The sequence below is a fragment of the Eretmochelys imbricata genome, chromosome 1, assembly GCF_965152235.1.
Source record: "Eretmochelys imbricata isolate rEreImb1 chromosome 1, rEreImb1.hap1, whole genome shotgun sequence".
NCBI classification, from domain to species: Eukaryota; Metazoa; Chordata; order Testudines; family Cheloniidae; genus Eretmochelys; species Eretmochelys imbricata.
The window spans coordinates 280,411,145-280,555,323 of record NC_135572.1 but is presented as its reverse complement, the minus strand read 5'-3'; the positions used below and the strand labels follow the sequence as shown (position 1 = coordinate 280,555,323).

The 144,179-nt window shown below is 41.2% G+C and overlaps 2 protein-coding genes across 5 annotated transcripts; both read right to left on the bottom strand.

The window, feature by feature from the left end:
* Nucleotides 1-39,408: 39,408 nt before the first annotated feature.
* POC1B (POC1 centriolar protein B) lies at nt 39,409-141,274 on the bottom strand. 4 transcript variants are annotated; one of them, XM_077832480.1, is made up of 12 exons: nt 141,073-141,274; nt 139,694-139,778; nt 130,023-130,194; nt 129,000-129,179; nt 127,524-127,631; nt 125,293-125,408; nt 112,119-112,252; nt 111,063-111,131; nt 103,836-103,988; nt 90,229-90,315; nt 43,909-44,133; nt 39,409-42,665 (listed from the first exon to the last, which is right to left on the bottom strand). In XM_077832480.1, exons 1-12 carry the CDS (start codon nt 141,085-141,087, stop codon nt 42,561-42,563), a joined length of 1,449 nt encoding a protein of 482 aa, XP_077688606.1. In that variant the 5' UTR covers nt 141,088-141,274; the 3' UTR covers nt 39,409-42,560. The 4 variants fall into 4 exon arrangements, with proteins under 4 accessions (XP_077688606.1, XP_077688614.1, XP_077688621.1 ...); XM_077832501.1 differs by lacking the exon at nt 39,409-42,665 and adding an exon at nt 89,292-89,367 and having other exon boundaries at nt 44,043-44,133; XM_077832488.1 differs by lacking the exon at nt 90,229-90,315.
* GALNT4 (polypeptide N-acetylgalactosaminyltransferase 4) lies at nt 136,422-139,140 on the bottom strand. The gene has a single exon (XM_077832470.1). It carries the CDS (start codon nt 138,969-138,971, stop codon nt 137,220-137,222), a length of 1,752 nt encoding a protein of 583 aa, XP_077688596.1. The 5' UTR covers nt 138,972-139,140; the 3' UTR covers nt 136,422-137,219.
* Nucleotides 141,275-144,179: the final 2,905 nt, after the last annotated feature.

The window sequence follows — 144,179 nt, the reverse complement described above, 5'->3', positions numbered from 1 at the left end:
CGAAAAAAATCACCTCATTTAAACTCCAGATCTGAATAAAAGACTATGAACATATGAAAGTTTTTTGGTTCCAGTGTGGGCTCTGGCTCAGTATTATTAGCTTCAGTGAGCTTCACTCCATTGATTTAAAGCACCTGTTCTTCTAAAAAGTTAGGACATTATCAATTTTTTATCACTTGCTTGCACAGGAAGCACAGCTGAGCTTAATATTATTTATCCAGCTGGCCACATTGACTTTAACGTAGAAGATCAAAGTGGCCGGGTTAGAGATTGTGTAACATCTACTCATAAGGACTGTCATGGGTAAAACTTACTAAAGCCCAAAACTTTATGATCATTTTGCATGAGTGCTCAGCATCATGAATCACACAGTAAAACCCGTTCTCATAATGGGATTGGAGACAATAGTACCTTTAAATATATATCTTGATATATATTTAAACACCTTCTAAAATGTAACAGTACACAGACCCCTAAAGATATGCTTGAAATTTAGCTTTATCCCAATAAGTGAATCAATACAAGAAAGCAATGTGAAGATTGTTTAAGATGTGCTTTGCTGTTGTGCCTGTTTGCGGCTGTTAAGGAAAGGAAGTCAGTTGATTCCCCCCCTCTCCCCTCCATGGCAATATTTTGGGAGGTGAGGAGAGCCCTAGCTTGGGGCTTATGACACCAGGGATCATTTAGCTGCTCCACTTCAGACACCCCGTGTGGCCCTGGGCAAGTCTCACAAAAGGGTTTCAGGTGTTGTGACACTCGGCATAGTAGTGCCTAACTTTTAGTGGCCTAGAAAAATCACAAGAACAACACTGCAAGTCACAAAGCCTGAGTTGGGCACCGAGGCTCCAGATACAATGAGTGGGGAGAACTAGGAATGTGATTCACAAAAACCAGTATACTAGGTAGGGAGCCGCCTAAGCCAATGGGAGATGCTGATGACAAGGGTGTGTGTTAAGCCCCGCCCCTCTCATAGAGATAGGCACCTAAGTCCGGGCTGTAGGGAGGCGCCTAGGAACCCCTCTCCTGCAGTCAGGCAGTTTACGTGCCTAAGTCAATCAGGCATCTGCCCCTCTCCACACCAAGTAGGAGGTGGTGACCACTTTGTAACTTTTAGTCAAGTGGTTTGAGCACTTACTCACCTGGGATGTGGGAGACCCATGTTCGATATCCCCCCACCCCCGCATGAGGGGGAGGAAGGATTTGAACGGGGCCCTCCACCCCACTTTGTAGAGAGCTGTAACCTGTACCCTGAGAGCAGGATTATGCCCAAATATTTGATCAGCCCAGCCGTTGGCCCCATGTTCTCATTTATGTCCTTCAAATCTGCTTCTGTACCAGTGAGGAGTTGACTGAAATTTTCTTGTAGTGGACTCCCCTGGTCCCACCCCCCCACCCACCCCCCATGTCAGTCCCCAGGGAGTAAGGCTGCAAATTCCATCTGGGTAAATAATGCTACCAGCAGCAGTCAGGGGGAATTTGTGGTGGGGATGGTAGGCTTTCTTTAAAATAAAAACAAAATACTTTTTTTAACTTGTAGCCTTCCTTCTGAGGGTGCAAAGTGCCTCTGAACGCAGCTGTTTGATAGAGTTACGGTGTTTGGATAGATCTTCTCTTCACAACCTTTCAAGGGATTTTTTTTTTTATGGACTAAAAGTTTTGGGCAATAAATAAACAAACACATTTGGGGTTTCAGTTTCATGTCTCAAGGATTAAGGATGATTAAACAAAAGAGTGGCGCACACAGACATCCAGAAATGATTGTTTTTAACAAGGCCGGAACTTTGTCTGAAAACAGGATGACCTGCTGTAAGACGCCAGCAGATCCCCGAAGAGCTTTAGAAAAAACAAGCAGGGCGCCTGAATGTGCTTTTAAAATGCCTAGTAATAAAGAGGCATATAGGATAAACAGGAAAAGAACACTCGACACTGTGAACAGCCTGGAGGTGGAAAGCCTGGGAAGAGTTCTGATCTGAAAACCTGATATGGCAACTGAAAGGAAAGATTTTCTTAACACACTACAGTACAAACTGGCTGCACAAATGCAGTCTTAATGCAGCTTGGAGTGGCAGCTGCCTACTGATTTCAATGTTTTTTTGTAACGGTAACAGAATCGAGTCTGTTGGAACACCGTGTGGGGTCCATTGGCTTATTTCAGTGCAATAAGGAACACATGCAACACACTGTTCCTCAGACGTTCTTGTTAACTCCTGAAAATGTGCTGGAAATGGCCCACCTTGATTATCACTTCAAAAGGTTTTCTCTCCCCCAACCCCACTCTCCTGCTGATAATAGCTCATCTTAAGTGATCACTCTCCTTACAATGTGTATGGTAAACATCCATTTTTGCATGGTCTGTGTGTATATAAATCTCCTGACTGTATTTTTCACTTTTTGCATCCGATGAAGTGAACTGTAGCTCGCAAAAGCTTATGCTCAAATAAATTGGTTAGTCTCTAAGGTGCCACAAGTCCTTCTTTTCTTTTTGCGAATACAGACCAATACGGCTGCTACTCTGGTACCAGCTACTTCAAGTTAGTTCAAAATGAAGCTTTAAAAGACATTTTTAACTCAAAAGTGTATTGCCTTAGGATGGAGTTATTAGTGCTCTGTAATTAACTTGGTACGTTCTACGTACTGATCATCCAGTGCAGCGTTCCCAGCTCTTGTGATTTTATCATAAGTCTCATGATCTTTGGTGTTTTTCTTAATGACCCAGCTCCTCAAGTCATGGAATTTCCTCAGCTTCTTAGCTGTCATCTAAAAAAGAAAGTAAATTTCTAGCCTTCATGGTTGTGGAGAAAAGCTTGAAAGTTTGAAGCAAACACATCCCAAATTCTTAAATCAGAAGAGAAAGAAAATAACCCCCAAATGTATAATTTAAAAAAAAAAAAAAAAAACACCTCATGATTTTTGAGGCCTGACTCAAGATTTTTGTGGTGGGTAATATTAGTATTTTCTTTGTTTGTCTACAAAGGGGTTAATCCTGGAAATTACCAAGATTCCCATTACAACCCACTTAACATCAGCGATGATGACTCATGATAGTAAGACCTATGGTCAGTAATGGTCTTCAGGATTGGGCCCTTAGATTGCAAGTTCCTTTAGGGACACAGGCCCCATGTGTCCTTTTGTTCTGTTCAGGGACAAGCACACCCTCCAAACTGATTTAATAAAATAAATAAATAAATAGGATTCATATGTGCCCAGCAGTTAATTCAGGTAGGGTTTTTTATGGCCTGGTGTTAATGTGGACAGTGGAAGAATCAACTGGGGTGAAAAACAAAGAGCAGTTTATAAAGTAAAGAAAGTTCTAATCAATATTGTGGTTTTCTATTACTATAAACAAGTGGGAGCAAGAGAAAAAAAGAGATTATAGTTTATCACATCAGCAAGTTTTCAATCTATTAAAACACTTTAAATGTAAAGTGTAGTAAGATGAGGCCCTGAAACATAAATCCTGGTATCAGAGGCCCGGTATGAGACCTAAGGCCTGAGCTAAAGTAATGCTCAAGACTTTGCTCACATAAAGCAAAGTGAAGTTGTGACCCAGAGGCAGGCCCTGCTCACAGAAGCTGGCAAGTAAAAGGCTGATGTTGCATAAACATATGCTGTTGCACAAACATATATCTAAAGTGTATTGGATACCAGAACTGTACACAAATTGTACAAGAACATTCCTATACCGTCCACATAGATAACAAGGACAGGGGCAAAAGGCTAGTTATGATGGATAGAGTTGTTTTGTTTGAACCAACATGTACAAGGTGAGAGGCAGCACCTCACTACGTAGAAGGGTGGTGCATAGTTACGTAAAGGAGTTGCACCTCAATACGTCAGGAGCGTTGTGTAACTTGTTTGTACCTGTGTATAAGAATGCATCCCTGGGATGGTGTCTTTGTCCGGCCTAGCGGGCAGTGGAAAGTCCCACCACTGACTGAGCTGAGTCCATTGCCAGGGAGCACAAATTCGTAGTATGCCCTGTAAAGTCTATGGGGAACTATCACTGTGCTTCGTTTGAGCAATAAACCTGCCCGATGTGCCTTCATACCTTACTAGAGTCTGTGGTTATTGGGGGTTCTCTCGGGGTCTGCTGTGTTAGCTATCTGCACAGAGCTGGGACAGCATACAGAGGGAACACGCACGCAGCCAACTGTTATCATCACCGAACACAAGCAGAGCACCACACCAGTAACGTCTGACAACATAAAGTTCAAATTTATCAGATTAGCTGTTCAAATACATACACCCCTTATGCACTATGTATAAGATAAGATATCATTATAGAGATGCCCCTCTGTTAAACTCTTACAGGCCCTCAGTCACTACTCCCAATCACATCAAATTGTTTTTGTGTCACCAGGCACCATGCTGCTTTTTAGGGAGATTCAAATTTATTGGAAGGTGTTTTTGAGCAGCATGTGCTTCAGAAAATGAAAAATACAGTTACTCCCCACCCTCCTCTGTGTATTGATCAATCACTAGAGGGTTGACAAACACAGTATTGCCAACCTCAAGAGAGCAAAAATTTCAAGTCAAACCCTCAAAAGCCGTGAGATTGGCCCAAAAAGTAACGTTTGTTTAAAAAAAAAAAAGTTTTTAGTCTGTTTTTTTCTACTTCTTGACTCCTCTATATTCCTCTGCCAATGTGTGTGTGATAAAAAGATTGAAAAGTCAACTTTTAATACACACAAAATGATTGCCTCTCCCTGGCTGCTCAGCTGGAGACTCCATTTAACCTCTCTTCCCCGCTCCCCCAAGACAGGGGAACTGCTGTCCATTTCCTATTACTGTCTGGACCTAGCAGAAGCACTTCTCTGCCTCCTGCTGCCCTGGGACTAATCTATCTGGGACCCAGCAGCACCACTTCCATGACTCCCTTCCTTCCTCTGACCCATGTCCCTCTCTCTGCTACAGGGCCATACATGAAGGCAGGACTCGGTGTCAGGACAGATTCATAGTTGCATAGATTCCAAGACCTGACAAGACCACTGTGATCATCTAATCTGATGTCCTGTATAACACATAGAACTTCCCCAAAATAATTTCAAGAGCAGATCTTTTAGAAAAACGTCCAATCTTAATTTTAAAATGGTCAGTGATGGAGAATCCACTCCAACCCTTTAACAGTTGCTCCAATTGTTATTTACTCTCATCATTAAAATGTATGCCTTATTTCCAGTCTGAATTTGTCTAGTTTTTTAATCAAAATGTTCTGCGATACCAACTTGAATGCTTTACAGAAGTCTAAGTATATTACATCAACATTATTACCTTTATCAACCAAACCTGTAACCACATAAAAATAAAAGATATTAAGTTAGTTTGACAGGATGTATTTTCCTTAAACCCAGGTTGATTTGCATTAATTACATTACCTTCCTTTAATTCTTTATTAATTGAGTCCCATATCAGCTGATCCATTATCTTGCCTGGGATTGATGTCAGGCTGACAGGCCTATAATTACCTGGGTCATCCCGTTTACCCATTTTAAAAATTGGAAAACATTAGCTGTCTTCCATTCTTCTGGAACTTCCCCAGTGCTCCAAGGCTTATTGAAAATCAACATTAATGCTCCAGTCAGCTCCTCAGTCTGCTCTTTTAAAACTCTTACTTCCAAGTTATCTCGATCTACTGCTTTAAAAATGTCTAGCTTTAGTAGCTTCTATTTAACCTCTTCCAGAGTTATTAGTGGAGTGGACAGAGTGCGATCATCACCACATGATGAGTCTATATCATCTGTTTTTTCTCCCAATACAGAAGTTATTTACTGAATACTTCTGTCTTTTCTGCATTATTATTGATAATTCTACCATTTTCATCTATTAATGGACCAATACAATTCTCAGGAATCTTTTTTTCCCTATTATATTTAAAAAACTCCTCCTTATTGTCCTTAACTCTGCTGGCCGTACATTTCTCTTTGTGTCCCTTTGCTTCCCTTTTCTATTTTCTACAATAACTAACTTCTGATTTATATTCATTACTAATAACTTCCCATTATCTATATATACAGATAGATACATTTTTTATAGCAGCCTTTACTGCTTCAGAGTTCCTTAAAGTCATCTATTATCTTCAAGATCTCCCACAACTCAGTGTCATTAGGGCCAATGTAAACCATCACCAATAGATCCTTGCCAGTCAGCTTCAGAATCTTAGAGTGATATCTCATGCCTTGACTCTGGGAAGGGAGCACACTGTCCTGTTGTCTGCCTGTCCTTGCAGAATGTTCTTTCAAGTCTTCTGAGTAGTAAATCTCCAACAAGGATCACTTGTCTTCCTTGGACAGTTGGAAAACTCTTTAGCGGCAAGGTTGATTTTCTTACAGGTTGGGCAGAGCTGCCATCCACATGTGTGTTCCATTCATCTCTCTGTTCCCTTGGATCTGCTGGATCTTGAGATGCATCTTCCGTAGTTTCCATGTCAAGGGCCTGGTATTGATTTGGAACTTCTAGCTGTGTGGAATTCTTCTCAGTTCTCTTCTCTCTGGTAGTCACAGCCTGCCTATCTTCATCTGTGTCCAGCTGTGCAGAATGCCACCGTGACCTCTTGCCTCTGGTGGTTACAATCTGCCAAGCCTCCTCTCTGACTTCCTTTCTCTCTGACTTCTTGGTGGCCAGCTCCATATTTCTTTGAACCTGAACCTGGTTGTCTAGGAACAAATCAGCTTCTCTGATCTCAGTGGCATAATTTGCCCCTCCAATCCAAGAATCTTTTCCTCCAACACATCTCCCAACTTGCATTTCATGAAAAGGAAATCCCATCTGGCTTCAGGGAGAGAACATGGCATGTTTTTTGCAGGTCACCACGATTCCATCACTGGCCATCTTGGTATCACACATAGTACTGATCCTGGAAGGAAAGCTTCTCACACTCCTGCTCCAAACTCTCTCTGAAACTCTCCTGTTAGCTGCCTCTGTCCACGGCCCTCGAGTTCACCTAGCAAGTGACATTTTATACCAAGTCTTCCCTGTTTAGCTTAGTCTGCGTCCTTAGCCCCAAGGCTCTTGCACAGAGCTTTGCCTGCATGCCCAGCCCTGAAAACGGTGAGCTCAGAGGAGTGCATCATGTCCTTGTGACAGCTCCTCCTGCAGATACCAAATTTCTGTGACTCACAATTAATTCATGAGAGTTGGCAATACTGAATTCCACTGGCTGCTCTGAGGGGTCTCCCCTTCACCAACACTAGCTGGGGGAGCTGCTATTCCATCCTCTCCGTCTCCCATCCCCATCACTGCCTTCTGCTCCTCCCCAGCCTCCCTTCTGCCCCCTACATCTCCCTCAGCCTCCCTCCTGCTCCATATCCCCATGCACCCCATTCACCTGCAGCTCCTAAATCTGTCTCATGCTAATGCCACTGTCCTGCTTCCCCTCACTCTCCCCATTCACCTTTCAGTATCTCTGCTGCTCCTCACCTTTAGTTTCAGAATTATTGCCCATTTCTGACTTTTTTGTTCTATACCACCCAATAATAGTTGTGATGAACAGAAAAATCTCCTTCCAACAGGAAGAAATAAAATGAAATTTCTAAACACTTGTGAGTTAACTCTACACCTCCTAGCAGATTAAGCTGGATAATGATACCATCCATTTTGTTTAGGGTTGTTTATGTAATTATTGGAATTTCTCCCCATAAAAACTCTAGGTGCACACATTTGGTTTGGCAGTGTGGGACATTGGACTGGGACTCAGGAGTCCTGGGTTCTATTCTCTGCTCTGCTACTGACCCATTGGGTGATACTGTGCAAGTCACTGCCTCTCCGTGCCTCAGTTTCTTCATCTCCAAAATAGCAATAATGACACTGACCTGCTTTGTAAAGCTCTGAGATCTACTAATGAAAAGTGCTTTATAAGAGCTAGGTATTATTCTTCCTCTAAATTAGAGATTAATCTAAAAATATAAGCTATTTTGGGGAAGGGGCAAGAAGGGATGTTTGATGGAAGAACCTTAGGAATTTTATTCCACTACAAGATGTTTTGTTTTTGCTGCTTATCATCATCCTATCCTTTCACACTGGTGGAAGAAAATTCTAAGCTGTATACAGAGCTGTCAGAACCATGACAGCCTCATTTAAAAAAAAAGAACTTGAGAATCAGTGTGTGTGAGATTTTAAATGCCTCATTGAAAAAACAAAGCAAAAGACTTTTTCATAAGTGAGGGCTGCTTTAAATACTGCCTTAAAATGAATGCAAAATAAGTGAAACCTGGCAGGTCTCTATTCATATTACAGATTTATCAAAGGTGCAGAGCAGGAAGAGCAGCTTTTGAAATGTAGCATGTAGCAGAGGATAACATTAATTTTAAGCTTGCAAATGAATAGTTCAGGGACTTGCTCGAATGTTTGAAATTTCCTATTATTCTTTTCCATAGCTCAGTCATAGGTCTGAAGTAGTTACATTTTAGTTTGTGCCACTTTATTTTAACAGTTGACGCACCTGATGCATGCTGAGGCCATTATCAGTCAGTCCCTTGGCCAGTTCCATGGTCTGTGGGTGCAGACTTCCAGACACAGGCTACATTTGACTGACCAAAAAGATGTGTTTTTACAGGGAGATGGCTAGCTCAAGTTAGCGATTTCACTTTGTAAAATCCTAGTGGAGACAAGGCATTAAAGCTTTTACCCTAATACAGTCAAATTTAACTTCAGGTGGGGGTTAACTATTGTAGCCACATTGATAAATTCCTGAGCCTTGTCTCTGCAAGGCTTTTTACAGTGAGATACATAACTCGAGTTAGCAATCTCCATGTAAAAACTCACTTTAATTCGGCAGTAAAGACATAGCCATAGAACCAGACTCTTTATAGTACTTCAGACATTCTTCTGACTGTTTTCTCCTATCTTTTAGATCTCCTCACTCAACAACAGCCATATATAAACAAACCTTCCCTCTTCACACAGTGGGTACTGGCCTTGTTATTTTTGCTCATTGCAGCTCCACACTCAGTTTTCTTTGAGGACATCCCTTGAGATTTTACCTCTCCAGGAGAGAGATAATGTTGCACAGACGGTAACTTTAGAGAAGGGGAAATTAATTACCTTGCAATTCTGTTTCTCTGATGAGATCATTTGGCTGGATTCTCACACCCTCTCACACAGACCCCTCCCCTCAAAGTTTGGCGCTTACCCTTTTGCAGATATGCTTCCGTATTTTTTTTTTTTAATTTTCTCTGAGGCACATTTTTGATCTTGTGTTGATCATCTTGAGTTTTCCTCCTGGGAGCTTCACCACCTGTTCAGTTCAGGGAACTGACTGGAACCCTCGGAGGGCAGCATTTATACTCAGCAGTGGGCATTCCAAAACAACTAAAAGGGGATCTGACTTGTGCTCTGTTCCGCTATTACTACCATCAAGGGTCAAGAATCTCTAAGAGCTAGCTGTTCGGCCCTGTGCCTATTGATTTCAATGCTGCAGGCTCGAACCCTCGGGGAATTATGGCAGTCTCATGCTAAGGCGTAAATAGCCAGGAATGAGAATCCTACAAGCGGATCTCTTCAAGCAGAATTTCAAGCTATGTAATTTTCCCTTGTATTTTCAAGTAGGTATAAATATTTTGTTGCCGTTTTCTTGGCTGTAGTGGTGGAAGAGGGTAAATGTAGCCATGTAGCTCTGCTCTGCAATCATAAAGATTTATAAATACTTAACCTGGGTGACCATCATTTCCTCTGCTTAATGCCACAATCTTGCTTCTTTTGTAAGGAATTAAAAGTGATTTCCATCTAGTTCTTGTAAAAGAAATCCAAAGTGACGGCTGCAATGACTTTTTAATATCAAGGAGCATGGGATTTTCAAAAGTGCTCAGCATTGGCCTATTGCTGTAGTTCCCATTGACTTCAATGAGAGAAGAGTGAGGCCAATACTGGATGTTTTTGAATATCCCACAGAACAAAACAAGTGTGATAGTGGGGAATGGAACAGCATTTCTCCACGGGGAAGTAGCACCTATGACTCTCTACTCTTGCACTGCATAACCTCACATGTTGTGTGGGAGCAGTCAGTACAATGGGATACTATGGTGAGAGCCTGTTTCCCTCACATAAACAATGACATGCTAAAGTCAGTACTTACATCCTAACACATACAACTTGAGGAATGACCTAAGAAGGCACTAGGTAAGAGAGTGGCTATGTACTATATTATAGTTTCCAATTACAGGTGCTGGGTACATGAAATGGGAGACAGCTTTCAACCCGAATCAGCTGGAGGCCATCAAGACTGGAAGGAATGCATATAAGAACACTTAGGCTACATCTTTATTGCAGAGTTAGCCCAGGCTCTCACCCAGGTGTTGCCCTTAAACCCCTCATCTACACAGAAAAAGCTCTCACCCAGATTTGAAGGTGCTTCAAGCATGGGCTAGCATACTTGGCTCACGGTTTAGGGCCCAGGTTTGACCTCTTTCTAGGCTGGCAATCCACCTATTTTGCAGAGAGGACACAGGCTATTCAAGCCTAGGTACTGATAGTCCTCTAATGCCTTCCCACTGTTCCCCCTGGGCTGCATTTTACCATCCTCTCCCTCTCTGCCTCCTCCCTTCCTCTGCACTGGAATTCAATGACACTGGCTTAGTGTTTAAACCCCATGTTTGCCTGTGATACTTCTGCTGCACTTCCATGGCATCTGAAAAGATGCCATCTGAGAAGTTCTCCTCCCAGAGTGCTGCCAGCTGGCCAAGAGTTGACACCAAGGTTCTGGTGAACCTCTGTTATGAAGTCAATTAGACCCATAATTGGACAGATGTATCTGAAATCAGCAATTTTAGATCTCCAAGAAGCTGGCAGTGGATTCAGCAGACAGGACCTCAGTGTAGAGAGAAAATTCAAAACCCCAAAGACTGCATACAGGAAGACCAAGGATCACAATGCCATGTCCAGCTCAGCAAAAACATGCCCATTCGATGATGGGCCCTGCCCTGAGTACAGACCCATCATTTCTGCTGGATGAGCTATTGGAAAATAAAGAAGGGATAGAGGGAGTGGAGCAGCAGGGACTGGCGGCAAAGGGAAGAGAGGACATAGAGCTGATGAGTACCTTCCACCCCTTCAACTGCTTTGAGGCACACCCACGAGTTTCTCTTGCTGGACACCCAGGATATCTTTAGGAATGTGATGGGGGAACAGACCCAAGAGGAACAGGCAGAGGAACCAGCATCACTGCAGCTAGGCAAGAAGCAATTATGCTTGTCTGTGATTGCTATGGGAGGTATTACAAAATAAGAGGGCGGGGCTTTGGCTGGTTATGACCAGTCTCAATCACGCATGCTGTGGGCTGGGCGTTGCCTGCAAAGCTTCAGTTGAGGGTTGAAGAACTGCTGTTTCCCCATCCTCCCCTCCCTCTTACCCAGTCACCTGTGATCTAAGATGGATTCCAAAGGGGTGGGGGGAATTAAACATGCAAGCAGTGTCGTATTGAGGCATGCAGTGTTGCATGCATGCAAAGCAGGGAGCATTAGTACATGCCCACAAATGCAAGGAAGCCTATATATTTTTCTGGTGCTTTTTCTCACTACCCAACCCACAACAAGCAAGGTTCAGGTTTTTATATACATATAGCGATTATATAATATAACAACATATCATCACTTGCCATACTTTTGGTGTGGAGAAACTGGTCACAACAGCCACAGAGCAGGGAAATGCAAAGAAATTGAGGAGTCCACTTGCCAATGAGAGAAAAATTGCAAATTTTTACGTCTGTGGTGCAGAAACTTAAAGGAGAGACAGTGCCTCCCCAAAAAGGACAAATGATGTTTTTCTGAGACATCTACACCAGTCCGGATGAATCCCCCTCCCCACTCAAGAATGCCATTGACTGTCAGTGAGAGGTACAAGAACCTTCAGGGGAAAAGAAAAAAAGGCCAGAGACAAGCTGCTGCAGGAGATACACAGAGACTTTGCTAGCTGGTTGTACCAGCCCCCAGAGCAGGACTGGCAGAGCCAGGCTGCAGCTGAGAAGATACTGGAGAGGGAGCAGAAGATGGTAGTGGACTACATCACCCAGGACCATGCCATGAGGGAGTAAGACTGACAGCTGCAGTGGGGAGAGCAACAGCAACATAGGGAGTTGATGGAGTGGCTGCTTGGCATGATGGCCATCAGGCAGCAGAAAGTGCCAGCCCGTGCCCCACTCCCAGTCCAGCCTGCTCCAGTGGTCTCTCCTCCATGCTACCTCATCCCACAGGATCCCCCCAGGGTAATGGTAAAGTGGAATCAGCTGTGAAAGCAGCTAAGAGACTGTTACGCAAGGATGTTTTTTATGACTTAGCGTTGTTAGCATTTTTGGCACACAGGAATACCTCATTACAGGGTTGCCAAAACATCCAGCGCAGGCACTGGTGGAACAAAGGACCAAAAGCCTGCTACCAGTGAGGAAAGACCTCTTGCAGCCAGCAGGATGGAGGTGCTGCCGAGAGAAGATGGCCAACAATCTGAGAAAGCAGGCACTAGAATATGACAGATCTGCCCATGACCTACCAGCCCCGGAGACTGGCATGATCTAGCCATTAGAGAAAGACACCAGAAGGGTGGAATAAAGGAGTCGTGACGGGTGCAGTGGTACCCAGGTCATATAAGGTGACTTTGCCAGAGAGACAAGTGATCCAAGGGAACAGGAGGCAGCAGACACCACACCCAGAGAGAGCCTATGGAGATACAGAGATCGTTCCAGACAGAGAGGCAGTGAACCGTCCGGAGGCTGACCCCACAAGGGCGGGAGGAGACTCCACAGAGATAGTTTGCTGGACTTGGAGACACATGAGAGTGAGACAGAGAAAGGTCGCTCCTAGTGTGGTTGCCAGTTGAGGAGCCCAGACTATCTCAAAGACTATGTAGCCATCTGAGTCTGTCATAAAGATGAGACTCCAGCTCAGCTACATGCTAGCTACCTCAGGGTGAAAGGACAATGGCTTGATGTCTGGGTGCCAATTATTTGGTTTTAATATTTATATTAACATGTTTATAAAATAGGACAGATGTATCATGATCAGTAGAAGTGGACTCAGAAGGCCCATGTTCTCTGGAGTCACTGATATTGATGGGACACCAGAGGAAAAAGAAATGGGTGGAGTTATGCTAGAAAAAACAGAGCCACATGGACAGAGCAGTGCATAGGGTTTAATAAAGTTCCTCTTGGTCAACTTCACCTACATTCAGCCTCACTCTTGGCAAATGTAACTTTGGGGTATCCCACCCAAGTCTGATACAGCACTAGCCTAGCCATAGCCACATGGGTGTGGTGTGAGGAGGGCTTTCCAATGGAGATGCTCCACCTGGGATAGGCAAGTCTGAGCTCACTCTGCAGTGAAGCCATTCACTTTCTGAGGTAGAAGAGATGGAGAACGGGCTAGGTTAAGGACAAAGAAGGATTAGCAAGAAGGGAGAGAGTTTTGATTTCTTTGTAATGCAAAGAACTCATCCATAGCAGGGCATCGGGAAGCCAAGTTATCTCAGACTATAGTATTAGGTGTGAAATGTAATCCTATGGAGACTGAAAGAAGGAGATCAAGGTCTTTTCCAATAAGAGGCCAAAGATGAGAAATTTAACTGTCCATTTCCCTCAGGCATTTGTTAAGCTTTCCCATACTGGCAATTAGTGGTATTAAAAAGTCTTTCCATTTGGTAGAGGGTAGAGTCAGGGTGGGTAATTTATCTGAATTACTAAACTGTTTTTGCTAGCCTTGTGCTCCCTGCAGGTAACACCTGCTTCCCACCCTCCTGCCCTGCTGCCACTCTGTCTGCAGCAACATGCTCTTAACAATGGTTAATGTTTAAAAGATACAGTGTGTACTACACTGCTCATTTCCTCTTCCTGAGAATGTGATTGTTATTGCAGAACTCAGAAGCAAGAAGGGTTTTTTTACTCCATTAAACCACAAGAAACGATGCTATATAAGGGTCTGACTTAAATCCTCTAAAGCAAGAAACGTATATTTAAGACAAAAATTATGTCCATCAGTTAACCTATTTCTTAGCCCAAGGTAAATAGGATATGTGAAATCAGGACTTGAGTGGAAAACATGAAATACAGGAGGATGCTTTCCTATTTGATAGGCTATACTAGTGCGTACACAGTATGTGTGTATACAGACAGCGGGTGAAATCCTGGCTCTGCTGAAGTCAATGATAAAACTCCCATAGACTTCAGTGGGGCTGGGATTTCACCCAGTGTGTGTATACGTGCATATATAGAGACAACCACATGACAATTTCTCATCTGCCAATTCTATTTTGTGGACCTGTTCCATAAGTACAGACCAGATTGTGACTGATCCTTTTCAATGTGCAAATGGAGGCAGAGGCATCCAATAGGAAGAGAGAATTTTCACACCCCTTTAGCCAAAGACTTCTCCATATTTTCCCTCCAGTTGAGATCTTTCAAATCTGTCTTTTGAACCTATGTTAAAAAAAGAGCATCTAACAAATAACCAAACCAATAACCAAAATGTAACGTAGTGCTGGGAACCAACCTATAGCCAAGAAGTACCAGCCGTGAAATTCTCTTTTCTGGGGGCTGATGATCACCTGCACACTCTAGATGAGATTTCAGTGGCAGCGGGCCCTCCCCCTCACTATTTTTAAAAAGAGAGGGAGAGAGCAAATGGCTATTGCTAGACATATTAATCCATTCACAGTCAGGGAAAGATAAGAGCCAACTACAAGCCAAGAAAAGACTGGAGAGTTAAGTGCTGGCCCTAGTGAAGTCAGTGGCAAAACTCCCATTGACTTCACTGGAACCAGGATTTCACCCTGTCTTCTCCACCCTTCCATTAATAGGTTGTGGGAACATTGCCCTGAGCTTGCCGCAGTAGACTGAATATATGCAGAGATTTAGAACACTTGTACAAACACAACTCTATGGTGATGCGGGGGATGGGACCCAACTGTGCTAGAAAATAATTCTATTTACATAGACAAGACCATATTGGGTTATGACAACATCCCCACACACAGCAGTTTTGCCTGAGTAAATGGGCTCTTAGGCTTTTTGTAATGGCGGGGATTGGGTTTCTAAACTCTTAACCTGCAATCCTTTATTCTGCTCCCTACGTGGGCTAGTTCTGGAGGTCAAGTTAGAGGTGTCCATCAGGCCTGTGGATAAACAGAACTCCATATCCTCAGGTTGTCATTTAGGCAGCTTTTCACCATTGGCCCCAATCCTGGGGAGGATAAATTAAGAAGCCTACTCAGGCAAAGGGAACCAAAAGAAGTTTTACTGGTCCCTGTGCATGAAAACCATTATTTTAAGGTTGATTATAAATTCTAGTATGTTTAGGTGTAAGGTTCTGTAACTCAAGTGACAAATTTTATAGCAGTCACTGCACACTATGGGCCAGATATCTGGTTTTGGTAACATGCTATTTGCACCAGTATACATGGATTTTTCCATCATTGTGTAAACATTCAGGAGTCTCAGTTTTCTGCTGCTCAGTGGCCCAGCCTGCCTCTCAGTCTTGAAGAGACCTCATTTTAATTAAAAAAAAAAGAAATGATCTGCCTGATTCAGGTTATGCAGAGCAGACATTTCAAACCCAGGACAACTATGTACAGCACAGTTGTAACTAAACACCAAATGGCAGCACTGTGACTGACACAGAGACAGATATTTGAAAGAGCTCAGTATGCACAATTGGGGCCAGATTTTCAAAAGATCTCAGCTCCCATTTATTACTCCTGGGGGAATGCTGCATCACTGTGCATGCACAGAGTTCATGTCCCCCACACATTTCTTTGCTTCCCCGCAGAAAAATGACTTCTGACAGAGCAGCAAAGGGAAGCCATAAGAGTAGTCATGTGACCCTCCCTGGCAGCACAGGCAGGTTGGTTCAGGCGCCTGGAGCAGCCAATAGAGACATAAATCTCCACTGGGAGTGTGTGAAGGTGTGAGGAGTTGTGAGTGACAGAGAGAGAGAGACACTGTCCTTCTTGCTAACTATTGCAGCATGATCAGCATGGAGGGGCAGGGCTTCAGGGTGTATCTAAGGAGGTAGGTATGGTGCAGGCTGCCCCCTCAGGCAGAGCAGAATGTAGCAGCCTGCCTGCTTAATGAATTGTTCCCATTGTCTTTGTGAATTCCCCCAGGAGTATAAAACAGGTGTAAAAGTTTTAAGGCTCCTTTACATGGCCAGAGAGGTGTAAAGGACAGTATGGCCCTATAAATGCTTATGGTGCTTTAGTGATTACAACTGGTCTAAATTTTTTGACTGAAAAAATTTCTTATCAAAATCTTCTCCATGAACTGTTTGCTACTGACCTTTCTGGAGATGGTCAGTAGCCAATATAAATTTTGAGTTTGATTCCCCAGCCCTCACTTGCTCTTCAGTTGCCTATGATGTAACACTGAGCATATGGCTGCATATATTTGTTGACTAATATCTAGAAATAAAGGGTCAAACCTAGCTACATTACTATTAGACAGATGTGGTTTGAGGATTTCATCCTACGATCCCAACTCCCATTCTCTATCCATTGTATTGTAGTTTAAATAAATTACCAAAATAATTGAACCAGCATGATTATATTGCATTATTTTGACAAATAAAATATGCAGAATTTTAAAATATTGTGCACAGAATTTTTTGGTGCAGAATTCCCCCAGGAGTACTTTATGCACCAAAATAAGGGGCTGGGTTTTTAAAAGAGCTCACTTTATTGAGTGATGAGCTGTTTTGGGAATCTGGCCCTAAATGCAGGTGTTGAGCCCTTCTAACTCTGACCCCAAGTGCCAGCCAATCAGGCACTCTTCCTGATTCAGGGTGGGGTGGTGGTGAAACGGAAGGATTGACAGCCAAATAGGGGTCAGAATTGCTGCTAATGGAAAGCTGAGATGCTTTCTAAATAATTGCCAGTGACCGTTTAAAATTCCAAATATCTAACAAAAATGTGGGAAGTGCTGACAAATTACAAGCATGACCATTTCTATCATGAAACATTTTAAATTAGTTTCCTCATAAACCAGGGTCTGTATTGAAGAGTCGGAGTTTCTTCTGCAAGAGACTGTTATGTCATCAGTTCTTGCAAGACAGAACAAGAACCCTTCACTCAGATCTGGGGCCCTCGCCCTGAAAGCTGCTCTGTACCGGTGGCCTTCTTCACCCATACAGAGCCGCAGGCCTTTCCCAAGATCTAATTTTCACCAGCAAAAGCTGACTTGGTAAATTCTTGTGGAAGAAACATGATCCCACGAGTGCTGGGCCTAGTTTACAAGTATACAGGGAACTGATTTCAGACATTTAGGCCTGGTCTACAGTACGCGGTTATTTCAGAATTATCCGAGTTACTTTGAAATAAAACTGATTCCATCTATATGACCAAACCAGTTTTTTCGATTTAAAGGGCTCTTTAGTCCGATTTCTGTACTCCACCTCGGCAAGTGGAGTAGCGCTAAAATCGAGATCACAGTTCCAGATTACAGGTACTGTGGACGCAATTCAACGTTATTGGCCTCCGGGAGCTATCCCAGAATGCTCCCTTGTGACTGCTCTGGACAACACTCTCAACTCCGATGCACTAGCCAGGTAGGCAGTAAAAGCCCTGGGAACTTTTGAATTTCCTGTTTGGTCCCCATCAGCACAGGTAACCATCAGCACAGTCCACCATCACAGGTGACCATGCAGAGTCCACTATCACAAGAGACCACGCAGTCCAGGATTCGCAGACGAGCTCCAGCATGGTCCGAATGGGAGGCAATGGATCTCATCGCATGCTGGGGAGATGAATCTGTTATGGCAGAAATACGTTCCAAAAAAAGAAACGCAAATAAGTACACTAAAGTCTCCAGGGCCATGACGGAAAGAGGCTACTCCAGGGACACAGAACAGTGTCATACAAAAATCAAGGAGCTCAGGCAAGCGTACCAAAAAGCCAGGGAGGCAAATGAGTGCTCTGGGTCACAGCCCAATACATGCCACTTCTACTGTGAGCTGCATGCAATTATGGGGGGTGACGCCACCACTACCCCACCACTGTCCTTGGACACCTGCATGGGGGGAGTTGCACGGAGCGAGGAGGATGAGTTATTGGAGGACGAAGACGAGGAGGAGGAGGAGGAGGACAGTGCACAGGAGGCAAGTGGGGAATCTGTTTTCCCCTCTAGCCAGGAACTATTCTTAACACTGGAGCCAATAGCCTTCCCTCACTCCCAAGGCACGCTCCTGGACCATGACCCTGGAGAAGGCACTTCTGGTGAGTGAGAGCTTGATCAAAGCCACGTGGTGGGGGGTGGGGAGAAACCCAGCAGCGCTGGGCTGTTCGCGTTCAGTTTAAAGGGCTCATCCCTGCTCACAGCCTCATCGGAGCCATGCGGTGTGTGTGTTGAGGGGGGAAGGTGTTGTGTGAATTGATCTTCCCAGAGAGCCCGCAGATCCTCCTTTTATATTGCAAAGCCACCAGGCATTGCTTGCTATGGAAAAGGGGGCCTAACAGTTTGAAAGCATTGAAATGACTGCAGAAGAAGCAGAACCCCACATGCCCCTAGGGCTTACCATGGCTGCCTGCAAGCTGTTGCCCGGCCGCATGTGATGGCTTACTCACACCAAGGTGACAGGCACTTCAGTATAAGGCAAAATGAGACCTTGTATAGAAAGAACATGTGCTGTGTACTATGAATAGCCTGTTTCACTGAGAAAGAGCGTCTCCTTTGTTCTCTAAAATGTATCTTTTAAAATACTACCCTCCCTTTTTCTCCTCCCACAGGTGCAAATGTTTCAACGCAGCCCCTATCTACTCCGTCCCAGAAACTGGTCCAGATTAGAAGGTGGAAAAAACTAACTCGGGACGACATGTTTGCTGAGCTTATGCAGTCCTCCCGCACTGATGGGGCCCAGTTGAATGCGTGGAGGCAAACAATTGCAGAGTTGCGTAAAGCGTTACATGAATACGAAGAGAGGAGGGACGCACACGATGAAAGCAGGCAGGATGCTATGGTCAAGCTCATGAGGGAGTAAACTGACATGCTGCACTGTATGGTGGATCTAATGCGGGAAAGGCAGCAAGACCACAGACTGCCACTGCAGCCCCTGTATAGCCACCCTCCCTCCTCCCCAAGTTCCATAGCCTCCTCACCCAGATGCCCGAGAACACAGGGGGTGGGGGCGAGAAGGCTACTGTGACCCACACAGTCAACCTCAGAGGATTGCACAAGCAGCAGAAAGCTGGCATATCAGAAATTTTTATTTGGTTTCTGGACTTGTCCTTCCCTCCTCCTCCTCCTCCACTCTAACCCAATACCCCCATTCCCCTGTCTACCTTATGATTTCTCTCAATGTTTTGTGCAACAAATAATAAAGAACGGTTTTTAAACAATTGTGACTTTATTTCCATATATATATATATATATATAGGGGGCAGGTAACTTCAAGAGAAACAAACACAACTGTCACACTTTACCCTGGCCAGTCATGAAACTGGCTTTCAAAGCTTCTGTGATGTGCAGTGTGCCCTGCTGCGCTCTTCAAATTGCCCTGTTGTCTGGCTATGTGAAACTGGCCTCCAGGTGAGTTGCCTCAACCTGCCACCCCGCCATAAATGTCTCCCCCTTACTCTCACAGATATTGTGGAGCACACAACAAGCAGCAATTACAACTGGAATATTGGTTGTGCTGAGATCTAACCGAGTCAGTAAACTGCACCAGCGCACTTTCAAACATCCAAAAGCACATTCTGCCACCATTCTGCACTTGCTCAGCTTATAGTTGAACTGCTCCTTACTACTGTCCAGGGTGCCTGTGTACAGCTTCATGAGTCATGGCATTAAGGGGAAGGCTGGGTCCCCAAGGATAACTATAGGCATTTCAACATCCCCAACAGTAATTTTCTGGTCTGAGAAGTAAGTTCCTTCCTGCAGCTGTTCAAACAGACCAGAGTTCATGAAGATGCGAGCGTCATGCACCTTTCCTGGCCATCCCATGTTGATGTTGGTGAAAAGTCTCTTGTGATCCACCAGTGCTTGCAGCTCCATGGAAAAGTACCCCAAAGTTTATGTACTTGCCGTGCCGGTGTTCTGCATTCCATCTATCGCCCCGCCGCAGTTAGGAAACCCCAGCGCATTAAAGCCATCCACAATGGTCTGCACATTTCCAAAGCCACTATCCTTGATAGCAGCTGGTCAATGATTGTGTTGGCTACTTGCAGCACAGCAGCCCCCACAGTAGATTTGCCCACTCCAAACTGATTCCCGACTGACCGGTAGCTGTTGGGCGTTGCAAGCTTCCACAGGGCTATGGCTACTCACTTCTCAACTGTAAGGGCTGCTCTCATTTTGGTGTCTTTGCACTTCAGGGCAGGGGACAGCAAGTCACAAAGTTCCATGAAAGTGGCCCTATGCATACGAAAGTTTCTCAGACATTGGGAATCATCCCATACCTTCAACACTATGCAGTCCCACCAGTCTGTGCTTGTTTCCCAGGCCCAGAATCGGCATTCCACAGCATGAACCTGGCCCAACAGCACCATGATCTCCCAATTGCCACATGCCATACTTCTAGGAACGTCTGCGTCCATGTCCTCATCACTATCGTAATCATGCTGTTGTCGCTTCCTCGCCCAGTTTTGCAGGTACTGCACATACTGCTGTATAATGTGTGAGGTATTTACAGTGGTCAAAACTGCAGTGGAGATCTGATCGGGCTCCATTGCTATGACATCTGCACAAGTAATCCTGGAAAAAGGGCGCGAAACGTAGGAGAGCAGAGTGGCAGCGGAAGAGGTGCTGTTCAGTTCATGGTAGCTGAAAAAAGGCAGGAAATGGTTGTCTTCTGTAGCTTTCACAGAGGCAGGAGCCCAGGACAGGCAACATGGAGAAGCTTGGAAGCGCAGCAATAGCGGGAGAGCAGGGTTGGTGGCGGAAGCTGCGCTGCTCAGTTCTCGATGGCCGAGTAAAGTAGGCAGCGGAAGCGTTTGATGAGGAAGAGAAAGAGTAGATAGTAGAGATTACATAGGAAGATGAGAGGAAATGACAGGTGGATTCATAGTAGCAGGAGAGCAGCGGTGCACCGTCTGCTGAAAGCAGTATGGTGTCTGCATGCCAAAAAGGCGTGAAACGATTGTCTGCCGTAGCTTTCACGAAGGGAGGAGTGACTGACGACACACACCTAGAAACACCCATGAGAATGTTTTTGCCCATCATGCACTGGGAGCTTAACCCAGAATTCCAATGGGCGGCGGGGACTGCGGGAACTGTGGGATAGCTACCTACAGTGCACCGCTCTGACATTCGATGCTAGCCTTGGTACTCTGGACGCACTCCGCCGAATTCATGCGCTTTAGTGGGGACACAGAAGACTGAATGTATAAAATAACTTCCGAAAATTCGAACAGAATAATTTCGAAATAATTTCGTACTGTAGATGTACCCTTAGTTTTAGATGAAAGGTAAATCTTTTGAGGCTAGCTACGCATTTCACTAGATATTTGGAATCTTAAATAGTTTATTTGAATTCGGTGAGGGGGCAGGCGCAGGGGGTCCATTAATGTTAATAGTTCAGTATCTTTCATGCAAATATATTTTTATAGTTTTAAATACCTAAAATGTACACCTCCACAACATCCTGTATATAAAAGCATATACAACACAGTATGTTGTGTGTACATATATATGTATATAAATATATATATATATACACAAACACACACACACGGAGGTGACTAATAACAAATCTACAAAAAACTACATTATAATGACTATTATAACATTTAAAAATGGATATCAAATTTAACCTCAGATATGGGTCCCAAATCTTCTCTGAATTACTTCTGAGTTTGTAAGTAATGTGCTCTAATGAATACTTATGTTCATATGCAATCCATTCTGACACTGAAGGTGCAGATTCCTTTGTTCAGTAGTCATATTATGCATGTTTTTGCTACTCACCCTGCTGCTTCCATAAGTTTTCTTTGATGGCTGTTTAACATAACTTCTTCCTAATTGTTTAATAAGGAAACATCTGGATAAAAGAAACCACAAGTATCCAGCAAATATAGAATATACTGAATTATGTTGAACCATAATTTTGCAGTTTTTCCTGCATTTCCAAACTATATGTAAAAAAATACCCAGGGTAAAATTTTCCAAAGCACCCAAGTGATTAGAAGCTGAAGTCCCATTGATTTAGAGCGAGACTTAGGCACTAGAGTGAATAAGTGACTTTTGAAAATGGACTCAGGCTCCTAAATCGCGTGGGCCCTTTTGCAAATTTTAACTCCAATCTCTCTTTACATTTAATATACAGCTAGTTATTTCTGGCTATTCCTATTATTCAGACATTATCTGAATGCAGTTTTTGGAAAACAACTAAAGAAGCCTCACTTGAATACTCTGAAAGGTGCTTATATGTTAAAAAAGGACTGCAATTAATCTCTAAATAATGTTTCTGAGCCAGATCCTCACCTGTTATTGACCTGCATTGGTTTATACCAGCCGAAGGTTTGACCCACTACATCTAACCTTGTAAAAAAGTTTCTGAAATTATTTGCCTCCCTTACACAACAGCTGTCCAAAGAAAACAAACTGGGCATAGGGGAGCAATCTTTTCTAATAGATGTTAAATAACATTGCTGCGATCATTTAAAGCCATATTAAAGGGTATCCTGCTCACACCCACACCAGCACCCCAAGAAGTTGGGTGCAATAGGAGAGACCAGAAATTACTTTCTCAAAAGATGCTAGACATAATTAAAGGTTTATGTCTAAATCTTACAACTAACAAATAACAGTACAACTGAGGGAACAGCTCCCTAAGTAGCCATCTACATAATGTTAAATATACCACAATAACAGTAAAAGTTTAACCAGCCAGCTGTCAATGGACTATGTGCATGTGGAACTGCAGACATCCTCCATGTACTCATTGCTAATCCGCTCCTTAATCTGTTGCTAAAAGATGGCAGGAACCTCTATCAAACAGCTGTAAAGTAAAAAAAAAAAAAAAAAAAAAAAAAAAAAAAAAGGCTGCTTAATTTGCTTTTCAGGATTTGGCCTCATTTCATGTGAAAACTAAATGTATTCACTTGGCAAAGCTCAGAGTGAAGCTTTATGCTGTAAAAAGAGAAGTCTCCGATTATGTCCATTTTCGACCACCACCGAAGACAACACTGTGCAAAGGTATTAAAGCCCAAATACAGAGAGAGGATGGGCAAAACAAACTGCATTATACAATATGCCAATTATCCCAGTCAAAGTGTGTTTGAACTCATTTTATATTTTTCTCTTCTCCAAAGCTTCCACTTAACACTCCAGCGAGCAAAGATGTTTGACAACAAAGTTAAACGTGGGATTTGTAGTTGACTGAACAGATTTACTTTGTCCTTGCATACATTCACCTGAGGCAGAAGTTCCCTGCTCTCTGTTCTGGTGCCCAGACTCAGCCCCAACCCACAAAAGCCCAGAGCTGTAAAGAAATGTCATGCTGAGCCCTGGACCAGAGCATGTCCAGTGCAGATGGAATCTTCAGAGTTTTAATCTGCAAAGTTCTAGCAAGAGAGAACATGATTTTTCAAGGTGTCAAGGTTCCTTCCCCACTCTGAACTCTAGGGTACAGATGTGGGGACCTGCATGAAAGACCCCCTAAGCTTATTCTTACCAGCTTAGGTTAAAACTTCCCCAAGGTACAAACTTTGCCTTGTCCTTGAACTGCATGCTGCACCACCAAGCGTTTTAAAGAAAGAACAGGGAAAGAGACCACTTGGAGCCGTCTTCTCCCAAAATATCCCCCCAAGCCCTACACCCTCTTTCCTGGGGAAGGCTTGATAAGAATCCTCACCAATTTGTATAGGTGAACACAGACCCAAACCCTTGGATCTTAAGAACAATGAAAAAGCAATCAGGTTCTTAAAAGAAGAATTTTAATTAAAGAAAAGGTAAAAGAATCACCTCTGTAAAATCAGGATGGTAAATACCTTAAAGGGTAATCAGATTCAAAACATAGAGAATCCCTCTAGGTAAAACCTTAAGTTACAAAAGACACAAAAACAGCAATATACATTCCATCCAGCACAGCTTATTTTACCAGCCATTAAACAAAAGAAAATCTAACACATTTTCTAGCTAGATTACTTATAGATTACTTACTAACTTTACAGGAGTTGTAAGGCTGCATTCCTGATCTGTTCCCGGCAAAAGCTTCACACAGACAGACCAAAACCTTTGCCCTCCCCCACCCCCTCCAGATTTGAAAGAACCTTGCCCTTCATGGGCCATTTTGGGTCAGGTGCCAGCAGGGTTACCTTAGCTTCTTAACCCTTTACAGGTGAAAGGGTTTTACCTCTGGCCAGGAGGGATTTTATAGCACTGTATACAGAAAGGTGGTTACCCTTCCCTTTATATTTATGACACAAGGCTAATAACTTGGCCACATTTGAGTGGATTTTCATGGGGATGTGAAGAGCACATTACTGACAAAAAGGCCACACCCTGGCCAAAAGTAAAGTCTCTGCTGCAAAGCATAAGGCATCTTAATGCTTCTTAAAGAAAAGGTCACCCAAATTTTTTAGCACGGGTAAAACATTTTTTCGATAGTTTTGTTCTCAGAAATAAACCATTTTGGCCCAAATTCCAAAAAAATTCAGCCCAAGGGAGACACTCAGCATGGGAAATTACAGCCAAACGGTTAAAGTTAGAAAAAGTTATAAACAACTGAAGCCCCCCCTCCCCCCCCAAAAAAAACCCCCACTTACCTCCCTTTTGTAACTGTTGTTCTTTTGAGATGTGTTGCTCATGTTCATTCCAATTAGGTGTGCGCGCTTTGCATGCACAGTTGCCAGGAGGCTTTTCCCCTAGCGGTACCCATAGGGTTGGTTCAGGCGCTCCCTGGAGTCGTGCCTTCATGGCACTGCTTATAGGGCCCTGCCGACCCGCTGCCTCTTTGTTTCCTTCTTGCCGGCTGGTTCCGACAGAGGGGTAAGTGGGTGGGTCTTGGAATGGGCAGGAGTAACACATCTCAAAGAACAACAGTTATGAGAATGTGAGTAACCATTTTTTCTTCTTCAAATGCTTGCTCATGTCGATTCCAAGTAGGTGACTCCCAAGCAGTCCCTACGAGGAGGGGTCGGAGTTCATGGATTCGCTGATTGAAGCACCACTCTGCCAAATGCTGCATTGTCCCAGCCTGCTGATGATGGCATAATGTGAGATGAAAGTGTGGATCGATGACCATGTCACAGCCCTGCAAATCTCCTGTATGGGACTTGTGCCAGGAATGCAGCCAAGGAGGCCTGCGTCCTCCTGGAATGCACTGTCAGTGCAGGGGCTGGTACCTTTGCCACGTCATAGCAAGTGCGAATGCAGGGCGTGATCCACGATGAAACCTCTGGGATGACACTGAGAAGCCCTTCATCCTGTCCGCTACTGCGATGAAGAGTTTGTTTGAGTTACAAAACAGTTTTGTTCTTTTAATATAAAAAGCCAGTGCCCACCAGATGTCTAGGGAATGGAGCTTTTGCCCCCAGCTGTTGGCATGTGGCTTAGGGTAGAAACCTGGGAGGAAAATGTCCTGGCTTGTATGAAACTGTGATACCACCTTTGGAAGAAAGGCTGGGTGAGGCTGTAACTAGACTTTATCTTTATAGAAAACTGTGTATGGAGATTCAGATGTCAAGGCCTCGAGCTCAGACACCCTCCTGGCTGAAGTTATCAAGACCAGGAATGCCACCTTCCGTGAAAGGTAGAGGAGCGATCATGTTGCTAAGGGCTCAAAGGCGGGGAGGGTCATTAGCTCGGAAAGCACCAGGTTAAGGTCACATGCAGATACTGGATATTGAACTTGAGGGTATAACCTATCTAGTCCCTTGAGAAAAGGCCCATCATCGGACTAGCAAAGACTGATTGAGTGTCAATCCCTGGATGGAACGCAGAGATCACTGCCAGGTGAACCTTTAAAGATGACACCGCCAGACCTAGCTGTTTCAACAGCTGTTTTAGTTTGAAGTCCCTTTCTTTTTTGGGTCAGAATCCCTTGCAAATCCTGCACTGGTCTGTCTGATGCGATTCATCCAGGCACTTCAAACAGGATTTGTGGGGATCGCCTTTTGGCATAGGTTTATGGCAGGTCCTGCACGGCTTGAATCCTTGGGACCAAGGTATGGCCTGGTCCCGGGGAAGGGAAAGCGTGATGGGGGAGGGAGAGGGAACCCCCCCAAACAGAAACTGAACTAACTAAAGCTAAACTAGTATAAAAACACTGACCCTAATCTAACTCTTTACAGGTTTCAACAATAGCGACCACTAAGGGAACATTTGCTGAAGCAAGAGAAGAGAAACACCCAGCGACCGTCACGGATGGGAAGAAGGAATGGAAGAGACTGCGGGTCGGCAGGGCCCTATATGCGGTGCCATGAAGGCACGACTCCAGGGGGCACCTGAACCAACCTGATGGGTACTGCTAGGGGAAAAACCTTCCGAGGACTGTGCACGCAATGCACACACACCTACTTGGAATTGACATGAGCAGGCATTCAAAGAAGAACAGCATCTTAGAATGAGAAGTGTTGGGCAACCTTAATAACAGGTGGTGTTACCAGCCCCACCAATAAAAATCCCACAGACGTAGAGTTTGCTGGTAAAAAGTATGTGAGACTTCTTACCCACCCCTCTCTCTCCCTAGGGGTAAAAACTCTCAAACGAACCAAGTAATTCAAGGTTACATAATGCTGTCTGAACTGTAATTTCAATTCAAAATCCTCCTGCCGACACAATGCTCTGATTCAAACTTAATCCGAGAACTGCAAATTATGTCCTTATTATGCAATTTATCTCATGACAGCTCGCAGAAACGAACTTAGTAATTTCAGTTACCAAGAAGTTTTAAACTGAAGCTACAGGTTGATCCAAAGCAAATGGCTAACACCCAGAGAACCAATTTTCTTCCTGCTGTAATTCCATTGAATGGAGATATGCCACGTGAAGGTGAACAAAATCAAGATTTGTACCCCATGCTAGGCTGTAACCAACACAAAGAGAAATTTGCAAGCACAGTATTTTGATGCTGTCTCTCACTTTTACAGCATTTGGCAGGCCTGTTGTTTATACATTAATACTGAATTGACACTTTTGGGAAACTCCACCCATCATGGATCAGGAAAGCTTCTTGATATGCCCAACGTGGTAGTAGCCAAGTGCACGACTGCAAGCTCCAAAATATTTTCAGAGGAAAGGGATCTGAGAGAAGACTTGCTGAAAACAGGGAGGGGAAGAGATAAGCAGTGAATTGGTAGACTGAGAATAGGACACACAGCAGGGAATCAGATAAAGGATTGGTAGGCAGGGAAGCAGAGGCTGTTCTTGGGAAGAATAAGAACTATGATCTTATAGACTATGTAGCATGCCTAACTATGATGAATACAGACTAATGAGGTTGGGTGGGCCTGCTTGATGGACAGTCTATCTTTCTGATGAAGCAGTTTTCCTGAATGAGAAAATGCCAATCTAAAATGTGGTGGTTAAAATACAAGACTAAAAATGATATTCACTGCAAGCTTCTACATTGTTTGGTAACTACTGTGCTAAAAAAAACAGAGCTTAAAATGTCACAGCCACTCAGCACTGGCCAAATCATCCCCATTAAGTGAATTTAAGACACCAAAAGTGGAGGTGCAAATAAGTGGGTAGAATTTACACCCTGATGGGCAGACGCGGTAGGCTGAAACAGGAAAAACAATCAACTGTAGGGTGTTAGAAACTGAGAGATAGGGGAATTAGTGTAAGGGGCTGAACTGGGATGGATGTCTGAAGCCTGAGCTGTCAGTGGATAGCAAAATAATATGCTTCCATTGATCTCCTACATCTCATTTTCCTACCCACACAAGAGAACAGAGCACAAATTGCAGAGAATGCCCCCCACCTCCGAAGAAAAAAATCGGAAAATTAAATACTAAATAAATCTCACTAAGAAGAGCATTTCAGGCTTGCACATGGACCTCTCTGACTCTCACTGAAGACATGGAGGTCAAAACTGGCAGAAATGACAGGGCAGTAAATTAACTGGCCACAACGGCAGACATTAGGGAGTTCATCTCTGAGAAACAATTGCACATCCAAGATTCTGGCAGTAAAGCAGGAAGTTACTGACTTGGGAAGGTCAAGTCACTGTTCTAGAAAATGGTCTACCAGAAACAAGTGTGAGAGACAGAGCTGAAGAGCTGTATGGTACTGCCGGAGCAGAGGGAGATGTATCTTAAATTAGATGGTGTAGAAAATAGAAAGAGGAGAAGCAATATGAGAATTAAGAGATTGCCTGAGAATACTGAAGGAGAAAACCAGATCTTGTACAAAAACACTTCATTTGCAGAAATGATCACACCCAAAGAGATGAAGAACTAATCTCTCATCTGTTAGTAGCTTCTAGGCTATTGACATTTTTTCCAATGAAAAGCTGCCCAAAATTAGAGAAATTGGCTTTAAAAATATAGAAAGTTATTATAGAAAAACAAATTAATCAATTATGTATCCAGCAAAATAGACAGAGGACAAATAGATACTTAAATATTTTGTTACCATTTATTCACTATTCAGACAACGTACATTTGCCTGCAGGGGGTGGGGGAAGACTCACTCCCAGCACCCCGTTCTATTTTTTGGAATTTTAATGTTTGATAGACATGTTTGGTTTGATTAATATGAGTTGAGTCAATAGTTTCATTTAATTTAATAAAATCACCAGAAACAATGTGTCCTGAGTGGTGTAAAGAAGCTCACTCTTCAAAATGGTAAATAATCTGCTAAACAGAGAGATTTGATCATTATATTACAGCCTATTTCTCTAAACCAAATGGTAAACTCTGCGTTGCAACAGTTAACATTTTATTTCTGATGTTTACATGGCAATGATTTGTAAGCCCGTTAGAACTTCCTAAATAGTTGCATATAGAAAAAGAAATTATGAGATAGTTGGTGGTTCAGTGATCATTTTATCCTGATCAATAGTTTGTTCTAAGTGGGATCTTTCAAGTCCTATAAGTAATTGGATTTATATTCTTTTCTGGCCGTGCCAAATCTATTAAGTAGAAGCATAAATTCATTCCTGGGTATTTCCCTTCTAATCTGCACGTAGACCTCTCAGATACTCAAAATACAGAGCAAAGGCACAACTCTCCCACCTTGAAATTCCTACAGAAGCCACTATTCGACACAAGAAAAGAGGAATAAATCTCAGAGTGTAAATTATACATGTCTAACTTATCATTGCAGTGCAGCGCAGTCTCCAGAGCATTTTTCTTTCTTAATAAAATCCTGGCAAAATTACTGACTTTTCATTTGTTATAATTTTTAATTACATTGGAAAAGCCTTATATTTCTGCAGGTCTTCCTAAAGCGAATCCAGGAGGCTGTAGAACATATTTGTTCAAGTTAAGGGTCCAATCCTGCATGCTCTCCATTTAGTTCAGCAGGAGTTCCATGAGCCGAGAGCTTGAAGGTCCTAAATCAGTTAACTATGAAGCAAACAACAAATGACTGTTTGTTATGTAGATATCAGTAAAGAAAATAGGGGTTTAAGTTCTACTTAATAAATCTGTCTTTAATTTACCATATGGAAAAGTTAGTCTTCAATTGCTATTTTTTTGAGTTCAGAGAATGTAGTGCTCAAGAAGACGGCAAACTCAACAAAACATTTAAGTATGCGGATAACTTTAAGAATGCAAATAGACCTATTGACTTCAATGGAACCATTCCTTCAATGGGACTACTTATGCCAAAAGTTACTTACAAGTATCTCATTGAATCAGGGTTATAATATGTTAGCACTAGCTGGAATTGAGCATAACAAGTGCTGTCCAAGCTTCTCCAGTGAATCTCATTGCTGCCCTGTAACACTGTGGCTATTCCAAGACTAGACCTTTTGCTGAGTAAATAGCATAAATCATGCCAAAGCATGCAGTGTTTTTGTGATGTAGATAAATAGGCACTAGTTACTGGACTGAGGGCACCAAGTATGGTTAATTGTGCTTAAATCTGTATTCCATTATCCCACCGTTGTTTACATTTACCGTTTAACTACAGATTACTGCAAGTGCAAAACTTTCTGGGGAACTGTGAATTTACCAGGATAAGTGTTTGCAACAAATAAAAACTAAGGGCTAAATTCTGACCATAGCAACAACACTCTAAATCTAGTGTAGCGCCATTTAACTTTAATTGAATTACTCTAGATGTACTATGGTGTAACTGAATGCTGAATTTGGTCATAAATTAGGAATTTATCCATCTTAAGTTGCCCTTCCTCCTTTAAATCACTCTATTTATGTTCTAACCCAAATCCTGGGTTCTGTACTCGCAACATATATTTTAGGGTAAAAAATAAATAAAAAAGAAGATTAAAAAGCTCCTAATGTGTTAGACAGATGCTCTCATGAGGAAGAAATGCTGCCTGGAGTATTTTGTCCTTTTCATCTCCAGAATATTGCATCTTTAATGTTTCATTTTCCAAAATGTGCAAGATGAAGGTAACATGAAGCAGCAGGCCTTTTGCATGAGTCTATTCTGGATTTCACCTACTTTTAAAAAAATCAGCAGGCAGAAGGTTTGACAGCTTTGAACATCACATAATTCTATCTCTGACACAGTTGTTTGTAAAGCCCTAATAAATAATGGCCCCTGCAAGCATGCTCTGCTTCTAAATGATTAATCTTACCCCAGATCTTGATATTCAATACAGGTGTAGGAATAAACACTGTAAGCCTTTGGGTTCCATCATCAGGGCCTGGAAAGGCTTCAGTGAAATTCTATAGTACAGAGACTGGCAAGTTCCTGCTACTTTCCCTTTGTTCTAATGTTTTATCTCTCTGAAAGGAATAGGGATTTCCTCTGGGGATTAGAAGTAGGAAGCAACCTGAGATAGAGGTCATTACAAGACAAAGCACGAAAGGATGAAAAAGGTGACTATATAACAGAAGTCTTTTTTTCCCATCTTGGCAACTACTACCCCTTCGGCAGCTGAACGGAATAAGTTGCTTCATTTATTTTAACCAAGTCAGTAAATCCTTGTTGCTTTTAGGACTTGCAATTGGGATTTTTTTCAAGAAAGTGATCTGAGAAATTTAGCATAGCTGAGGCTGTTTTGTTGAATAAGAGCCTGATCCAAAGGCTCTGGACACTGAGATCAACAGGAGTCTTTCCATTTACTTTAATAGGCTCTGGGTCAGGCTCTAAGCCCCTTTTCTTTTCCCACCCATACCATGATGTCACACCTCCTACCCAACTCCATCTCTCCTTTTGCTGATGAGGGCAGGAACCGAAAGGAGGTTGAGAGAATGTAGAGGCAGTAAAGCACAAAGCTGAAAATGAACCATTTTCTGATTATTTATAATACACCCGTAATGTGCATTTTTGAATGTGTTAAAGATACCTTACCCTAGTACTGCCCAAGGAACTGCTAACTTCCATGACAGAATAATCTGAGATAAAAAGTCATTTTGTGTTGTATTAGCTGCATCAGTGCTAAGTACCATAGCTCATCAATATATGGTTAAATAAAAGAATGTCTTGTGTCTTTATTATTAAAAAGACACTAAAATAACAGCAACTACATTAATGTGTCATGAACCTGCCTTGTAACACTGAGTAGTAAATGCAGTTTACTTACCATACACTGAACTGGCTTGGGAACAAATTTTCCAGCTTAATTTGAAAATTTACAATAAAATCAATATTGTACTTGGAGAGCAACGTTTGATACCCAGATAAAGGGTACTGGGGTATTGAACCTGTTCTAGGAAGTGAGTCACAACAAATGCAATCTATGTTCCTTGCAAAGAAAAATACCTTTCTGTGCTTTTTCCAATTAACAGCTGCCTTTAGTTTTCCCACAAAGCAAGGGCTTCTATTGTATTATGCATCTGAAGCATGAAAAATTCCCGGAGGGAACACTCTGACAAATACATGGTGTTCCTGGATCCAATGCGCATGTACACATTCTTTAACCACTTGGAGCAAAGAGTCCAGAATTGCTCTACTTCACAAAGCTTGCAAGTACATAGAGTAGAAATGACCGACGATAGTCTTGGGGCTAGTTTCTGATCTCACACCATTGCAAGTCCAGTGGAGTATTCAAAGAGGTGTGTGAGAGACAATGTTCAGATCAATGGTATGGTCTCTGTAGTAGAATATTTAAGAAGGAAGTTCTGCCTGCTTATATGAACGGTAAAAGTCCCCCAGCACTGTGCATTTGCCCGGATGTCCTTAATCAAATTCCCCCTCCTTTCATACTACTGTGACCTGCTCAGGTTAGTTGCCAATCACCTCTCCAGCGATGGCTGTATTTCAGGAGACTGTGCCAAGTGCATAAATTATTATAATTGAGCTATTTAATGCCAGATGATTCTCCCCCAGGGAAAAGCACAAGAAGTAAAATTTCACAGGGAAACTCTAAGAGCTAAACATTCAGAGTTCATGACTAATCATCATGTCAGAAAAGTGAGAAGTTACCAGACTGCAAAGGGGTAAAGAGGCCTGACCTTTCTATTAGTGGTCAGATTGAGTCAATAACAGTTTGTAAACTCAACCAACACTTTTCTCCTGGGCTTGTTAGTTTCTTCAGAAATTACACTTTCATTGTAAAAGTTTCTAGTTTTAAAGATTATGAATGTGAACCGATGCAGTGTTGCTCTTAATGAGTCTGCAACTAAGTACAATCAATCCCTAGAGATGTGGGAGTATCTCACGTACCTTCATCTCAAGGAATAGTAGCTCTGAAGCCCAAGGATGATAACTGATACATTGACACTTGTGTTGAGTACGTACTTAGGTGCCTTGGAAGAAGAAACTGCTCTGGGTCAATATAATATCTGACACCATGTAATGTTTCAGGAATCAGGTTTGCCAGGAGCAGAGCTGGGTGAAAGATTTTTGGTGAATAATAAATTAGCATTTTGGGGGGCATTGAAACTATTCGGGTTCAATTCGGTGAATAATTTAGGCAAAAACTGAATGGAAAAACTGTTTTAAAAAAAGTCAGAACTGTTCATTTTGGCCATTTCTAAATGAAATGTGTGGCGCATTTTTAAAACTAAACATTGAATTTTGACCATTTTAGAAACTAGGCATTTTGATTTAATTTAAAAATGGTGTTTTCATTTAGAAATGTAGCTTTTTTTTTAAAAAAAAAAAGGGTGAAAAACACCCCAAAATGACCAAAAATGAAATATGCTCCCCCCCCAACCCCATTCATTTTAGGTCAAACAATATATATATATTTTCCTTTTCGGTGAGAAAAACTGAAAAGTCAGATATGGTCTGAAGCAAACCAAATTTTTTTCCAATTCTTTTTAGTTTGGCCCCTGAACCAAATTTTTCATCAGCTTTAGTCAAGAGAAAAGGTGCAGTATGTTTTATTAATGGCATGAACAGTTACCTCAATCTGAATTTGCTGTGGTATCTAGAAACATCTAGTTCACATTAAGCATGGTTAGAAGCTTAAGATAGGCTGTAACATAGTCACTCAATGATGCTTCACAGGGGTAAGGCACCTTGCTACCATCTGCTTTCAGCAGAGCCTTGTCTGTACCTGCCAAAGGTCAGCTCTCAGACAACCCCGGCCACAGACAGCACAAGTACTCCCCTCTCAGCCCCTGCAGGCTACGCTATCCCTTTGCAGGCAAATAATAGGTACACATCAACCTCCCAGCCCTTGAAGCATCCCACTGGAGAGCCCAGCTCCTGGCCCACTGACCACTCACAGAACTCTGATGCACTGCTCCCAAAGGAATAGTACACACCAGCTGACTAGTTTTAACTCTGGATCATCAGTCTGCTTAACACACAGAACTTAGATATATTTATAGTGAAAACAAGAATAAGTTTATTATCAAAGAACAGAGATTCAAATGACAGTAAGAAAGAATATTGGAAACAAATGGTTAAATTTAAAACAAAAATCATATCATGCTTTCTGGAGCCTAAATTTAAACTCACTAGACATTCCCCCATTTCCTACAGAATCGCTTACCCCAAGTCCTTTTCCCAGCATTTTTAGCAAGGGTGGCTGAGATTCCCCTTTCATAAGATCAAGCCCAGTGGCAGCTTGTCCTCACAGATGGAAGGATGGCAGATCATCTCTCTGCATCCCTAAATAGACTAGCCCAGCCCTTTGATGTTCATCTGAAAATAGGGCACTTGTGTCCTCCCATTATTTACCTCTTCCTGTTAATTTCATTCTGACATCTCCACCAGTTCTTTGTTAGCATTTGACTCACTATGCTCATAAACTTCTTACGTGAGACACAGAATACACAGAGGTCCACAAAGATACCATGCCTGGAGAAGTTTTTCTCCAGGCATGGTACTTTGAGTGACCCAACTTTAGCTACAAGGCCTAGAGAACATAATTTCAGCACATATACATAACTTCTTATATATTTTCCATACGTACACCTTCCAAGGACTATGATGACCAGTGACACTGGCTTTCATTAGAAACCTTACATGGCTTTTTTTTTGTGAATCCAGGAGATTCCCGTATCCTTATGTAGGCCTGTGCCCTCTGCCAATTGGCATCAAAAGGTCCTTGGGTCACATGCTTGCATACTAAAACTCCTTCTTCTTGTGCACTTGAAATTTGAAAACATGTAACTGATCAATATATATTGAAATATTTTTCAAAATCCCTTAATTAGTCAATTCCAGTTTATTCCAATCCTGTATGTATTTGGCTGTTTTTTCCCCCCAAGACAAACTGCTAACATGACTCACTCCAGGTATATTATATTGCAGTCTCAGAGAGATTCAGCTTGGACTTGGCAACTTCAGCATTGCTAGTGACCAATGATTCTTCTGGCTCCGGCATTGACACATGCTTTCTAATTGTCTTGAGTGTTGCTTAAGGCATCATTTCCCCCCTTTTTTTTCTCCTGGGTCAACAGGAATCTAGGAATCTCCAGTATTTAAGTAGTAGTATTATTTTTGTGAACACCCAAAGGTGTGCTAAATGTTTCCTATAATGAAAAGAAGGCATGATTCCTGCCCATAGTTTACAAATTTAAATTATTTGACTTACCAACGGTGAAACAGATAGTACCTAAAGATAGTTTAAAGAAACTTTTATCTAACTTTCAAACTTGAGATTACAAATATATAGACAATATTTAAGGCAATCTAGCAATTTGCAGCATCTCTGTCAACTTGGACACAGTTGCGTTCTGCCTTTTTTTAGGGAAATGTAACCATCTCTCTTCCTGTATCTGACAATACAATTGACTTAGTCATAATGTTGTGAAATTTGTAGATTGACCAGTGTTTTTAATTGCTCAAATGCTTGTTTTTGTCTGTCTTCCCAGTGTTAATGTTACTGTGACCATAAGTAGAAGTGAAGTTAACTTTGCCAAATAGTTTATCAATGCACTACACTTCTGAGGAGCCATTAGGCAGTTTAAAGCGGACGCTTCAATGATCTGTTTTATTTTACTTGAATCTGCAAATAAGACATTTTCGCTCAATTTATACACAACTACTTGTAGGCCAATATGTCATTTCATATATTTCAGTGTTAGGAATAAGAGCTCTTGCTCTCTGCACAATTTGCCTAAATCGTTGTGTTTTTTAAGGCCCCTACTATTAAAACATCATCCATTATATCTTCAGCACTTAGTGATCCTTCAAAGATCTGTGCAATTACTCTTTGAAATACCCCAAGAGCAGAACTAATGCTAAACAGCAATCTCTTCACAGATGTCGACATTTCTATGGCTGGTTTGGATCTGTGCCAGCACAGCCTCTTCTCTTCACAGGCCAGGAGAGCCAATAACTTCTGCCTACTCCAGGCAGGAGCATGTAGCCAGTATGGTCAGCTGGACCGTACACTCAACAATGGAGAACTGCTAGGTGTGCTCGCCAAGCCAGGCAAAGGACTTTTAAAAATTCATAGGGCTTTGCAAGGGAGGGGGGCTTCTGCTCTCGGTGACCGTGGGTAGTGGAGTTCACAATGGTGACCAGAGCAGTCAGTGTAGGGCATTGAAGGACAGCTACTGGAGGACAGTAAGGGTTGATGTAAGTAACGCAGCATCTACACTTGCTGCATAGACCTAAGTACGTTGACGCTACTCAGAGAGGTGGTGCTACTATGTTGGCCTAACAGGGCACTTACATCAATGGGAGACCAATTTAAGTGTAGACACATGCACAGCTAGGTCGACATAAGAAGTATCCACCTAACGTTGTAGTGTAGACCAGGCCTAAGGTAAGAGATTATTGAGGTGGGGGGGAAAGAACTCCCTTGCAGACACTGATTAGGTCTATCCACCAAACTAGGGAGGATAACAGATGACCTCGTACATGCACTAACATGTCTATGTGGTACCTTCTTGGAGAAAACAACTCTGCTAACCAGACTTGAAGAAGTCTGAAACACAGGATGTACTGAACTACATAGGTGCATGCTGCCATATGCCCCAGAAGCCTTGAAAAGTTTCTCACCATGATGACGGGATAAGCCTTTAAGTCTAGAATGAAGTTTTCCATTGCATGAAGCCTTGCCTGAGGTAGTTAGGCCCTAGCCTTTGTCGAGTCCAGGAGCCTCCAATAAATTCTATTTTCTTTACCAGAGACAGGACTTACTTGTCTAGGTTAATCAGCAGGCTAAGTGCATCAATTGGATCAGATTATGCTTATGCTGGATATCACCTGTGACCTGAATCAACCTCTTATCAGCCAGTTGTCTAGATAAGGGAAGACAGACTCCTGACCTCCAGAGGAACGCTGCTACCGTTGCCATACACTTTGTAAATATATAAAGGGCAGCCAAGAGATCAAAGGGAAGGGTCGTGAGCAAACAATGGCGAATGCTGATGATGAATCTCAGGAATTTTCTGTGGCTCTGATGAATTGCCACTGAAAGTAAGCATCCTTTAAGTCGAGAACAGCATACCAGTCCTCTGGCTCCAGGGAAGTAATAATGGAGGCTGGAAAGACCATCTGGAACTTTGATTTTTAGGAAATTGTTTAATTCCCTTAGATCTAAAATAAGAGACCCCATTTTGCTTTCAGGATCAGAAAGTGTTGGGAGTAAAAGCCCTTTCCCTGGAACAAAGGAGGGACCTCTTCTATAGGTCTTACCAGGAGAAGCGATTGTATTTCTTGCAGTAACACTGCCTCATGGGAGAGGTTGCTGAAGAGAAAGGGGAATGGGAGGCAGGAAGAAATAAATTAGAGTGTATATCTCACTTCCACCATGCTTACAACCCACTGATCTGTTGTGATGTGGGCCCAAGCACAATGGAAGTGGGACAGATGGTTTGCAAAAATTGGAAAAGAAAAAGATGGCACTCTAAGAACTGGTAGTGAGCTCTTGGAAGATGCCACTTGTGTAAATGACCCGGTGGCAGCTGAAGCAGAGGGTGTTGGTGGGCATCTTTCATAACCTCTGCTCTTTCTCCTTGGCAGGTCCTGGGCTTGAGGGGCAAACCCTTGAAATGCTGGGACTGATGAGGACAGAATGCCGCTTCATATGTCCAGGGATTTCAGTGTTGTTCTAGTCTTTGGGATTATGCACAATCTCATAGTCTTTTCTGAAAGAGCAATGGTCCTTCAAAAGGGAGGTCCTGGACGCTCTGTTGAATCTCTGGAGGGAGGCCAGAAGAGCGTAATCAGGACAGCTCAGGCTGTGAGCTACAGAATCTGCTGTATTCAGCCAGGCCTTCAGGGCTGTTCTGGAAACGATCTTGCTCTCCTTTATTAATGTTTGGAACTCCTGTTTCAACTCATCTGGGAGCCTGTCTTTGAACTCTGAAACCATATCCCACAGGGTGAAATCATAGTGCCCAGCAAAGTATGCTGATTTGCAATACAAAGCTGTAATCTGTCTATGGAATAAAGCCTCCTCCCAAAAAAGTCCAGCCTCTTAGCCAATTTATTTTTAGGGGTTGATGCCTAGTGCCACTGTCTTTCTCATTGGCTGCTGCTACTACAAGGGAGCTCAGAAAGGGTAATTATATAGGAGTTTGAACCTTTGACAGGGAACATAGTATCTTCTCTCCGCTCTTTTTGCAGTCTGTGAAAGGGAAGCTGGGGACCTTGGTAGGCTCTAAAATGGCATCTTTAATAGGGAGAGCTATTCTATCTGGGGCTGCAGATGCCAAGATGTCCACCAACCTGTGTGGGGTTTTCTGGAGCTCCTCTGGATGGATGTCAAGGACCATCGCCATCTTCCTCATCCTGATGAATCTTAAAATCATCAGGAGGTAAAGAAATAGTTTCCAGCACGATTGTCTCATCAGGGGATGAGGAAGTGGATGCCAACGGTACTGGGAGCTAGTCCAGTTCCTGCTCCTCTTACGGCTGCTCATGAGAGAGATCCCGAATCTGTTCAGTGCCAAGCTCATTACCAACTCTAGGTTACTTGTGGCATCGATGCTCCCGATTGCCAGTAGATGGAGCCAACTGCGTTGGTAGTGGGGACACTCTTGACTGAGGGGAGAACCTCTTGGGTTCCAAAAGGCATGTGGTATATGGTGGAACTGGCTATGTTGGGACACATGGGATCCCACTTCAGCATCTGAAGAAGAAGCTTATTCCTTGTGACCATGGCGATACTGTAACCATCAGTACCAGAGACGAAGGTTCAGACTGAAGAAAGGGGAGCTGGGGAGATCATCTGTGGCTTTCCCTTAGACGACACCGCCTTAATTGGTGTCCTAATGGCTGAATCAGTTAGAACTGCCTGGTGTGGAGGTGAAGCCGCTGACATTAGTACCTTGGGCACCAGTGCTAGGTAAGACTCTTGAACTGCTGGTGATGGCAGCAATGAGAGGTTTAACAACTCTCTCATAGCCTCAAACCCCTCAGGAAAACAGTCTCTTGGTACCAGTAATGCTGGAGGTGTACTATTAACCAAGGCCAAGGTTGTTGGTGCCTGGACCGTGGTAGATGGCTCAGGTCATAGCTGCAATTCCAGCAGCAGACATTTCAATCTAGCTGCCCTGTCTTTTTTGGAGTGAGTCTTAAAGCCCTTACAAACATCATATTCGTTGCTCACATGAGCTCCCCCAAGGCAACTGGAATGATGGTCACCATCAAGCATTGCCTTACCACAATACTGGCAGTGCTTGAAAGACGAAGAGTGTGGCATATCTCCGGTACTGGAGCTGGTATCGAGACTGGGTGATGGACCCACACAAACAATTTTTTTTTTACACTGACCAAATAATTACTTTAAAACTATACAACAGGTACTATTTATAGATTTCACTAATGTCTTACAGAAGCAAAGAAAGGGCGCTCCAACAATTGTCTTGGGCAGTGGGAAGGAACTAGGGGGATCGGGGGCAGCTCAGCCCTTTATGTTTGCATGTGAGGTGCAAGACACCAGAGGGTGCTCGTGCCACCCCAATGGGTATGGCTCAGGGAAAGACTCTTCAAGAACTGCACCGGAGCGCTCACACACCTACAGTGGAATGGACATCTGCAATCACTCAAAGAACAACAAAATGATTCTGCTGATAAGGTTGATTTTTATTTTTAATAAAGGATAGCTCATTAGGAGAAAATAGCAATTGCATGAGATTTAAAGGGTTGCATTTCTAAGGGCTTATCTACATGGTGGGGTAATGCATCCTATGGGGGTGTGTGATTTTTATTTCAAACAGCGCTTTGTTAAAGTGTACTAGGGAACCTTTAATGTACACCAGCAGGGTCTATATGGACCAATTAATGTGAAACACATTTGTGTGCTTCAGAAATCACACCCTGTAGTGTGCATTGCTGCTCTGTGTAGACAAGCCTTTAGTCCTCTCACTCAAATGAGGAAAACTCAGTGTTAAGTAAGAATGTGAAAATATTAAAATATGATAAGCAAAGTACATTGACCTAAAAGCTAGCATTTATGCAGCCACACATTGTATAGTGGTATAAATAATTGCATAATCCAAGGACAGATTTATCTTAAAGCTATAGATAGAACTGCAACAATGACTTTCATCATGGAAGACATTTTACAAGTACATATTTGCACAGAAATATATATATGCACCCAGATGACCAAATTGAAAGGCTAGTTCCCTATGAAATACCTCTTCCCCCAACTACAAGTACAGTTCAAGAAATATGTGTGATCTGATTACGTTTTTTCCCTATAGATCAATAGACCAAATTCACAGATTATTATGCGTCACACATTCCGGTGATGCATGGTCAGAAATGGGTGATCATACCAGAGTTTTAAATAATAATGTTTGAGATATGTCGTTTGCCACCTTGGCCCCTGTTCTGCAGTCGAATCTGCATGGGTGTGCCCTTGTGCTCAAGCAGAGCTCTAGTGATTTCAGTGCGGCTCAACACAGGAAAGGGGTTCAGCAATACCAGTGGTCTCCAACCTTTTTACGCACAAGATGACTTTTTGAATTTAAGGGCAACTCAGGATCCACCCCGGCCCTTCTCCGAAGCCCCGCCCTGCTCACTCCATCCACCCCCCCCTCTGTTGCTCGCTCTCCCCACCTCATTCACTATCACCAGGCTGAGGCAGGGGGTTGGGGTTCGGAACAGGGTGCAGGCTCTGGGCTGGAGCCGAGGGGTTTGCAGTGTGGGAGAGGGCTTTGGGCTGAGCCTGGGGCAGGGGGTTAAGGTGCAGGAGGGGGTGAGGGGTGCAAGCTCTGAGAGGGAGTTTGGGTGCAGCAGGGGTTCCGGGCTGGGGAAGAATGTTGGAGTGCAAGAGGGGGTATGGGGTGCTGGCTCTGGGAGGAGGGTCAGGGCTGGGGTTTGGGGTACAGGAGGGGGTATGGAGTGGTGGCTCCAGGATGTGGCTCAGGGCTGGGGGTTTAGGTGCGGGCTCCCGCTGGGGGGAACTTACCTCAGGTGGTTCCCGGTTGGTGGCACAGTGGGGGCTAAGGCAGGCTCCCTGCCTGCCCTGGACCCACTCAGGCACATCAGCACCTCCTCCCCATCACAAGCTGGGCCACCCCACCACCCTACCAGCCAGTAGCGCACCATGGCCGGAAGGAGCCAATGCACTTCTGCAGACCCTGTGGGTCACGTGGCTCAGTGTGCTGCCCCTCTCTGAAGGCACCGCCCCTGCAGCTCCCATTGGCCACAGCTCCCCATTCCCGGCGATGGGAGCTGCGGGGATGGTGCTTGCAGGCTGGAGCCGTGCGCAGAGACCCCTGCCCCTCCCCCACATGGGGGCATGCTGGCTGCTTCTGGGAGTGGCGTGGGGCCACAGCAGGCAGGAAGCCTGCCTTAGAGGCAGGCAGCCCCGATGCACCACCACACCGACTGGGAAAGTCTCCAGGATTGACCAGTCGATCACGATCGACGGGTTGGTGACCACTGAGCTATACAGATTCAGTTGCACAACTGAGGTCTTAATTTGCATTATTTATATGATCTCCACTTTGTCTTATGCAAAATACAAATTCACAATGTAAGCACGAAGCTGCAGAAAGGAAAGACTGCTCAATTTTGATTGTAAATTTTAGAGGAGAGATGCTCTGCAACTGCCATTTAATGACACCAGGAAGATGTAAAGAAAAAGTAAAAGTTTCATATCATAGAGAAGCTAGAATTTATCCCTCTCTAATGATTGGCAATTCATGTTTACAATAAAAGTCTCCTTTCTGCCTTCTTCTCTTTATTAAAAATAATCAAACCAGCAATATTTACACATGCATCCAAGCTTTAAAATGCAAACTAGGATTGTAGAAATCCTCACTCTCTTAGGTTCTAATCCTGCACTGGCTTACAGAGGTGCTTAATTTATGTTTCTTTAACTGCTTTTCAGTGGACTACTTGTAGTGCATAAAGTTTTGCACTGCAGAAGTATTTGGAGGGTCAGGGCCTTAAAGGTTTACAGTATAGGGCTAGTTTTACTTTGATGTTTGGTATTTTTCAAAAATATTAAATTTAGTTTTGCTTCAATGCTAATCTTAAATAGGAAAATTACATTTTAATGGCATATATAATGAATGGAAATACAAAATATGGCCTTACTTACAACTGGATTTGTACAGCTTCAAGTGCTGGATAAAAGGTTAAAATACTTTATTTTCATATTTGTCATCAAAAATCTGTTTACTCTTAAAAAACGGAATTCCCTGAAATCCCCCTGCAATTTCTTAGCAGTTGGGCAGGTCTTGTCATTTCTCTATGTGTACAATTTCTACCTGCTGTTCTTAAGGCAACTTTATTTGAAGTAAGTCTCACTTAGGTTGAAAAAGCTGCATTACCTCGTTTCACAATAAACGCTTTCCATCTAAAATTGCATAGTTTGTTGTTCAGTGCTTTTATAGAAGTATTGAAGTATAGGCTGCCAACTGGTAGAATGTAATGAGGATAAAAGGTTGAGAGGTAACAAACAAAATAAAGAGTGAAATCCTCGCTCTATGGATGTCAAAGAGTCACCCAAAATGTGTTTTAAAATTGTATTAATCTTCTGCTAAACTACATTTTATTAAATATGTTAACGAAATGTTAGCTTGCCACTGATCTTTAAAATGTACTGCATGTGCTTTTTCACTTTTTTCTCCTGAAAGCAACAAGTTAAAATAACAGACAAAATTTGCTTTTTGCTCATTGTGAGACTAAATAAGACATCATTTATTAGTTCCCTGAGAATGTATGAAACATATTCATCAGTACAGATCAACTACCTTTGTACTTTTTATTCTCCTTGCCTGGCTTGAAGTAACATTTTGTGTTGATTTTCTAAGCATTCTTTCAGTTTATCTTCGGTCAAAGTCAGTCGCTGCTCCAGGATTGAAATAGTCTGCAAGAAGAGGACAGTAATGTATTTTTAAAATATTTCTGCAATATCATAAATGTACACAATGCTTTACACACAAAAACAATGGCTTGTACTGAACAACAAAATACTATGAATGCAATACTGGCTTCAGATAGTCTACCGTTTAAACCCAAAATTAATACTATGGCTTTTTAACTAAGAAGATTGTCAAAAGGCATAAACCTGCCTCAACAAAACTTACTGGAAGGTATTGTATCCCAGGATAATTATTCATTTACACAAGTTTAAATATAAATAAAATAAAATATTATCCATTAACGGAACATATTGTTTGGGTCTCCAGCTACAAAAATGAGCACTGCAGAAACAAAGTTTTTTTTTTTTTTAAGTACTAAATAAAAGGCATCCTCCAAGAATTCACTTTATTTCTAGAAAGGTAACTTTCTAGACAGCTCTGCTTTAATCTACATTATTCCACAATTAACTTATAGCCCTTTTGATTCTTCTGATAAATTAAGCATTTTCTCTCTGCATTTCTTTCACTACATTTATCTGATTACCCCATTTCAATTAGGTACACTTTTAATAAATTACCAAGTAAAGTGCAATACCTTAAATATAAATTGGCTGGAGCTGAGTTACTGAGAGGAGATGTTGAGAATTTTCAACTGAATTAGAAGCCATTGATTAATGCTGGTATTTGCTCTGTCTCACAATGATTTTTAGAATTATGCCAGTGCCTGGACTCCACCTTGATACCTACAACCTGGATCCCTCAAGCTGAAAATCTCTATAGTCCTGGAACTACCAAAAGATGGGGATGCTCTTCTCTCAACTGTTCTGCCCTTCTTATCTTGTTCATCCTCTGCCAGAGCATGATTGTTCAAGCTGGAATCTAACACTCTCTAGTCAACAGCAGGCTTCTGGTAAATCAGCATTAGCAGTTACTACTGAAAAATCCCAACTTCGCCAGACAAAGAGTTAAAAATATAACAATAGCCTTTCAAAGTTTTAAAATGCCATTGGCAGTTGCATAACAGGAAAAAGCTTTTTAAATAACCTTCTACATTGACGTTAATGAATTTAATTCACATGGCCAATATTTCATGAGATTGAAAGAATTCAGCAGGGCTCTAGCCATCTGTAAAGTCAGCCCACACATTTTAATACTTTGGGTTATGAGTGTGGCTCCAGGTTTTTTACCCAGTAATGAGGGAATTACCATATTAATTAAGGAAGTGTTACTAGTCCATTGCATACTCACTAAAGTCAAAACATCCAGCTGCTCCACAATGTGCTCTAAAGCATTACCCAGAGCTGGTGAGATGTCTATGCGCTTGTCCACGGTACACACAGCTGGTTCAACCTTGTCTTCCAGCCTCCTTCTTGAGCTTGTTGGTGAGAACAAAGCAGGACGATACCGCAGATCTTCACTGCTCATATCGTCTTTGAATGTGGAAACTCCATTTGAAGAGCCAGTTGTCCTTGACTTCATTTAGTTGGAATCATAGAGAAAGGAAGGTATAAAGATCTGGTTTTTTATGCTTCAAAAATATATTGGCACATACATAAGCACATACGAAAGAGTCAGTCTTGCTTTCTGTATAAGGTCCAATTTTATATCACATCCATTCATTCTCACCAATGAGAGAATTTTGGCTGTGGCAGATATATGAGGGAACAAAAGTTCACAGTATATGGAGAAAATTCAGCAATCCTCACAGATGATGTCAACACCAACTACTACATGTTGGGTAAGTATGACTGAGGGATTAGAGGCTTTACTACTGGAGATTAAAGTCAATGTAACTCTTTCTTTAATAAAAGAGAAAGGTATCCTATACAATGAAAAACACCCATAGATAGCTTTTAGCTACTCATTCAGCTACATCTTCCTGGGAAACTGACTTCCTCAAAGAACAAGAGGAGGAAAAAGGCTGAAAGGGTACACACAACCTGAATTTGAGGGAGAGAGAGGAGATTAAACTATCAAACAATGCTGATATATGAGCATTGCCTCAAGATCACAGTGACAGTATCAGTTCCTTTCATGCTGCTTTATTTCAGTTTTTTTTTGCACCCTCAGGAGTCCTAATGGCACTCTCTTGCGAGAAGAGGCTGCAAAGTCAGCAGTCACCAGATGGTCACTCACATCAACTCTACCTGGCTCTATCAAGATGCCAAGGGTCACATTCTTTTAATGCCTCATATATCTTTCCCCAAAATAAACTAATGATAGTAGCCACATTTTGTTCTTACACAAATTAGCCTTGTAATATCCATTAGATTACAAAAGAAAACAGAATACACAAGAAGTTAAAATTGTAACTGCTTCTCTAACGGTTCTTTAAGTCTTGTGAAATGACCCTATAGGCCGAAAATAGGGTAGGAGAAAATTCTGAAATTTTACCTCTCATCCTCCAAAATACTAATAATTTAAAACTGGATATATTTTCAAATTAGAGAATTGTAAAATACATCTTAATTTGTAAAATTTGTAATAATTTGATAAAAAATCCTGCTCATGACCAATATAAATTCCTAGAACTTATATCATTGAATTGATTTAGTGTCCAATTTTCAAAGCTGGGGCGCTAGGTCTTGATTTCGGCAAATCAACCAGTAGTTAGCTAAAAATTGGATCTAAATCCCATTGAAATGAACAGGCATCTTTACACTGACTTCCATAGGAATTGGACCAGATCAGTAAAAAAGAGATTTAGGTGTTTAAATAGAGATTTAGATGCCCAAATGTTAAGCACCAGAGTCTAAAATTTGGCATTTGGAATGTAGTTTATTTTAAAGTTGTTTGCCAGTCAAGACCTTGCCTGCAAAGCTTGAACCTGCAGCAAGTTCTCACAAGTGAATGTTATAAACTTAGGAGACAGTTTATAAAGGATACAGTGTACAGAACTTTCAGTATAGTTTTGCTAGCTGTTACTATCAGATAATCCATAACATTTATACCAGTGGTTCTCAACTCTGGTCCACCCTTCGTTCAGGGAAAGTCCGTGGCATGCCGGACCGGTTTGTTTACCTGCCGCATCCGCAGGTTTGGCCAATTGTGGCTCTCACTGGCCGTGGCTCGCCGCTCCAGGCCAATGGGGGTTGCGGGAAGGGTGGCCAGCACATCCCTCAGCCCGCGCCACTTCCTGCAGCCCCCATTGGCCTGGAGTAGAGAACCACAGCCAGTGGGAGCAATGATCGGCCAAACCTGCAGACGCGGCAGGTAAACAAGCCGGCCTGGCGCGTCAGGGGCTTTCCCTGAACAAGTGGTGGACCGGAGTTGAGAACCACTAATTTATACGCATCAACACTATATATAATCAAGAATATAGTATTCTAGTTGTACATTGGAGATTTTTTTTTTTTTTAAAAGGTTAGTATCTGTATTTCTCCCACTTGCTTTTTTCCTTTATAACCCCCTCTTGGACCAGGGCAGATTATAAAGATCACTTAGCAGCCATGGATATGGCAGACTTACTGACATTCTGAGAATGTTACAAGTCTGCAGCCATCTCTGAAGATCTGATCGCTGTGATGTATGCCTTCGTGACATCACACTTGAACTACTCCAATTTAGCTTTATTTTGGGAAGGAGCTGAACTTCTGCATGCAACTAAAGCAGAAAGAAATGGCTCAACAGTTGTCCAAGGTGGGAAGGGGGAAATTTGGGTTCCCACTTCTTTGCATTGGTTGTCTGTTTGGGCATGGATTCAATTTTAGGTTTCAATTCTAAAATGTTCAAAGCCCCTAACTGACTGGGTCCTGAATATCTCGATGCCTTCTGGCTCGTATGTAATTTTATGCATAGGTGCCTACTCCATGAGTGTTCCAGGGCTGGAGCACCCAGGGAAAAAAAAAATGGTGGGTGCTGAGCATCCACCAGCAGCCATCTTTCCCTCTCCCCGCAAAAGCACCTCCCACCTGCAGGTGGCCCCGCCGATTAGGACCTCCCTCTCCCTCCCAGCACCTACTGCCTGCCGCGGATGAGCTGTTCTGGCACGTGCAGGTGGCGCTGGCAGGACGGGGAGGAGTAAGGGCAGGGCACGCTCAGGGGAGGGGCGGAATAGGGTGGGAAGAGGCAGGGCGGGGGTGAAGCGGTGGGAAGAAGCAGGGTGGGGTGGGGCTTGAGAGAGGGGATGGAGTAGGGGCAGGAAGAGGCAGGGGTCCGGGGGAAGGAGTAGAGTGGGGGCAGGACCTGGGGCAGAGCCAGGGGGTTGAGCCTCCCCCCCTCCACCGGCATCTTAGAAAGTCGGTGCTGTTCACTTTATGTATTTTTAGACATGTAAGAAGAAAATGGGGCTGCTGTAGCTTGAGAATTGTTGTGGCAGAAGGGGTATTGTTCATATCTTGCCTCTGTAGCTTTGGGTATGTGGAATGCCCTTCCTCCAGATCATAAAAGGACCTCAAACTCACTAAGATGTTTTTAGCTTTTTACGATCCTTAGGAAATAGGATTAATAAGGCTCTTCTGCATGTGTGCCAGCTGACCAACTGGAAAAGTTCTCCAAAATTGGTTAATGGAGAAAAATAAGAAACATAAATTGTGGTGCTATGTACCAAAAATCATTCTCATCTTACAACCTATTAATAAAACAGAAGAAAGAGGATTCTCACGTTTAATTATAACAGGAAACGGCAAGAAGGTTATTTTTTTCTGATAATATTTTTGAAAAGCAAATTCATTTTTTTGCTGCATGAGTAATACATCTTTTTATGAGATAAAAGCAAAAGGATTATAAATGTGGTTAAGCAATATAGAACACAGTCCCGGTCTTTTCTTAATGCTTACTGCTTTATAAATCAAGCTTTTTGATAAGCTATTAAAATGATTGCCAAGTAGTTCAAAACAACACACACATGTGCGTGCACACACACACACACACACACTTTTTGGGAGTGGGGGAAGAAAAATTCTAAGAGTATTAGACCCTGGCAAGTTAAGTCTACCCTAAACCAGTGGTTCTCAAACATACTTGATCGTGCCCCCCTTCTTTGTGTCTGTAGTAGTTTATACCCCCTCTCCCCACTATACAAGTACATATACCAATTAAAAAAACCAGGCAACTCTTACTAAATATTAAAAACAGTAAGGCATTGATTCAAAAGAGACATTTAAGTATAGAGCAATATATATTTTAAGTGAGATACTGCTTACTTGCAACACAATGTTGTTACCACTGTGAGGGGTGCACCTGTTTTTTGGAGCACAGCAATTCCATACTGGGCTGTATGCTTGAGACAGCTATCCAGAGATCCCCTTCTACCTTCAATTAAATATCCACACTGCGTCATAGGAAACGGATTCATGTACAGATGGCAATGACTTTGTATGATGCAAACTTAACAGAAATCCATCAAAACGCACAGCGGCATCTAGAGTCAAATGCACAGCGCAACCTGAGGACCTGATGTATCTGGAGGAATCAGCGTTGCTAGTTATTCATTGCTATGGGTAAAATGTGTGTAGTACGTTTTCCCCCACCCTTAGAGCTTCTCATGCACCCTGCAGAATACTTTCCACTCTGACTGCCCCAGTGTGAGAATCTCTGCCCTAAACAATGACCTACTTGGAAGCTGAGGTTTCCTGTTAGTCTCGGTGCTGATACAACAGATGTATTTTTGAATTTCTGCAGACTGTAAGTAAATCAAACAGAAATTTCAGAAACTCCCACAACTTTTGTTACTAAACCCAATACAAATGTATCCTTAAAACTCCAAGGAGAAAATCTGTCAACTTGAATAAGCAGCATGAGGAAATAAATAAAAAAGATTTTTTTTTGTTGATTTAACAACAGAACAATGCTCTAACATTCTAGGACATTAGCAGTTGAACGGGCAGTGGAGAGTGTTTTCCAGCTCAGTACATCAGCGCCTCTGGTCAATTCAACATGTACTGCTTCCTTAGGCAGAAAGTCTTATACTATCTTAGTGTCTTGAGTAGGACCCCTGGGACACTGATATTGTCTGCAAAGACTTCAGGAGATGACATGGCAGGGAAGGGCTAAATAAATAAGTGGGAGACAAAGACTTAATAGTTGTCAAATTTGAAAGGATCAAACACTGAAAGGAAAATAAGCAATGCACAAAAATAAGACAAACCAGTTTTCTTAAATATATATGTATGTATGTATGTATGTATGTATGTATGTATGTATGATAAATTGTGCCCTTTCTGTATGTATGTATGATAAATTGTGCCTAAATTCTGCAACTTAGTTATAAACAAGGAAAGAGCACTGGAAAAAAGTTTACAAACTTCAATCAGATAACTTACGAGTATGACTAGGTACCTAATGATTAATGGCATTAAAGACATCTAGATATGTTTCTGACAAAATATGACCCACATCAGATGGTATAAGAGCAGCAATCTTCTTCACTTCAGTGACTGTAGAAATGAGAAATCTTACCTAATTTTCTGTTTGCAGCTTCTCTCCAAATTCATTACTCATGGGCCAATGATTCCCACTTGTGGAATTTGGAGGCAGTCCCATGTTGCTGGAGGCTCCAGGACTAGGCTCAGGCCACCAGAAGAGTTCTTCCATAGCCAAACTCCAGTAACCAATTATTAGAATTAAAACAACTTGATCTAATATATTAAATTAACCTTAAGGCAACATATGTCTGTCTCCTTTTAGAGAAAAATTTCAGTGTACATTCTGGTCATTTACCAGACTGCCAGAGTGGGTTGAATCCAGGGAGAAGTGCTAGCAGAAAGAAAATTATCATGTAAGACATTTCTCATTCCATTGCATAGCTTCTCTACTCCTTCATTATTCATGGAAAGTAGCGAGCAAATGCCAGAAGGGGAAAAAGGATAAACAGAGTTTAATTATTCCAGAAGAATAATAGGAAGGAATGGGAGCTCCTCCCAGAGAAAGCAAGATCTTTACAAATTAAGAAGTTACGTGTAAACCAACATGGTAGCACCTTCCTAGCAAAGGATGCTTTCTGCAGAGGAATGGAAACTTACTTTGCGAAACTTCCTGAGATGAGGGTTCATATACTTTTCCACCCAGTGCCTCTGATGGACTTCTTTGAATAGTTTCCCAAAAACCTAACATGCCAACTGTATCCTTTATGTGAACTGTCTTGAAAGGTAACAAATTCTTCTCTAATTAGGACATTATTTCCTATGCCACAGAGAAGTTATGATCTCTGCTTACTCCCTAGTTTTCAAAGGGATATAAAAACTCATGCCTCAGTCATAAGCCAACCTCTAATGGGAAGTAGAGGGAGACTTCCTCTGCCAGTATCATAATTGCCCACTATGTGGTTTCTTGCACCTTTTACTGTTGGATCTGGTATTGGTTACTGTCACAGAAAGGATACTGAACTAGATGGGCCATGAGTCTGACACCGTATGGCCACGTTTGCAGGTTTTGCTGTTTATTTTTTTTAAAAAGACATCCTGATAGAGGTATCTAATGAACTAAAACGATGTGTACTAAAAGGATTGAAAATTGTCTTGAAAGCATGTTTGTTTTCACAGTGAGTATGTAAGGGTCTAGAGTGGAAGCTGGGTTGGCTTTTAGCATATTGTTTGTACCTCTCTACCCACAAAGGGTATGTCTAACTGCATTTAAAAACCCATAGCTGGCCTGTGCCAGCTGACTCAGGCTCACAGGGCTCAGGCTAAGGGGCTGTTCAAATGTGGTGTAGACATCTGGGCTCAGGCTGGAGCCTGAGCTCTGGGACCCTGTGAGGTGGGAGGGTCCCAGTGAGCATGAATGTCTACACCACAGTTAAATAGCCTTTTAGCCCAAGCTCCTTAGCCCAAATCAGCTGGCATGGGCCAGCTGAGGATGTCTAATTGCAGTACAGACATACCCAAAGAGGCTTTTGGATGTTATCTGAGAATATCTAATTTTGCATTGCAATGAGTGCATTGTTCTATGTCCTCAGAAGGATTTTTAGTAGTTGCAGTTTGAGAAACCCTCTCAGGAGATAAAGCTGATGCATAGTACCAGCAATCCTAGCCATTGGAAATAATTGACTACTGATGACATTTCAGGAAAAGACTGATGCAATGAAGTTTTAGATTTTAGCAAATCTTTACCATGATGGTAAGATTACAGCCAGAACCATGTCTAATTTGACCTTAGGGTGAACAATTCTCTGCACTGGGATCAGAAGCTTCTCTTGATTTTGAAGAAGTGGTGGTTATGAATCTTTTCCAGCAGCAATTCCTTTATGAAGAGGTCTGCTTCTTTGGACAGGGTACTGATTTGCACGTTGTCTGTGCCTGCGTATAGGTGCGTAATGTGCGATCTATGCTCTGCTGTGACTACAACCAGCCTCTTAAAATTCTGGGTGAAGAGGGTGGATCAAAAGGAAGAGTCTTGAATAGGAATTGTGAGATTTTGAACACAAATGCTCTTTTTGTCTCTGCGGTGCAGAGGATTTTGTTCGTTTGGAGAAAAATTTATAGTGATTTCCTTGGAAGCTTTTATTCCAGATTTTTCCATCTGCCAGAGTAATCTTGGATACTCTTGGTGTTAGTAGCAACCAATGGATTGCTATGCTAGCTTTGACAGTGAGAGTTGAAGGCTCTCTGCAATCTCAGCTACTAATTTCTCTAATATTTCACCCCAATAACTCCACACCAGCAAATCCACATTCACAGGATCTCTCTTTAGAATGAGTAATGGCTATTACTGTGTATAAAATGGCTTCCTTGTAGCCACCAAATTAGAATCCATTGCTCATTACAAATCACATCAAAGGTTTAACCAAGAGAAAACCTGAGATGTCCGAGAAAACTCCAAGCAAGGCTTATACCTCTAGACAATAAGCTACTTGTTTGTTCACAATGGAGGCTTTCCTTACTAAACAGATGAAAAAGCTTTCACCTGAAAATCTATAGCCAAGGCTTTGAAATTGCTGTGCAGTGTGTCATCACTCATTTAGGATATGGGGTCCTTTATAAGGAAGTCACTTTCTGAAGGCATGACTGTGTTTTTCAATGATAAAGCTATTGCTGCACCAATTTTAGGCTCCCCAGATGTACAAATTTCTCTGTTTTTATATAAACATTTTAGTTAAACATTTAGTTTAATCAGATGTTCACATCTGGATCTTATGATACCCTCAAAGGCATTAATAATTATTACTTTTGTGTGTGTGTGTGGGGTGGGGTGATGCATATGTGGTAATACCTTGCCTGGCTGTTTACAGTGGGAAGGCAGTACTCTATTCATCTTGGCATGGGAACCACACAACAGAGAGATACCGGTAAACATATCTCAACTGGGAAGTAACTTGCTAGATGGCCTTGGGAGCCTGAAAGGCGGTCTGCCTGCTCCCATCGGCTGGCTAACACCCAAGAAAGTACTGTAGGAGTAACTTAGTACCATTTAGGGTTTTACTCAGTAAATCAGAATCATTCTGAATATGGGAAGAGATTTCTCACTTACCCCTCTGTAATCCTAGGAAGGTGCAATTTTGTTGGGAGTGGGATCCTCATATGCCTTTGTTCTAGTCACCGATTGCCTGAAGTGCCAGTTTTGAGGAACAATGAGGTGGCAGAGTTTTCAGACCCTACAAAATTACTCAAGATAGTTAAGTCCAAAGCTGACTGTGAAGAGTTACAAAGGGATCTCACTAAGTGGGTGACAAAATGGCAGATTAGAGAGAAAAGATGGGTGAGGTAATCTCTCTTTTTGGACCACTTCTGTTGAGGAGAGAGAGAAGCTTTCAAGCCACACAGAAGCTCTTGCGTTACAGCTAAATGCAGAGTGAAACAGATTGTTTAGCATAAATAGTTAGCACATATTGTAAGGGACTATTCAAAGTAGATTTCAGAGTAGTAGCCATGTTAGTCTGTATCTGCAAAAAGAAAAGGAGTATTTGTGGCACCTTAGAGACTAACAAATTTATTTGAGCATAAGCTTTTGTGAGCTACAACTCACTTCATCGGATGCATGCAGTGGAAAATACAGTGGGGAGATTTTATATACACAGAGAACATGAAACAATGGGTGTTCTCTGTGTATGTAAAATCTCCCCACTGTATTTTCCACTCACGAAAGCTTATGCTCAAATAAATTTGTTAGCCTCTAAGGTGCCACAAGTACTCCTTTTCTTTATTCAAGTAGAGTGGCCTGTTAACACCTCTGCAGTCATAGGACAAAAAAAGGGATTAGCAGGTTACAGATTGTTGTAATAAACCATAAATCCAGTGTCTCTGTTCAGTCCATGATTTTTAGAGTCTAGCAAAGTTATAAATTTAAGTTCCAAGGCTGATCTTTTGAAGGTGTCGTGCAGCTTTCCTTTGAGGATGAGGACTAACAGGTCAGATATAGAGTGATCCCTCTGTGAAGTGTTCACCCACCGGTGATCCAGTGTTTGTCTTATTTTCCTATGTGAGTTCATTTGAGAGCATAGTGATTGTCCGGTTTCACTCACATAGTGGTTACTGAGGCATTTAGTGCACTGGATGAAGAATACCACTTGTGATAGGCATGTGTAGTATCCATGGATCTTGAAAGGTGTGTTGGGGGGAGTGTTGATCACTGTAGCAGTGAAGATATGTCTGCAGATTTTGCATCTGTTGCTCTGGCAGGGTCTGGTGCTGCTCTGAGTTGGTGTCCTGGTCTATGGAGACCTTGCTTCTGATGAGCTTGGAAAGGCTGAAGAGTTGATTGAAGGCCTGAAGTGGGAGATCAGGAAGGTTTCTGTCAGGATGGGGTCCTCATGGAGTATGGGTTGTAGTTATTTGATGATCCTTCATATAGCTTCCAGTATGGGGTGGTAGATAACAACTAGGGGTGTGTGCTCAGAGGGGGTTTTATTTCAGTATTGCTTAGTTTTTGTTTCTTTTGCTAGTTGCAATTCAAATTCTTTTTGGCCTGTCTAATTATAGTTTTACATTAAACTTTCCTGAGTTCATGCTCCTTTCTATTTTCCTTAGTAGGATTGGACTTCCAATTTTTCAAGGATGTCTTTTTGTCTTTAACCGCCTCTTTTACTTTGTTGTTTAGTCATGGTGGTATATTTTTGCTCCTCCTGCTTTTTTAAAAGAATAATTTGGGGTATACATTTAGTTTGAACCTGTATTATGGTGTTATTTAAAAGTTTCCATGAGCAGAAGATTGGAGCCTTGTCCTGGAGTCTCCAGCAACAACAGTGGACTGCCACTGAATTCCACAGGTGGCAGGCATTAGCCCATCAGTAATGAACTCAGAGAGAAGCTGTGCAACAGAATCCAAATCAATATTCAAATGGCTAAGGTTCAGTGTCAAGGAATGACACAATGCTATTAAAGTAGTAAGAGAAAACTATTGATTATAAGTCCATATGCATCATTTTTAGTACATATCCATCATTTTTACTCTGTCAAGTGATCTTTTATAAACAATTTTTTCAATTAACTGCTTTTACTTAACAATGCTGTTTTTCATGGGATGGTTTATATAATGAAGTCTGAGTGCCCCCATCCCTTCAAAGCAGCCTCTTTCTTTAGAGCACACAGAATACTAACAATTCATAAACACAGATAATTCAATTTACTACAAACTAGGTTGGGAAATTAGGTTACTGTTCAAACAACTGACTGCTATGTAAGACTTTAGAGAAATAGCTTGTTTTCAATTAATACAGTTGGACTAGGCAAGAATTATCCATATTTTGAATTATCACTTTTAAACAAAGCTAAAAAGAAAATTAAAATAGGTTCAGTATTTCCATTCACTGCCTGTTAACAGTGAAACTGATTCACATTTGAGCAACTCCATGTAACTGACAAATTAGAAGGACAAGGAGCAGAGATAATGAATCAATAGGAAGCTATTTCTATAGCATTACCAGGCGGATGTTTAGTAGGAAATTAAATTTAGACTATGAATGATGTCATAGTCAGCACACCATAATTGATCATCTTCACTTTTTGTCAAGCAAAATGGCCCAAACTCTGTGGGTGGCACTCAAAATCTGTGAAAGGAGCTTTCATGTAACCTGATCACCCTTGCATACCCCTGCATGTTTTCCCATGGAGCTTTGGCACTTATTAACTAGAAATAAATATTGCAAAGACTCTCTTCCCCTCATATATCATAATAATTGATTAAGATGGATGTATTCCTATATATAGTTGATCGGATCACGTTCTTGTTTACTGAAAAATAAACTTTAAAAAAAAATGCTTTTGGAGAACGAATGGGAAAAACACAAACCCAACCCACACAAACTGCAAAACATCTGCCTTTAATCTTCTGTAAATCTTCACATATAGAAAGCATATTCAATAGCTTCCTGTGGAATATCCTAATCGTCTTATAACAAGGATGGAATTGAAGGTAGAACTTACCAATGTGACAAGCTTTCTAATGAATCCCAAAGTTGGCAAGGCTTGTTATTTAATAATCATCCTTTCAGTTATGAGCATATGGTCTACCTGCCTGTTAACATTAAAATAACTAAAAACAATGTGTCACAAACAAGACAAGCCCAAATTGATCAAAGAACAAAAGCACCACAATCTAGCCTTCCATCTCCCACATACAATGAACAACCCATCAATAAAATGGGCTTATAATAAGCAAGAATTTCAATGTTATTTTTGTATTTGGCAGTTTACAAAACTCCCTCCCTCACATTATTACACAATCTCGACTATCCTACCCAGTCACATAAATGGCAATCCTGGAGTTCCCAAGATAATGTAAGTCACAATATAACACTTCAGTTTATTAAAAATTGTCCATAAGCTGAATACAAAAGAATGGATGGTATTGTGGGACTTAGGTTAGAGCTAGCTAGATGAAGTGTAGCTGGGTGAAGGGAGGTAAGGATAGGACAATATTTTTTGCTAAATTGGTTCATATTTGGGGTCTTTTGTTAGATTCTCAGTTGCTTCTGGATCATCATGTAGTAGTGGCAGCTACATTAAAGGTGCCTGCTTGGCCAGGAAGCTGTGACCTTTCATTTCAAATGCAGATCTTGTCAGTGTTATCCATGACTTTTGTCACCTCCAAAATGGATTACTGCAATGTGCTCTCCATGGGGCAAGCTTAAAAGATTATCAGCTGCTATAGTGTGAAATGTGTATCCCCATTTAACTGTGTTTCTCACTTGGAACATATTACATCTGCACTGCACAGATTGCACTGGCTTCTTTTTAGTTTTGTGTGCCATTCAAGGTCCTGATTTTAATCTTTAAAGCCCAGTATGGTTTAGGCACTAGGTATCTTACAGCTCATTTACAACGGCAGTTTAAAATGGGGGACTGAATCATAAGCCACAGCATCCCACAAGTTGCCCTCTAAAGTTTTTGGTAACATATTATGAACATCCGATGAAGTGAGCTGTAGCTCACGAAAGCTTATGCTCAAATAAATTGGTTAGTCTCTAAGGTGCCACAAGTCCTCCTTTTCTTTTTGCGGACACAGACTAACACGGCTCCTACTCTGAAACCTATGTGGTTTAGTTCACTCAATAGAGACAAACCATGCTGTGTTAACAGTATGGTCAAAGCATCACTATGTTATAACAATCCTTCAGCATGGTCAATTTGGCTCTTGGACTGTGTCTTACTTTAAGTTCTGTCCAGACATTTGAGACCAGCTACATGGCTCTCACTGGCAGTCGCTAGATTTGTATGTCTGAAGCTGGAGACAGAGCAGCCTTTGAGGAGGGTCCTTTTTTCCAGAACTTGCTTTCCTCATTCGCTGGACAAAGCCAGAGCATTTGTTAATCTTCAAAGAAGTGATGCAAGCTGTATCTATTTACCCAGGCTTCTGCTTGACAACATGGCTTAAGAGAAGTTTGAGTTTCTGTTACTGAAGAATTAGTCGATTTTTCTATAGTTGAGTCAATATTGTTAAGTTTTAATTTATTTGGCTTTAGTGATTACATATGCATATCTAGAGAATGTGACAGATGCATTCCTATCTAAAATGATAAATAATTTAAAATGATGTTGGGCCACGGTGGTGTGGTCTTGTGGTCATTAAAGACCCTATAGCACTTGTATCAAGTATGAGGGTGACCCAAGTATCCTAATCAAAATCCATATCAAGTATATTCTATTGACCTAAACTTCTCTGTAGTTTCATTCTTACTTCCTTCTCCGTGTTCCAATTTAGAGACTGCTGCATTTCACTGGTTGGTGAGGCAGTTCAAATACAGTATTTAGTTTGTGTAATCAAATCAGTTATTAGAGTTTGCAGTCATATCAATAAAACAGAGGTGGGCTAAATAGTTTGCCCAAAATCTAACTAGATATTCCTAGTCTAAGCAAAACTCTCTTGGTACCAGACCATAATACAGAAATTCAGCCCAAAAAATTACACGCAAAGTCTTGCATGGTCTTTTGTCCATCTTAGTCACCTCCAAATCTTAAGAGAACACCTGAATTAAATAAGTCTTAAGAATCAAAAGAACTCTGAAGCATAAGTATATCTCCTATTACCCACACAGAGTGTAAACATTTGGCCTCTTTCACTCCAGTGAGGCAATGAGCACTGAAAGTAGTATGTGTGTTAATTTAGAGCCCAACTCTGAGTGGCAGTACTGGAACCCACATTCACAGCCAACAAACTGAAAAGGGTTAAACTATTTTCCTCAGTAAAGCAGATAGTTTCACCTAACATGGCTGAGCACTTTATTATTCATTCAACTAACAAATTCAGCCTTAAGCGGACTGAACTTTTAGAGGTGACTGGGCCATTGGAGAACAAGAATAACTGGTGGCTTGGTAATATTAAAAAGTAGCTATGCAAAACAAACTTAAGTCCTTGTCGCATCTGCAGCTGTGCGCCGATAAATCAGTTTTATTTATTTATTTATTTTGCCAGAATTACAGCTGTGTTAAATTTAGCAAAGCTGTGACAGCATCAAATAGCAAGCTTCTCTGAGCCATGTTCATAGCAATAAGTAGACCTAAGAGTATTTTGAATAGATGTAGTTGCATGGCACAGGGATTGACCCTTCTTATAGTCTGGAAAGTGCCCAGGACATTGTATTATTTCAAACCAGTATTAAAAATAACAGTTTTCTATTGCTAATTTCTCCACGATTGTGACTATACTCAATACTTATCCACTGAGAAGATACAATACACTTGCCTATAATCAGTGCACTGTATATTGTGCGATTCCATGCCTGCACAGGTTACTGCAGAATCCATCAAATGCCACAGAATTTTGCTCTAGCTTCAAACTTTCATTACAAAAATTATATTTATAGCCCCCATGATCATGAAACCTTCCAAATGTTAACCAAGTGTAAACACTGTTCTCTTCCTAAGACCACAGGGTATTTACTCCGAAGGCAAGTGAGGACAAAATGTTAGCATTATTAAGTATTTGACAGACAGAAACATCGAGTTGTACTTATCCCATAACCCCAAACTGCACCTCAACTTTCCAGATGCCAAGTCCCCAAGTTTTCCCTGTACCCAGCTATTAAAATCTCCAGCTTCACAGTGACAACTTTACAATGGAGTTTTGTACAATACAAGACAAGACCTGACAGCATATTGAAAAATCAAAATTTTAGGGGGAGAGTAAAACAAATTGCATTTAACATCAAAATATGCAAAAGGTATTTTCATATTTAAGTCAGTAAAACCATCCATTTTAAAAATTCTGCTGCAATAGACTGCTGGAGAAACCAGGGGCCTTGTGGCAATGTTTATGTTCCGCTCACTGTGGAGAGCATGAGATCTAGGTTGTAATGGATACACTAGTACAGTGTAGGTGTAGGTAATCAAGTATATATAATTTATTTCCCAAATCAAAAGAAATGCAGTTTTGCTTGCAAATGACAAAAACTTCTATAGTCCTGATTTCTGTACACACACACAAAACTATATGATATACTTTAGGGATCAAAGTCAACTTAAAAACAAATAACTTATGTCTGAAGTTTTATTTCTTTAAAACCTCCTATAGTTACCACTAATACCCACAATTTCTGTAGTTGTCAGAGATAGAGTTTCTCCCCCCCACCCCCCACTGCTTGTTCACTTTGTTCAACTGACAGAACTTTGTTTATAGCTTGAATCACAGTTTTCCCTGTATATTCAGGACCCAGTCCTGCAAAAGGATCCACATGCATGGACTCACATGCTTCATATCAATGGGATTCCCTGTATGAATATAGATTTACACATGCAAATCCCATCGCAGGATCAGGGACTTAGTTAGTTTCTTTTGTTATTTGACTCCATTTCCCTAATATTCTTATTTTCTTGATTTATTCTAAAACTAAATTTTGATAAAGTTACTGCAAGTATACAAGTGCTATGTAAACAAAGTATAATTGGAATTAGAAACAGACCCCCCACCACCACCATTTTAATCAGATTTGACCATTTACTTAAGTATTTAGAGAAAAAACAAATTGGCTAAGGTTCAATTTTCTTCCACCAGCAAAGCAACATTGGTGAAAAAAAACAAAAAAAATCAAACAAAAAATGCAACCACCACACGGGAGACTGAAACCATTAAAGGTTCCATTTCCAAAGGTGGGAAACTCCCTACCAGACAGTCAATTCTAAATATAACAATTCAGGAAGAAGCATATTGAAATACTTTAATAAATTACAAAAATACATATGCGGACCTCAGGGACTAAAAATAACAATGTGCACACGATGGTAAAAAAGGTAAAGGAATGTAGTAAAGGCTGGTCCTCAATTTATCTGTAAATAGATGCAGCAGGAAGCTCTTAAAACTGAGGACGGATAACATGAAACCACTGAAATATTCCCACTATTCACAATCAAAATAAACTAGCCAATTTTAATTTACAGCGAATTACTTCAGACTATATATGTACACATTCAAGGAAACATCTTATAGGTAGAATTAACAGTAAAGCTTTATATGATGAGTTGGCTTTGTCTTTGTCCGTGCTAAAAAGTGCTTTGATAGAGCAGACTCAGCTTACAGAACTTTCTCTTAGCTGTATGAGAAAAAGAATGTTCTTTTTCCAGTAACTGGCAACATAAGAAAAATATCTGAATCTGAAAATTGTATCTACTTGGCGCCAGATCATGTTTTCCAGTACTGGGAGTGGTATTTTGTCCTGTCTTGGATATTAGAAAGGGATAAGCTAAAAATAAACCTTAGACAAACTGCCACATACACCTAACTAGACTCTGCAAGGAAACAGGTTTCAGAGTGAAAAGAAAAGGAGTACTTGTGGCACCTTAGAGACTAACAAATTTATTTGAGCATAAGCTTTCGTGAGCTACAGCTATGAATACAGACTGGGAGTGGATGGGTCATTACACAAAGTAAAACTATTTCCCCATGTTTATCGCCCCCTCCCCTCCCTCAACTGTTCCTCAGACGTTCTTGTCAACTGCTGGAAATGGCCCACCTTGATTATCACTACAAAAGGTTCCCCCCCTCCACCCGCTCTCCTGCTGGTAATAGTTCACCTTACCTGATCACTCTCATTACAGTGTGTATGGTAACACCCATTTTTTCATGTTCTCTGTGTATATAAATCTCCCCACTGTATTTTCCACTGAATGCATCGGATGAAGTGAGTTGTAGCTCACAAAAGCTTATGCTCAAATAAATTTGTTAGTCTCTAAGGTGCCACAAGTACTCCTTTTCTTTTTGCAAATACAGATTAACACGGCTGCTACTCTGAAACCTGTCATTATGAAAGGTTTCAGAGTGGTAGCCGTGTTAGTCTGTATCAGCAAAAACAACAAGGAGTCTTTGTGACACCTTAGAGACTAACAAATTTTTTTGGGCATAAGCTTTCGTGGAACCCACTTCATCAAATGCAGAGTATCTGATGAAGTGGGTTCTAGTCCACGAAAGCTTATGCCCAAATAAATTTGTTAGTCTCTAAGGTGCCACAAAGACTCCTCATTGTTTTTGCAAGGAAACAGTGGCTGTTGAGCCAATGATTCATTATGAGGAGACAAACCTCTACATAAAATGTCAATTAATGAAGGGCCCCACTTTGATAACTAGTTAACACTAGGGAAGACAGGCCAGATACAATTCATTCAGCTTTATGTTCCAAAGCCAAATCACATAGACATTAATTTAAAAAAAATTAACTCTTGGAGTTAAGCTCATAACCTTTTGATTTCAGGTAGCTGGGAAAAACCTGTCTTAATTAGTGTGCATTGTACTTGGAGGGAGGAGCAAATGAAATATGTATGTATCTGGAGCACCAAACCTCAATGGGGAAAAAAGACAGGAGAAAATCACTGAAGGTCAGTTTTGGCCTTGCCCTTATGTGGGTGAGCAGGGGGTAGGAGAAGAGGAGGACATGAAGAACCTACCCATCACTTTGCACTGCATGCATAAGGGAGCCAAGCAGAATTGCATCCCATGTACTTCAGGGTGTGTAAGAACTCCTCCTGCTCTGCCATCTGTGGAGGGGTATGGTGCTCCAAATGGGGTGGAGAAGAGGTGGAACCACAGCTCCAATCTCTGTGCTCCTTATAAACACAACAGCAGAGCTGGCCAGCTGCATCAGAGAAGACTATGTTGCACCCCTCAAAGGGCCATTTGCACATTAGTGCAAAGCCACTGTACAGCCACTCCAAGTAGCTATTCTAAAGTAGCTATTCTATCTCCAGTTTCAGAGTAACAGCCGTGTTAGTCTGTATTCACAAAAAGAAAAGGAGTACTTATGGCACCTTAGAGACTAACCAATTTATTTGAGCATAAGCTTTCATGAGCTACAGCTCACTTCATCGGATGCATACTGTGGAAAATACAGAAGATGTTCTTATACATACAAACCATGAAAAAATGGGTGTTTACCACTACAAAAGGTTTTCTCTCCCCCCACCCCACTCTCCTGCTGGTAATAGCTTATCTAAAGTGATCACTCTCCTTACAATGTGTATGATAATCAAGTTGGGCCATTTCCAGCACAAATCCAGGTTTTCTCCCCACCCCGCCACAAACCCACTCTCCTGTTGGTAACAGCTTATCTAAAGTGATCACTCTCCTTACAATGTGTATGATAATCAAGGTGCGCCATTTCCAGCACAAATCCAGGGTTTAACAAGAACGTCTGAGGAATGGGCGGGGGGGGGGGGGGGGAGGTTTTTAAGTCTCCCAAGATTTGTGAGAGAGACAGGCCAGTCCTTGCCTACAGACAGCCCCCCAACCTGAAGCGAATACTTACCAGCAACCATATACCACATAACAGAACCACAAACCCAGGAACCTATTCTTGCAACAAAGCCCGTTGCCAACTGTGCCCACATATCTATTCAGGGGACACCATCACAGGGCCTAATAACATCAGCCACACTATCAGAGGCTCGTTCACCTGCACAACTACCAATGTGAATATGCCATCATGTGCCAGCAATGCCCCTCTGCCATGTACATTGGTCAAACTGGACAGTCTCTACGTAAAAGAATAAATGGACACAAATCAGATGTCAAGAATTATAACATTCATAAACCAGTCGGAGAACACTTCAATTTCTCTGGTCACGCGATTACAGACATGAAAGTTGCGATATTACAACAGAAAAACTTCAAAACCAGACTCCAGGGAGAGACTGTTGAATTGGAATTCATTTGCAAATTGGATACAATTAACTTAGGCTTGAATAGAGACTGGGAGTGGCCAAGTCATTATGCAAGGTAACCTATTTCCCCTTTTTTTTTCCTCCCCCCACCCCCGTTCCTCAGACATTCTTGTTAAACCCTGGATTTGTGCTGGAAATGGCGCACCTTGATTATCATACACATTGTAAGGAGAGTGATTACTTTAGATAAGCTATTACCAACAGGAGAGTGGGCTTGTGTGTGGGAAAAAGGAGTGTGTGGGGGGGAGAAAACCTGGATTTGTGCTGGAAATGGCCCACCTTGATTATCATACACATTGTAAGGAGAGTGATCACTTTAGATAAGCTATTACCAGCAGGAGAGTGGGGCTGGGGGAGAGAAAACCTTTTGTAGTGGTAAACACCCATTTTTTCATGGTTTGTATGTATAAGAACATCTTCTGTATTTTCCACAGTATGCATCCGATGAAGTGAGCTGTAGCTCACGAAAGCTTATGCTCAAATAAATTGGTTAGTCTCTAAGGTGCCACAAGTACTCCTTTTCTATTCTACCTCCCTAAGGCAAAATGCCTCCTGGTGCTGCTCTCCTACCCAAGACCAGGCTTTGTCTAAATTTCACAAATTGAGCCATTATCATGCATATTCAATACACAGCTTTCCCTTTACACTTCATTATTTCTAAGGACATTTTCTAAAAACATAGCAAGTGTGACTCATCCCATCATCCTTCAGCTTCCCTGTACCACCAACTGAGCAGGATATTCACAGATCAGTTTCTTCCTCTCTGGGGTGCCTGACAGCAGTTGTTCCCTAGCTACTAGTCTACACAACTAAAACACAAGTAGTTCCAGTTATCTTAAATAAAAGTAGTTTACTTGGTTTAGGGTAGAAAGCAAAGAGAAAAATCAAACATATTATATAGCACATAGAACAGCTAGATGAAAAATACTTCAAAAGTCTAGCTAGCAAGACCCCAAGCTTAGAAACAGAAGTTTGGACGTTTTCTGTAGACTATATATTACTCATGTGTGTCTTCTCTTTTGTAGCCCAATAAACTGAGTTCCAATATTTCCCTGAAAGAAGAAGAGCCTTTGGTCTCTAGCCAGTGTCTCTCTCTCTAGCTCCATTTCTCCCTGGTGTATCTTTAAGATTATGTCCACACTAAGAAAAAGCATTGTGTTTTAAAATGAGGTACGTAACCATGAGTTAGCACCTAGCATGTTTTTTTTAAGAACAGCTTTCCTGGTCTACACTAAGAGCAAAATTGTGTTTAATATATTAGTTAACACTTTTAAAACATGATGATTTTTTCTAGCATAAACATGGCCGAGTCCAGGTGTTAGTGTTCATTAACATGTTATATATTAACTTATCCTTAGGCCAAGTAACCATACATAAGTACAGTGATATTTCCAACTTATTGGATTCGTATTTTCTCCAAATATGCAATTGTCTTCCCTTCCTTTAATTTGTTTGGGTTTGCAGCTGCATTTCCATTCTTTCACCAATTTTCAAAGATGTCTTAGAACCTATTTAAGTAGTGATTCCTTTAAATTGGATACACAAATGTTCTGTACAAAAACAAATCCAGTAGTTCACATGATTTAACTTCAGTACCTTGGAGCACTTCAAAGTATACTCCACGCCTCTTGTGTGTTTGAGGACACAACTTCCTTGGAGCAGTTTGCTAGCATGCTAATGAACACTTTCAACCTCGGGATTCTACCTGTTTCCTTGGTTCCTACAGTTTGGAAAGTGAAAGTTCACAGAAAAAGAATTATATTCTTATAATGGTATATAATTGTATCTGCTAGAGCAGTTCATTATATTATTATATATACAAAAAACAGCACTAAAAGAACAATAAGGTGGCAAAGTTAATGACTCAAAAGTTAGAAAATGCCAGAATCAAGGCTGTCTGTGAAACCTTAATTCAGCCACTTTGTGTGTATGCATGAGACACTCTTCATTTACATTACCACATATAATTTTTTCCTACGGGACTGCTGCTTCATTCAGTACACAGGATGGAGCTGCTCTGGAGATCAATCGGAGCTGTGTAGTGAATGAGACTGTTGTCTCCTCTGTGCTCTCCTGACTCTCAGTTCCCATGTCAGAGTGGCTTCAGGAGAAGCAACTGTTGGCAAAACCCTGCTCAGCCCCACATTGCTCAGTTGCTCTACAGGACCAGTCTAGTCACAGATAGGAGCTGTGAGTTCACTGCAGATGGAGTCTTCAGAAAATTTAGCAGCCAAAATCTAACAAGTCTCTACTGAGGACATGCAAACACTGTTTTCCAGAGGCTTATAGTTCGGGCACATTCAGGAAATTTTCAAAGGGACGGCAAAAGGCACATCCTGACACCAGGCTAAATTTCAAGGATAGAGGTATTAGAGTTTCTCAGTGAAACGGCTCTCAGCATTTTTTAAAACCTGGGCAAAACACATTTTCCCCTAATTGTATTCTCAGAAATGGCAGAGCTGTTTAAGCTGAAACATAAAAAACAAAAAACAACACTCTGCCTCTAGTTTAAAATGGTTTAAGTTTGGTATAAAATTATAAGTACAGCTGGGTGAATAATGGATTTTTGTATATACTGGCTATAAAATAAAATAAAGGATAGCTTTCGGTTGAACCAAAAATGAAATTTTTCCATTTTCTGTGGGCAAATTAAAGAGTAAATTAATTTCTGGTCAAAACATTTTCTTCCATCTGCAATAAAATGTTTTGTTTTGATTTCAAGCATTTTTTGTTTGATCATTTTTAAAATAAAATTAAAGAGAAAATTTTGAAATGAAGTTGTTTGAATCAAAAATCAAAACATTTCATTTCAAAAATGTCAAAACAAAACATTTCAGTTTTTTCAGATTTAAGGTTGGTTTTTCTTCTAGCCAAAATAATTTAGTAAAATCAACAGGAATTTGCTACTTGTTTCAGTGTCACCAAGTATGCATTTTTCATCAAAAAAAGTTTTGGTGGAAAAACTTCATTCACCTCTAGTTATATGCAAATAAAAAACAGGGTCAATAAGAACCCTAACAGGGTTTTATAACTTTAAGTACAGGCAGCACTACTTGTGTTGCTTATCAAATATCTATCATCTATCTATCTATCTATCTACATACACACACATACTCATAGTGCCATAGCAGCTGCAATGACACAGAACAACAAAGCATTGATTGTCAGAAAAAAGTATGACTCATCACTGAGGCTGAAGTCCATAGAAAGACTGACATTCCAAAAAGAAGCCTTTTGTCATTTGTCAGAGTACAAAAAGTGTGTGAGAAAAAATAAGTGAGAAAAAACTCCCTTTTTTACTTGCTTAGAAAACATTGTGACTGATGGCTTATGAGAATTTTATCAGGCTCTATAAGCAAGTTCACATTTGGGCTAAGAAAAGAAAAAACGGTTTCAAACCTCTTCTGTAACTGTTCTTCGAGATGTGTTGTACATGGCCAGTCCACTTGAATGGACTGCATGCCAGTGCACTGGAACTGGAGCACTTTTCCCATAGCACCCTTTGGGGAAGAGTATGCACCCTCCATGTGCTTGTGCTGTCTGCTAGGAGCATAAAGGACAGGCTGCCCCAACCACTCTCACTTTCTTCGCAAATTGGAAGACCATATGTGTGATAACTCAGACGAAGAGGAGAAGGAGCGGGGTTGTAGAATGGATGTGTGCAACACGTCTGGAAGAACAGCAGTTATGGAACAGGTTTATAACTATTCTGCCTTCCTTAAGTCATTACACATGTCCATTCCACTTGAGTGAATCACAAGCAGTTCCTGATGGAGGAAGCAAAAAGAAAAGGAGTACTTGTGGCACCTTACAGACTAACCAATTTATTTGAGCATAAGCTTTCATGAGCTACAGCATCCGATGAAGTGAGCTGTAGCTCACAAAAGCTTATGCTCAAATAAATTGGTTAGTCTCTAAGGTGCCACAAGTACTCCTTTTCTTTTTGCGAATACAGACTAACACGGCTGTTACTCTGAAACCTGATGGAGGAAGGTATCAGAGTCTATCTAAACAAGGACTGCAACACTACTCTCCCAAATTAGCATGGTCTTTGGAGGCCTGGGAGATGGTATAATGAGTGGTAAATGTACAAACCAAAGACCAAGGGGCAACAATGCAAATGTCAGAAATGGGAATATAAGTTAAGAAAGGTACTGAAGCCGCCTAAGTCCTTGTGGAGTGAGCTAATGCCCTGTTAGCTAGGTCATAGCTACGCCTCATCCATTTTGTCCAAGAACAAACTTGGTGGTGGTTTGCCATTCTAAATTGTAAACTGGCTTTCACCCAAACAAATCAAATTTTTTAGCCTCTTTGTCCTTGGGAATCAATTTTATCTGGCTTTGCCTCAATTTTTTTGTTTATAGCTGTCACCACTAAAGACACTAGGATAACATGCAAGTCAAAATATTCATGCCCCTGTGATGGAGCTTGATACCTCTTCTCTGTTCTTTTGGCCATGTGTGCTAAAGAAGAGGGAGTCTGTCAAAGGATTTTGGTGAGCCCCAAAGCCACACTAGCAGGGGCATGAATGGTGGTCGTTTTGAACCAACACACCCTGAATCCCCAGAGAATTCCCCAATCCTCTTCAAAGGCTCCTGGTAAATGTTGTAGTCATCGGTGACAGGAGATGATGACTCAAAGACAGTAGACTCATCATGGAGTATATTAGTGTATCAGGCTGGTTTGTTAGTGTAAGAACCTCTGAGGAAGGAAGAAGAATAGCTGTAGATAAACCCTCATGTAGCTGACAGGTAGTACCAAGCTGGAGAATAGCATCTTGTTGGTAAAGCTGGCCCATCATTGGTATCAAGGATAGTTCCAGTTGGGAAACAGCACCTAGAAGGTGGTCTAGTGTCACATAAGTATCGAGGATGGTAGGACTTTGGATGGCACTTGCAGGACAATCTCGTTGTCCAGTGCCAACAAGAAGAGGACCTCAAATCTGGGGGAACTCCCCATAACTTCCAGAAGGGCCAATTTCCTACATTATCATTGAAAAACATTATGGAATTAAGTTTATGTATCTTTGGGATCCATTGTAATAAATGCAAAATTTATGTATTATTGTGGACTAGGATTGTATGTAACCTCTTTAGAGGAGAAAAGTGATCTGAGGCCTGGGAGTTCAGAGGACTATATGGAAAATGTGTCAGAAAAGAAGGGATTTTTGGGATAATTATGTGAAGTGGATTCCCTTGGGAATACCTGGGGAGAGGTTAATGCAAATCCCCCAGCTCTGGCTACGCTAAACACCAGCCTTCCGAAGCTATGTCCTGAGGAGTGGGTCATTGTCTGCTGACTATGTGATCCCTGAGACAAAATCAAAGGCCCGAGCTGTATGAAGAAACAGCTGAACTGCCCAATCTGAATTCTGGTTCTGAATCTGAGACAGTTGTGAACTTGCAACCATGGGAAAAACTCAGTTGTGGATTTTGAAGAACTGACACCTACTAGGGCCTGAGGTTGCAGTTGGGGTGACCTCTGGTAAGCCTTTTAGCTCATGTGTATGTTTTTTATTGTTTTTAGTATGCTTTTACTGTAATGCTTTCACCTTAATAAATACGCTTGCTTAGAAAGAGCTGTGTGATAACTTGCAATTACACTGTTTCTAGCCTTCAAGGAGAAAGCAAAGCACAAACAGTGGCCTTTTAGGCAGTCTGGCTGGCTGGAGATATCACAGTGTAATATCTCAGTGTAATACTGGGAGCTGTACAACTTAGAAATCTCTGGTCAGGAGGAAGAGAGATACGGGTCTTTGTCCAAGAGGTAACAGCTGGGAGCCGGAAACCTTTAAATAGGTGTCCTTGGTGGATTATGGAGGAGGAATACAGGTGCTGTTATCTTGAAACTGTGACAGAGTCATCCTGCACGAGTAGCAAATCCGGTACTAACAAATATAACAGATCCCATGCTGCCACATACACCTTGGCCGTAGGTGGTACTGATAAAACAGCAGGGGGAACAGAACTCAATGCCATAGACAAAGCAGGAAATTGAGTCGTTTTTGATGGTATCCCTTGACTTGGCAGAACTGACAACTTGGTACGGTTTACGGCAGAATGCAGTAAAGAGGATCACCGCACTAAGGATGCCAACCTTGGAATTGATTTCTCCTTATGGGAGTCTGACAAGGATCTAGCCCTTGAAGGAGAAGAGACTGTGGCTGCACGAAGTGAAAACCCCAGATTTCTTATGGCTAGATGAAGCTAAATCACCAGACTTCTTCAGGTGCTTACACAGCACTGAAAATGGGGAATGGTGTCTTCTATCCCAATCCCTTTGGCACAGAAAAGCTGCTACTTCTGGCAGCGCCCTCTTGGAGGGGTTTAGACAGAATCTTCCCATATTTAGTAGCTGGGTACTGAATGAGGGCACACAGTTGCCTCCATCAGAAGGTCTCTAAAACAAACCGCACTTTTCAGATTCCTATTAATTTAACTATTTTCTCTTACAAAAAAACCCCAAAACAACAACCTCTTCTAGAACACAAAGCCCAATTAGAGCCACAACTACATTTAGGAAGACTTCCTACAATGTGGCTTCTGTAGATTTGGTGTTTCTGATCATGTAGATGTGCGTGTGCCCACACACACACACACACAATGGTATTTTGGGTAAGGCACTGGACTGGGATTCAGAACTGTTCTCTTCCTAATATACTAGACACTTCCCATGTGAATGTGACTATCTACAATTGCACTATGCTAGACTGTAGTTTTACAGTCTGCCCTGAGTAAGGGGTAGGGCATAGTTGCATTAGCTCAGGAGCAGACCAGGAGTGACTTGGAGTCACAATTTACACTGCATTGGCCAGTACATGGGCGTGGAAGGAAGGCAGGGAGCTAAGGTTCACCTATGCCTGCTCATTCTTCAGTATAGGAGGAAGAATGCTGCTACTTGTGATATGGGTAGCAAGTGCAGGGGGAATAAGATTGCTCCTTGGATCCCTGCATGAGCAGGCAGCAAACAGGAGTCACTAGTAAATTAATTCCTCATGTGTATAACAAAGATAATTCTCTCCCAACACAAGAGTTTTGTGAGGATAAATTAATGAATGTTTGTGAGGTGTTCAGATACTCTGGTTCCATGCCATACAACAGATAACTAACTATAAAAATAAATTCACTGATATTATGTTTCTAGAATTCATTTTTAGCTGCTGTCAGGAGGGAACCTGGCATCCCAGTTCCTAACTTTCCATTGAGAGAGAGATTTCCCCCGCCCCCCATACATGCTTCACTGGCAGATCTGAGATTGTAAAAGAGCTATCAGTTTTGCGTTTACTCTCCCCTTAAGATGGGGGAGGGAGAATTTAACAACAGGAAGCTATCTACAACACCACCAGATATGTAGCTCGACTTTTGTTGAGAAAAGCAAATCCCTCCAAGTCAAATCATTTTTAAGAACATGTCATGGAGTTAGAAGCACAAGAAACCCATCTGCAACACAGCCACATAAGAGACCCAGAGACAACTCCAATGCTGCCAGCACAACTGATTGAGGAGTCAGCCAAAGAGCCAGATGCTAGTGCCAGAAAAATAGTATTTCACAGCTTGCCATCTAAACCCCTGACTGCAAGCCAGGAAAATGAGAAATAGTACTATGTAATGGTGACAGCACTTCAGTGACCTGACTCAAGTTTTATTAATAAACATTACATTACATTTAAAATGGCAGATGAAGTAAGGTTTCAAAAGGATAAAAAGTGCTCTAACAATACTTGTCCGAGAAAACGTTTGAAGTGAAAACATGTTTGAAAATTTATTTTGAAAAACTATATGTATATGCTATTTTTCTTAATTTTTTATTCAATAATTGGAGTAAGAGGAAAAAGGTCATGTTAATCCATTTCATTGGGGAGTTTTAGTAACGCATAGACCATTTGGGACATGTTCTCTAATTTGTATGGATAAATGTAATACTCGATGCAGCCTAGTAGAACACAAGGATGGGATTTTCAGAAGTGCTCAGCAGTGGCCTAACCTTGCTTCTACTGTAGCCAGTGGAAGAAGAGTTAAGCCATTGCTAAAAGTTTTGGAGAATCTCATCCTAAATGTTCAAGAAACGTTTCTGTAAGGTGGTCTGACATACCTGGTATATTTCTGACATCTCATTTATTGTCATTAGTATTCTATCAGAAGTTCAATCAAAACATGTACATTGTCCAGCAACAATTAAAGTGTTAAACATGGTGGTACACAAGCTTGGTAGGTATAGAGAGACAAGTTCTGTTTGGTTGCACTAAGACCAGAGAATTCACTGGTAATACTTTGGATGTAATTTTTCAAGGTTGCTGTAAAGAACCATGTTTTATAGCTGACTAGAGCTTTTTGGGCTGCTATTGTTGCAACTTCAAGAAAAAACAAAACCCCAAATTGAAACAGATACCTAGGTACCAGGAGAAGGGTCAAGGTTCCAGCAGCCCATGAAAGAGCACCAAGATGCAATTCAAATCACAACTGTGACAAGACAACAAATGTGAGCAATTGTTCAGGGAACTTGTTGGCTACTGGAGTTTGAAGATCAAATTTACATACTAACTAATGCCACTATTGGTATGTTTAGGAAGTTTCTGCCTAGCTGATGTGCCAACATTAGGGAAATAATATTAGAGACTAAGCGTTAGAAACCATCTGTTACTTTTAATATTCAAGTTAGTTTTAATATTCAAATTATCTTGCACATATAATCATATAAGCAACTATAAAAATATGGAATTTTATTGCCCATCTAGAAGTAATTATAAAATGCTGCTTGTACCCCACACCTTTCTATGTAGGAAAACGTATCACTGAGTGGGCTGGTTTATTTTCTAACTGCCAACATCTGACATTCACATATTTTTCTTGGTAAATTGAGAATAATTCTTTTCAATTTTGTGAATTAAAAAGAAGTCAGAGTGTGCATGTTTTTGGCCTAAGAGGGAAAAAAGTTAGTTAATAGGGATTATGGTCTAAGTAAAAGACACAATGGTCACAGCTATTTAGTGAACGTAACCTTAATTAGTTCTGTTAAACTAAAGAATAATACTGGCGAACTATCCTCAAAATAAGTACAAATGTATACTGCTAAAATGTTTAAGGCTTTGTGCTTTTCTCCATAAGTGGCACTGGAGGAAAACCAAAATATGCAGACGTGGGCCAAGGAAACGGGTGGGATGGGTTAGGAAAGAAATGGGTCCATTAAATGGTGCCCCTTTTCTGAGATCTTGTAGAAGCCAAGTATGGAAACTCCAGAGGGATTCAAACCTGCCACTGATGTTGTGAGATGGTCGGACTGGCTGCAGTGTGATCTCCTCCCTCCAAACCCAAAGGGAAAAAATCATGCACAAGGTTCCCCTTCTCTCTGCAACATGGCGACAAAGTTAGAGGAAGTCCTGCCCCAGGGCTCCTGCAGGAGCCATGCTGTCATATAGCTGCAGAAAGGCAAGAATTCAGTTGATAGAACAGGATAGTGGTCCTAGCAGATCCCCAGAACGCCACAATTTTAGTGAATTGAAACATAGGCTTCAACTGCAATGTAAGCATAAAAAGGAAAGTTCACGTGTTGAAACGAGTGGAGTTTCCATTCCCGTATGTGGTAATATTCCACATAATAGATACAAATGGGATGCTACAAATAGGCATAGCAGGGATGCTGCAGATTTATAAAAAAAATTATTATAACCAGCACAGACACTCCCATTCTATCATTCACCAACATGGTAATTATGTGGTAATTTAGTGACACAACTTAAAAAAAAAAAAAAAAAAAGAGTAAAGAACAGGTTCACTGTGGATTTATTAGTATTTAGAAATACACTATATATTCAGTGTACATTCCACATCATTAAATGCATGTAAATGTAGCATATCAATTTAATGGTGTGCATAATTTTAACTACAATATTGCCACACAGTTAAGTGAAAAATTTAAACCTTATTACCCCATAATGTAAATGGCATAACTCTATGTACTGTGCAGAGTGTGTGTGTATAAAAGTATAAAGAAAATAGGAACATTGAGTACTAAGATACTATATCGAATGCAATATTATGGATGTGTTTTATTCATACTACTTACCCAGGCAAATTCACTCCCCAAACATTGCTGCAGATCTTTTACACAAAATGGCAGCATCACCAAATAGCAGATTTAAAAATAATAAATATATCACTGGACAATTAACAACATTTGGAGGTTAGGGTTTAGGTAAACACACAACTACACAGAAAAATACAGTATTGGTAGAGATTAGCATTCCCTTTGTGCTCAAAATAAAAAACAAAGTGAAGTTTATCCACTACTATGTTCACAAACATTGCTTAAACCTTGTTCACTCTTCTGTTGCTCCACAATACAGTGGCATGCAATGTTATATTCACATCAGTGACCTCCAGATAGGAACTGTCAAGACTTATATTACTCGGTGTCCATTTTTATTAGCTAGATCTGCACAAATTGGTGTATCCCCCTAAAAATGCCATGTCCAAGCCCTGACACAAAATTTCAGATCTAACATAAATCATTTTTTCCAGTTTAAATGAACTTCCTTTTAATATGATTAAGTTACATTAGCACCTGAAACACAAATACAGGTACATACCAAGACTAGGACAGAAAGTCGAAGTATGTACAAAACTCAAATATGAGGTACCCACAATATGAGTTTCTTGTATTGCTATACAATAATAAACAACTGGAGATTTGGTCTAGAAAATTGTGCTCTCATGGTTAGAACAGGATAAATGGAGTCCTGAAACTTGGATTCTATTTCTAATGGGAATTTTGCCACAGATTTCAATGAGTTGTAGGATAAGGCATCTGTAAAATAGGATAATGCTCACCCACCTTTTTATCAGTACAAGAGCCTCTGATGAAACTAACTATGTAAGTGCAAGGATATTATTCACAAGAAAAGCACATTAACCTTGGAGTGCATTGTTTTTGAATTAATGCAAAAAGCAGCAGCTGCAGCATGAAAGACACAAGAATTTTAAGTCTGGGCTGCTGATTTTAACTATTTTTTAAGGCAGGTGCAGACTATAATGCTATATCCAATCTACATGCTTCCCTACATTAGACAAAGTAAAATGCACTAACCCCTTTTAAAGCAATGAGACATACGCAGAGACCATCTACAGAGATCAGATTAAATGCACAGCTTGTTTACACACAAGATATTGTTGGTACAAACATTGGTCTAGATCCTGCCATTTGTTTGTGCAAGCATAAGGGCCCACCCATGTGGCAGTACCATAAATATGAACGGTCTCTACTCAGGCACAAGGGTCTACCTGTGCTGATTAGAATGCAGGATTAGGGGCTCAATTATATTTAAAAGACATTTTAAAGCTCAATATGAGATCAATATGTCAAGGAGCAATTAAAGATGCCATTTAATTGCTTTACTAAAGTAATTATATTAATAGTACATTATACATCACATACTAGGGGAATAACTAAGAGAAACATTAAAATCAACTGTGGTAGAGGAAAGACATGCATTAACAGGAACATTATACTACTCCCCATTTATTACTACTTTTCGTTTGTTGAATGCTAACCAGATTTACAAACAGGACCAATTTGAATATTTAATCAGGCTATCAATTTTTAATTATCATACACGTATTGCATGGCATCAGATGTTTACTTAAAAAAAATCACCAAACGCTACAGTGACATCATGAAAAATGTTTTGTTTTTACTTAGCAATGTGGGAAGAGAGCCTGCTATACTGGATCAGCCCATCTAGCCTGATATTCAGCCTCTAACAGCAGGCAAAACCTGTTTCTTCAAGAGAATGTGAAAATTATAAATTGTACTTTTCTAATTTTGTACAGAGAGAGAGAACTACTTTCTGATCCCCATAGATAATCAGTTTACATACTGAAATACAAGACTTGACTACCTATTTAATTGCTGTAATTGCAAATGTATTACGATTTATTTAAAAGTTTAGAACTGTAAGTGCCTGATATAAGTTGAGACTTACCTAGCGGTGAAATATCCGGAGCTGAAAATAAGCATCTAGGTTCTGGTTTAAACTGTAAACAAGATTTCTTCATGCCTTATCTCCACCGGTCCACTCCCAAGTTAACTGAGCAGCCAAAGTCCTCATAACCAAAAACACCATCCCATAACCCCTGTAAATGTCAGCATTGTTCCACCTTCACAGCCACCTGAAGGTGGCCAGTCAAAGGATGCAATCATCACAGCTAAATGCCAGAATAGAAACATCCAGGGGAGACTACAATGGCCATTGAATCATTCAACCTACCCATTCCCCTACCCAGTTCATTTCTGATTCTCCCTCCAAGCACTTCCATCTCACCCCCATTACCATCAAATACAACTCCCCTCTGTTTGAGATCCCAGAACATGAACAGATTACTTTTAACATCTTTATTTAGATTGAAGGGAAATTGACAGCTTTTTTCCTTCTAAGTTCAGGCCTTTATGGTGCATCTACGGTGCATTAGAAGACTGGCAGCATGGCCACGGCTGGCTCCCATAAGCTGTCTCAAGCTTGCAAGACTTGGGCTCTGAGGCTATGAAATTGCAGTTGCAGACATTTGGGCCTGGGCTGGAGCACAGACTCTAAGGCCTAAGCTTGAATGCCTACACTACAATTTCATAGCTCTGCAGCCCAAGTCTTGCAAGATCAAGTCAATTGGCCCAGGCTGTGAGATTCAGTGCTGTGGATGTTTTAACACAGTGTAGACATACCTTGAATGTAAATCTTCACTCAAGAATTAACTTGAGTTATCTACTGCTCTTGAATTAGTCTACCTCAAGAGAGAGCAACCACACTGTGAAACAACACTCACATTATTGTGTCCACATTGAGATTGTATTCACTTGTTTGTGGTGCAGATCCTCTGGCTCTTAGCAATGCAGTAAGCTAAGCTGCTTTTGAATTCTTTCCCAGTGGATTATGGGGAAACTGGTCTGTCTTTTTGGGCACTGTAAACAAGATTTCTTCATGCCTTGTCTCCACCTGCCCACTCCCATTGTGGAAATTGTGGGATGGCATTAGAGGGCTTGCAGCACGTGAGTGGCACTAACCTGCATCTACATTAGAATGCTTGTGTTAGTAGCTGACAAGTTGTGCTCACTTAAGTTTTAGCCTATACCCCCTTTTGGGCTGACCAAATCAAATTAATAGCACCACAGGTCCTGCATTAAGCGGTTTTGTGTGTAGACAGGATTGAAGTTAGGAGTAACAGTTGTGTTAATTTTGCAGGGCAGACAAGCCCCAAGAGTGGTGTGGGTGTTTGCTTTTTGTTTTTGCATCTCCTGCAACAGTTGTTGATATCACTAAAACACAAAGCCTGTATCTAACAACAGAGTAGCAGGGTGACGGGTGCTCTCCCTCCTGCTTTCACAGTACCCCACACAGGTTTGGTAATTGGCTGCTTAACTCCTGTCATGAAGGACAGTGTAATTCCAAGCTTCTCCTCCCCTCTTTGGGGGCATGGAGAGATACACACACTCTCTCCAATCAGAGTCCGGAGATAAAACACTCTCTACTGGTCAGGAGATGGGATCAGATAAACCCATACAGTATGTTACAGAATACAATGTTTTTAAAAGCATTGTTAAAATGATAATAAAAAGAAAACCTGCAGTGCTCAGCAGTTGGCACTATAATCTCAGATCAACAGCTCAAAGTGCCACACTGCTGGCTGGGAGTCTAGTGTCTTCATAGATATTGTAAAGCAATAATATGTTATAAATATAAACAAAGGGGAAGTTGACACCAATCACTGTAAATCAGAAGCTATAAAATGTAGACATTTGATATGGGAAGCTAAAGGTATCAAGGAACAGGTCTATGGCTATTAGGGCAAAGGACAATAAGGATTTTTCTTAAATACGCCAAGAACAAAAACAAAACAAAGCAGAAGATTTATAGTATGGCAGTGTTAAGATTGTTAATAATGATTCACAAAAAGTGTGTGTTTAATAAGTATTTTTGTTCTTTATTTTGAAAGATGGATGTATATTCATATCTTACAGTGGTAAAGAAATAATTTCTATTCCAACAATAACTAAGGAGTGTGTTAAACAGCATCTATGTTTAAACATTTTTAATTCTGGGGAACTAGATAACTTGCACCCCAAAATCTTAATAGAAATTGAACCTGTGAACCACTGTTAATTTTTTAATATATCTTGGAACACTGTTTCCAGTCCTCTGGAATTTCTCCAAAGCTAGTGCATCAATATTTATAAATGGGCAAACAGAATGACCTGTGAAACTTTAGGTAGGATAGCTTGACAGTGATGTCAGGCAAAAAAAATCAGTGAACAGCTAGTATGGAATGCAATCAGTGAAGAATGGTAGCATAATTAATGCCAATCAGGGAGCTTTAATGAAAAATAGATCTTGTCAAACAAACTTAATAACCTTTTTCGATTAGACTGTAATCTTGGTTGAAAAAAAGGAAACGTGTTGACAAAAATATACTTAGACTTCTGTAATACATTTGATTTCATACTGCACAATATTCTGATTAAAATTAGCACTATAGAAAGTCAGTGTAGCACATTAAATAGGTTAAAAATTGTTTAGTTGATGAATCTTCAAAAGTAAATGGATAATCATCAACAAATGGTGGTGTTTCTAGTAATTTCAATAGAATCTGTTATTGACCCACTGGTAGTCAATATCTTTATCAATAATCGAGAAGAAAACATAAAATAATTTTTGATAAAATTTGCAGATCACAAAGATTGGTGGAATAGTAAATAATAAAGACAGGTCAACTCTACAGAGTAATCTGGGTCACTTGGTAACCACGGCTCATTCAAACACCATGAATTTTAATATAGCCAAATACAAGGACACATGGTCTAGGAACAAGTAACCTAGATCAAACTGGCAGAATGTGGGAGTGGGTCTACCTTGGAAAGCAGCGACACTAAAAATAACTAAGGTGTTATGATATATAACCAACTGAACAAGAGTTTGCAGTGTGATATAACAGCTGAGAGTGCAAATGTAATCATTGGTTGTATAATAAGTAGGGGAATATCAAGTAGGAGGAGGAAGTTGGTATTACATATGTATTACTGCATTGGTAAGACCACTGTCTGATTACTTTGTCCAGTTCTGGTGTCCACACTTCAAAAAGGATGTGGAAAAACCGACAGAGGTTCAGAAAGAGAGCTACAAGAATGATTCAAGATCTGGAAAACTTATAGTGAGCCCTGGTCTACACTAGGACTTTAGGTCGAATTTAGCAGCATTAAATCGATGTAAACCTGCACCTGTCCACACGATGAAGCCCTTTATTTCGACTTAAAGGGCTCTTAAAATCGATTTCCTTACTCCACCCCTGACAAGTGGATTAGCGCTTAAATCGGCCTTGCTGGGTCGAATTTGGGGTACTGTGGACACAATTCGACGGTATTGGCTTCCGGGAGCTATCCCAGAGTGCTCCATTGTGACTCCTCTGGACAGCACTCTCAACTCAGATGCACGATTGTTTGCCGTTGCTCTGACGCAGGGAGGGGCGACTGACGACACGGCTTACAGGGTTGGCTTACAGGGAGCTAAAATCAACAAAGGGGGTGGCTTTACATCAAGGAGTATTTCAGGCAGGACTTCATGGAGGGTTCCAATAAGAAATGGTGCACCTAAGTTATTGTTCTTATTGGAACAAGGAGGTTAGTCTGGCCTCTGATTGATACATGGCTAGATGATAGATACATCGCTGCACCTTCTCTGTGAGTGACTGCAGTGTGACCTAGAGGAATGAGTCCCCTAGACGGGGGGAAGGGGGGTGTGTGCAAATGAGTACAAAACAAATCTGGTCTATTTCTTGTTTTGATACACTCCATTTATCTTTTACATCTTTGGCTGGCTGCAGACGGTGCAGAAGGACTGCATGCCATCCACATCTCATGGCTGCTCGGCAGAAGATGGTACAATAGGACTGCTAGCCATCCTCATCTCTTGCCTGCCCGGCAGAAGATGATGCAATAGGACTGCTAGCAATCCGTATTACCTGCCTGCTCACCATAAGATGGTTCAATAGGACTGACTGCAGGACTAAAGAGAATGACTTGATCAAGTCACTCCAAATTTAGTCCCTGCGCCCATGTCTGCCCAGGCACTCCTGATCGACCTCACACAGGCGACCAGGAGCACCTCGGACATGACGATGATGCCTACCAGTCCTATTGCACCGTCTGTTGCCACAAGGCAATGGGTTGCTGCTGCTGTGTAGCAATGCAGTACCGCGTCTGCCAGCACCCAGGAGACATACGGTGACAGTGAGCTGAGCAGTCTCCATGCTTGCGATGGTATGGCGTCTGCACAGGTAACTCAGGAAAAAAGGCGCAAAAAGATTGTCTGCCCTTGCTTTCATGGAGGGAGGGAGGGAACGGGGGCCTGACGATATGTACCCAGAACCACCCGTGACAATGTTTTAGCACCATAAGGCATTGGGATCTCAACCCAGAATTCCAATGGGCAGCGGAGACTGCAGGAACTGTGGGATAGCTACCCACAGTGCAACACTCTGGAAGTCGACTCTAGCCTTGGTACTGTGGAAGCACTCCGCCGAGTTAATGCACTTAGAGCATTTTCTGTGGGGACACACACACTCGAATATATAAAACCGATTTCTAAAAAACTGACTTCTATAAATTCGACCTAATTTCATAGTGTAGACATACCCTGAGAGTCTTAAAACACTGTTTAGTTTATTGAAGAGAAGGTTAAAAGAGCTCATGTGGTCTGGATTCATAAACACCTAAAACAGGAGACGTTTTCTGATAGTAACAGATAAAAGCATAACAAGGGATTCTCCATCACTTGAAATCTAAGTCAAGATTGGAGATCTTTCTTAAAAACATATGCTCTAGCTCAAGCAGATGTTAGCTTCATGCAGAAATTACTAGGTGAAATTCCCTGGCCTGAGATATGCAGGTGGTCAGCCTGGAAAATCACAGTGGTCCCTTCTGCTCTTAACTATTAATTAGTATTTTTTCCTCATGCACAGAAACACAATAGGCACTCCAATGCTGCTTATTGCTAGTTATTGACCACATAGGGAGTAACATGACAGCAGCAGGGAGAGCCACTGTAATGGAGCTGACATGGACATAAGTCACTTCCATCATTTAAAGTGGAGCAGGTGGCTGCATTCCTTGACTGAACGAGATGTTAGCAGTGTAGTCAGTAATAGGATAAACAGAATTCTACGGCCTTGACTTGAGAGTTGTCAGATAAGCAAAGGAGGAACAGCTTTTAAATCAGTTGCAAAGAGAAATACACTTTATTTTAAAGTGCTTTATTACTCATTTTGAATCTTAAATATTTTTATTTTTTGTTTTGTTAAACAAGCATTTCATTCAAATTTTGCAGCACACATGGTTGTCAGCATCCTGTACCAACCTCAGACTCACGCAATGGTTAGGAATAACAGGGTAAGTCAAGGGCACTGTTCCAGCCTCAATGTCTTGTTCCCTAGTTTTGTGTCAGTTTGTGCCAAAGCCTTAGCATACAACTTCAGACAAAAAAATATAACCCATTAACTTTTAAGGGAAGGGGAAAACACAAATTACACACACTATAAACACAACCACCACCAAACATTTTCATCATTTTTAAATTCAGTTAAATTAACTGAATAATAAAATATTCAACTACATTCACTTGTGCCACTATATCCAAAACAAGAGGGGTTTTAAAGATTTATGGAACTGGTGAACACAAGCTTCATTATTTTCCATTGAACTAAGACTCACAAATGGCATTCAGAACAGTAATAAATCATATTCTAGGTCAGCAGAAAGATCATTACAAGCTGACAGTCCAAGTGAAAGAAACGCTTTTCTGGAAGTGCTTTAGTAGTTATTTCCTGTGTGAAAGACTAGCTGCTGGTTTTTGCATTCCTCAGGGTACAGTTCTTCTCAGAGGATGTTACTCTTCCACAGGAAGAGGAAGGAACCAGTTGTTATTGGATGTGTGGGTTGATAGCTGTCGGACATTTTCTACGTGTCTCAGAATCAGCTGTGAGAACTTGGATAAACAGCTTAGATTCTCAGCCCAGGGAAAACATTCCTATGACAGCTTACAAGTACAGTATCTCAGGAAGTTATGGGACAGAAATAATACCTGGAACTTTTACACCTCCAGTTCCCAGAAATGTGCTGATTTACTAAAGGAACTACAAAAAAGAATAGGCTGACTTGATAAACTTTCTTTAACTATTTCACTTAACACTGTGTTTTGCTGCCACATTAAAAAAACATTTATAATTTTTTTTTTTGCCAGCTCTAACTCACATACACAACTACTAGAAAATAACCAGTTAGTTTTACAACATGAAACAAAATATTAAGAATTTCATTACTAACCATGTTTATTATAGTATTGCCTAAGGGCCAGCCAAGAATGAGGCCCCATTGCCAACCCTATCTTAAAGAGCTTACAATCTAAATAGACAAGACAGACACAGGATTGGGGAAAGGGTATAACTAGAGGCAGATTTTGTGGGGCCCTGGGCCAGAGCAAGTGGGAGCCCGTCCCCACCCCTTCTGCCTGCAGTCTCACCTGCCCCTCCCCGGTGTTCCTGTTGGATAAACGGGGTCAAGGGCCGGGGGCTTGCCCCACCCCTCCCCAGCGCTCCTGTCGGGGCATGGGGTCGGGGCCTGGCTCCCTGGCAGGAGTGGCGGGTGGGCAGAGAAGGTTGGGGGGGCATTTTTCCAGGGCCCCCCTCCCTAATTGCCCAGGGCCCCAGGACACAGGCTCCGTTGGCCCAGTGGCTAATCCGCCACTGAGTATAACACACAAGCAGAGTGAACAAGATGATGGTGGCAAACATCATGTCAGTTCCATGATTCTTTCCACCCATTGGGTGGGATTACTTAGGAGTGGATTGGCTAAATGGAAACAAACGGAAAGAGATGGGAGGAAGAGAGACAGGGGAGAAGAGGGTAAGAGGTGCAGGTACAGAGTGAAGCTGAGGTGAAGAAATTGTGAGGAAGGGGGAAATAGGAAGGAGAGGAGTGGAGCAAATTGCCAATCAACACAGGGCAAAGAAAGTCCAGTCAGAACTGTAAAACAGTTTTCTGAGGGCTTGTCTACATGGTCAGTTAGGGTGTGGCAAGCTGGGATGTAAATCTGCAATGCTCTACCCTGCCACACACTAAATTATTGTGTGGACCCTACCACCATACACACAAATTCTATCATGAGGTTTGACCTGCTGCTGTTTGAACAGCACAGTTAGCGTGTGGTAGCTGGGACCACACAGCGACTTAGCGTGTGGCAATAGCACTGTCAGGGCCGGCTCCAGGTGCTTGGGGTGGCAGCTAGAAAGGGGAGGCAGTGTTTCTGCGGCGGCAGCAATTTGGCAGCAGCTCCTCTGTCCCGCCAGCCGCTGTGGCAAGATGGCAGCAGCTTCTCCCTTTTGCCGTCCGCAGCGGCAGTTTTTTTTCACTGCTTGGGGCGGCAAAACCTGTAGAGCTGGCCCTGAGCACTGTACATTCACATCCTGGTGCAGGAGGCATACTGTATCTCCACATGGACAAGCTCTGACTGTCCAGAGATCCCTGCTTTGGCTGCTATTCTTCTAATGGCTTACCTTTGGATAATGGGATCGCAGGGTGTCCATTGCCAAGGGGGGGGGTGTCAGACAAAAGGTTTGCACGCACCTGGTGTGCCCTCCTAGAGGCCCAAAGCCGGGGACAGTGCCTAAACTGTGCTCAGCCCCAGAACACTAGTGGTACATGGAATGCAGAGTTTGGATCCCAACAGCAGCCGTTTTGCAAGTGTCCAGCCAGGGGAGCTTGACTACATCTGGTACAAATCTACTACTCTGCAATTGTACAGTGCTTCACAAAACAGGGCCTTGGTCTTGGTTGGCCCTTAAGCACTACTGTTATAAACATGATTAATTACTTTACTTATTAACTAATACTGTAGCTGAACCAATGTATTTATTTGGCACAGGCTACATACTTAAAAATAGCACAGGAAATCTTCCTCTCCAACTATCTAGGATATTAAGTCAAGTTCAGTCTTCAATTCACTCAAAGCACTATTAATGAACACCCTGACATGTATTACTTAATTATGCAGCAGTGCAACATACATTCCCAATTCTTTCTTAGTATACTAGTAGTTATATGTCCTGTTAGAATATCATCATTATAAACAGTGCAAAGGAAGGCCATTAAGATCACATTCCTCCCTTATTACATATGTATTACTTCTCTCTTGTGTATAGCTAATTTTTAGATCCATTATCAATTGCACTAGCATGCCTCTTAAATCAGGTACACTACACATGTCAAGTAATTGTGATGGGGTCAGAACCAGAGAATCAAAACCTGTGACAATTTGGGGATTCGGTCTATGTACAATTTATGAATTCTGATTGATGAAATTATTTAATGATACAACAATTTCATGTCTCACTGTATGTGCAGTCAGCCATGGGGCTGTATTATGCATTTCCAAGACCAGGGACAATGGACAGTTGTTAAGGCTAATGACTATATTCCAGTTGAGAAACTAGCTCAACCTACAGGTTTCAGAGTGGCAGCCGTGTTAGTCTGTATCCGCAAAAAGAAAAGGAGGACTTGTGGCACCTTAGAGACTAACAACCTAGTTTGTCTGCAGAGGGGGTAGGATTTGGAGCAGTAGAATTTTCCCAGCAGCAGAACAAAAGGAGCCAGGTGTTAGTGGTAAGACTTACAAACTCAAGAGAAAGAAAGTGAGGGGCATGCTATTCTGGGAGGAGGGCACAGGGAGTGCCAGCGCTGTTTAACTCTGGAATGAGGCAGAGTAAAAGGAAGCTGACTTGGAGAAGGAGAGACTCCATGATTTGGAGGAGCAGGATTCAGAATTCCTCAGAGAACTCTGACATAAGCAAAGGAAATGCTCCAGAATGATGAGGAAACTGAGGCAGGAAAGTGTGTATAGGGTTTTATTATATTTTTCTGGATCTGTAGGTCTTCTATGCTATCTAAATAAAAAGAATAAGTGTGCTTGGAAACCTTTGCAAGGCCTATCTGTGTCTGTTTGCTTCATCTATCACATGCTCCTGAAGAGTTAAACCATAAACCTAGTGTGCCCACACAGTTGGAGCTGAGGGAATGAGTGTGCTTAAGCTACTGGGGAGGCTGGGTGGGTCAGCACTGGTCCTGGGGACTAGAGCAGCTGGGCTTCAGGATCCCATTTTCTTGAAGGAGTAACAGAGAGAGCTTGTACCCAGGAAATGTGCAAGAGAGGCCAAAGAGAGAAAGACAATATTGTAGCATACGCTGACTAAGGGAAGTTTAAGAGCACACGAATTTAGGGTATTGTACAGGCCAGGGCAGAGGGGATGGTTGATGAACAGTATGGATCCCTGTTCAAAACTGTAGAGAGAAGAACAGAAGGGTCCCTTCTTCCCTCACTTTTTCTTAGAGGAAATTTTCTTTGTTCTCCTCTGTTCCATGTAATTCTGATGCTGCATGAAGGTAGGGAAGAAAGCTGGTGCCCCAAGAAGAGAGGTATCAATGGTAGCTTCTTCCAGTAAGGTAGGGAAAGAGCTGGGGATGACAATTCATCTATACTGGTAGTAGTCACATTCCAGAATGTAATTTCAATTGTGTGTCAAAAAAAACTGCTAGAGTTCTGGATAGGTACCTTTCTCGGGAGGGGTTATGGGCGAGGAAGGGGAGTCTATGTTAATGTCTGTGAAAATAAATAAAACAAAATCTTTTCTGCTTTTAGCATTGAGAAATCCAGACACCTACTACTAAAGGGGCTTGGACTAGTTAGCAATATTTCACCTTTCTGAATAATAATTTCTGAGCATTAACTTTTGTTCCTAATCCCTTCTTTAAAATGTTACACTGTTTCAAAAAAAAAAAAAAAAAAAAGTTTGATCCCTTCAAATTAATCTACTCCTCACCAAGAAAAACGGAACTATTCTTATCCCCCCCCTTAAAATATTTAGCACACAGTTTTAACTGTAGAGTCAATATTGTGTACGAATAACAAATACATCATGCCTTTGATAACTATCAATGGAGGAGAGGACAGCAAATGTGTATTACAGGCAGCATGGCTGGTTCAGACTTCACACTGCTCTGCTTCCTTCAAATCTTGTTTATATGAGCAAGGTCAACAGATGGAACACTAGAGAGCGTTCAGTGATTTCCTGCTGCTGTCAGAACAGCTAGCGAGACATCAACTTACCCCGGGGTTTATCATGGGACCTGAGGTTAACCGTGCATTGGTTTGCACACTTAATTGAATAAATACACCCTCAACATAAAAGCAAAAATCAAAGGGTGGGGCAGAAAGAAACAGTCCTACAGGAAAAACAAAAGTCCTTTCCAACTTTTACTTTTTCGTAACTCAGGAACACAAAGACAATACTAAGTTGTCAGACAATACTAAGCTGTACAGTAAGAGTGGGGGAGGGAGAAGGCAAGTAGTGTTTTGAATGGGGCTTCAATAATATAGAAGAGAAAAAGCCACCTTTATAACAAAAACAGGCTAAATAGTCTGAGATTCTCACACATTAAAGAACTGTAATCTGTGATTCTATATCTTACCAATGAAGAATGTTGTTATTCGAAAGATCAATGTGTTTTTAATGAGGTACATTTACTATTCATTATACATTTAGCAGATTAATTACAAATTATTGGCATTATTTGAGGGGGACAATAAGTGAATTACTTTTTCCACCTTGATTTTGAAGATAGTACAAAATTTAGTTTTTCACTTTTACATCTTTATAAATTGTGTTCTTTCAAGTAGGTTTTTCTAAATCTCTGCTTACGTAAGTGGTTAGGAGGTGGCTCTGAACTGGTTTTGCAATGTTGTCTAGTAACTAGGATACCCCGGTGCCACAACATTTACTGAAATATTCTTTTTGTCTTCACAAGTGAACTCTCTCTTCCTATATATATTTTGTCCATAAAGTAATATTTCAGTGGTCCCCAGACTTTTTTTGGGACCCTCCACCCCCATCTATAATGGAACTTCTCTGGGCCCCGCCCTGCCCTTCAGGACTGTGATTGGGAACTGGGGCTGGGAGCAGAGCCGCAGTCGGGGCTGGGAGTCGGGCTGTGGTTGGGGCCGGGAGCGCTGGAGCTGGGGCCAGAGCTACGGCTGGGACAAGGGGGTGGTCCCTCCCCGCCCCATGTGGAGGCTAGCCTGGGCCCCGCCATGTCCCTCTGAATGTTCCCTGCCCACCCCCCCCCCAGGCCCGCCCAGTTTGTAGTATTTATTGGCTGCAGGGGGGAAATATTCAGAACTGGCAGTCTCTTCTTGCTAACAATGGTGCAAATTCCAGTTATCCTATTATTCTTGTATGAACAACAAAAAACAAAGAAAAGCTAACACACAGACACATCTAGGGATTGCTTTCCTTCCTCATTCTACTGAAACAGACAACAGAACTAATAATCAATAGTCCATAGTGCCCAAGACCTATTTCAACATGTAATTCAATAACTCCCAATGCTTTCATAATTATAATAAGGCAGCAAAATACTCCGTACTGAAGGTTATAGAGACTTTTCTCATTAGAAGTCTCATTCTGTCCCTTCATCTAAAATACACAAAAAGTCATATCACTCAAAGATGGTAGGATGTATCTTGGTTCAAGGTAGAATTTTCCCACCAAGTAGAAAGGTGAATTGGACAGGGGATTTATAAATTAGAATACCTAAAAAGGTGGTAGTTCAAAATTTTAAAAATTAACATTTTTTGACACTTTGTAGCAATACCCCCACCAAAAAAATAGATAGAAACATTCTTCCTGGAAGATTGGGGCCTTATTGAGTTTCCTATGATTTACAGGGCCCTTATACAAGGGTCCTAAGGCAAGGGATACAGAACGCCCTCAAAACAGCAAAGGACTAGGCTCGCCAAGGGAAAGTTTAGTGAGAGCTCCCCCAACTAATCTCCTAAAATTTATAAGGATTTTGGGGAAAGAAGCCTTCTGTGGCTTTCCAAGGGATTAATGCACTCAAGGCTGGGGGAAATTGAGCTCCTTTTCTAGAGATCTTCGGAGTGTGTAAATTTTGCCCTCCAGGCAACCTCGCAAACCACAGTGTAGAAGTGGAAATACCCTATCTTCACCTTAAAGTTTTTTGTTATTAATATTACCATGGCACCAAGGAGCCCAAGTCACGAATCATTGTGCTAGATGCTGTACAAACACAGAATAAACAAAAAATTACTCCTCAAAGAATTTACAGTCTACGTATAAGACAGGAAATAACAGATGGATACAGAGATGGGGAAGTACAAGTGAACGATGAGACAATATTGCTCAGCATGATAGGCAGTAGTTTCAACACAGCAGCAGCCTGACCACTGTCACGTTACTTGGAAGCATCACAGCAAAGGAGAATTTCAAGGATGGCTTTGAAGGAGAATAATAAGGTTGCTTTGTGGAGCTGCCCAAAATGTGAGGGGCGGCATAAAAGAAAGCATGAAGGTTTATGAAAAATGAACAAGTGGGAGATAGAGGCTAGTGTCACGGGCTGGTTGGATGTGGGAGTCAACATCTCAATAGTGAATGAGAGACTTAAAAGTGAAGACAAGCAGCTTATGTTTGATGTGATAAAAAGGGGAGCCAGTGGAGGGTGGCAAATAGGGGAGTGATATGGTCAAAACAACAGGCTGGGTAAATGATCTTTGAAGCAGAATTCTGGACAGAGCTGAGTGGGGAAAGACTGTATTTGCCACGGCCATAGAAAAAAAGGATGTTGCAATAATTGAGACATGAGATGATTCGTGGGGAGGGATAGCTCAGTGGTTTGAGCATTGGCCTACTAAACCCAGGGTTATGAGTTCAATCCTTGAGGGGACCATTTAGGGATCTGGGGCAAAAATTGGGGATTGGTCCTGCTCTGAGCAGGGGGTTCGACTAGATGACCTCCTGAGGTCCCTTCCAACCCTGATATTCTATGATGAAGTCTGGATGACAGTTTTAGCTATGTGAATGGATAGGAAAGGCTGTATCTTAAATATACTGTGCAGAAAGAACTGGCAAGATTTAGATATAGCCTAGATGTAAGGACTACTGACGGGTCCAAGTTGAATATGACACCCAAGTAACAGATCTGAGTGACAGGCAAGATTGTGGCGTTGTCCACAGCGATCAAGAAAGGAGGCTGTGGGTAGGAGATGGAGTGTGGGGGGGAGATTAGGAACTTTGTTTTAGCCATGTTGAGCTTCAGCTGATGGCTAGACCAGCCCAGGAGATGTCACACAGACAGGCCAAGATTTTAGTTTAGACAGAAGGAGACAAGTCTGGAGCAGAGAGGTAGATTTGTGAGTCATCAGCATTGAGATGATACTTAAATTTGTGTTTGTGAATGAGATTATCATGTGTTAAGGTGCCGAAGGAGAAGTGAAGGACACCAAAGACGGAATGCTCACAGACAGTAAGGAGGGGGATGGGAAAGCTCCTCCAAAGGATACGCTGAAGGAGCGAATAGAGAAGTAGAAGAAGAAAACCAGGAGAGGACGCAATTACAGAAGCCAAGGGAGGCCAAGATTTCAAGAAGAGCATGGTCAATGGTGTTGAAGGTGGTTGATTGGCCAAGGAGGATGAGGATGGATTATTGGTTCTGAGATCTGGCTAAGAGGCCATTGGAGACTTTGGTGAGAGTGTCTTCAGTGGAGTGAAAGGGGCACAAGCTGGACTGGAGAGGGTCTAGGATGGAATTGCAGGAAAGAAACTTCACATAGTGTGTTCAGTGAGCTTACCGATGAAAAGAAGAAGGGACAGTTGGAGAGAGAAGGTTTTGGGTTTTTTGTTTGTTTTGGTTTGGTTTTTTGTTAAGCTGGGAGAGACTAAAGCATGCTTGTATTGTGAGGCAATACAAGAGAAAAGAAAGATGTTAAGGAGAAGAGTATGGGAGAGGATGAGAGTGGGCACAAATGAGATCAAGAGCTGGGATGAGATGGAGTGACTAGGGCAAGTGAAGGGGTGACAGTAGAGAAGAAGTAGGAAAGAGTTGTAGGAGGAGATAGAGAAAAGGGAAGTTCACATTGTATTTTGTCATTTTTCTCTTGGAAGAAAAATCAGTGAGGTCCTGTGAGGAGAGAAAAGGGGAGGATTTGAGGAATGAGTCACAGGTGGCAAAAAGGCAGCTGGAATTGAGAATGTGGAATGCAATTAAGTTGGACAAGTAGAGTTGTTCAGCTAGGACGGGATGGCCAACCTGAGCCTGAGAAGGAGCCAGAATTTACCAATGTACATGGCAAAAAAAGAGCCACAGTAATACATCAGCAGCCCCCATCAGCTCCCTCCCCCGCTACCCCCAATACTTCCTGCCTGCTGGCAGCCCTCCCTCCCTGTGCCTCCAGCCCCCTCCCTCCCTGTGCCTCCTGCCCACCGTGATCAGCTGTTTCTCAGTGTAAAGGAGGCTCTGGGATGAAGGGGGGAGGAGCAAGGGTGCAGCAGGCTCAGGGGAGGGGGCAGGAAGGGGCGGAGTGGGAGCAGGGCATGGGGTTGAGCAGTGGAAAGTTGGCACCTGTAGCTCCAGCCCCAGAGTCAGCACCTATGCAAGGAGCCGCATATTAACTTCTGAAGAGTTGCATGTGGCTCCAGAGCCACAGGTTGGCCACCCCTGAGCTAGGAAGATGGCAGAACTGAAAGTGTAGAGAATGAAATGTAATGATCACAGTGGTCCCACTGATTGTTTGGCAGGCTTCCTACTTCTGATGCACTTAATTTTTTTTGCTGTTTCACTCTTGTGACTGTAACTTTTAATTTTCACTTAAATAGCTTCCTTATTTTTGCATGGTTAATCTTTCTGAAGTTAAATGCTACTATGGTGGTCTTTTTTTGGTATTTTCTCTACACTACTTACAAGAGTTATAAAATAAATACCCAGTAAAGTGAGTGGATTATTTTGACCCCAGCTAGGTTAAAGAGCTAAATTTTCTCAGTGACGCTGAAAACACAACAGCAAAATTGCCAATGAGATCAAAGCATTTGAATTACAAAAGCCCTTGCCAAATGTTAGGTGAGGATTTCATTTTGGCTGGGGAGGAAAGACGGTTAAACAGCACTACAACCTCTATAGAGCATTTCATCCAAGGATCTCAAATCACTTTTAAAACATTAAATAACTCTTACCACACACCTGTATGTAGGGGTTACTACCACCATTTTATAGATGGAGACAGAGAGATCAAGTGACATTCACGGTCACACAAAATCTGAGGAAAGACGGAGCAAAACACAGTCTTGTTGCACAGTCCGGTGCTTTAAGCATAAAATCATCCATCCACTCTAGCCAGCTACTTATGATGATTACCATTGCCTTAGACAGCAGACTCTTTACACATCCTGTCATCTAATAATTAAATTCAGTGGAACAATTTCAGAGCTAATAATTCATGGGGAGGGAGAGGGAAGGAGGAAACATTCTCATCCTAGAAAAAGATTTCTCATTTTAACCTAACTCTAGAACAGTACATCCTTTATTATCCAACACCGAGTGAGCATTTTTCTCCTACTACGAAAGCACCATTTAAATATTGTCTTTCTTTCCTCCCACACACCACTGTTACATTAAAGTGAACACTAAAAGGAGCTAATCCTATCATTCCTTCTTAGAATGATGTGTGTTAGCTGACACCATAAAAGGAGAAAAATCAAATCATATCATTATTGGCACTCTTTATCAAGAAAAAGACTGTTCTTTGTTTTCCAGTACATGTCTATTTGTCTGCAACTTAAGTTTGCAAAATCAAATATTTCATAAATTAAATATTTACACAGAAACAAATATCATGTGATTTTTCAACAACTAATTATGAGCTTCTCTTCAGTACAATAAAAGATTAAATCTCTTCAGCAAAGTGAAAACTTCACTCTTGCACCATCTTCTGGTTAACACTCTGAATTGTGGAAGGAGATTTGAACATGGTGGCTAAGAAGTTAAGACTCTCTGAATAGTAAAACTATTTACTGGACTCTGACTACATTTTATCAATTTAGAGAAAGTCCACATTGCCATTAACCTACTGATTTAAACTACACTTTGTCCTTCCGAACAAGCCCCCCAGGAAACTTACCGGAGAACTGAAATACATGGAGGAACTAATATCTATGACAGGTGGGTCAAGCGTTTGTGTATCTGTCACATCGAAGCTAGGATCTATCTGTCAAAAACAAATTTTGATGTTAGTATTTCTATATCAATAGAAAATGGAAACAAGACTGAGCCTACAAAGACCATATGTTAAATGAGGGCATCCCTATCAACACAGCTACAGGTAAGGGTAATATATTCATAAAAGAAACTGCTTTCTTTGAAGCCTTTCCTGTAACCATAATCATAATGTATTGGTAACCACACATTAAAGAAACCAATTATATTAATATAGATCATATCAAATAGGTCTATAGTCCGTACTTTTGTTATAAACCTCAAACACCTCCAAAAAGTAATTGACTCAGAGGTTCTTATCCTATTCTTAGCACAGGAGCTAGGAATCAAGAAGTTAAATTTTATAATAGAAATATGAAAATAGCAACTATAAAATTGATTTAATCGGGTCAGTTAACACTGATGTTACCCAAAATTTAAGCCAGCTGCTGATCTCCAATAGAATCACTAATGACCTCTGAAGAAATGCATTCCAGGAAGCTTTTTTCCAAGTTTCCAAATGTGGCCTCTATATATTTTTTCATGTGATCTGAAGCCCAAACTAAAAAGGGCAGTATGTAGTTTTTGCAGCCTATTCTTTTGAAGATTCCTTGTAAAATTTCTGCTATGATTTCATCTTTTTCCTCTCTGGAAATATGCTTGCACATAGCTAGACTACAAGTTCAATTTCCAAAAGCATCTAAGTAATTTAGGAGCCTAAGCCCTACTTTCAAAAGAACTCTAATTCTTATTTGCAAATCATGTTTGTTTTTCAGGTTATGAGGCAACAGTGGTTTCTGTGGTAGGTTAAGTGTCTGAATAGAAGTCACGATGTCTGAAAAACATGCACAAACTGATTCATGGTGAGCTACTATATGAAAGTGATTGACTATGAAGGGCTGCATTCTGCCTGAAATGCATTACATAGCTACACACCACAAAATATCTGAAGTCTGTGCTGTCCAGGTACTAAATTATTTGATATTGTTTGGTTCTATAAATTTGGAACAGAAGTTAGAAGTGCTTGATTTGTACCTTTCGTCATGGTTCTGAAAATCTCCTTTATCTAAAATGGGAGAACTAAGAGAAATATTAATGTAAATGGAATATAAAAACCTCATGAAAACACAGAAGGAAAATCCTTCTCACATCTATCATAAGGTTTTATATTACTGCTGATTACCATAGTATCTGAGCATCTTATGTAAAATACACATAATAGTTTATTGTGGACTTCACAGAGTGATTTTGTTTTTGAGTAAAAACTCTACTTGGGGGAAATTTGTCACAGGCTGGCAGGCCCCTTAAGGGGCGTTGGACGCAGCCTTGCCTGTGACAGATCAGCTACTGTCCCAGCTGACCTGACTGGCTAAGGATCAGATGGCCCTGTTTAATTATTAGACCCAGTTGGGAAGGGGGCAAGGGATGCCTGTGGAGAGCTGAGAAAGCTCAGTCTGAAGAGAGGAGCTGCAGAAGGGCAAATGGCGCCTCTGGCAGGCCCTGGAGAAGAATAACTCCCAGGCAGACAGCCTGGAAGAGGATGAGGTAAGACTCCTACAGGCAGGGGTGAAAGTAAGTCGAGTGACTTACCGGTACTCTGGGGCCAGCTCTGGCCCCCGGAAGGGGCGGTGTTGAGGAGGTCAGAACCAGCCCCAGCCCACCCTGTAAGGTAAGTGCCCCGCCCGCACCGGGGTAGCAGGAGCAGCCCAGGGCTCCAGGGGCTATTTAAAGGGCCCAGGGCTTCCCTCTTCTACCGCCCTGGCCCTTTAAATAGCCGCTGGAGCCCTGGGGAAGTGGCAGGGCTCCAGCAGCTATTTAAAGGACCAGGGCGGCAGAGACAGCTGGAGCCCCGGCCCTTTAAATAGCCCCGGAGCCCCCGCTACCCCAGGGCTCTGGGGGCTATTTAGAGGACCCGCGGCTCCCCTGCTTGTACCGCCCCGATCCTTTAAATAGCCGCCGGAGCCCTGGAGTAGCAGCGGCGGGGCTATTTAAAGGGCCCAGGCGGTAGAAGCAGGGAAGTCCCAGGCCCTTTAAATAGCTGCCAGAGCCCTGCAGCCGCTACCCCAGGGCTCCAGCAGCAAGGTCTGGAGGCAGTTTAAAGGGCCTGGGGCTCCAGCCACTGCTGGGAGCCCCAGACCCTTTAAATTGCCCCTGGGGAAGCCAGGCTGCCCCAGTACGGTGCATCGGCTCTTGCCGGTACGCCGTACTGGGGCGTACCAGCTGACTTTCACCTCTGCCCACAGGGGAAAAGCCCTGAGAGTCAGAGCTCTATAGCAGATGAGGCAACAGCTGAAAGCTGAGCCCAGATGGTACAGAACCCTTTTTCTACATGTTGTCCTGGGACTATCGTCTAAGTTTATTACCAGCACCAGGTGGTGCTGAGAGAGGTTACTGTCGGGGAGAGTTTCCGGGTAAAGGGGGCAGCTGCGTTGAGTGTCATCAGCATACTGCTGACATCTGAGTACACGGCATCTCACTATCTTTTGCACTGATTTCATGTAGATATTGAAAAGAGGAGATAATACGGATCACCATGTACAGCCTTTGGAGAGAAAGAGCAATACCCATCATGACACAGACCTCTGCTGGAGAGGAACAACTGGAGCCACTGAATGCTGAGCCCTGTACTCCTGCTATGTCATGTAGGTCATATACTATTCCAAAATAGGCTGAAGACTTTGAAAACTTATCCCCTATGCATCAATGACTCATGAGCGTCAACATCAAAATTACTATAAAACCAGATATCGGCTTCTCTTGTGTGTTACAGTCCCTGTCTTCCTTAAAATCCCTTCTTAAAATCCAATTTATATAAGCTTGCCTATAAACCACAGCTTTAATGAAATCTAAACCACCGCCAAAACATACATCCCATGTAACTATATAATCTTTGTGTTCTCAGTGCTGTCCTATACTTTCTCCATCCTTTCCCTTTGTTTTCTCCTCTTCCTACCCTTTTGTTTATTTTGGCCCCAGTCACACAAACTACTTCATGTTGAAAGAAAAGGAGTACTTGTGGCACCTTAGAGACTAACAAATTTATTTGAGCATACGCTTTCATGAGCTACACCTCACTTCATCAGATGCATTCAGTGGAAAATACAGTGGGGAGATTTATATACATAGAGAACATGAAACAATGGGTGTTACCATACACACTTTTCTTTTTGCGAATACAGACTAACAGCTGCTACTCTGAATACTTCATGTTGATGGATCTTAACACCCAGGAGGAGGCCCGGCGAAGTTGGTGAGGCTGTACATAGGAGCAAGGGGCCTGCTTACATGAAGCAGCATGCAGATCAGGACCTTACACTACATTTTTCTGGTTAGGGAATCTATCTTGTTTATGTGAAGTGCTATGCATGTTTTTATACCATTTCCATCACCTTGTTATCTGAGCATCAAACGCTCTGATATGTTCTTCAGTTCAAACATGTTTGGTCCAAATATGTTCTTCCAGTCCAAATATTTGGACTGGATAAAAAGTAGAAGAGTGTGTCATAGAGCTAAGGAATAGTAAATGAAGTGCATGCCCAGTGTGCGGAATAGGGTACCTGTAAAAAGAAAGTATCTTATGCAATGTACAGCTGTGGCATATCATAATGCAAGCCTTACTGTTCAACACAATTGAGTTGAACATATTAACTTAATCAAAAAAAACTTACAAAATACACTTAAAATATTGAGGGAATAACTCTAGGAGTTGCGCTGAATTTACCCCAGTGTACATGAGATCAAAATTTGGCCCGCAACTGTAACTGTTCAACCAATCTCTCTTCTCACTATTGCTTGTAGCACCTTTACTACTTTCTCTCAAGGATCATTACAACAACATACATGACAAACCACATCCATAGTTTAATTTCAATTCCAAGGGCACACTATTCAATATAATCTTAAAGCAAATAAAATACAATAAGAAGCACATTTCACCACCTTTTTCCATTTTCCAATGGCTTTACAAACATTAGGGGTACTTGCTGTGATTCACTGAGGAGTGTTTCTGTCATTAGTTCAAAACTAACATTTCAGCAGAGGACACAAAGCTATTTTACAGAAGTTATAGTGAAACTAAACTATTTCCCATTTCAAGGCAAATGCAACAACATTAAGCAAAGAAAATGAATCTGTATACAGAGCATAATTTGCACTTTTGTAAAAAAAAATGAAATTAGCATTTGTGCTCAAGTGGTATTTTAAAATTATCTGATTTTAATTTGGTTAGACTATAGCTAACCTATTACGCTTATGTAATAACCAAAAATATTGAATTAACCATCCACAAATTTATTTCTAAACTTTTTGCGGTAAAGATATCTAGAACTTGTCTACACACAGGTTACACTAGTTTAACTAAAGAAAGGATGCAGTACTGATTTAAACTGGTGCAAGTTTGTGTATGACCATTCTACATTGACTTAAATCTGGTTTACATTGGTTTAGCTCATCTTGAGAGGCAAGCTAAACTCATGTAAAACAGATTTAATCTGGCACGTCCAGTGTGTCCATGCACAAAGTTGCACCAGTTTAACTAAATAGGTGGAACATTGCACCTTGAATTAAACTGGTGCAACTTTGTTTAGAGCAAGCTGTAGATACCAATAAGAATGAAAAATGTAGGCATAATTTCCTGTTCCTCTCTACAACTGTAATCTGCAGTAATATGTGAAGATACTTGTTTTCATCCATGCAAGCCACTAAAATCAAGTATTTAGTGTTTTCCTTCATGTGGCTTTTTACCAAAGTTAGTTACAGAACAGAATATACAGCTGTGCTGTACAGTATGTAAAACAAGGAAATTCAGTAAAATAAAAAATCCCTTAGCCATTTATAGAGTAAGGTGAATCACAAGCAATAGGCAGCATAGGCTAATAAAGAATAAGTTCTGCCAGACAAACCTGATTGCATTTTTTTTTTTATAAAATCACAAAATCAGTTACAGTAGAAGCATAGTGCATGTAATATATTTGGGTTTTAATAAAACATTTATTGCTGTCTCATGAAAACTCAATTAAAATTGGCTTAGATAAGAAATTAATGCAGTGGACAAAACCTGGCTTGATAACTATAAACAAGAGGCAACTCTAGACATGAATGACTATTGCTTCCATTGCTTCAGATTATGCTTATATGTATTACACTATATATGTGCCCATGGAAAGTGCAAGAATTATTCTAGACCCTGGTGGTTAGAACACTTACCTAGGATGTGAAAAGCCCAAGTTCATGTCCCTGCTCTAATGACTTTATTTACACACAATGGAACAGCTTCAACAGGACAGACTGAGAAAGACCCACAACAGAATATTCCATAACCCAGTGGCTAGAGCATTATCTTGCCAAGTTCAAATCCCTTCTCCGCATCAGGCGGAGGGGGAAATTAAAGCTGGGTCTCCCATATCCCAGGAAAGTACCCTAACAGAAGGGCTAAAAGTTAAATGGCTGGTCTTCCTCCCCTCCCTTTGGCTTTTCTGAAAATGTCTGAAATTGAAACAAAAAACATTGGAGCAAAATGAACCAAAATATTTTGTTTTAACCCAACTTGACATTTTTTTTACTTCCCCAATGTGCAGAAAATTTTCAAAAAAAAATTGGTTTTGGTTGAACACAATACAATTTTTTCCCATGATTTTTTACGAGTGCCAGGACACTGAAAAATCCATTTTCCACCCAGTTCTACTTAAAAGGGAACATGGGAAGTGGTCATCGTGAAAGAGACCTAGAAGTGATATTGGAAAGCCAATAGATAACGTGATCTGACTAAAGAAGGCAGGGTGACTGAGGACTGTTCATACAATAGCAATTTCATCCTGGAGCAGGAAGGTAATAGTCTCTCTCTATGTGAGTCTGTAATATGCTTTCTGGGCACATCAGAGAGATAGTGACAAGCTGGAGAGAATTCAGAGAACAACAACAAAAATAAGGGCTGCAGAGCCTGTCTACAAGATAAAAAAAAAAAAAAAAAAAAAGAGAACTAAATATGTATAGATAAAGCAAGAAAGTAAGGAGGGCAGGACATGAAACAGTCTACAAATATTTCAAGGGTATAAATACTGAGGATAATTATTTAGTGTAATATATATAAGCATAATCTGAAGCAATGGAATGAGGCTAAGAGAGAATATTTAAGACAAATCTCTCAAAATATTTCCTGACATCAAGATGAACGAGACTGTAGAACAGTCTCCCCAAGGGTATTGGTGGAAATTTAATTTAACTTTAAAAAAAAAAAAATAAAATAAAAAAAAAAGAGTGAGACTGGCCAAAACCCTAGAAAGTACAGTGTATCAAATAATTCTCCCTTGAGAGGGAGATTGACTAGAGAATCTTCCTTAATTAAAACAGTACCTAGTCAATTAGGTTAGAATATTAAGCATGTTCATTAATCGACTCTAATAATTTCTAAAGGAATATTAATCTTTGACAGAAATTTCCATTCAAATTTCCATTCTCAGCACTTTTTGGGTATTAATTATTAAAGGGAACTTGGTCTTCAAGTAGAGGATAATAGCTAAAGAAAATGAGGTACACAGAGGTTAGGTCATTTGCTGAAGATTACAGGGAAAAAGTATGGCAGAAAAAAATTACTAGAATCAATGTCTGCTGTCTCCTACTCCTAACCAATTGACTGTTATTCTACTGACCTCCATGAATTGGTTTGAAGAGATTAAACACAAAAATATTGTTACATACTATAGCTTTATAGTGTGTTTAATCCAGGGGTAGGCAACCTATGACACACATGCCAAAGGAGGCATGCGAGCTGATTTTCAGTGGCACTCACACTGCCCGGGTCCTGGCCACAGGTCCCGGGGGCTCTGCTGCTGGCCTTGGGTACTGTCCGCTGGCCCCCTGCCAGCTGCGGTTCCATCCGCTGCCCCGCTCAGCCTGCTGCTGGCCCTGGGTCCCGGCCACCGGTCCGGGGGGCTCTGCTGCTGGCCCGGGGTCCCAGCCACTGGCCCGGGGCTCTGCAGCTGGCCCCATCCTGGGGCAGTGAGGGGTGCAGACGGGGCAAGAGGGGGCACAGCTCAGCACCCCACCTTAAAAATAGTTCCAGTGCCACTGTACTGGAATATTTTTAAGTCCTGAAAAGCTGTTTACATCACTATCACACCACATGGAACAGCGCACTGCATTTGACAATTGAGATTAAAATGTACATGCAAGAGCTGGAATCAGAATTTTCTGACAGATTTCAAGATTTCCAGAGACTTGGCCCAATGCTTTCTTTTTTAATTAAACCTGAAAATTTCAATGAAGGCGACTTGGATTTGTCTGTATTTCAGTGGATTGGTGTTGAAGATTTCAAAATGCAGCTCATTCAGTTAAAAAGCTCAGAATTGTGGGCATTAAAGTTTGGAGATCTGCGGAGTGCACGTGAAACTACCGAGAGAGATCATGGGGGCTTCTATTCTGACCTGCTGGACATCCCTACCAGTGAAATTTAACTGTTTAAGAAAATTGCGTTTGCAATGCTTTCAGCATTTGGATCCACATACCTGTGTGAACAGGTATTTTCACACATGAAATCTGTCCTCTGTCCCTCTCAGAACCGGTTAACAACTCAGCACTCAGAAGCCTGTGTGCAGCTTAAAGTATCCAAATATGTGCCAGACATTTGAAACTCAGCAAGGAAAAGTAAGGGCAAGGATCACACTAAACTGATAAGCTCTGCATTTTAATTTAATTTTAAATGAAGTTTCTTAAATATTTTAAGAACGTTATTTACTTTACATACAACAATAGTTTAGTTATATATTATAGACCTACAGAAAGAGACCTTCTAAAAACGTTAAAATGTATTACTGGCATGCAAAACCTTAAATTAGAGTGAATAAATGAATACTCGGCACACCACTTCTGAAAAGTTTCAGAGTAACAGCCGTGCTAGTCTGTATTCGCAAAAAGAAAAGGAGTACTTGTGGCACCTTAGAGACTAACCAATTTATTTGAGCATAAGCTTTTGTGAGCTACAGCTCCAATGAAGTGAGCTGTAGCTCACGAAAGCTTACGCTCAAATAAATTGCTTAGTCTCTAAGGTGCCACCTCTGAAAGGTTGCCGACCCCTGGTTTAATCTGAAAATCTGATTTTGTGCTGGGTTGAAGTCCTCAAGGTAAAACAAACCAAGAAAATATTCTCTGATTTTTACTGCCACCTAGTGTGGATTAGTAGTCTGTTCATCTAAGGAAAATGCTGATTTAAAATTACGCAAAAAATTTAAATGTGCAACTGGATAAGCAAAACATATTCAAACTCATAATACAAACACAATACACTTAAATATAATAGAATATTACATTCAAGTTTGAACATCTTTTAAAAATGATGTACTAGCTCAACCTTCCATCAATTTAAAAACCTCGACTACTTACTGAGGATTCAATTAAAGCAGAAATACAGAAAGCTCAAAAAACACACCTTAGTCTCTTCCAGAGTGGTGCACATAATTTAGCATATTACACTACAACTGGATCTCTGAATAATTAAACCTGAAGCAAGCCTTGCTATCTCCCGATAATACACAACTTATGTTTTCACAGAAAATCCATTAAAAACATATGGCATGAAAGACAAGAAGTCCCTTATGTTCAGAACATGTTTTTCCCGTTAAAAGTTTAACTTTAAATCTAAGCCAGTTTTGTATTGTGCAGATTTTAATCTAGTCTTTTTGTCCAGTGTTTCCCACTACAACTCTAGATTAACAACTAGATAATTATGATGTTAATTACTAGGCACCTATAGCTGTTTATTTGGTTACTCCCAGTGCCCATATGTATTCCATAGCATAATTGTATTCTATTCCACCAAATTCCATGGCAAGAATGCCTGAATTCTACAGTACTGTTAAATTATTCTGTAGTCCAAACACTCGTTTCTCATCCACTTATGCCTTGAAAAACATTCAATGGCAATTTAGGGATTTACGATATTCAGATGCAAAATAAGTCAATGCTTATTTTCAAGTCCGGTAACGCAGCTCCAATTTGTGGGCCTCAGCTTCTGCAGAGCCATCTATTAGGTGGCCTGGCTCAGAACCTTCTTGTCCCCATTTATGCCAAGGAAGAGAGTAGTTTGCAGCTGACTTCAACAACTCACTTCTCTAGGCCTTGACTTCTGTTTTGCTCTCTAGGTAGCTCAAAGTATATATCTGATTTTCTCTGCTCACAGGCTGTCAACTGGACTCCAACTCTGGCTCCCTAACTTCCTGGCTCCATTGACCTATAGTCTGATCTATTATGAGAAATTCTTAAATTGTTTAGTGTATGAACATGGAGGGAGTGTGACCTGTAATCCAAATAATTCCTCCTTGTGGGGAAGATAGGTAGCAAGACGGAGCTATAACCAGGTGCCAGGTCATGGAGACAGAAAATAAAATATCAGATGCTTGCATCAACCAAAATGGTAAATTTTATGTGTAGTGGGGTGGTCACCCGCTCCGGCCCTGAAGGGGTTAAAGCAGCCCTGTGAAAGGGCTACCCAGGGGAACCAATATGCTAGGCTGATTGGGGAGGCAGCCACAGTTGGGGCCACGCCCCAGTCAGGCCACAGCTAGCCCTATAAAAGGGCTGCTAGCTAGGTGTTCAGGCAGGACTCTTCCTCCAGCTTCAGAGGGAGAAGGACCTAGCTGCCTGGGAGCTGAGGGTGCAGGCAACTGAGCAGGGCTGGGGAGAGGTGAGAGGAGCAGGAGAGCTCGTGCTTGGCAGCGCTGCAGGCCTTGTCAAAGACCAAACCAGGTACTGGGGTTGCAGAGGCTGCAGCCCCAGGGTTAGGCAAAGGCAGCAGGTACAAACCCCCCTTTGCCAATGATGAATGGCTTGTATGCTGCAGTCTGCCTCAGTGTGCAGGGGCTAGATGGTGACTAGCAGTAGCCATAGGGTGAGGTGGTGATAGAGGGTTGGGGGTTCCCCTGGATGGGGAGACCCAGAGAGAGTGTGTATTGTGAGGGGGCAGCACCCCAAGATAAAGGGGCACTGAGGTCTGAGAGGGACATGGGGGCCTGAGGCAAGCTGGACACTGGCCTGCAGAGGCCGCTCCAGGCTGCAAGAGCTAATTCCCTGGACAACCAGCAGGAGGTGCTGTAGCGGTGAGTCCTGCATTGCTACATATGGCATATCTGAAAAATGCCAATATCTGCAGCTACACAACCAGGTGGTCTTGATTAAAATGAATGGGACAATTCAGAGCTATTATTTCAGGCTCCTTGTTAACACAGGAAGACAACACTGGATCTATTTACACTCTAGACATTCTCAAGACTACAACAGCAACTATGGGTATGTCTACACTGTCTTAAAAAACCTGTGCCACTGAGTCTCAGAGGTAGAGTCAGCTGACTCAGGCTTGTGCAGCTTGGGCTGAGGCACATCTCCTTCACAGGATCTCAGTGCCCAGACTCCAGCCCAAGCCTGAACATCTACACTGTACTGTTATAGCCCCACAGCTGAGCCAGCTTACCCTGGTCAGCCATGGGTCTTTTATCACATTGTAGACATATTCTTTAGAGGCCTTACAGAGTGTGTGTGTGGGTTTTTTTGTTTGTTTGAAATGAGCTTACATTTGAGAACTGCAGAATACGTAGAGCTCTGGTTACTCCTAAATGATGTTAATTTATCGAATCGTAAAGTTTTATAAGCTATAAAGATGGAATTTGGTGCTGTGCATTAAGACACATAATGGATCTGAATTTTAAGCAGGACTGGATAAATTCCTTACTAGTTGTGATCATGTATTATACTAGCTACAAGTTAAGCTTTAAAAAGTGGAGTGATCACCTGGAAGATTCAGAAAGATACCTTCACTAGTGCCATCATTGTGTACAACATTACACAAGCATCAAGATGCAGTTAGGATGTACTCACACCTTCCCTGGAAGCTTCAGGTTTGTCATTATAGGAGGTTCAATACCACAAGATGAACCACTTATAGAAGTCCCTGAGGTTTATAAGTTGTGCAACAAATTATTATTTTACAAACATGTCTGATTTCACTGTTCTTTGATTCCCACATATACAGTCATTCAGTCTTAGGGTATATCTATACTAGAGTGATTGCACCGGCACAGCTATGGCTCTGCAGTGGTGCTGCTGTAGTGTAGACCCTTCCTACATTGACAGAAGGGGGTTTTCTGTACATATAGGTATTCCGTTGACATGGATACCTCGTTTCAGAGAGGTGGAAGAATTCTACCATCAACCTAGATGCATCTACAGTGGAGGTTAGGTCAACCTAACTACATCACACAAGGCATGGAATTTTTCACAGCTCTTAGCACTGTAGTTAGATCCATCTAATTTTTAGGTGTAGGCCAGGCCTTAGTGTTCATATTTTTTTCCTAAGGCAATTAAATAGTTTTCATTCCTGCTATGGAGGTGTGTAGGTCTCTTTCTTGACTATTTTGTAGTAATATATTCAACCCTTCTTGAATATTGCTAGACTGCATTTCTGTCTCTGTAAAGGCTTGAAAGGTCATGCATTCTTTTATTACTGCCACTTAAAATGTATTTGTGGTTTCACCCTTACTGCTTGTATACATTCTAATGAATACAAAACGCAGCTCCTGGGGCCTCTTAATGTGGTACAATGCCAAGCATCACTGGCTTCATTTTAAATATAAATAAGCCTTAGATTTAGTTAAGGACAAACTTCTCCACCTGCCATTCCCCATAAGATATCATTTGTTGTTTGTCAAAGCTAAGCAGCTCTGCATTTTGTTTAATGTCTCCATTTACCTGTGCACCGGAGACATGAGTTACTAGAAGGATTAAGTATCATAACCAGATTGTCCTACAGCTGAAATAAACTACATACCCCTATTTGAAGGGGAGTGGGGCAGAGGATGACCGGGCTATTTCAGGGAGAAAAAATGAATTATGAACAAAGAGTGCAGTTATAATCTGAAAAGTGACTCTAAAATGGCATAATGAGACAGGGGATGATGTATCTTCCAGGTCAAGTTTACTCAGTTTAGAAAACTTTTTTCTTAGCCATGCAAACTGAACATGGGATATGAAAGTCAATTTGCATTATTACTAGTGCGTGAGCAGTGAACCCTAACCAACTGAGGTGCTTCAATTACACAATTAATTGTACCTGCTATATAATGCACCTCACTTGGAGGCAAGGCTTACTGGTTATGCATACTCAGAAAGGGACAGCTTGACTTTCAAATCTTCAACTTAGTTTGCAAGTCTGAATGTTCTTAAACCACTTCATTTCACATATAAAATGAGTGCACTGGGTCTAGAAACTTTCAGAGATGGTAAATGCTTTTATTAACAAATGCTACCTCAGATTTAGCTATTAACTGGTCATTCAAAATTTTAAGGCAACCTCCTGCTATCATTGGAATTATTGTTTGCTGCTCTGATGATTCATCAAAGACCATTTATATCCTATGAGACAGCTGGAGAGAAGTTACTGTATCTCTTTATTATTTATTGGTGACTTAACATTTTTTTTTAAATTTTGCTGACTGAGTAGGACATTAAATGGAGGACTTAAATCACAGAACCAACAACAAATTGCCAAAGTCATTATTGGTCACCTACACATTGTTGCTGACTGAGTTTGTCACATTTTTATTTGTCTTACCACATTAAGACCACTGCTTTTTAATATGACAATCTACAGCTAGAAAAACTACCTGTGGAAAAGAAGAGTGAGGGGTGATTTGATAGCAGCCTTCAACTACCTGAAGGGGGGTTCCAAAAAGGATGGAACTGGGCTGTTCTCAGTGGTGGCAGATGGCAGAAGCAGCTGGGGAGGTCTAGGTTGAATATTAGGAAAAACTATTTTACTAGGAGGGTGGTGAAGCACTGGAATGGGTTACCTAGGGAGGTGGTGGAATCTCTAGCCTTAGAGGTTTTTAAGGCCGGCTTGACAACACCCTAGCTGGGGTTGGTCATACTTTGAGCAGGGGGTTGGACTAGATGACCTCCTGAGGTCTCTTCCAACTCTAATCTTCTATGATTCTACCTGATTATAAACATGGGGTCCAACAAAGTGAAGTACCACAACCTTTCAAGTATAGTTAGTGCTAATGAGAAATGCCAAGGGATAGCATTCTGCACTTACTTGCTCACAAGAACACAGAGCTTGTATCCAAAATATAGACCCAAATCTTCCTCACTAGGATCAAAAAATTTGCAGGGATAGGAAAAAATGGATCAAGCCATACCTGATCATTTACTTTAAACAATTCTAAATCTTTACAGTATACATTATTTTAGGTTTCATTAATGAGAGGAAATTTCTGAATTACAATCAAGTCTCATCCTCTTGTAGAAAATGAGGATATCAATAACTTTTAGAAAGGCTAAAAGATATTTCAATACATTGTCTTTGTTTCTAAAAATGTTATATTCTTTGAAACAAAATAAAATGTTGATACAGATAATAAATGACAAGAGATTGCTTAGCACTGCATTATCTGTTGCCACACAGACCTCATCTCAGTATAAATGGTATTTTGACAGCCAATGTTAGATAGAGAAACTGTAAATATTATTGTGTGTAATCCTGGAACTTACGTCAATTGACTGAGATTTCCCATCATGGGAATGAGGTGATCTTGGATAAATATCAAGAAGGTGAGGTGGGTCATCAGTATGTATTCTTCTAATATGATGTTTAAGAACTTCCTTGTAGCTAAATGTATCAAAATTGGTCTTCCACAGCAATACCTGTAAATCAACCATCAACCTTATTAAAACGGAACATTTTTTCTAAGGAAAATGACTATTCAAAAGGAAAACTACAAGAACTTGATTTTCAAAAAGTAATGTTGCAAATTTACTGCTCTCTAAATTGCAATACAATAGCTATATGCAATTTCCATAAAGAACTTACAATTTCATTTTAAAGGCAAAACACTGTTTAAAATAAAGGTTCAATAGCATGAATTCTATGCTTGCAGAAAAAGAAATGTTAATGAATTATAGCATATTCTCCAGTCCCCACCCTGATTCTAATAGATTAAAGGATAAAACAGGGTAACATACTGAACTAGAAAATGAAAGATTGTTAAATAAGATTGAGTTCTGATACAGCTATGTTTTAGTAATTTGTAATTATGAATGAATTATAGATAACACTTAATTCAAGCCCTTGCCTGGCATGAGTGTGGTTTTGTCTATTCTTTTGACATAAAATTGCTGAATTGTTAAAGATGTATTTGCTGTCAAGATAAGTAATGTGTTGGAAGATGAAAGTAAGATAATCCCCTTTTCTGGGAAGATCCAGGAACAGGGTGACACTTTTGCAGGTTCTGGATCATATTGTTCTGAATCAGGAAAAATGCAGAAGTTGGGTAATGGAAGCTTACTCGTGTATAATGGATGGGTACATAAAACCTAAACAGGTGATGTGCTAAAGACCAGTTGGATAAAATGAAATAACTTGGAAGGTAGAAAGGTACAAAAGACCTAAGTGAACAAGAAAAATTCTTGTTTGAACTAAAGATTTTTTTCTAAAAGATATGCTCATCTTGATTTTTAAAATTGACAGTGATGGAGAATCCACCACCATCTTTGGTAAATTGTTCCAATAGTTAATTCCATCACAGTTAAGAAAAATTCAGACTAAACAAAGTGAAATTTTTTAGCTTCAACTTCCAATCAATCAATCTTGTAATATGGATCTGTGCTATACTGAAGAGCCCTCTATTATCAAATTTGTATTCCCTGCGTAAATACTTATTGACTATTGTCAAGTCACTCAACCTTCTTTTTGATAAACCAAACAGATTGAGCTCCTTAAGTCTTTTCTTATAAACGCTTTTCCAATCCTTCAGTCAGTAGATGGCTCTTCTCTGAGCCCTCAGACTTTTTCAAAATCCTTCTTGAATTTTGGACGCCAGAACTGGTCAATAGTTTATCAGCAGTCCCACCCAAGCCAAATATGAAGGAAACAGAGCCGCTCTGTTCCTATTCAATATCCCCTCATTCATGCATCCAAGAATTGTGCAAGCCCTTTTGGCCAAAGCATCATACTAGAAACCCAGGTTCACCTGATTATCCACCATGATTCTAAGTCCTTTTCAGATTCACTCTCTCTCAGGGTAAAGGCCCCCATTTTTTGTTTCTATGTGACCTTACATTTGGCCATACTGAAATGCATTTTTGATTTGTGTCCAGTTTTCCAAGGAATCCAGATCACCTGTATCTGTGACCTGTCCTCTTCATCATTTACCACACGCCTAATCTGTGTAACCTGTACATTTTATTTGTAGGATTTTGATTTCTTACAAATCATTGATAAAAATTAAATAGCTTAGGGCCAAGAATCAACCCCTGCAAATCCCCACTAGAAACACAGCTCAGATGATTCCCCATTTACAGTTACATTTTGAGACCTAGTTTTTAATCTATTTAACATGGGCCATGTTAATTGTATATTCTAGGTTTTTTAAATTAAAACATCATGCAGTACCAAATCAAATGTCTGTTTCCTTTTAATTTCTTTAGTGGAAGGACTCCATGTAGAACTATTTTTGGCTTGAGTGAGACATTGTTTCAAGTGGGGTTTAGATATTAGCATGAGAGATAGGTCAGTTGACCAAAAACAATGAGATCACAAGAAAGGAGGATTGTTTGTATTAAACATGCAATGACCCTTGAGATACCAGTGTTATCTTATTTAATGTTTAGGCTCAAGTAACAGAAATGAAGAAAACATGGTCAATTAGGTGCCAGGTGCAGCGTTCAGCCCAAAAATTCCTTCCTTTGGCTTTAGCTAAAGTCCAATTACCAGCAATGACATCACTTGTTTGTTATAGTATATAAAAGCAGGGTTCTTTAGAAATGAATGTGTTCATGAGAGCTCTTCCTTACCTTCCCATTTGGTGTGATTCCAGAGGGGTATCACCCAGAGCCTGATCCTGTTCTAAGTATTTTAGCCAATGCTTATAACTGAATTGTTAGTAGAATACAGAGTATAAGTACGTATATAGTTATTTTTGGATGTAACCAACAACAAATGGACTCTGGAGCACAAAAGAAATTTTTGTGTGGAAAAAATCCTGGCAAACCTTGATAAATCTGTTAGGGGAACTTATTTCCAACATGCCAGTTTGAACAAAAGTTGACAATTATGTAGCCTCTCTCCAAATTAAGAAAGATTGATATCGAGAAGACACAATATAGTGCACTGTTCACATGTTCATTTTATAGCTGCTTGACTAGCTACTCAAAAGTTATTTGTTGCAGTCATTACAGAACACTAGGGAAACATTACTTAAAATGTTTGTGGGGAGGAAATTACAATATCTGTGTATAGCGGGGAAAAAAAGGGTTGATGGAAATTCAGTAATGTTGACTACTCCCATGACTGGGGGCTTTCACAGAACATGCTCTTATCAGAGGCAGATAAGGTACAGAGAATGTGCTCATCCCTTTAGTCTTACAAGAATTAATAAGTAGTTTTTGGGCAGTTCAATCTTTACTCCATTCCCAAATAACTGGATTGTTGTTGTTACTTTTGACTCAATCTGCATTATAAGATTTTTTCAAGTCTCACCTCTTCCATGCTGCTGCTTGAGTGGAAACCTAAAGTTGTTAACTGTACAAAACATCTGAAACTCTTCTCCTAGAAGGTTACACGTTCCCTGTGAAATTGTTCCATCATGGCCTCTTGGGGTGGCCTCTCAAGGGGCCTCAGCTTCACCTAACTGTCCTCCCCACCTTAACTTGCTGTCAGTGAGATCAGTGTTTGGACCCTTACATTTGTTAAAGCCTGTCACTTCCTAGGTGTGTCTCTCTGCTAGTCTCCTGGCTGTTTTCTTGTAGGCAGCCTGGTGCAAGGTACCCCAAGCCTTTCTGCCTCCCCTTCTTTCTCTGCCCTCTTATCTTTATAGCAGACCCTATTTCCTTTATTGATTGCAGCTGTGGGTGCCTCCCTCCATCATTGGCAGGTCTGGCAGCTGCAAGGGTTGTGCTCAAGATGCTTGCTTGTAAACAGGAGGGACTCTCCTCCCCTTCTGTCTACATTCAGTACAGGGTTTGTAGACCTCATTACAGTTCCCCTTTCATCTCTGTGGGTGGCCACTCAATTTAACTATACCATTTCCTCTTCTTACTGGAGAGAATTTGATAAACATTGTTCATGTGAATAACTATAGCCTGCTACTTTTTTTTTAAGAGGAAAAATGAAAGATTCCATGGTTGGTTGTGCCAAACTTTAAAGATTAAGATATACTAATATAAACTGTAGCAAAAAACACCAGGCACCAAGAAAATGATCTCCAGATAGAATTATGATTGGGAAAAGGAAGAGAGCTCTTTGAAAGGTAAATAAAAAAAGGGGTAAAATAGGTTGGACAGCAAGACTTTATACATTTTATAAAGCAATAGCCAACATGATATGGAGTATATTACTATGGAAAATCTTCACAAAAATGCCATGTAATAACAATACCCCCAAAATCAAAAAGCATGTGTTATGCAGGATTCTCTTGCATTAAATTAAGTTCTCCCTTAAAAACTGAAAATATCTACGATGCAGTGACTTATGCGAAAGTTAAAAAATATTTTTTAAAAAACTTTAAGAACAACAAGAGATGCCAATACTATAACATATAATAGCTTGAAGACAGCTATAAAGAAAACATACTGGGGGGAGAGAGAGGGAAGTAGTATTTCAAGATAATGTACAAAAGCAGCACTCAATCGTGCTCCTTAAGCATTTTAGAAGGAAGGAAGGAAAAAATTCAAAAACAAATTCAAATTTTAACCTCTATATAGACTGGAAATGTAAGCAAGTGACAGCTGATTGAGTTTTATCTATTCCATGTAATCTGACAAAATCCACTTCATAATGACAAATTCTGGAGCACATTTTTGGTCTACTGTTTTTACATAAAGTAGCTTTTTCAACAGATGCCAAATGTTACTACATTTGTAACTAGAGCTAAGGCATTACTACAAGGAAATCTGTGTCCTTTATGTCCATTATCTGTGCAACTAACTGTAGCTATTTACTAAAGTCTTAATTACCTCAAGACATCCCCTAAAATGAATACATTTAGTGTAGAGATTATAAGAGAAGGACTTTAGCAGTTCCATAAAGTTGAGTTGAGATTTCAACTTAGACCAGGAATTAAACTCTTGTAACAATTATAGAGGGTTCACTGGCTGGCCAGTGCACCCTCCCATTGCTGAGCATAGCTTAGCAGTCACTTTGTCTCTGGTGCCCCATCCTTGCTCACTCTGAGCCTGAGGTGGCTTGCTCCCCTTTTCATGATTCAGCCCTCAGATCAGGTCATCTATATTTCTATCCCTTCCAGGGTAATAAAGACTCCAATAAACCAGAAGTCTATTGACTTGGAAGCCTCCTGTAGGGTTGATAACTTTGGAGGATCAGTGGGGGAACCTAGGCCTTCCCTCTTGTCTGGGTTCTGGCCCAAGGACTCTATGAAGCAGCTAGAGTGCTTCTATAGACTCCCTGCTCTTTCTCTGTGCTACTTCCTGCTGTCTGGTTGATGCTGGCTGATGCAAGAGTGCTGCATGCTGCCAGAGAGCCCCAGGGGACTCTCCCTTTGAGTTCTCTGGCTGCATGCAGCCCCTTGCACCATGAGCCTTCTCCAACTGTTTGGGAAGTCTCTTTAAATTTCTTTTTCCATGGAGTTCTCCTCCCTGTTCTCTTCTCTTTTATTCTGGAGGCTCTTCTCTCCAAGAACAGCCATTTATCTCAGCTGTTGGTGGTCAGCTTAGTCATAGCTCTGGAAGTAACTGTTCTGCCCATTCACCCCTTCCTGGCTGTTACAGTGGAGGATTTATATTCCCCTCACTGAATACTATATCCTTTGGAGAACAGCACTTATTCTTTTTAGTAAGAAACACGCTTCTCAGAATTTCCACGTAAATCTGTTAGTTTATGAATTATAATTTTACAATGATCCCTTTAAGAATTTTTTGCTAACTCTGTTTTGGCTCCTTAATGCAAATAAAATTCCTATCAGACTTCAGATCTGAAGTCTGACTCACTTTTCATGTGCAGCAAAATGTAAGGTATAGGCTACTTTAAATTTTTTTTAATATTATTTTTAACCATTTCTACTTACATTGAAATAATGGAGTATTTTTGTCATTGAATAAACGCTCAAACTGTAGATTTAAAAAGTTTCTATCCCTCATGGTTGTGAAGAGCTAATAGCGCCAAGAGCTGCAAAGTACCCTATTTATCTTCTTGAAGTGTGGATAAAGCGGTGTGTTCCTTGACAGGTAAATTCATAAGAACTTTTTGCCTTTTGAGGACTATTAAGCTTACCATAGCAGTTTCACGATTCCATTATTTGGTGTACTCTTTTTCACCTCCAAACTGCAGTCTTTAATTAGCACATAGTAAAGTGAAAAGCATTTGCATGAGTTTGGTAAGATTTCCTCCTTTTATGCTCAGATATTTTAATTGTTACATCTAGCTTCATTTTCATAATTTAAATTTATCCACCACGTCTTTTTGCAAGTCTTCTACATCTCAAGTTACAATCTTTTTTGCTAGCAAAATCCTCCAGCAACAATATCCTTGCTTCAGTTTGAGGTTTTTCTCTCCAATATTTGCCAGTCTTTTGATTGCTGTTGCAGATTCATTGTCATGTCAGCTGTTCTTTTTCCTTTGAGTTCCCCTAACTCATTTCTAGGAAACGTGCCACATGAAGCAACATCTCTGGTACTTTGCATCTGATTGTACTTGAGGAGTAAGACAGTGGTGTCTTCTTTCTAATACCAGCCACGTTTTTAGTTTGAACTTTATTCCTTCAAGCTGTGTTTTCTATTAGTTGTTGAGTAAAATTCCACCCTTTTTTCCCCCAACAAAATATGAAACATGTTTGTAGTACACTCCGGGGAGTTAACTTCCACAAAGCTGTTCTCTGCACCTACATCATGGGCTCCCAAAACATATTTTGTTTGTTTTTTTTGTTGCCACATAATACTGAGGATGCATTTTACAGACTATAAAGTTCTAATCCAAGTGGTAGATTATTTCTATCTTCCTTAATTGTGCCCCTTTATTCTTTCTCCATGTAAAGACCTGGAGAAGCAGCTCTAAGACCAGACATGGCAGAATTTCATAGTGACCAGATTTACCCACAGTGGCAATCTACTGCACCCATAGTCAGGATAAGGATTAATGATATGACTCGGTGGTTTAATAAAACGTATTTTTCCCTGGAATTATTAAACTGATATTCTGCATGAAATCTAGTGTGTTTGCTAATTTAAACTGGCAGAACAACAATCTAAACAGATTTTGCCCTATCTCAGCCCAAATTTTCTAGTATCTCATTAATTTGTGCACTAAGACTAGGTACCTTCCTCTAATTAGAAGGGGTAATGTAGCAAACAGAGCATGTATGTGGATAGGATAGGATATATCTTTTGTGCATCATCAAAATAATCATCTTTAGCCAAAGCACACTAGTAACAGCAAATTGCTTTCCTGCTGTGCACTTCTGAATTGAAGAGATTTGTTTGAATTACTGTATTATGATCCACATTTGTTTCCCTGAACTTGAATCATTTGTGGTGTCTTTCTTATGATATGGAGTTTTTTACTGTAATACTCAGTTGGAACTGGTGAATGTAAAAATGTAATTTTATTGCACAAAACAAAAATAGTATAAGATATCACAAATTAAACATATATAAGCCTACCTAGAAACAATTACTAAAAATATGCAAAATGGATCAAATAAGTCCACTGTAATTCTCATGGTTTCAGAACACTTTGTTTTATATAGAACATGAAGTTTTTAAACAAACCTGTGCATCAGCTCCACCTGATGCAAATTTTTCCCCACCTTTGGAAAAGGCCACAGAAAGCACAGGTCCCTGTAAAATTAAAAGCAAGTTCAGTCATGTGCTAAAATTTTTTTCTATTAGTCTCTCTTTACATTGAAATACAGAGAGTCATCTCTTGTTCAACAGAACTCCAACAACTTTCTAATGCTAATGAATAAGATAGACAAAGTGGATGAAGTAATATTTTTACTGGACCACCTTCTGTTCGTGAAAGAGACAAGCTTTCAAACTTTCTGAAGAGGAAGAGCTCTGTACAGCTTGAAAACTAGTCTCTTTCTCCAACAGAAATTGGTTCACTAAAAGATATTACCTCACCCACATTGTCGCTCCAATATCCTGGGACTAACATGAGTACAACAACACTGCAAACAACTAATGAGAAATAGTCCAACTGCAATGATGATTTCTACAAAATTAAAGTTGAGTGAAAAATGAATACTACAAATCACAGGAAAATATTAGGTCATGATTATTGCCATATTACTTATTGTTCTAAACAACAATCTTTCCTATATCTATTTTACTTTATATTTACTATGTATTTAATATTTTTATCATAAATAATTCAATCAGAAAGTGGGGCTTGCTGCATATTAGGGAGGAAGAGAAAAGGAAAGTGGTGATAGGAGGTTCCTGTTAAGATTACCACACACTCCACCATTAACTACAGAAGGTTTATACAGCACATGTACTTATCTAGCAGATGATTAGTTGTTCACATGAAAATTATTGAACATTGCCCTCTTGATTTCAGATATTCAGTATGAAAACAGTTACCCAGCATTAAGCACATTGACTGTCACTTAAGGTTATGCAATTTCTGTCAACTTGTGACCAGCCACATTACTGCAAGACTTTGTTTTTCCATTGAAAATGTCATGCATTGGCAAATAACTGCCCTCATTAGTGCACCATGTAAGTGTATTATTTTTCCTCTAATGAAGTCATTAAACATATGAATATGATAAAATCTACTCACATTTCAGTTAAAAAAGAACTACTACAGTACTGCTATACCTTGTGTCCATGAAGCGTATATATAAGTCTTCCTTCTAAGAGATCCATAATTTTAAGGGTACCATCAGTAGAGGCGGTGATGATATAGTTACCAGAAGGATGGAATGATACACAATTAACTCCTGCTCTGTGAACTAATTCACAAGAGACAAAATTCAGACATTGAAACTAACTATTGGAAGTAAAATCGACATTTCCTGTAGTAGTTGCTTTCTAGTGCCCAAAACAATAATCAACTCCCAATATTACTGAGAGAAAAGAAAAACAAATGTAAAAGAAAGCAGTTACCCAGTTCCATGCTAATACACCAGAAAAATTATAAAACGAAGAAAAATTGTGAGATGTTAAAGTAATTAATGCTTTTATTGAAATAAAGGATGCAGACTTGTTTGCTTTCCAGTTACCATGGGGAATTAATTTAAAATTGATAAATAAAGATATTAATTTAACAAAGAAAAAATATCCAAGTATAATTGCAGTTTATAGTAATCATAATCCATTGATTACAAAAAAGCATTTATGGTGTAGGAGGAGATTTGTTGACATGTATTAAATTTATAAAGAGACAAAGAATTCAGACACTAACATATAGCACAGAGGTTCTCAAACGGGGGGTCGTGACCCCCCAGGGGATCACAAGGTTATTACGTGGGGGGTTGTGAGCTGTCAGCCTCCACTGCCAATCCTGCTTTGCCTCCAGCATCTATAATTGTGTTAAATATATATTTAAAAAGTGTTTTGAATTTATAAAGGGGGGGAGGAGCGTCCACACATATAGGCTTGCTGTGTGAAAGGGGTCACCAATACAAAAGTTTGAGAACCACTAATATAGCATGTTAAAAATCATGATATTAAAGAGTTTGACAAACCAAAAAGTATAAAGCAATTCAAAGCAAAGACTATTCTCTGTGATTAATTTCATACTGTTAAATCTAAACTCCTTATGATCATGTACCAGTGAGTGTGTTTTCTGGTACCTAGACCCAATAACATGAGCTTAGGATGAAAAGCAAGCCTTAGCATTGAATGTCCCATCTTTTATTGGCCAAACTCAGATGGGTAAGCTGACTTTCACAGCATGTGGCTTTTTAAAATAAAACAAATATGAATTCTTATTATAGCAACTTCTCAGAGGCTGTAAAATTAAAGGACAGTTTCAAAGGGACCAACTTGAAATACATTGCAGTTTTTTAACTCAAATGGCATTCTTCTGAAAGCTAAAAATGTTGACAAAAAGTAATAGAGTCACTAAAACATATAGAAAAGACATATTTAATAAATATTAAATGTTTACATTGTTTTCTGTATTGTCAGTTTCTGTTCTTGGAGAAGAGGGACTGAGTCACATTAATCACACTGTCACATCCTGATGTAGCAAAATACTTCAGCACAGAGCTAACTTCAGTGGGACTATGCACAGGCTTGAAGTTAAACATATGCTTAAACATTTGCTTCACTGGATCACGGCCCTAGTCAATCAGGTCTGGATCTTCTGAGGTGCAGAGCACATTCATCTCCTATTGACTTTCCTTGGATCCTAGGGACTTTAAACTAACTGCATCAGGACAATCAGCACATTGTAAGACCTGCCCATTACTGAGTGCAAACAGGCACTGAATGGAGCCCATCCTCCTATTCGGTCATAAGGATGGTGTCCCAGGCATAAAAAACAGATTAAGAATCTCCTTTCCTTGCCCCAATAAACAAACAAAGTATTACACTAACTACAGCTCTTTTTAATCATTTTTAAAACGTGGCTATTTAGTGGAATATATTAATCTTTGCTACAAGCTAAGGGCTTGGAGAATTTCAATATACAAATGGGTAGCAGCTATTTTTAATAGTTACAAAAACAGAAAAAAAGTGGTTTAATACGAAACTCCACTCCCCACAAAATGTCTTTGTGCAGTCATGCCACTATAAAAAGTTCAAAATGATTATTTTGAAGGAAAAATTGTTTTTGGAGGAAGAGAGGGAGATGTCTATATCTTAGCTGTTTTCTAAACATTTGAAAATAGATTTGGGGCATGTCTACACTACAAAGTTAAGTCAACTTAAATGTAAGTCGACACCCAGCCACCGCAGTAAATAGGTCAGTCGGTTGTTTCCATGGAGTGTGTCCTCACTAGCAATGCTTGCATTGATGCACAGAGTAGTGCATCACGGGTAACTAGCCCACAGTTTAACTAGCTGCAGAGGGGTTGGGAAGGGCTTGCAACATCTCATGGGACCAAAACATTGTCACAGGGAGGAATGGGAACATGGCTTCGGCCTCCCATGATGCAGTTTCCTCCATCCCTCCTCTGATATCAGGGGCAAACAACCCATATTTTCTTGTATCTTTTTTTGAAACCCTGGCTTTGCCACACGTATGCAATAGCCCGAGAAGTAGGGACCCTGCTCAGCTGTGCACTCTTGTTGCGAGCATTACAAACACCTTGTGCCTTATCCTGCAGTATTTCCAGAGCTGAGACAGGAGCCACAGCGTGGAACACTGCAATGTCATTCAAGCAGCTCAGCTGAAAACCATTGAAAGAAACAATTCCTGGTTGCTTCTGGTAGTCACGCAGCAGCTGAACATAAGTGGAACACCGTTTCTGGTCCTGGGAAACAAGAACTGACTGGTGGGATGACATTGTTATGCAGCTATGAGATGATACGCAATCGCTACAGAACTTTCAAATGCGAAAGTCCACTTTCCAGGAATTTTGTGCAGAGCTTTCCCCAGCCCTGAAAAGCAGCAACACCAAAATGAGACATGCTCTGACAGTGAAGAAGTGAGTGGTGATCGCTCCGTGGAAGCTTACAACGCCAGACTGCTACTGGTCAGTGGGGAATCAATTCAGTGTTGCTAAATCCTCTGTGGGAGCTGTTGTGATCCAAGTGTGCAGCGCCATTAATCAACTTCTGCTAAGAAGGGTCATGACTGTGGGCAATGTGCAGGACATAGTGGATGGCTTTGCCATGGTGGGGCAATAGACGGAATGCATATCCTTATCTTGGCACCAGACCACTTAGCCAAAGAGTATATAAACCGTTAGGGATACTTTTCAATGGTGTTGCAAGTGTGGGTGGATCACAGGGGCCGTGTGACAAACATCAACATGGGATAGTCAGGAAAGGTGCATGACGTGTGCATCTATAGGAACACAAGTCTGTTCAGAAAGATGCAAACAGGAACTTTCTTTCCAGATTACAAAATAACTATGGATGACATTGAAATGCTAATACTGATCCTGGAAGACCCAGCCTACCCCTTGCTCCTATGGTTCATGAAGCCATACAGTGGTCACGTGGAGCAGTAAGGAATGGTTCAACAATAGGCAGAGCAAGTGCAGGCTGGTGGTGGAATGTGCCTTTGGCCATTTAAAGGGTTGCTGACACAGTCTGCTTACTAGGTTAGACCTCAGTGAAAGCAATATCCCTATTATTATCACTGCCTCCTGTGCACTCCATAATATACCTGTGAGGCAAAGGGAGAGAAGTTTCTGCAGGGGTGGGGCATGGAGACAGATAAGTTCACAGCTAATTTTGAGCACCCAGATACCAGGGCAAGAAGAAGAGCCCAGCAAGGAGCACTGCATCTCCAGGAGGATTTGAAAACCTGCTTCAGTAATGAGCCACAGTAATGTGCACTGCTTATCTGTGTTGTGCCTTCTCATACCATCCCATCAGTTGCATCAGTTTCCCTGTACTCCTCTCCCACTCCCAAGTCCCCATGATTGGAATAAATATAGAGTATTTCATTCTTGAAACACTGATTTTTATTGCACAAGCATAAAGAAACAAAGACCAGGAATATAATTTAACCTTGGGCAAACAATGTGATAAAATTGGGAGGGAAGAAACCAAGTCAGCTTGTCTGTGAAAGCACAGTAGTCTTGCCCATCAAAAGTCTTTGTTTGTTCTTTGTACCCTCTCCCAGAGTTGACTGGAAGGGATACTGAACTTCCCCACCCCCTGGAATGTTTGAGGGAGGGGGATTGGGAACAGGGCAATGCTTGTAGGCAGCTTTGCAGAGGCTGCAAAGGGAGTCTAGCCTCAAGCTGTTTTTCTTGAAGCTCAACCAGATGCCTCAACATGTCTGATTGGTCCTTCATAATCAGCAGTATCTCATCCTTCATGCCACCCTCATGCTCCTGGGATGCCCTCCATGTCCATGTCCTGTTTTTCAGACAATGAAATACTGCAGGATCTTAGCACCATGTCAGCAGTCCCAGAGGCATTCATTATCTCACTGAACATGTCACCGCGTATGTAGCGGGGCAGTTACCCCACTCCGGAAAAACAAGGAGAAAAGATAGGCTGATTGGGAAGGCAGCCACAGCTGGGGCCATGCCCAATTAGGAGACAGCTGGCCCTATCAAAAGGCTGTGAGCCAGGAGCTGGGTCAGTGTCTCTCTAGCTTTGGAGAGAGATGGACCTAGCTGCCTGAAGGAGCAAAGAGTACTGTGGACAGAGCAGTGCTGGGGAAGGGGCAGGCTGAGCTGGGGAGCTCAGGCCTGGCCACCGCCCAGGCTGCAGCCTGACAGGAAGGCCTAGAGAAGTACTGTGCTGTAGGGAAAGGCAGCAGTTCCAAACCCCGTTTGCCAGTGATGAGTGGCCATTACACTGCAGTCTGCCCTACTGAACAGGGGCTAGATAATGACTGAGGCAAGGTGGGCTTAGAGGGTTGGGGGTTCCCCTGGGAGGGGAGACCCACAGAGTGGGGGTACTGCTGGTGCAGAACCCCAGGGTAAGGGGCAACGGGATCCAGGAGGGACACGGATGTCTGAGGCAGGTGAGCCACTGGCCAGCAGAGGGTGCGCCGAGCTGGAATTGAGCTAATTCCCAGGGCAACCAGCAGGAGGCGCCACACAGATGAGTCTTGCTTCGCTATAGTGTGTTCTCTTTTTCCTCCTTCTAATCTGTGAAAGCCTCTGTGCTAGTGTGGAGGATGTGCTGAAGGGCAAGCTTCCACTGTAAGGCACACAAAGCACAAGGCAACCATTGTCAGTGCATACCCTGGATCTAGTGCAAGGTTGCTATTTAAAAATCACTCCTCTTATTACACTCAAATGCAAGCCAGAACTGAATCTGAATCCCTAGCTATTCAATGAACTGACTTGCTGTTCCACCCATGGTGAGTACAGCTCAGGGGCATGGGCATGGGCACAGGCCTTGTGCTGCAACTTGTGGGAAACCCACATCGGGAGCACATGTAGACCATGCCCCTTGGCAATATGGATGTTGCTTTGAGACCAGGGACCCGTGTTAAGCCTCCCAAATTGCGGTCTTTGTCCAAGGTGATGGGGCAGGGGTTTGTGGCCACAAGAGAGCACAGAAGCCCACTCCTCACTTCTCTTAATGCTGTTGGTAATAGTCACCCTGGACTTGCAGAATGTAAGGTCAGTGCCGATCCCTGCCAACAAAACCACCAGCATGTTAAAGAAAATGTGGTTGAGGGACCCGGAAGTCACCATGGGTGGTAGATCACATGCTCGAATATTTGTGGTATGAGCACTTGTAATGAAAACTTCCACCGTCTCCCCGAGGTGACCTTATGTGATATCAATCTCCTGAAGGAAACGGATACTGCAAGTGTCTATAAACGGACCCAGTCCTTACATTGCTATGCTGTGTATCGCAATGCCAGCAGACTTAATACTGGAGTGCCATTCAAAAGTGTTCTACCATGGTAGAAGAAATAAGGCAGCCCTCCCCAGACACCTTCTGCAAAGGATTGCAGAGTACTTCCATGAAAGTTTCCTAGAAATCTCCATTGAGGATTCCCGGGTCATCCCTGTGCACACACAGTATTGTCTGGAGGGCACCGTCTGTGTAGCTAGAGCAGCCACTGTGAAGCAGATACCCACTGCACCTCACTTTTTCTTCAGATTAAACAAAATAGAAGAGCATATAAATCCTACAGTTTGATTGGAATTGCATAGTCACCAGAGGTGCCTTCCCTGGCATCATGCTCAGCTACCATGTTGTCCTGTGACTGGCTGGGCCCCAAGGTTAAAAATAGCTCCTGGCTCTCAAGGAGAATGGATCCACTGCTTGCCTGTCTCCCACTCGCCTCCTCTTCCTTGTCCAGAATGTCCTCCTTGTTGTTGCCTGAGGTGGCCTGGGACTCAGACTCCTGGGAGGTATCCACGTGGTGTTTGGGGGTAGTAATAGGTTTCCTGCTGAGAATCTCATGCAGCTCATTGTAAAAGCAGCATGTCTGTGATGCAGAGCCAGAACAACTCTTTGCCTCCTTTGTCTTCTGATATGCCCCCCAAGTTCTTTGATTTTCATGTGGAACTCCTGCCTGTCCCTGCTGTAGCCCTTCTCTCCCATGCCCCGTGCAGTCTTTGCGTAGATGACTATATTTCTTCGGCTGGATTGGCACTGTGCCCAAACAGACTCTTCTCACCACTGACCAATAAGATCCACCATCTCCTGTGTACTCCAGGCTGGAGCGTGTTTGGGGCATTGAGTCCCCATGATCAGCTGGGCTGGTGAGCTCTCCACACTGATCAAACAGGAAATGGAAATTCAAAAGTTCCCAGGGCTTTAACAAGGGAGGGACTGTTTCCTGTGTACCTGGCTGCTGTGCAGCGGAGTTGAAAATGATCTCCAGAGCGGTGACAACAGAGCATCATGGGACACTTCCTGGCCGCCAATTCAGTTAACTTATACAATGCTGTGTCTACACTGCCTCTCTGTTGACCGATCAACATTGAATTAAGCACTACGCCTCTCACGGACGTGGAGTAATTAATTCGATGTTACAGGCGAGTTAGGTCAGAGGAAGGGTCCTGGTAGTTTAGACGTATACATTATTAGGTAGATGTAAGGTGGCTTCCATTGACCTAAGTTTGTAGTGTAGACTAGGCCTTAATGGGAAACTGATATTCTACAAATATTGAATTATGCTATTAATCACAGATGTGTATGTTTTCCTAAAACTTTCATACTGTAACATACTGTACTGAAAATCAAAAGTAGGAAGACAAAGGAAAATAACAACACCTACCTAATAAGATTAACAGATTGTCACTGTAGACTAGAATGTCTGCAGAGTCACTGCAAAACTGATAACAGCTACAAACATGACTGAGGACCCTTTTTGTTCAGAATATCACCAGCTTAATTATCATGGAGTTTTGCAGTCTGTTACCATGCAATTTTTAAGTTCTCAGCCACTCTGACTTTACTATAACTATATTGCACACTATAATTAGTAAGGCATGGTCTCTTGGCATACAATAAACACTACACCATTGTGACATCAGAGGTAACTCAACCAACTGCCATCCTTACACTACAAAGGTGGTTTTCAACCTTTTTTCATTTGCAGATCCCTAAACATTTTTGAATGGAAGTGCAGATCCCTTTGGAAATTTTAGATATTAATGGCGGACCCCGAAGGGTCTGGGGACCATAGGTTGAAAACCACTGCCTTACAACTAATTTGTACGCAACACTTTAATTGGTTGTATGGGGAAGACTGCACAGAAGGTGGATTACTTGGCCCAACTGCCAGTTTTTCAAAATCTCTGACAGAACAACACAATCAACACACACACACACAGAGCCCCTCACAGCAGCGCACACTGCTCATTTGCCACCTGCACAAATCTTCCAGGACTGTCTCTCTCTCTCTGTGTCACTCTGAAGCCTAGCATGTCTGAGACATTGTGAAGTGAAACAGCTAGAACCATGGTTGATGGCTCTTTTTTATTTGGAATATCACCAGGTTCAAGCATCAGTGGGCTGTCAGAACCAGATGGAAGGCTGGAGTCCAAAGGTTCCGTGGTGGTTGGAATGTGACAGTTGATCAGAGAAAGCAGGAGTAACAGCTACATGGGGTAACAAGGAGATGGTTGTCCCACCAACCAGGGGGCTGCTCTGTGTACAAACTTTGGGGAACATATACAAACAGCAACATTGCTCTCTGCAACACAACACATGGAAACAAGAGCCCTTTTTATCAGCTTTTTGACACACGAGTTTAGGAATTACACCCATGCAACAGGATGAGCTTTCAGCTAATAGTTCTAAATAAAAATTCTGAATAGTATTCCCCCATCATGAATCTGTCTCCTCCCCATATCTCCAGCCTTTCCTAAATTTTTATCTTCTCATGATAGACTAGAACTTGAAATTCAGAATATTATTTCAAAGTAACATGAAAACTACTTGAATGCTAATTTTCATGCCATTTATTTCTCCCACATTCTGCCTTATTTAAATAATAAAATACTTATTTTTTCATAACTATTTTCCAGAGCACTTTTCAAATGTTAACTATTACTTGAAACACCTATATGGAAAGCCAAACACTGAAAGGATAAGTAACTTGTCCAAGACCGGAGAACTACTCAGCGGCATAATTAGCATTAAAAGACAGAAGTCCCATGCTCTAACTCCCAGTTTCACGTTCTAACCACTGGACCACACTTTCTCAGAGTTAGCTGTTATTAAGCAACATTTCTTATACAATAACTCCTCACTTAATGTTGTCACGTCGCTGATCTATTAGAGAACATGCTCGTTTAAAGTTGCGCAATGCTCCCTTATAATGTCATTTGGCAGCCACCTGCTTTGTCCACTGCCTGCAGGAAGAGCAGCCTGTTGCAGCTGGCTGGTGGGGGCTTGGAACCAGGGAGGACCTGCAGCCCGCATATCAGGTCCCCTAAGTTCCCTGTGCAGCAGCCGCACAGCAGGCTATCAATTGCTGGGCAGTTCAGGTGTCCCTCCTGCCACTGCTGTGTGCTGCTCCTGCCTTGAAGCTGCTCCTGGGGGTGGGGTGGATAAAAGGGGTGCTAATGTCAGGGAGCCTCCCTCTCCCCCACTCCTGTACCCAGGGATTTCCCTACCCCCCCCACCCCCCGAATTTTCCCAACACCCACCCTCTCCCCCCAGTTTTGTGAACTAGTTACATGCAGTGTTGCCAATTTAGTGATTGTTTGGACATCTGAATTGAAATTGAAACATTAATATACACTTTAAAAGCATATAAAGTGTTTGCTAAAATACGTGTATCTGAAAAAAATAATAGATTTGAAAAGTGTGAACATAGACTAGTTTCCTTATACAGCTGTTTTTTATGACAGTGTCAGTACATTCATTTCAGGGATGTTGGCCAACCTAATAATTTCAAATTATGATTTGTAATCAAAATTCTACATGAGCTCTCCCTAACAGCTAGTGATGAGGTGGTGGCTGGAGGGAAAAGGCTTTAAGACCAGATTGTATTTACATTCACACCTAATCTATCTAGGTATCCAGCAAACAGAGCTGTGTTGCTCAAGTGATAGATTTTGGCTGGGGTTGGGTTACAAATCACTTGAATGCAGGGGGTAATTAAATGTTGTTGTTCTTATTGTAGGAGTAAAGGGCAGTAGAACTGTACTCAGCCTGTGCTGATTGAGGACATCAAGAGGGTGGGAACATGTGTTTTGCTTGTTGGTCTGCCTGAGTCACAAGTACTTTTTGACCTGCCCCTCTCCACTGTTTAAAGATAGAGCTGATTAGGCTCCATAGATAGTTTTTTGTTCTGTTAAGTACGACTACAGCTGAAATCACTGATAATCAGGTCTAAGTGCTTAGACCTGCTGTGGGACAGTATTTCTGTGGAAGAGACGGCCCAGTCTGCACTAGCAGCAAGGTTCCTCCACTGAGAGCTCAGCTGAAATCACTGCGAGCTGTGTGGAACCTCAAGAGACCAACTCACAGAGATCACAGTGGCAGGTGGCAGCAGAAGGAGACAGCGCAGGGCCATTGGCAACAGAGTGATGGAGTGAACGGTGGCACAACGAACAACAGTGGCCAGAGCGAACAGTGAGCAGCTGGAGGAATGAGCAAGGTGCCTTCTTGCCCCCCACCTGGGAGGTGAATTCATGTGAAAGCACCTCTGAAGTCTGAGTCTCCACTGACCAAAGACAACACTGGTGAGATTAAATGAGGCTGTTAAGAATGCTGGAGACACAACACAGTTCATGCGAACAAACATGGCTGTGGCATCATACTTTCTATTTAAGCAAGAGATACCACACACTACAAACTGGAGGCCAATGTTAAGTGCATTGTCACTTGTTCATCCTGAAGTTGAACACTGGTTCCGAATAAAACCAGCAAATGCTCACTATCTTTCTGCAAGAAACTCAACTGACTGGCTGCAAGCATGTGGTGCAACAGTGAAAGACTCAACAGTTGAAAAAGTGAAGAGCTCTCTCACCACATTCAAAAAATTTCCATAAATGGCTGATGAATGCACTGATGCAAATGGGCATCAAGTATTAAGTTATTGTGTACGTTATCTTGATGTCAATGGTAGGCCAGTAGATGCATTTCTAGATGTTCAAATTATAGAGACAGATTAGCTGCATCTGTGACAACCCACATCTTAGAAGAGTTACATGTTTGTCAATTGGACCCCAAACAGATGGCTGCTTGTGCATTTGATGGAGCTGCAAACTTCTCTGGAAGACATGGTGGAGTACAAGCTTTGCTCAAAGAAAAGTGTAACCCTAGTCTCTCCTATACACACTGCAGAGGCCATCTACTCCAACTAGCGCTAGTATGAGCTGCAGACTCTTCAAAAGACATTAGAAAACTATAAATTTAATAAAAAAAAGGAGTACTTGTGGCACCTTAGAGACTAACCAATTTATTCGAGCATGAGCTTTCGTGAGCTACAGCTCACTTCTAGTGAGCTGTAGCTCACGAAAGCTCATGCTCGAATAAATTGGTTAGTCTCTAAGGTGCCACAAGTACTCCTTTTCTTTTTGCGAATACAGACTAACACGGCTGTTACTCTGAAACCTATAAATTTAATGTCTTCATTATGTTCTTTTTTCAGCAAGAGTCCAAAAAGACTGAATATCTTAGAAAATATAGAAGATTACTGGCTTTGGAAAGTATCTACCAAGATGGGATGGATCTAAGTAGTGAGGCTGGTGGATTACTTTTGCGACTACATTCAGAAAAGACTATTGCCATTCTCTCTCTTGTAAGTCTACTGTTGAAACCACTTGGGTCATTAAACAATGCCATCCAGGCATCTGCTACAGCAGTAGTAGATCTGTGTCCAGCAATAGAAGCTACATTTGGATCAGAGAGCTATCCATTGAAAAAGTACTGGAAGAAGCAAAGACTTCAGTCTAGAAGTTGACTAATGAAGGCATTTATATTGAATCCTTAAGCGAAGAGACCAAGAAGTGTTTGTTAAGACATCTGAAAAAGTACATAGACTAGATTCTTAAAAATCTTTTTATAATCGTTTACAACCGCGACTTCTAGATTCTACTCAACCTCTACGTAGCTTTTACAGATCTCTGTCCTATAATACACCGACAGTTGAGTGGAGTGAGGCACTACCAGCAAAGCCATGTGCTCAGGACAGAATAGAGAATTTGAACACAGAGTGGAATATCATATGACGAATTAATGAAGATTTGACTTCAACTCCTATTTGATCGTCACTTGTGGCTAGACCAGATCTTTATGCTAGGTTTTCTGGGATGAAAGAAGTAGGAATTCATCTCTTGCTACTCCCAGTCACAACAGCTACAGTTGAGCATTCTTTTTCATCATTGAATAGAATTTTGTGTTCTAAAAGAAGTCGCCTTCTGCCTGATCATGTGAGTGAACTAATGAGCATATCAATTAAAGGAATGAAAGTTCTGGACATACGAGAAGCCACCAAAGATGAACACATTGCATTCAAGAAGTTCATTAACAGAGTTGTGCAAAATTATAACAAGAAACTAATAAAGATGTAGATGTAATGCTTCATAGAAGGCTTGAGTAGCCAACTTTAATTTGTGTGATAATTTTAAAACATGAGTTAAATCTAATAAAATGGTCATGAAACATTTTTCAGTTTTTACTATGGTGCCATACAGCCCACCTTCAACCTCATGGTCTCACCCTTCATTGGCCCTGACCCCCCACCCTAATTTCAATTCCTGGGGAAAACACTGCCTGTACCCCATCTCCACAGAAAGGGAGAGAGGAAGACGGACACAACAGGGCACAGGACAGAGGGAGCTTGCTGGCAGCAGGTGGTGTCTCAACTTGCTGATCTACTTAAAAAGGCAGTGTACTTAGAGTGGAGTCAGTATACTTAAAGGGGCAATGCTTGCGTATCTCTCACACACACACAGTGTCTCTCTCTCTCTCACACACACACAGTATGTCTCTGACTCACACAGAGATGCACCTCCCCTGCACTTTGGAAAGTGGAGGGAGTGGTACACTCCAGTGGGATAGCATGGGTTCATCATCACATTGTGTTTCCGCAGGGAATGTTTGCAGGCACTGCCATGTATCTATTGTGTCTCCTTGCACCATTTGTGCTGCCTTGTAGAGTGTGAGGCTACATTAACAATGTGTTAATCCTTGAGGGCTCAGTCGAGTGCAAGTTCATCATTTAGCAGCAAGGCATTCCCTGGGAAATATTCTATCCTCTTCCACCTTCTGACTCCACCACCTCAACCAAGCTTCACAATCATAATTGCTGTGTACAGTATTAAACTGTTTGTTTAAAACTTATACGGTGTGTGTGTGTGTGTGTATATATATATAAATGTCTTTTGCCTGGTGAAAAACATTTCCCTGGAACCTAACCCCGCCTATTTACATTAATTCTTATGCGGAAATTGGATTCGCTTACCATTGTTTCACTTAAAATGGCATTTTTCAAAAACATAACTACAACATTAAGCGAGGAGTTATTGTAGCTGTTTGTTATGTTATTGAGGAGTCTAGCTCATATGTCACTTTCACAATGGCCAGGTAGAAGATTCGGCATTAAAAACTAGAAAACAGCATCTGTCTTGAAATCCAAGAGGCAGTGGGATTTCCTGCCAAGAAAACCTCACAAGTCAACTGTTAAACTGAATGAAATCAACCTTGTTCGGCCACTTTATAATTCCATTTTGTGCATAATTTCATCCTTCTTCTCCCAAGAAGAATTAGCAGAATGAAAAGGAAAAGTATTCTCAGCAGAATAAAATGAAATCAAGTTGTACACTAAAATGTAAATAAAGGATAGTTAAGGAAATATTTCTTAAAGTTACAAGACATTTTATTGCTTCCATTTTAAAGAAATTATAATATAATTTAATTTATAATATAATATAATAATAAAAGAATTAAGTAAACAGGTTTAGTTACCATGAGCTATGTAAGCTTTTACCTTGGTAATGCTGCAGTAACTTGTTCATTCGAATATCCCAGAGCTTCACTGTATGATTAGAACCTGCAGAAACTACACATGTACCACTTGGATTGAAATCAACATAGTTTGCAAACCTAGATGGAAATTATGAAAATAGATTTAATGAGTATTGCTCTTTTAACAGCAATATCTATAATTCAAGAGAATTAATAAGAACACAAGAATAGCCATACTGGGTCAGATGAATGATCTATCTAGTCCAGTATCCTGTCTTCCAACCGTGGCCAGTGTCAGAAGCTCCAGAGGGAATGAACAGAACAGATCAATCATCAAGTGATCCATGCCATCATCTATTCCCAACTTCTGGCTGTTAGAAGTTTGGGACACCCAGAGCATGGGGTTGCGTCCACCTTGGCTGAGAACCATTGATGGACCTATCCTCCATGAATGTATCTAATTCTTTTTTCAACCTAGTTCTACTTTTGGCTTTCACAATATCCCCTAGCAATGAGTTCCACAGGTTGGCTGTACATTGTGTGAAGAAGCACTTCCATGTGTTTAAACCTCCTATTAATTTCATTGAGTGACCCCTGGTTCTTGTGTTATGTGAAGGGATAAATAACACTCCCCTATTCACTGTCTCCACACCATTCATGATTTTATAGACCTCTATCATATTCTCCGTTAGTTGTCTCTTTTCTAAGATGAATAGTCCTAGTCTCTCCTCATATGGAAGCTGTTCCATACCCCCAATCATTTTTGTTGCCTTTCTCTGTACTTCTTCCAATTCTAATATATCCTTTTTGAGATGGCACAATCAGAACAGCATGCAGTGTTCCAGGTGTAGGCATACCACAGATTTATACAGTGCTATTAGATGTTCTCATCTAGCAGATGTTTTCAGAACACTATCCACTATGACTCCACAATCTTTCTTGAGTGGCAATAGCTACCGTAATTTAGAGCTCATCATTTTGCATGTATAGTTTGGATTATGTTTTCCCACGTGCATAATTTTGCATTTATCAACATAGATTTTCATCTGCCATTTTGTTGCCCAGTCATCCAGTTTTGTGAGATCCCTTTGTAATTCTTCACAGTCAGCTTTGGACTTAATTATCTTGACTAATTTTGTATCATCTGCAAACTTAGCCAGCTGACTGTTCACCGTTTTCAAAATCATTTATGAATATGATGAACAGCACTGGTCCCAGTACAGATCCCTGGGGGCACTGCTATTTACCTCTCTCCACTGTGAAAACTGACCATTTATTCCTACCCTTTTGTTCTCCTGTCTTTTAATCATTTACTGATCCAAGAGAGGACCTTTCCTCTTATCCCATGACTGCTTACTTTACTTAAGAGCTTTTGATGAGGGATCTTGTCAAAGGCTTTCGGAACGTCAAAGTACACTATATCCACTGGATCACTCTTGTCCACATGCTTGTTGACCCCCCCTCAAAGAATTTTAATAGATTGGTTAGGCATGCTTTCCCTTTACAAAAGCCTTGTTGACTTTCCAACATATTTTGTTCTCCTATGTATCTGATAATTCTGTTCTTTATTATAATTTCAACCAATTTGTGTGGTACTGAAGTTAGGCTTACAAGCCTGTAACTGCTAGGATCACCTCTGGAACCTTTTTAAAAAATAGTAAAATTGAAGTGCTTTTCAGCTCAGACAAAAGGTGGAGAGAGATAACATAGCACTAGTGAAACTAATAAAGTGTATATATTGGGCTTATCTTCCAGGAGGTTCCATGCATCCCAAAAGCTCTGACTCGTTTATGTTTAAAAGAATATGGGATAATATGAAACCAAAGTACTTTCCACAACTAAAGAAGGCAGAGCACACTGTAGCTTGCAGAATATTAATGAGTATGAGGGGAAAAACTGAGAATTCTTCACTAACAAAACATCCTACTCTAAATTAACAGAAAGGAAAGTATTGGGGAAAAAATCAAAGATAAAAGTAGTCAGAAGTCTAACCCAGCCATCTTCTCAAGTCAGGTTTGGTCTCATCTCCTGGAGACAGAAAAACAGATGGGCACATTTAGACAGCCAACTGGCTTCTTAAAAATAAAAAAATCTTTGCATTTCTTTGATTTCCATCTGCTGGTAGAGAAGTTTGCATTTATTTTCAAATATTGCGTAGAGATGTTGGTGAAATTTGATTTAAGACAGCACAGAAGATGAACTTCATATCATAGTAAATAAACTTCTGCATTCCTTCTGTTGCATGGCACTTACCCTTTATAGTCTGTAAAGCTATCAATGCATACTTTATTTGCTGCATCCCAGATTTTAACAGTTTTATCCTCACTGCAAGATGCTATTAATCTTCCATCAGGTGAAAATCTGTAAAGTATAAAAAAGGTTTCTATTTAAGAAGTAGTATCAAATATTCAGTAATACAGATAACTGAATAGTAAATAGTAAAAGGTATTTTCTAGGACAATATCAGTTTAAGGGTGTTATACTTACTGAGAAACAAAGTTTGCAAAACAAGGCAGAAAAGATTACCCCTTCCCATACCATTTATAAAAAAAAACCTTTTCTGCCCCTGAAATCTAAAAACTAAAATATATTTTTTAAACACCCACACAGCTTAATTGGGTGCAAGAATGACCTGTAGGCTGAATCCAAGTATGAAAGTTTCAGCTCTAAAGGAAAAATTGACAGAAAAGTTACAAGTGAATGGAAACAGAGGGTCATCCTAGAACTCTGCATTTAAATTTTAAACTAAGGCTTTCTCTACCATGAATATTTTAATGGTATTAAACATACACATGCTTGCGAATTTTCATTAGGTAAGTCTTTCTAAACTAACAATGATCCTTCAATAATTACCCTAACTCTCCCAGATTGATTAATGAAAAACTGTTTTTAAAAATAAGAAAAAAAATGAGATTAGTCAAAGTCAAACTTATTAGTCTAGTTTCTCCAGTACTCATTACTTCTCTTTTTGAATACATACAGAATATAGGAAAACCAGGATAAAATACAGTAAGTCTTACTTTTTCTTCAAAAAAATTCCCATATCTATTTTTTTTCAATATTTTTCATATATAGTGATAAGTGAACTAGATATATTTAAGTATTTCAGCCCAGATATTTAAAGGTATTTAGGCATGCTGAGCTCGATGTACAAAGCCTAACTAATTTAGAAGGCTAAATTTCATTTTCAAAGAGGATTTAGGCACTTAGGAGCCCAAATTCCAGCTACTGGCAATGGGATTTTGGCTTCTAAATCAGTTAGGCATTGTATGCTGAGCTCAGCAACACCTTTAAAAATCTGGACGGATAGCACTAAACTTGTATCATTTTAATAATATACCTTATGATACATTTCAGAGTAACAGCCATGTTAGTCTGTATTCGCAAAAAGAAAAGGAGTACTTGTGGCACCTTAGAGACTAACCAATTTATTTGAGCATAAGCTTTCATGAGCTACAGCTCACTTTATCGGATGCAAGTGAGCTGTAGCTCACGAAAGCTTATGCTCAAATAAATTGGTTAGTCTCTAAGGTGCCACAAGTACTCCTTTTCTTCTTATGATACATGATTCACATTTAACAGCTTTCTACCATTTACACATTTTTCTGCATGCTTGTTCAGCCTCTGGAAAATAAAATGCCTTGTTTAAAGTTCGAAACAAGGAAATTAGCATATAATGTTCCTCCTTTACAAACTCACTATGAAAGAATACAACACCACAACACTCACTTGGCACAGCGAACCCAGTGTGTGTGCTGGGATAAGGAAAGCAAAAGGCGCTGATGGTGAACACTCCATACTTTTATTGATTTGTCATTGGACGCTGTAACTAGGAACTGGCCATCATGTGAGAAGTTCACACTACGGACAGGTGCAGTATGCGCTTTCAGGGCTGAAGATTCTCCATGACTGAAAAAATACGTTAACATTTTCCATAATATTAACCTTATAGAGGATATAAAACTCAATAATCATTTGACACTGATTAAAAGATCAAAATTAATTCTTCCCTGAATACACCTATACACAAGAACAATCTCTCTTGGTAAATCCTGATTACGGGCTTTAGACAAAGCCACACAGATATTTTGAAAAACTGAGTTTTCTGATCTATTAGAAGTTTATCTAGATGACTAACTCTAAAATGTAAAAGTACTTTGCCTTGCCAGCATTTGCCTTGTTACTTAGTTCAGAAGATTTAATTAATGAAATAAAAATATTTTAATATACTGTAATAATCTAACAATCTTAAGAGTGAAGGTAAACACTAGCCTCAATACTGTAAAACGTCTAAAATATTTTTTGTTCAAAATCACTATCATTTTTCTCTAAAGGAACAGACAAATTTTGATTGAATGAATAAAAGTTGCTGTCTTGGCTTCTTTCATCACTTACCCCCAAATTGCAAACTGTTGCACTGGATTTTAGCCATACAACTCCCATTTAAGTAAATGTATCCTTTGAGTTTGAAAGAAAACACTGCCACATGAATTTAGGCCTTCCTCCTCCTGCCACCCACTCATGCTTGCCTGCCTTGAGCTAAGGCTTCCTAATTTCTGTACTTTTATAGAACAACGGAGAAACCAAGGAGAATGAAGAACCTTGCTTCCAGCTGCCCCAGACTCCCATTATCCCTCAGGTCCACCTGATGTTTGAAAAGGGGGCAATAATCTACAGATCTGAAGTTTCTCTGATACTGGTATTGCAGTATCAAAAAATATAACCAATATACTTCAGTTATACTGTACTCACATACAGGGAATCCATAGTCTAACAGTCCGATCCTGAGAAGCAGATGCCATGAGGTGTCCATCTGGTGAAAACTGTACACTGGTCACAGCTTCCACATGACCCACAAATCTGAAAGCTCTGGACTGTGGCCTCAAATTCCATATCATAAGAAACCTATCCAAAGAAGATGAGGCTGGCAAGAAATAATTTGAAAGCTATTTTCTGTTAAAAGCAAACAACTAGATCACTTGAAATAATAAGAACTCCGATAACCGCTCAAATTTAAAATACACATGTATTATAGCTACATACTTAACTGGTGACAGTACCTTAAATTCCACTATCATTAACAATCTGTTAATTTTTAATATGGAAGTCAAATGACACAAAATGCCTACAAAAACAATGACTGCTGATTTTGTCAATGCCACTTAATTTATTATCTATTTAATGTTTTGAGAGACAGGTTTGGTCTAGTAGCCCTAGTACAAAGTCTGGGAGCCAGGAACTCCTAAACAGAAATGTTGACACTAACATTGGTTCACTGTGACTTCAGACAAGTCACTATAAATTTTCTCATCTGTAAAATAAGGACATTATTTCTGAGGTGTATTGAGCAAATTAGTTTGCAAAGCACTTTGAAAATGAAAATACTGTAAATATTCCAATAATTATAACACAGGTTTCGCAATGCTGAACAAAATTTAAAACATCTGGAAACAGGGTAACAAATAGCTGCACGTAGAAATGGCAGTATTTAAAGTCACAGTGGTGACATGAGCCAAATTTTCACAGATGGGTGCCTACAGTTCCGTCTCTACCGTGGGATTTTCAAAAAGCACTAAGTGTTGGCCTAACTCCACAGAGGTAGGCCTGTGCTAAAGATCTACTTGAAAATTCCACTCCTAATATCAGTTTTAGTCTCCTAAACTGGAACATAGGTGTCCAAAAAAGTAATTAGGTATCTAAGTTTGAACATTTTGCACATTCTTTGAGTCAGTGTGAATTTAATGAGAAACTGAAGGTGTTGGTTCAATAACAGCAAGCACTGGAACATATTTGTGTGCCTTTGCAGTCAGAACAGCTGATCACATACTGTACATAATTCTGTATAATGATGTGTTTAACTTTTTAAGCACAATGTTTTTCAGTCTTTACGTAGAAGTTTCTGAGCAGCTGAATGAAAATGACCAGTCTGGTAAAGTTCTATGTCAGTGTTTCGAAAAGATGAAGGCAGGGAAGGCATGGGAATGACTGGTGTGTAGCAGGTGGGGGATGGCATGATCAGAAAGGAAAAAAAGAAAAAGAAAGGAGAGAAGAAACAAATAATTCCTTCCTCACTGAAAGTGGGAAGAGAGGGGATGGGAGAATAGGATCTCCCTTGCAACTGCAGAAGATGTGAAGAAGTTAATACTTCTCTGCCCGACCTGCACCAGCGAGGGCAGTAATTTGGGAGGCAAGAGATGAGGAAGAGAGGTCTAAATTTAAAGAGACATATACAGCACAAGGCAAGACTAGTACATAAAATGATGAGCCCGTCAGTAGAGTCTACACAGTCCTCTCCATGGATCTAATCCCCGCTTTTCCCAGAAGCCAAGGGGAAGGGTAGTCTCTGAGGCAAGGTGTTATCCCTGGACCCCCTACTTTGGAGGGTGTATGTTTTGTAGGTATGTGATAATTTTTTCTAACTTTGAGAGTTGGTTATTTCATAGTAGGCTCTTTCTAATAATATTTTGTGGTTTTTTTCTTTTTTCGCTTTAGGAGAGAGAATTTGAGTTCACCACCTTTAAAATACAGGGCAGATTATTTATTAGGCCACTACTTCCTAAAATAAATATAATCCACAAACCACCAGCAACCCATGGAGCACAAGCTGGCATATCACATAGCACTGGCTCACTTTCTTGCTTCAGACATTAACATATTTTAAAATTACATTCTAACTCCTTCCTTTTACTGCTTTACTCATTTTTTTAAAAATAACCACAAATAAGCATCTGTCTATATCAAGCTGGGGGAAATAAAAAAAAGAAGACAAAGAGACAGACATGAGCACAATTACAAGAAAGGTAATTCAGAGCCGAAGCTCTCATTCCATCCTTAACTAAGGCCCCAATCATGGAAAGAGAACTGAGTCCCATTAATTTCAATGGGATCCTGAGACAGCATAAATATTTCTGCTTCCAGGAATTGGGACTAACTGTGGTATACCTTCTACATAAGATTACACACTATCTTAAACCTCTGCAATATCTTAGCCACAATAATATAAATTAAGATATTTTAGGATTTCTTTCCTTATTTGTCTTTTGTGAACACAGCATGGTAGGAAAGAATTATTATAAATACATCTATGGTTAATGTTGCTAACAGCAACAGCTTATTTCTTCAACAGTGGAGCTGAAACCATATTAGCAGCAATTGTATTTAAATTATTCTTTATATGTAACAAAATGCACTTTAAATTAATTTCTTCTGTTTCTTCATTCCAGTTTAAGATGGTTCTCTGAGTTATCCAAGCAAAGTATTTCACAGAATTTTTTTATAAAATTATTGTTTCCCTTTTTGCACCATGTTTTCTTTTTCCTCAATAAGATATTATAAATGCATTAAGTTCTACAAAATTCAAATAAAATGTTAAAATACCTATTTAAACATGGCTCTTCCCAGGGAGGGGCTAAATATGATGTCCCAAGCCATTGTAGATGAAGCCTAATTATTACAAAACATATTACTGGATGCATCAACACTGGAAAATGTACTGTGGTATAATGACAGGTTTCAGAGTAACAGCCGTGTTAGTCTGATTTCGCAAAAAGAAAAGGAGTACAAGTGGCACTTTAGAGACTAACAAATTTATTTGAGCATAAGCTTTCATGAGCATTCGATGAAGTGAGCTGTAGCTCACAAAAGCTTATGCTCAAATAAATTTGTTAGAAAAGGATTACTTGTGGCACCTTAGAGACTTTTTGTGGTATAATGCCGTCTGGTCTTTATATAGGCACGATACATTGCCATGTTACAGCCTTTAAACACAGTAAGTTGGTCCATAGACTACTTTTGTAAAAACAGTTTATTACATGAGCAGGTCTGGTGTATGCACTGCCCACAGGAGATATGTGAACACCTTTCATGTTTGAACATGGTTCTAATTAAGTACCCGCCTACACTACAACAATAACGATGTTTTAAGAGGGCAAAAACTTGACTGTGCACAAACCTCATGTCAGAACATTGTTGATTCTTGTCTATGTACAAAAAACAACATTACAACCACAGTTTTACTTAAGTATCTAATGATACAGGCAATAGGAATAGAAATTAAGAATAGATTTTTCCTTACATATTTTGCTTTTCTGCATATGAATCAAAGACTTGCACATCCAACAATGGAATGATAGTTATGCAAACACCAGGTTTATACATTTCTGGGCTGCAATTATTAGTAAAATGGCCTTCAATCAAGGATACTTCCTTGGCAGTAAATAAAGACATCTGGACTTACTTCTAGAAGTATATAGGCTCTTCTCCCACCCCTCAATACTGCCAAATTCAGAATAAAAATAATTGGCCATATTGATCATGTGTCTACCAAAGACAGTAAGGTTCCATCGAGAGTGGAACTCCTACTGTACTCCAACCCAGTCCCCCCGAACACCACAGCAGCGCTGATATTGTTAACAAGATTTAGTAGGACTGAACTGTACACAGCTTTGACCTTTTGTAGAACTGTTAGACAGTTAAAACACACGATTTGGTCCCATCTACTTAATGCTCAACTATATCATGAGGCTACCTTGCTGTAACCAGGTCACCCAGTAAAATAGGAATTACAGTGTAGATAGACTTAAATATTTAAATCAAATGGGAACATTAACACAACTATGCCTCTATCAAATATTCTCTCATCATTAGTTACAATGGCAAATACATATACAACAGTAATTCTAAAGAGTTTCTATTTGATGAAAAATAAATTTCTGCCAAAGGGATGGAGAGGCTGCTTAAATTCAGAATCTTGGTTGGCTTTTAAGCAAAAGAGGTTTATTATTATTAACCTTTATAAAATGCCAAAATACTATGGATGGAGTTCATTCTAAATGTAGTGGGCACTAATATAAGTGGCAAAGATCAAAAACAAAACAAAAGCCAGAAAACTAACCAACATTCATTTGTCATTTTTATTACTGTTTTTCAAAAACAACAACAAAAAGCTTACATTTAATCAATGTTAAATTTACATAGTTCCTTTTATCATTTAAAATCAGTAGTTTAAAATCCACATACGGTAATTTTATTTTCCCCAAAATTCTCATAAAACTGATAGAATTAAAAATAGATATATTTATACCTTTGTTTCGGAGCGTTTCAGATTTTCCAGAAATCCGTACACAGAATTAAAAGATTACAGTAGCAATGCTTCAATTATGGTTGAGATTGCCATTTCCAAGTTCCTATTATCAGATCTTTATAATATTATAAAAATTGCTTCTATTGGGCAAAAGTATTACATTCTTAGTCTTATTTTTCTGTTTAAAAAACCTGAAATATGGGATAAGAAAGTTCTCTTGAATTGTTTGTCAGTTATAAGTGCCTTGAAAAAAGTGTAATATTTATGAAACTTGTTCATTCTTATTTTCTGCTCAGACAGCCCAACAAGTTATTTTTAAATTTCCAATTCATACAATAGTCCTCCAAAAGGAACACACTGTTTGCTAGGTTTTTAAAAAATAATAAATGTTAGAATTGAATAAAAATTGCATAGTCTGCATGCACAGTACTTCATTTCCCTCAATACAGTAAGTATGCATGGCATACAAGGTAGATGCCTATGCAAGCATGAATTCGTTTGGAAGTGTGCATGCTGAAACAAATTTATTTATGGTAAGGCTTTCACAAATGCAAATGACCATATAAAGCTTGCTCTTTCAGCATGTCATGGGCTGTAGTCTCTCAAAGTAGTAGGTCTACAGAGGAATGTAGAGGTATTCCTTGGCACGTCAGGTTTGGTGGAATGTGCAAAAGACTGCCTTGCTGATCAATATAATGTGACAATTCCCTTATTCTGTATCAATTTATACAAATCAGATTTCAAATTAGTCATGTTAAAATAAATTACAGAGACTTATAATGCCCAGCACCACATAGTGGCAATCATTTTTAGTATGGCCCTGCACTACACCCCTAATCCAGAATCTTCCTCATCTAAAAAGAAAAGGAGTACTTGTGGAGACTAAGGTGACTTAGAGACTAAGGTGCCACAAGTACTCCTTTTCTTTTTGCGAATACAGACTAACATGGCTGCTGCTCTGAAACCTTCCTCATCTAGTCACTCTTCCATCCTAGCAACTCTTGCCCCAGCTTGCTGGTCACTTCTTTCCCTTCCTCCCTCCAATCCTTCACAAATTCTTAGAAATACCTCTGAACACACATCCTTTTCCTTCTTGCCTCATTATTTCTAGAAAGTCCCTAACCTTTTTACGACCCCACTTTCTCCCTCCAAACGGCCATCTCCTTTCCCTTCTGCCTAGCCCTGGAGTAATGAACCAACACCACCTACTATATCCCACTAGACCTTCCCCAGATTTTTATGTTCACTTTCTGTCATTAATTTGTGGCTCTCTATCTGAAGGTAAGAGCTGTCAGTCCAAGATCAAGATTTGGTATCTGGTGGCTACCGATAGACAGCACAAGATGAATACAGAACGAAAAAAAACCCCTGGATTTGCCAAAGCTTAAGCCAGTGCCTAGAAGAATCATGTAGAGGCCCCAAAACACTTGGTACTGGCATTGTACTTTTTCTAGAATATGCAATCCAATGATCACACACCTAAGAAACTTTATTTGATCATCCTATCTATGGTCACACATTTAAACAAACACCTTAGTGCAATGGTTCTCAACCTGCAGCCTGCAGGTCCAATCAATACACAGTTGCAGCCCATATGACATCCTCAGGGCCACACAGGCCATATACATATTGAGTGAATGTGGCCCACATAACACATAGAGAGCTGCATATGCATCCCACAACAGTAAATAGGTGGAGAACCACTGCCTTAATGTTGTTATCCACACAGCACCTCTTTACCTCCTAACATACTGGTATATAAAATATTACATATATGAAAAAAAAAAACAAGAAAGAATGCAAAAGATTATGTAAACATAATGGTAGTTTTGAGAATATAAACAAATGTCCAGAAATTGAGTGCTAGCTACTGCTTAGAGCACTCAGGATGTGCATACTAGTTCTGAGAATTCAAAGATGAGAGACAAATGTCAACATGACACCCATCCTTTTCTCTCTCACACTCAAGATAAATGCACCAGGTTCTTACCCACTATTTTGGGCTCGCCGGCCACACACTCAATAGTCTCCCACCCCTAACCATCCCCTTCCCACCCCCCAAACTCCACCTGGCTAACATTCTCATACTGCTAGCCCATCTTTCTAGTTCCACTACCTCTAGCATTAGGGTGGGCGGGGCAGGTGTTGAAGAATCAAATTGCTTTCAGGAACTAGGGCAAGACTGAAGAGGTGTTCACATGTGGAGGGGGATATGAATTAAGGAATGAAGCCTGGCCAGTCCTAATGTTTCCTGTCTTCCACGTAGTTAGGCAACAGAAACTTTCATTCCTTTAAAAATAATATGACCTCTTCAAAACCCTTAGGAGTTGGCAGATCCCCAATAAAGTAAACACCTGGATGATTATACAACGGACTAAGGATTAAGGTTCTACTTCCAACACCAATGTTAACTCAGCCATGTACTACTGTATTATTTATTCTGTGAATTTATGTCATAATACATATCTGCAATATAGCTAAGTAAACATTGCTGTGAGAACCTTAACTTCTCTAGATTTAAATTCTTAACCTTAATCTAAAGTAACATAGATTTTCTTTCACTTGATGTAAGAACTCTTCAGGTCTAAAACAGGTCATGTTTTTCCTAAAACTAAAATATAAACTGAAATGTGAGCAATAATGAATCAAGACCCTACAAAAATAAAAACCTTAAGTTAGTACAAAAAGGCACTTTTAAACATTAATTCCCAGTATTTGCCAACCCACTTTCGTACACTTCAGCATAGGAGATTCAGTTCCTAAACTACTACAGAGAAGGCTCTCAGAGGAAATTCATGTATCAAATCATAGCTAGCCACTAATTTACTCTGAAGTTCTTCAGATAATAACTATCATCAATGGCCATTTTATTTCTCAAACTTCCAAATTTGATTTTTATCTGCAGCATTACAAGTCCTCATTTGCACATCAGGCCGACCCTCAGAAGTACGATAAGCACTAAGGCACTTTCCTGAAAGAGGATGATAAATAGTCCCATCCTCTTTAAAATGCCATATGATATTTTCTGGGATAGGGGATTTATCTTTTGGGCAGTTCCTCATGCCAATGAAATCCTTTTGTTCAGGGACTTCAGCACACAGTTCAGTCACAGAGTTAAACCTAATTTCTTTACTTGATGTATATTCAAAGAACTGATTGCCTCCTTGACCATGACATCCAAAGAGAGACACGTGAGTCCCAGTAGGATTATGTTCAGGTGAATTGTAGTCTAGACATTCTGATGATATTCCCATACTGTGGATAGCTCCATGCCAGCCTGGACGATCCTCTGGTACATGTAAGTTGGAAAAAATATTTTTCAAATACCAGTCAAAACTCTTACATTTCAAACGCTCTCTTAGTAGTTTTCTTTCAGAAATATCACCATAATTTTCTTTTCTTGCTGGAGGATTTCTATTGTAAAAATGTTCTTTATACTCATCCATCCACACTTCTGCAGCACGTGCCGTGTTCTGAAGGAAATTTGGCCTCGCATATGGAGCCCGCTTTGGAAACACATGGCCTACATGGGAACAAGGATGGATCTCCAACTTGCCGCCACACTGCCACACCCTAAATGATAGTTCTAAATTCTCCCCACCCCAGACATCCATCCCTGTGTCATATGTACCAAGATACTCAAAATATTTCTTACTAACTGCAAATAGCCCACCAGCCATAGTTGGGGATCTAATGGGGTCAGTTTTAGATTTCCATCTTTGACGTTCGTGTTCAGGTACAGAATGCCACTGAAATGTCAATCGCCAGTCAAATCCCCCAATCATGGGCTCCCCCGTCTGCATGTAGAATTCAAATGTATTCCAATCAATGGTATCTATAACAGGACAAACAACCACAGTCTCATTCTCAACAATCCTCTCTAAAAGTGGTTCCAGCCAACCAGAGTTACACTCACAATGACAGTCTAGGAATGTGAGGACATCACCAGTAGCAAAGGTAGCTCCAATTAAGCGTGCACGAACCAGTCCTTCTCGTTTGCTGGTTCTTATCAAACGAACTCTTTTCAGGTTACTAATGTACTTTTCAAGTTCAGCCTTCAGATATATTTTATCGCTCAAGTCATCCACTAGTATAATCTCTTTTAGAAGTACTGCAGGAGATGTTTCAAGAACGCTGTGAATTGTCCGCAGTAAGGTTGACCAAGCTTCATTATAGAAAGCAATTATAACGGATGTAGTTGGAAGTTTTCTATAGTTGTAAGATTTGGCTTTACATTCATACATTCGATTGTCCTGTATGTGACGATGCAGAGATATTTTGTCACTCAAATAAATATTAATTGCATATTTTTCAATCAGCTCTTCTTCTAGTTTCTTTTCCTCAGGTGTCAACTGTGGACGAGAGGCTTTACCCCATTCTCCTAGCGCAGAAGAATCAGGAGGGGATTTTTCATAAACTGGACGAGCCAAATCCTCTGCTTTTTCTGGTCTGTCAGAAAAGTGCCTCTCCCATCTCCCATTGGTGACGCTGTCTCCGGTGAAGGAGGCATGGAAGGTAGAAACACACAGCTCCACTACGAAGTAAGCAATCATCAAGAGGCCAAGCAACAGGCAGCTTCTGCCAAGCCAAGTCCATCTTCTGGCCAGATGGATCCTCATTGCAAGCGATTAAAACGGGCAGGGAGAGCTGTAAGTTACTGCAGCGCTGCCTCCGCGGGGAGGCAGCAGTTCCGGGCCCAGGCTGCTGGGGAGGGGTCGGCTGGGTTGCGGCAGGTCCTCTTCCCGGATATCGTCCGGAGCGGGGATGCGGAGCAGCAAAAAAACAACGAAGCTGCTTCCCAACCCCGCGCGCCCGCCCGCCCGCTCCCCGCCTCCTGTGCGGAGCGCCCCCGCCCCAGCTCTCTCGTGCCTTACTTCCTCCTCTCTGTGCCCGGGACAAACCCCTCCCCCGGGCACTCCCCCTCCGCCCCCTGGTTTGCTCAAAAAGTTGTCGCTTAAAAAAGAGGCAGGGAGCCCTTGGCCCGTCCGACACAGAGAAACGCCTCCCCCAGCCCTGTGCGCCAGCCCCGCCTCCGCCGGCCCCACCCGCCGGGGACCGGAGCTAGACGCGGAGCCACACGAGCACGCTTCTCCGGAAGCCGCTGAGAAACTTTCCTCAGTCATCCTGGAGAGCAAACACCGCCTCCTGCCCAAGCAACAACCTGTAGGGGCCACCCACCTGTAGCCATCCTCTCGCTCCTCCCCCTCCGTGCGCTCCAGCGGCACTGTCTCTCCCTCCTCCTTGAGTACAGACCCATTGCAGGACCTGGGCGTCTGGATCCTACACAAAGCGTTCAGCACAAGCCTGCAACTCTAACGCGCTACAAAGGTAACAAACTCACCAAGTGCCGTAGTGCTCGGGCTGAAGTCAACGCCGGTGACTGCAGCTTTATGGCCTTTAAAGGGACGAATTAAGATAGGATCCTCCTGGAGAAGAAGTTAATAAATTGGTTAGTCTCTAAGGTGCCACAAGTATTCCTCTTCTTTTTGCGGATACAGACTAACAGGGCTGCTACTCTGAAACCTGTAATATCTGAGAACTGAGTTTTGTGTCATCACCTGATTTTTGTTCTGTCAACCCGGAACTCGCCATGTTATGATCACACCGAGATTAATATTGAAAGGCGGTAGCTTCTCTGAGATACAATTGAAAGATTCTGGGAAAGCAGCAGCGCGGTGGCCCAGAATAAAACTTACTTTCGTTATTATAATAGTGGGGGAGGAGAGTACTGCAAAGCATCCTAAAAGCTAGAACACTGCTCAAGGTTGCATTACTCGGAGAAGTGCGGTGACAGCCAAGAGAGGCCCAGGCACAGGTGCTGGTCTCTAGATGTTGACATGGAGAAAAATCCCAAGAAGACAGGCCCTACAGAATGTCCCTATTATAGCACAGATGTTCCGGAACAACAACCCGCAGCCCCTGTGGAATCTGGCCCTGGATGGCAGTAAAAAACGCCGTGCAACAAACAGGACTGATATAGCAAATCATATGCAAGGCCACCCTCCTGCTCCCCTTTACGGGACTGTAACTCTCCTCTGACAAATCAAAGTGAATGGGCATTCTGAATGTGTTTTGGTTTGGTTACCGCAAACGAAAACCCTTTAACAGCTGTTGGACGCCCCCCGCCCTCCCTGTTTCAAGGGCAGAGGTTTTCCCTTGGCAGAGCGAGCTGTGACAAGCTGTCTCCCGTTATCTTTGGGCTCCAGGCTCCCTGCCAGTTGGCCAGTTAGCTCAGTGAGGAGCGTCCATCACCGATCTGCCCAGACGCCCATCACCGTGACACCTGAGAGCTGCCCTTAGCGGTAACAGCAGTAGAGGAAAACACGGGGCACTAGCGGGGCTTGTCACCTCCCCTGGGAGCGGCGGGTGGCCGGGTTACGTGCTCTAACGCCGCGGCGCTGACTCGCACGCCCCGGCGGGCAACTTGAACCCAGAGCTCGGCCCGAGACAAGCAGGTCCCGGTGGAGAAGGGGCAGCGCATGGGGCAGGGCCAGAAGGCGCGGACCCCAGGCGGCTCCGCCGGTTGGTGCCCGGCTGGAGACACGCTCATCAGTTCGGGGCCTGGCGGGCGGCTGCCTGGGGCTCCCTCAGCGCAGTCAGCGGGAGGCCCGCCCCTCCCAGCGCGCACAGCAGAGCTGCCGGGTCCCTCCCTTTCCTCTGCCCCAGAAGCGGCGCTCAGCGGGCAGCGTCTCCCCCAGGCCCGCCCGCCCGCTCCCTTACCAGCACAGACGCCATAGGACAGCGGCCCAGCGCGCCCGCTCCAGGCGCTGCGATCCCCTGCCTTGCAGCGCCGGCGGCCGCCCCACGGCGCAGTCAAAACCCCCGCGCTCCAGACCCGACTAGCCGAGCCCCGAATTCGACCCCAGCTGTAGCCCCCGCCTTGCCGAGGGCCCCATCCACCCCTGTGAGCGCGGCGCCGAGCTGAGAGCCACATCCATGCGATAGGCACTCGACTCGCCCTTAAAGAAACAGTGAGCCCCACCCCCAGTTGCTTGGTTACCATGAGCGTCCATGTCCTATTCTGCGCAGCCTCCCCCCGTCCTCCCGTCAGGGACCACGCCCCCAGAGAGGACCACGCGCAGCTCAGCGCCTGACCTGCCTCCGCCCCCGCCGGAGCGCGAGCGCCTCTGCCTCAGCAGCACGGGACCAGCGGGACTGAACTCGCAACGATGCTTGAGCTGCTGACCCGCCGCCCGTGGAGTGGGGGGGTCACCCCGCAGAGCCAGTTTTGGGGAGCCACCTTCGTTTCTAACGCCTTAGGAGTCAGGGAGAGTTAGACTCAAATCCCCCTCATGTCAGCCATGCTACATCCGTGTTGTGGAGGGGGAGTTGTGGGGGGAGGGACTCACTCTCCTGGGGGCTGGGCTGGGGCCTCCTAGCCGGGCTTGGAAGGATGAGATTTGTATGGTAAATGTGGGCAAATGTCACTGAATTTAAATTTCACACACAGGGCTCAAAAAAATACGTTCATCTGCACCCATCAAAATGTAGGACAGGCAAAGTAAGCAAAATGCTGCTTGAGGACATGAGTTTAACTGAAGGCTGGTCACTGTACTTTTTAAACAGGTGGTATGGACAGTTTGTGTTTGAACGCTTAGAAAGCTCTAACTTTTAAAATCTCACTGTTCATTGTCATTAAATAATTGTCCTCCCCCATAACTTTCCACAACTGTGAACATTTAATTCAAGTAGGTTTTTTTTTTTTAAAAAAAATGCTTAAAATTAAACCTACATTATCTACCAAAATTTTAAAAATTGAGTTCTGCTAAGACTACTTCTACTTGAAGAAGTATAATGCTGAATGAATTCCACAGAGTTAGGGAATGTGATGTGCAGTAGCAGATTTCAGGGACTTCCATGTTGGTTTCCCCTTATACAAGAAATCAGTAATGCAGAATCTAAGTATTTTAAATGGGGTAACTTATTTTAATTTACACTGTATGAAACCAATACGTCAAAGATTGAGGTGATCAGAAATTACAGTAATAGAGAATTTATATGCCCTCCTCTAAGACCAATTTACACCACAAAGGCAGTCAAGCAGCACACAAACAACCCCTTCTTTCACCAATACCCAGAGAGAAACTCTAACCCCAAAATTGACTAGTTAGAGACACGGAGATAGATCAAACTTTCCTGCTGCTTGCAACAGCTCCTCCCAAAAAACCATTGCAAAACTAATAGTAGCAGCATTTCTTCAAGACTGAACAGTACTTGTCCAATAAGAGAAACATTAAACCTACAGGTAACAGTGCTAGCTACTGATTCTTGCCGTAAAAATATGTATAAAAATGGCTGAAAATGGGCAGAATCCAAAATTTGTTTAGCCATCATTTAATGGGGGTATGGACTGAATCAGATCACAAAAATTCCTTCTCCCTGATGTTGCATTCCTTAAAGCCAGACAGGAAGAAACGGATAAACCCCAAATAAAGCAATCATAAAGGAGACTACTTACTGATCTCAAGGAAAGGAGAAAACACTTATAGAAAAGATAATGTAATATAGGATAGCTTAGTATTCTTTTGTTCTATACTATTTACTTTTCTGTATTTTCTGTGTCAAATATTATTGCTTTATTTAAGTAATTGGAACTGGTGGCTGTTATTAAGGCGATTCCACAACAGAAGAAATGAATCAACGGTAAAAGGAGGAGGTGTTGCACCTTGAGCATTTGATAATGAATAGACAAAGGGTGAGATGGGGCTTAAAATTGTGCTGCCAGGATATGGGAAGGCTAGGGACAGGAAAAGGGCAAGATTTATGAGGAGCTTGGGTTGCACGTAGTTTTCTATTGGTCATTTTATGAATCTTATTTTCATTGTAAACGTTTATGAAATCTTTGTGGCTTACGTAAACAGGTTTGGCAAACTTTCATATGTCACTGAGAATTTTAGTTAGAAGCTCTCTCTAAAAACCACATTATTTGTTATTCTTTGATATTTTGGGAGAGACAGATAAGGTGAGCTTATTATGGAGTAAAAAGAAAAGGAGTACTTGTGGCACCTTAGAGACTAACCAATTTATCTGAGCATAAGCTTTCGTGAGCTACAGCTCACTTCATCGGCAGTAACGACTGCATAGTTTGGGCTAGCTTTCAATTACAAGCCTGATTTTAAATCCCTTCTCTCTCCCCCACAGCTTCCCCTGAAAAAAGTTAATCCTCCTCAAATTTCACATACTACATCTCATCTAGTCTGGAAATTTAAATTTTGGCTTATATCTCTAAAATGGTTTGGTCTATAAACTTCATGTTTCTTTCAATTTGTTGACCTTGGTGGGCTTTGAGGGGTGAGTGGTTGTGGGGAGAGCAGAAGATACCAAAGGCCAAGATTTTCAGAAGCTTTTGATTTTCCTAGTAATTCTGAGTATTTAACTTGAGACCTTAAGAGGTCCAAATTGTTAGAAAGGGCCAATCACCTCTCCTCTGAAAACCTGTCTCCTTTAAAAGGTGTCCCCAGTTGGATACTAAAAATCATTAGTCACTTTTGAAAATCTTGGTGTCATGGTTATGCGACTAGCTGCACTTCTGATCTTTGACTACATTCCCCACAGTGTACAGAAGCTCAAAGCCTGGTCTATAAACCAGTCTTGCCCTGCGGGGCTGACAGTGTTTGGGTACCTGCACAGTCCTTCCCTTAGGCAGGCTGTAGTTTGTTGTATACAATGAGACAGCCTTCTTAAAGCCAAAATATTGTTTGTTTTAGTAGTAGGAACAAAGCAGTTAAAAGGGGAAAAAAGGATTTTAAGACGTGTAGATTATTGATTTTACCTAAAAGCTTCCATTCCCATTCCCATCCCCTGATTGTATCCTAGGCAGGACTAAT

What these genes read in the sequence shown, in the direction of transcription:
- POC1B (XM_077832480.1), bottom strand. An exon ending in GTTACTGCAGCATTACCAAG is followed by an intron (nt 112,253 to 125,292) that starts GTAAAAGCTTAC and finishes CTTGTGAATTAG; the next exon opens with TTCACAGAGCAGGAGTTAAT. An exon ending in ATACGCTTCATGGACACAAG is followed by an intron (nt 111,132 to 112,118) that starts GTATAGCAGTAC and finishes TTAATTTTACAG; the next exon opens with GGACCTGTGCTTTCTGTGGC.
- GALNT4 (XM_077832470.1), bottom strand. Translation starts at nt 138,971, where the DNA reads ATGAGGATCCATCTGGCCAGAAGATGGACTTGGCTTGGCAGAAGCTGC.